The sequence below is a fragment of the Enoplosus armatus genome, chromosome 9, assembly GCF_043641665.1.
Source record: "Enoplosus armatus isolate fEnoArm2 chromosome 9, fEnoArm2.hap1, whole genome shotgun sequence".
Lineage (NCBI taxonomy): Eukaryota > Metazoa > Chordata > Actinopteri > Centrarchiformes > Enoplosidae > Enoplosus > Enoplosus armatus.
Window position 1 is genome coordinate 23,195,198 of NC_092188.1, and position 144,179 is coordinate 23,339,376.

Sequence of the window (144,179 nt, forward strand, 5' to 3'; positions counted from 1 at the left end):
GCCGCCTACATGCATCACTTCCAGCTGTGTGACCATTAATTCCTGTGTGTGTGAGTGTGTGTGTGTGTGTGTGCGCGCGCACGTGCTCATGTCATGTCGGTTCGTATTACTTAAGCTCTTCCTCTACTTATTGACGTATTCATCTGCTTCAGGCGTGTTTGCCCTTGGGCCAGCACATTATTGCGTGGTGTACGTATACGTGTGTGTCCACTTGTATTTTACAGCTGCGAGCTCTGAGCCGTGTCCTTGGGGTCTGATCTCGGAATGCACCGTGCCTTTCGTGACTAGCGCTGCCCGCATGGTGCAAATGTGGGTGGAAAGGTGCAACAGAAAAGAAAAAAAAATGAAGTCACTGGTTCTCAAGCAAACAAATAAACTATTTCCTGCGTTTATGTAAGAATGGTCTTCATGTTTTCCATAATAATGTTAGTCTAGGGTTAGGGGCAAATTGCAGTATTATTAATGTAATCACTAATCCCACTTAAAGTCATGCAGTTTTACTAATAAAGACATGATAATAAAGACGCCTGTAAATTGAAATGTACTGTAGATGAAATTATTTTCCTCTGAAGAATGTGCAGAGAAGGTAGCAGTGGTCTTTCAGCCCCGAGTAGCAGATCTTCCTCTCAGGCATCAAACCTAAACTGACAATACAGGCAATTTGAAATAAACTAAGTAATCTTTCGTCCTCATCTCCTCTGCCTTCGGCTGCGGCGCTCTTGTTGCTTTCTGTGCAGCAGCGTTGAGCGCTGTCAGGCGGCGATCTCTCTGCGTACACTCAACCCATTTCATTTTTCACTTCTTTCATGTTTTTGCCATTATCCTCGGACTCAAACACAGCAGAGAGCCAGTGAGCAGCTGCTGAATGTACTCTGCGTCTCGATACATCAGGTTAGCTTTTGTTTGCGCTGCTTTTGCATTTCTTTTATCTTTCTTACATCCTTTCCCCTGCTCTCTTCTCTCTGTGTGTGTGTGTGTGTGTGTGTGTGTGTGTGTGTGTGACAGAGAGAGAGAGAGAGCATCTGACTGGTTTCATTAAGGTTCGCTCTCAACTGACAGGCTGGTGTTGACAGCTGAGGGACACACACACACACACACACACACACACACACACACACACACACCCCATCTCTCCCTCTCAGTCTGCTCAGATGTTCAGATGTGCTTTTGCCCTCCCTTTTCTTCTCATCTCGTCCCTCTTTTCCCTCCTTTCTCGTTTTCTCATTTCGACAACAAAGTAAGCAGTGTCTCGCTGTTGACTGACACAAAGTAAATGACGTCCATGTTTTTTTCATCCTCAGAAAAACAACACACTTGGCAAACTGTGCAATGAACAGCGTGCTCAAGAGCATATCCCTCTTCTTTTTTGTTTTTCCTATTTAAAAAAAAAACCCAATTATTCTAAATATTCTGTTTTGTGGAATCAACTCGTGTCCACGTTCGCGTGTTCAGGCGGTGCTTGAAAGGTCCCACCCACGCTGAGATGAAAAGTCATTTGGAGCGCAACTAAGCGTCTTCTTCTTCCCCCTCTTGCGAACGAAATTAGTCGCTCCCGGTGACGTATTGTTCCTGTTTCTTTTGAACGAGTTTAATTGCGGAAAGGGGAAGTTTTTAGATCAAGTCTGTTGACTTGCAGTAGAAACTGTAGAATGATTGGATAAGGTTTGAGGTGCCCGTTCCACCAAAACTCAACCGGTGGATCAGCTGCGCGTGATAGAGGCTCAACAGTGCAGGATCAATTCGAGAATCGCAGATGGAGCAGAAACCTGCTGCCTTTATTCGGGACTCTCCGGTTCCCTCCCTGTCCTTAAAGGTCGGCACTGTCGAGACAGTTCACAGCGATTTTGCGCGTCAAAGTTCACCTCAAAGTTGATCGCTGTGCAAATTGACTTCATAGCTGCGAGCAAATTTGATTGACCTTTCATTGAAACGGACTAATTTCAGTCCGAAATGTGGCTGTTCTAAATGCCGTGAGGGGTGACTGGGCACTGTGCCCTCCATGTTGGAGCATGCCTGTTAGTGGACGGACGATGCCCAGTAACACGCGCATGATGTCTCTCTCACAGGGGACTGAGCGTCTCTCAGATTGAATGAAGCCAACTGATTGTTCTCTGAGTCTGGGAATCCTCTTTGATCCACTCGGAGAGATATTCTTTTGTGTATTGTGTGAACGTGTTTGTTGAGTGAATGTGTGCGCGCCTGCTAATGACTGAAGCTAGCGGCGCACACGGAGACCTTCTGGCCTCCTACGTTTCAAACATAATTCCAATTTCGATGCCTCTCTTAAACCAATTTTGACAACCGGCTGATTCTAACCACAGTGTGTGACATCAGCTCACAGCTCCCTGATGCCCTCATATCAACTCCAACTATCATATGGTGCCAAACCTCCTTTCTAATATGTATTTACTCATCAGTAAACGACATTATAACTTTGCTTTTTTGATTCCTGCCCTTTGTTTTCTCTGCCTACTTACTATTCCCCCGAACCGCCACAAAGCTGAGTAGTAAATGCTGTGGACAAGTGGACCAGTGCGCTCACTCGCTCTTGACGGACACAGAAGAAAACACAGAAGTAGAGGGCTGAGGCGTGATCAGTGATACATTATAACTATCGTTATAGCATTCAGATCAAAGGATGACAAAGCAAGGACTCAAGGACCTCACAGAGCCCAGATGGTTAGCTGGTGCACTCCCAACCTGATGGCCAGTTTCCACTTGTTGATGTGAAGACCTCCATCTGGTATGTTTTAGTGCCTCAGTTCCCTCTTACAGGGCCATCATAGTGATTTTCTGTGCGAGTTGAATACAGTGTTGGACAGAGCACATGCTTCTCTGTTATGGCTTAGACAACTTAGACATTGATGCATCAGTAATGGCGAGCTAATGATGTAATGCTATGACAGTCACGGGACATTTTTCTGCATTGAGTACTTTTACTTTTAACGCCTTCGCTTAAGTAAGGGATCTGAATACTTCTTCCACCGCTGATAAAAGCTCTCATAGATGAGACGGTGTAATGAGACAGCCACCCTCCCCCCCCCGCCCCCCCGCCCCTGCACGCCGTCCTCTCCTGAGGCTAGCTGCAGCACCTGTTGCGTGTCTCCACCTAATGCTGCATACCTCCCCTGCAGCCCTCAGCGGGGAGAGATTAAAAGAAGAGCCGTGGAGCTGTCAGACAGTCAGACACCTGGCCTGTTGGAGGGGGCAGGAGGTTATTAGGGGATACATATATATATGTATATACAGTATATGCATGTGTGTGTGTGTGTGTGTGTGTGGGGAGGAGGGAGCCGCTGGCTTACGGCTGTTGTCAGAGCAGCACAGTACGGAACAAAGACAAAAAATCTTATCTTTACATGACCAAAAAATAATGTCATCTTTCTTTTTGATAGAAAAGAGAACATTTTACAATAACCGAGACTCTGTAACCTTGTGTCTTTAAAGGAAACTAGTCAAGTGCCCGTTCAAAACGGACATACACCTACATGCACACTAGGGCTTTTATCACGATACAATAATATAATATAGTGACCTATTTTTGGTAACGACCAGGAGGGAAAAAGGTTGAATTTAACCACCTGTTCTTTCCGGTTCCCTCGCCGCCTGCGCTCGCTTCCTCACACCGCGCTGTTTCCGTTGTTGTGTCACATGTGGATGTTGACCAACTCACCTGCTAAATGACAGGTGGCTGTTTGCGTGTCTCTCTCCGGCACATGTCGCGACCGTTTTATCGTCTGAGGCCTAATACAGGCAGCGATTCCTTCCTTTTGTGTGTGTGTGTGTGTGTGTGTGTGTGTGTGGTTGTGTGCGCATGTAACCACAAACCCCCCCCCCCCCCTGTGCCATTTGAAACTGGTGTTAACATGATGGTGGTTTTGCAGTGTTTATTCTGCCGGTCAGAGTTGCATGACAGCATAGTTAAAACACAAGGAAGCTTAAGCACAGCCAACCACATCCCATGAAACCTACAGTGTGTTTTCTTACCTGAGTGAGTGAGTCTCCAGCTGCGTTCACGTCTCTCTCTCTGTTGACCTTTGCCATGGCCTGGCTGTGTGTGTGTGTGTGTGTGTGTGTTTGCTGCAGAGAGGCGTCGAAGGCGACAGAGTGTCAACAGCCAGCGCTCTTAATGTTGACACGTTGGCACCAAGCTACGCTGAGCTTGTACATGTACAATTAGCGATGCTCAGCCAAAGCAAGTGCTAACAAAGAGGGAGATGTGGGATGAATGGAGCGACGGCGCACCGCCGGGGCCAAACAAGAGTGAGGTGCTAACGCATCAACATGCAGTGACTCATGTGCTTGTGTTTGTGATAATAGCAGCTCCCAACACGGGCCAATCTGTGTGCCAGTTCTCATTAACACATGTTGAATCCCGGTGTGAGTCAATGTGGAAATGTCCTCATGTAACCCGTACATCATCAGACAGTTGTTGCCGCGTCCTTAAAGGATCACTTTTGTAGTTTTTGGCAATTATTTCTGTCAGGAAACACACTTACCAAAGTAGGTGCTGAGATCTGGGAGCACAGCGACAATGCGGCGACGGAGTCTGACGGAGCAATAAACATCAGTCAGATGATCCGAGAGGTTGTAAACAAGCCGACGGTTGAGCAAGATTTTGTCAACTACTTCATTCGGAGGTAAAATCAAAGTGAGGATTGATGTTTTGGGTGATAATTATACAATTTGTCTTCATTTTCTCTTCCAAATAAGTTAAGCTGACAGCTCTGCGCTTCCCCCCAACTCTATGGAACATTCTTTTGGTGTCTTTCAGCTTTTAGTTTTACAGCCCGCAGTTTGACCGCCCTCATCAACCTCATTTCCAGCAGCAGTTTGCAGTGGGAAAGCTCAGTAAACACACCGTACGCTGCCCGCCCGCCACCAAACATCAACTATCACCAACATCAACAACTAAGACAGAGCTAAAGAGAGTATTATATTATGTTTGCTCATCGAGTGGACGCAAACACGACTGTGAAGGTCACAAATGTAAGTAAAACCAGGACGTTCACCTGTCCGTCATGCCACTGGAGCGAGGCGGAGGCGGGCAGTCATGCTGACTTTGAATATAAAAAGCCAAAATTGCCCCCTGTAGCACCTTTGAGCAATTGTGGGCTTTACTATTCATTGTGTTACCTCTGTAAAGTGCTCTAGATCCCATAGTCGAAGCCCATACACCGTGTGCTGTCCTGCCTCGGTACTGCAGCACTACTCATAATGAGCGTGTAGACAAAAGAAGAAAAAAGGTTAAATATGTATTTGAATCTGACACGTACACCAAGTCTCACACTGGGACCCCCACTGTTTATGTGTAAGTGTGTATGATATATCAGGCTCTCTCAGCACTAACCTGGCATTCCAGTCCGGGGGAAGAATAATGGGATCCTTTCACAGGTGGAGGGATCTGGGAATGTTGTTAACGGCTCTTAAGATGGGGAAGACATCTCGAGGGTCTGAGACATTCCTTCGCTCTGCGTTCACCCGAATGGGGGAAAAGCCAGGAGGACAAGAGAGGGAGAGCGAGGCGGTAGTTATCTGGGTCATCATCCTGGCGAGGAATGAGGACGGCAGCCCCTTCACCTATGGCTTTACTTATAGGCGAGGAGGAAAAAAAATAAAAAATGGGGCATTCGAATAGAGCCTCCACTGTTTGGTTAAGGTTTGCTCGTGTCGTTTGGCATGACTCCAGTTTTGGGGGAATGAAAGGAAGTGGCGTTACTGGCATCGGTGGTCTATGCTTCCCCGGCTACTGTTTATCTTTCCACTGAACATGAAGTCTAGGCCACCCTGCCTGCAGGGGAGCTGCCAGCCCTCCTCAGACAATTTTATTCGTGGGTTCTGTTCAGGTGGCTGCTGTCACATAGAATAAGTAAGTTAAGTGTTTACTATAAAGGCTTCTCCCAACACAAACCATGGAATACAGTCAATCTTTCGAAGGTTGTTATTATTTGGATGTCAGTTTCATAAAAATACCTTTTGCTTCCTCTGTTTAAAGGAGCGCGTGATATGTTAGGTACTGCACAGCCTGACTTCCACAGTAAATAAAGGGCCAGCACTTTGAATTCCTGTAGCAAAATCACATTTGCAGGGCCTTCAGTGAACATACAGCGAGCCATGCTGGGGCAGTGACAGCATATCGTGTGAGATATGGCTTCTCCCTCTCGCCGTGCATTGCGCGCAGGAGGCAGCGCTGAGTTATGGGCGCGGCGCAATCGTATTGGTCTCAGCTGGATAAGCCCAATTCCACTGCAAGCTACTGGAAACACGGAGCTGGCTGACACGAGCTTTATACTCCGCTGCTTTTACATTATTCAGATTTGTGCGGCATGAACAGGGTGTTTCAGCTCTGCTCCCTGTTTGTCACTGGATTCCTGATTTTCTCTCGCGTTTCCATTTTGGGAAATAAAAAAACACTCAAAGCTCACACACTGTGACATCACAGAGCAGAATAACGTGCCACGGCGCTTTTTCTAGTCTCTTCCCCTGGCAGAGCGTGAAGCATGAGCACATTTGCTTTGCACATGCCTGGAGCCAAGACGTCTCTGTGCAGCCTTTGGTTAACGCCACAGGAATCTGAGCGCTCTTTTCTGTTTAGTGCAGATGCTATCTTTGCAATTTATGGCGCCACTTTATGGCACACATCATAATCATGGTTGTGTTGGTCTCCCTCTTTTGTCTATTTTTTCTTCCAGGCCTGGAGATTGTGGTCAAAACTCTGCTGTGGTCAAAAATGGCTGCTACTCCTTTCCCCTGTCTTCCTCCTCTTCCTCACGATCGCTGTGATGACGGTGACTCTCCCTCTGCCTTTGCCACCCGCTGACATGGACCGGCGGCCGTCCCGAGCCCTGAGCTCCGCGGGGGAGTCCAGTTCCAGGCCCGGGGTCACGGAGCCCCCTTCAGCCGCTGCCTTCCAGCTGCCACTCACTCACGTACACAGCGGGGCCTGGAAATCCAGCGCTCGAAGAGAGACGTCTAAACACTCCGTGGGACTTAAACCTTTCGGGGATGCTGCTGGCAATGACAAAAACAGAATCAAAGGGAGAAGTCACGCAGACGTGCGCAGGAGTAAACACAAAAGCAAAGGCATTGCCTCCAAAAGAAAAAAGATGGCAGGCTCCATCCAGCATCCAACCAGTCATCACCGTCCCAGAGAGTTTACAGTCAACAACACAGGGCCAAAGCATAGAATTAAGGCAAGGCACACTGCACAGACGTACATTCATCTTGAAAGGAGAAAATCCACAGCAGCACAAATCCCCGCTCCAGCAGATCCCCTAATAAGTGACAGACGAGCCGCAGACAGACAAGCCGGCAGATGGGAGGCTAGACACTCAAGCAGGAACGCAGACGCACAAATGCACGGCAGCCATACAAGTGCAAAGCTAGCGGAACATCACCAGTCTTTGGCAAAACACAGACAGCACTCTGGGAAATCTGACAAAGTCAGTAAGGAGCAGCAGGCTGTGAAAAAGCCCTCGAGGGATGTCAAAAAACACCATAATCTCTCAGAGGATCCCTCCGAAGCGAAGAAGAATCCTGGGTCTTTGGACCGTAGAAAGGCTTTGTCCAAACCGGAGGCAGCCATAAAGAAAGACGACAGCAGTCGGTGTCGGAGCTTTACAGAGCAGGACTTCCCGGATAGTGACCACAGGGGGGTCAGGATTAGTCCAGATCTCCGGCCTCTTCCCTGGCTCAGCGAGGATGACGTCTGGAAGATGGAGCTCCTCGCTGGGGGCGAGGTGGTCAGTAAGGCCAGGGTGCCTGCACACGGACAGGTGCTCCAGGTGGAGCTGGAGCCGGCTACACACCAGCAGGTACGCAAGTTTGACTGTTTTGGAGATCATTTGAAATGTCACACAATGTAGATGGATGTGTCTTTTCAAACTATTTAACCCCCCCTGCCACATACATTGACCATAAGCTCTGTGTTGAACAGCTGGTACATATCAAACATGACTCAACAAGACACCTATGACCTGGTAGTGTCCTTACATTAGTCTTGTCAGGTCAAGTCAATTTTATTTATACAGCCCAAAATCACCAGCTTGTCGCAGAAAGCGTTGCAACACATGACACCCTTTTCCTTAGACTCTTGGTTCTTTACCAGGATGGACAGACATGTACCAGGTATCATATAGACCAGCAGAAATGGCAATCATTAGCAAGAATTGCAATATAGAGACCTGAATGATTTGAGGAAAATATATAATTGAGATTTTTGGGACTGGAATTGTGATTAAAATGCAAAGATTTTATGGAAGTTCCGCCAGGCCTGCATGGGTGGCCTGCATAGTGATTGCAAACATATTTCTACAGAGAATGCTTGTTGCCGACCTCAAAGGACAAGGCTGGTGATATTCTGTATTTTCTTTTGTCAGTAAAACCAGCAATTGATTGATCCTACCAACAAGCCTCATATCCCGTCTTCCTCTGTGCCACAGAGCTCCACTGTTGTCCAAAAACCATCGCGTTCCTTCGTTACCATGAACACACACACACACACACACACACACTGTAGTTTATTTTCACTTACTCCCAGAAATGCTAGCACTAGCACACCAAAAGTGTAGTAATCCGCGTCTGAAAATAGTCCCCATCAAAATGCACTGTTTCCTCCAGTTTGAGTGACATATGTTAAAAGCCACAGTGTCCAGCTGTTTTAGAAAATGACTCAGCCTTCTTCTTTTTAAGCGATTAAACTTTACGTTTGTGAGCTGTTTTTAAGGAGTCACAAAGTTGTTGAAGGACGACACGTGCATTGCTGGTTTTGGTCTTTTCCTGGGGTTCGTTGTTCAGTTTTCTCATTTAAACTGCATTACTGTGAGTAATGCAGACTTGGTGACTGGGGTGTTGGTTTATAGAATTCACGCATGTGCCATTGTCCTGCTAATTGGTTTTCATATTGTACAGAATTTATTGGAAACCAAGGAAAAATACATCCAAAAACTTAAAACTGTATAGTATGTAGTAAAAAAAAAAAAAGGTGAGCATGTTGGTATGGTCCTTTTAAAGGTAGGCGCCATACAGTAGTTCCTCCAGTTGCATGTCCTCTCTGTGTAGAAGGTTGAAGGCAGACCTGGTGTTATTAATTCATTAATGCGTATTATTTGATTGTTTTACATATATTCACATTATCATTAGCGAAGCCATTTCCACAGAATGTTCATAGCTGCAGCCGGAGGCATCAAACGTTGGGTGTGGTGTTGAATACAAAATGGCGTTTTATAAATGAAAACTAAATGGAAAGCATTTTGTAACTGTATTTCTCCATCACAGCAGCCATCACCCAAGAGAGCTTCACCTCAGCATGGACCCAGCCACAGACACCCAGAAACCCACAGCCAGCGCTGCCAGCAGGGGCACTGCTCCCTGATCAAACGCACTGATGACTGGTTTGAAGTGTTTGCTTTCCACCTGGACAGGGTTCTGGGACTCAACAGAAGTCTCCCTGCGGTGCTGAGGACTTTCCACAGCGAGATTTTACCGTATCGATACATCAGCGGCACCCCCAGACCTGTGGTGTGGTGGGATCCAGAGATTCAGCACCTCGCCGACAGAGACAACGACCAGAACTCAGTACCACTCAGCTGGCACCAGTACCAGGAGCTGCTGCGGGTGCACTGTGGGATTGAAGCAGACCTGAGGTCAGCGCCCTGTGTGGGAGTTCACCACTCAGAGTGGGGGAGACTGGCTCTCTTTGACTTCTTATTACAGGTAAGATAAGTGCTTCTTTTTTTTTTCTCATGCTGTGGCTTCCTCAGACAGGAGAGAGTAACATACTCTTTTAATTATTGGAGAGGTGGAAATAAATGTGTTCCATCCTAGAAAGGGTAGGATAAATGGAGTCGGGAAATGGAGGGGAGGATTCCTACATAAAACAGGAAAGGGTGTGAGAGTTCAGGCTGTTTTCATTACAATACTTGCAGTATTTACAGTTAAATGCATCTCAGGCAAACAGTTCCTTCGGAGGCAGTGCACCTGCTAAATGTGGCACTATAGTGTGAGTGGGAGTCTGAAGGACTGGTCAATGCACAATGTAGTGGAACAGCAAAGTTAATGCGCACATCCTCGCGAAGTAGGTGGCGCCAGGTAATTGGCGACGTGGTGACTAGGGCTGTCACAATCATAGTTGACAATTAATTGTCAGATAAGTGATTGACATTAACGATTTACTGGTCTTTTTCCTGTTCATTTTTATTCCACTATTATAGTTTAAGCCTAATAGCGTATGTTTTTCAAATATCGGCCGGGTCTCAAATAATGGTCGGGGGCGTGGTCGCCAAGATCAAGTAAAGGCCAAGTAAACTCCTGGTGCCTGTTTATATAATGGCAACCAAGCATAATATACATTTACAGCACGCTATAATCATGTTATTTTCATGTTGTGGATCACGAAAGTGTTACTGTCCGATTTCGGTCGCCGCGGGTGTATGTGTGTTAATGTCCCAGCCAAAATGTATTTTGCACAAGACGGCAATAGCTACATTTGTTGGAGTATATGGAGCCCTGCTACACACTGCCCAGTTGTCGCCATCTTGCTAACGTGTGTCTCCCCCCGACATCTACAACGTCGCAGCCGCGCGCATTCATGAGCTACTGGCCCCTGACGTCCATGGAGTTCGGATGCTAGCCCTGTGAGCATGCTTAGCCTCACAGTGGATCGACGAAGAGTTTAGCTCGTTCCACTCCCAGGAGTTCACAGGCTCCCACTCCGCATCTGCTCTCTCAGAGGCATTTGAGAAAAAGCTTCAAACATGGAAAAATAGACAAATCTAAAGCGCATGCTGTCGTGAGAGATAACACCATAAATATGGCAAAAGCTGTGACGGAGAGAGGTCTGGTTAGTTGCTGCCGTGATCCCCTCGGTAGAGCCCTGAGAGCCCTTTTAAGCAAGGAGGCTGACACGGACCATCAAGGCTGCAAACAAACGCTTGGATCAAATTGGAGTCCAATCCCATTTTCTGCATGGCAACTCTGGAAAACAGACCAGAGGAGCCAAGGACGAGGGCATCGCAGTAACTGGACGCTTTCTTTGCCGAGGAGTCTGTTCCCAGAAACGAGGCAGAGGACGTAATCGCCTCCGTTATTCAGCGCTGGCACGAATGGCAAATACCTATGCGCTCCATGCACAGTGAGCGGCCGTTCAGCTCTGCATCTCACATCTTGGATGGAAAGAAAAGCATGCATCTTGCTTAGAAGTAGGCTATGAGGTACCAGTGATTTTTTTTTTTCATTAGTATTTGGAAGAGGAGGCCTACTGTATGGCAAATTTTAGTTTTGTAAAGAGGCCCATGTTTGGCTTCATGTTACGACCTACTTCTTGTGCTTAATGGAAACACAAGAACGTTGGATTCTGCGTGAAAAACACAACCTATTTATGTTTGTACGCTTTAACTAGTTCTTTTTTTTATGTCAAATTTGACATTTTATTGCTTTTCCAATCGCTTTTACGTTTACATTAATTAACATTTAATTTATGTTGTTGTTCGGCCAGGAGGTGAGGTTTCCATGTTTCCCGAAAATGTTGACGTAGTATTACTACAGGAAACACAGAAAGGTAAGACTTTAACCAGGCAAGAGCCAGGTCAGAGACGCCAAATTGATTTTCCAGCCAGTCTACGAGTCCACAGTGATCAATGGTGTCAAAAGATCCAGTAATGGAAGCAGGTGGAATCTGAATCCATAGTAAGCAGAAGATCATTTACCATTTGAGTAAATGCAGTTTCAGTGGAATGACAGGCCCTAAAAGCATATTGAAAAAAAAAAAAAAAAAAAAAAGGTTTTGTATAAACTTGTGCATTGATTTGCTGAGACGGCACACAGGCTGAATGGAATTGACTCATGTCTGATCTCACACACACACACACACACACACACACACCAGATGTCCTTGCTGGCCGAGCCGTTAAATTTAGTGTGATTGAAATTAAGACTCCCTGTGAGGATTACACAAGACGGCAGCAGTGGTTCGGCAGCAAGGTACGTGGCTGTAGTAGTAATGTACAGCAATAAAACACTATCTTCTGTCGCTGTTGACAGATTATATAGAGATAATATACAAAACATTGATTATCCATGAACCTGGAAATGTGGAAATGAGGTTGCCACTGGACACTGGAGTGGACATTATACCCTATGTGGACTATTAAAGAGGGGAGAAAGGAATAATTCTTTTCTTTTTCCTACTTAATTCCTCTCCTCTGATTACTGATGCAACATGGTCACTATGTCTGCCTCCGCTATTCTAATCAGGCTATTGATGTGATAATGGCGTTGGTGTTTATTCAGTTGTTAGTTTTTAATGGCACAGGTTTCCAAGCCTTCGTCAGGGAGTCTATTTTGACTACAACAATGACAATAAAGGCATTTTAGGTGCATTGTATATGACGTAACAATTTGAATGATGGATCAGCTACGTGGAGGGACAAGACAGACCTTCTCTGAAGCCAAGCTGATGGACCCTGTGATGGAGGAGACGCTGGTACCTAGAACTGCTGAGGCTTATGTGTCTTCTACAACAAATAAGACAAAAACCACAGCTGAGCGACAGAGAGTGTGTGTGTGTCATAGTAAGTAAGTCATATGTACACGTCCCCCAAGATCGACATTCTTTTCTTATTGTCTGTCGATGCTGCCCTGGATGAAATGCCACAGCGTTTGAATCACAGTCAGCTGAGTCAAGTTACTGCGCATGCAGTGATGGTGCAGCTAAACAAAGTGGCCCGCTTAGTGCGCAGCTAGTGCTGACCTTACACGCAAACCTTCGTGGCTGCCGGTGTCAGGTGCTCACAGCATTTATTCTGCGCTAAATGAACAGTCAATCACGTTCACACCTTCTTTGGAGGAAATTGGTCCTCCTTAGCGGTGGTCGGTGCAGCAGCCATTTCTTGCGGGCTACAAGAGCTGACTACACCACCCTTGATTGAAAGAGCGTAACGGAGGAAGAAAGCCTGACTTTCTTTTGTCAGAATTCCTGAGTGTAATTGGATACCAGGTCATTCATTTCTGACTGATGAAAAGGTACAGAGGTTGCAGCAGCCCAAAACTGCCAGGCACGTTTCTACATAATGCTTCAACTTAATGAGCAATACCTACAGACTAGATGTGTGTGTGTGTGCAGAGGAGTGTGTGCCCAGGGCATTGATGTGGCAGCGGTGCTATCAGTTCAATTAAAAATCCAATACAGCTCTCGGTCGGGATATGAGCGCGGATGCTTCTCTCTGTGCGTGTATTTGTGCGTCTTTGGATTTACATTTTCAGAGGAGCTCATTCATAAGGTGTCAGCTCCTAATGATTCTACCAGAGCTGCTGTCTCTGCGCAAAACCACAGGCTGGTGAAGATGCCGAGTATGAAGAAGAGCTGATAGATAGATAGGTTGATAGATAGATAGATAGATAGATGTGGGTGGTTGGCATGGTGATAGTGAAGCGTGGACAATCGTACACTCTAAAAAGGGGAAGATGAGAGACATGTTGTTGTGTCAGCTCTCCTCTCCCACAGCCAGAGGAAAGTCAACGTCTATCAACCCACTGCCCTGAAAAGAATAGACTACATTACAATACAGTGCAGCATTCTAGAGAGAATGATGGCAAATAATTATTATTTAACCTGGCTCTTACTCTCACAATTGAAACGTGGAATGATCCCAGTTGTGCAACTGCCACGCAGCCATGGCTCTGATCGACGTCGCTATGCCGGAAAGCAGCAGCAGCAGCAGCAATAAATACCCCCCAAAAAAGCAGTCACAGCCATTCAGAATATGTTTGGAGGTAGATTCTACTTACCCTGGAAGTAGTTCCTTATGCAGTTAGCTATAGCAGCTGTTCCATCCAGTGGGCTTGAGCATTTGTTTTGTAAAATTAAAGTTTCTTTGGAAAGCACAAGGAGGCTCACGCTGCTTGTCCTGACATACTTTATTTTTGACCGTTGTGTCTCTACAATGAAGGCTGGCAAGACCTCCCCAGGGTAATGTATTATATGGACTGGGGGTCGGACGCCCATTCATACAAATGACAATTGCTCTCGTGGTGCATAATCACAAAAAAGCGTTTCTAGCTTCTGGGTTTGCTTCTGCATTGTATGTCCCACCTTAGTGTTCTGCGTGATGTTAGATTAATGACATGGCACGCACAGAATACCTCAGTTGGCCACTGGGACAACTGATTGATGACAGTGATTATTGGTTAATCCCTGTTAATGATCGGATCGATTAAAAACAAGAACTGCTACTTTGCATGTGAGGAGAAATATGCCTGCGAGTGATTTTGTCCAAGTGATTTCGGCGAGGCTGAGTGGCTGACTTTGCAATTGTTCGGCAAGGCACCCACTTTCACTATGATTTAGCACCTCTCTACAGAGGCACAGTGCCATAACAACACTGCAGGTAACCCTGTCCTGCATCATGTGACGCAATCATGGCTGGGGAACAAAAACGGCTTTGGGAGGCAGCTCTGTTCAGAGAGCAAAAAAATTCCCACTGTAATATTCTCACTGTACTATATCTTGTGGCTACAAATACAGTAAATAGGTAACTTGCGGTATGCTTTGTCCATTATTACAGTGCATAAACATGTATGTTTATTCAGTTGTTCATATCTGGGCATGTTTACATCAGAGCGTAAACTCCCCACAATGGCCAGTCCGACTATGCACACCTCACTGCTGTATCAATTGAAAGGGAAGTTGAAATTAACTGAGAGGGAAGAAACTTCGTATAAGCAGCTGTGAATTACATTATTGGTAATGTCGCGGCAAACACAACCCTGGGAACTGGTACCTCACACTCTGTGTCTGGGGCTTCCAGGGCTTGGCTACCCGTCCATTATGTGAATCTCCAGGGAAGAGCGTTCGGCTGCCATGCTAAAGGTAAGGTGTATATGAGCCTACCTGTTGCCTCGCTGCCCCTGCGCTGATCCCATGCCGGTCACTCGGTCAGCTCGCTCTCCGTGGTCCAACACTTTTTAGCGCCGGGGCGAGTTTTGTAGGCTAGTAACTTGAAACACAACTTCGTAGGGAAAAAGGGGGAAACCCGACGGTCCGTCTCCAGCGCTCCAAACTCCCCTTTCGAGCTAACACCGGCTTTGCGATGTAAGCAATTATGCCATACACCAAAATATGTAACAATAACGGATAAGCCTCAAAGAGGCACCAAGATGAAGTCGAGTGATCGCACTCACTTCGGGCTATCAGAAATAATCCAAAGGGAGGTAGTTTGCTGTGACAGTAAGAATCACTCAGTAATGTAACCCAATACACACACTTCATTCATATATCTGCACTGATGAAAGGGGATTTTAGAGAGGTTTATGTGTGCGCCTAAAACTGTAGTGGCAATTTGTCAAAACACTCCAAACTCAAACAGCCACTGAAGCACCTAAGGAACGAGTCCTGCGCAGGGAAAAGAAGTCCTTTGTCTAAGCAAGCGTAAATTCATTATTCATTACAAAGAGCAATGGTGTCTGCAGATCTCTCTTGCTCTGATAAAGAAAAGAAAAAAAAAATTTGTTGATGATAAGAAAAGCAAGTATAACTAATCCCTATCGTACCATATCATCTATACTATAGACTGTATGTATTATTCAGTGAAATATCTAGGTTGTTTGTCAGTGCTTATCTTTGTGGATCACCATGCTCAGGCTGAACCTGCACACGAACAACCTCCTTTGTTTCCCAGAGCGACTGTCATGGTTTTTTTTTTTTTTTTTTTTCTTTTAATTGGAGCCATTCATTGTTTTGTAATGTCTAGTAATGAAACATTTATTGATTTTGTTGCTGTTGTGTTTGAAGAATACGGCTGATTCACTTTGATTACAACGTCAGTATCATTATTTCGGCTCATTCGAGTACTGTGAGCTTTTCCTTTGAAGGCGCCGGGCAGCTCGGGCAGGTGAATCCACATGACGTACGCTTTGGGTATCGTTTTGGAATGGGGGATACAGAGCGAGGAGAAACACTTCTGGAACCAGCAGCTCTTCCTGTACCCAGAAATGACTAATCCTACTTTTCCAAAAAAAGTAAAAGTACATATTTGTTACCTGTTGAAAAGATCTTCAGTAGGAACCAATTGGCTTGGAACTGGATAGGAAGTGTTGAGATGACACATTGTTGGTTTTCTATTCTCTTAATAACCTGCACGCAGGGACGACCCTTGCTTTTGGTATTCGAAAGTCTGCTTTGCGCTGCTTCTGCCAGAAAGATGCCAAGCGTAAGAGTGCAGTTTTTTAACCCAATGAATAGATTTTATATGTAATATATTTTGCTCAGCAGTCTTGATAGAGTGATTGCAAAACCACCCAGTTGATTGGAATTGGGATGGAACGCATGAAACATGAACTGACTTCTGCGACCGTTAACTACCGCGAGGCTCCGTGTGCACAAATGGTAAACAGGTAACTGTGACGAGAGTCATTGGACTTGGCTCATAAAACCAATCTTACTGTGTGACGAATTTCGTAAACGAGACCAAGCCTGTCTCAATAAAAACGAGCCAGCACTTCGGGTCAATACAGCTCGGAGCTAAAATGATTATTCAGTGAATGGATTAGTCAGCTGACAGAAGATGAATCTGTTAGTACTTGATGTGATAGACGAGGATTTACTGCTTTTCTCTGTCTTACATGATAACATGTAAAGGTTTGGGTTTGGGTTTGGGGCGAACAACCAATTTAAAGCTGTTACTTCGGGTTCTTGGAAATGACAAACAAAGCGATCAAAAGAAGAATTGACCTCAGACGCCACTGGAACTAAATGAGAAGCTCACATATCATATCATCACTGTGCTTTTGTGTTTCTGAGCGTGTTCAGGACGCACTTGTTGTTTGAGTGAGTGGCCGTCTTTATCCTCTGAACTGTTTATCTGAAAACAGAAAACACAAAAGGCAGCCAACTGTCGGTTTTCTTTGTCTTTGCGAAGTAACGTTCATGTTCGTGTATTGCTGTTGTCATACACGTGTGTATACGTTCAATTGTTAAGTATTTCTGTCCGGGCTCAAGTCTCGCGGGAAGAGTAATGTCGAGCATTTCACCTCCTCAGGGGTTGAGTGTGCTCTGACACACTCGCGACGCTGCAAACCGAGTAATTTTGCCCTGCTTTGTTCTGTCCACGCGCTGGGATGGAATGCGTATCTAACACCCATCTACAGTGTGTGTGGGGTTGAATATGAATAAGCCATGAGGCAGCTCTCTCCCGCTCGCCCGCCAGAAGTCAATCCCTGTAACAGGGCCAAGCTCTAATAGCCTCCTATTGATCTGCTGAGAGCCGATGAGCGCGCCTCTGAACACTTGTTCCTGCCTGCTCCTTTAACACCTCCCTGGGCTCTGATAGCAGGGAACCAAACACCAAAGGCGCAGGGAGAGCAGTGTGAAGGACAAACCCTCACTCATTCCCTCACACACACTAACACACACACACACACACAATGGCAGTGGAGGACACCCTGGGGAGGAGAGGAGAACTGAGAATAAGGTGCAATTTGAGGTTTTCCAAGTGAGAGGTACACTGCCGCCAGACTGCAGCCTGGCAGTTCCTGCCGCAGCTGTGAGGGAAAAGGTGACCAGAAGTCAGCACGCTCAGCATGTTTGTGATGAACTCATGATGAAAGTCTAGTAGTAGTAGTTTGATTTTAATAAAGTGGGGTCATTTAAATCAAAGGATTTAGCCCCTTGGGAGCATCTTGGGGTCATACAGTAGAAAAGAATTGGCGCTGGAAATCTGTGTTTGTGTAATCCTTACAAAAACCGGTGTAAAAACAACAATTTGGGAATTTGTGGGGGCTATGTGACGGACTGTTTCTTGGCCAGGCCCTCCCTGAAGTCTCTGCTCATTGCCTGGCAAGCTCACGGTGACAGCAAGTCACTGCACCCAGGTTAAGAAATAGTCCAGCACATAACCCCCATTAAAACCACACATTTTTTTTATCTTCAGTTTTTGTACAGATGTACAGATTGAAGTATACCTATGTAATGAGCACAGAGTTTACTTGGAAGGGTTTGAAGCAAGATTTAGCGTTGCACACTGTAACACTGTCAGACTCACGATGGACAATAATAATAAAAAAAAAAAAAAAAGGGATCAACATCGATGCAGCAGAACCACAGAGTTGTTTTTTTTTTTGTTTTTTTTATTCCTCCTTCTTCCTTGTCAAAATCTTGTGCCTATATTACCCGAAATGCAACTCGACCGCCGACGGAGACTCAGGTGTGCTATGCTAGCAGCAGCTAGTGAGGCCTCGAGCCTCTAGCCCGCAGCGGGGATGAGGCTACAGAATGTGTCTTGGATATGTGGATAAACAACGCAAGACCTGTGTCCCAATCCCATACTACATGCTAATACTGTACATTTCTATATACTAATCTTCCCAGTGTATCATTTTGCAGTTAGTATACAAATCTACGTCATGAAATGATGTTATTCCACTACGGACGCCAATCAGACTGCAACATTTTTTGTCGTCGAACATGTGAGTAGCTTCTCTATGTCTTTGGTGGGGTAATAGTGCCCATCAGCAAAAGAGTGAAAAAGCGAAACCAGCAGCGCGGCTCTGGGGACGGCAATGTGGGGGTGGCCTGTCGGTCCACCACTTTGGTCCAGACTGAAATGTCCCAACAGCTATTAGATGGGATGCCATGACATGTTGTGTATATCCAAGGTGCCCGGAGGATGAGTCCTCCCGACTTTTCCTCCAGCTCCTCCATGAGGTCGACATTTTTTGTTGGGTTTATGACCTGCAAAACTAAACATTGTCAGCCTGTAGACTCTTAGTCTTGTTTGGTATGCACACAAACCTTTTTTATTACACCTAACTGTGTCGCCTTTCTGGCGTGAACACACTGCATACGCGAAACCTGCTCAGAATGAACGTGTCATAGGATTTTGGAACAGTTAAGAACTGAGTTTGTTTGAAACTGTCACTGCCAATGGCTGAAAAGTAAAAGAAGAGAGAAGCACCTACACAAAGTCAAATTTCATTAGAACAAAGCCTGAAAAAAACCAAATAAAAAACAAAAGGCAGCACACACTGCCCACACGACTGACTAGTGAACGCTAAGAAGTTCAGTGAAGAACAGCACGGCAACACGGAAACGAGGACATTTGAACACAGAGGGGGCCGATGGAGGGGAGAGTTTGTATGCAGATATTGTGAATTAAGGTCTGAATGAGTTGAAAGAACGAGAAGAACGCTAGCCGTCCGGACCAACATCAGATCAAACGGTGCATTCTCTCGCTGAATGTGGAGACTTGCAGCCAAAATGTGTTTATGTGAATCAGACTCCCCACGTACACTTTATAGTTCGTTCCGCTTCAGCTTTTGTGTTGCACCGCATCTTGTCTTTCCCTGAGGCTTGCCGGGTGTTCAGTGGCAATGTAAGTCAATATTGGCTCAGTCTCCACAAGGCTGTTGGACCCAACTCAAAATCATTGTGTTAACCCCGTGTGGGATGGAAATGTGGCAGCAGGGTGAGAAGTCTCCTAAAAGCACCGCGCAAGTGAGAAGAAATAGTGGAGGGCACCGGGGTTGTGTGAGTCACGCAGGCTTGCGCAACTGCGCTGATGCACACAAAACACACATTAGTACATACACGCGGAGGCAAGACAGCGAGGTCGCGCCTGTTTGCTTCACGGCGTTTTAACAGCCTCGCGCTGTGACAGCTGGGAGTAACCCACGCGGCGCCCACCCTGACAAGATCCTCTGGTGTTGTTATTTAAGTCGTTGTTAACTGCGCACCGCAACTGGTCACTTTCTTCCTCGGGTTAGCTACCGCATAGGGTAAAGTTGTCAAGATTTAAAGGATAATTCCTCTTTATTGCAACTCGGGGCTTATTTTTCATAGTTTTGGCCATCAATAACTATCAGCCATGATCTCACCAAGTTAATTGCTGAGGTGTGGGAATGCAGCGGCATTGCTTAAAGGCCCCATATTGTAGAAAGTTTCCATGTCTTGTTTGATTATAAAGCAGGTCTAGGTGCTGTAAAAATACTGAGAAAGTATCAAAACGCTGATCTAACGTATGCAAAGACTGAAGTAGTGCATAATGAGCACTGTCACGTCCACACTGCGGGAATTGCATACTAAACTGTGTAGTCACACGTCAGACTGATGTATCAGCGGTGTCACAAATCTCCTCAGCAGATGTCATGTAGGGTGGAATTCCCCCAAACCACGGGCATGTCCTCAGACGTTCCTCACTCCAACTCCACTAATTATTTTTAGATCTGTATTTATTTTATTTGTTTTTGGCAGCGTTTGGACAGCCGTGATCGGAGAGGGCCTCCATCTCTGATGACTCTCGGGCCGTGAATTAGGTTATAAACTTCAGGTTGTCCCGAGTCACTAACACTATCCCCGTTCGTTTCACGTGATATCCGCGCGATTTCACGTCAACTCAGGGGGGGGGGGGGGGGGGGGCTAAATGTCAGTGTGGGCTTCGTCAGTTTTAACTACTGATCATCTGTCAGGGGCGGGGGCCAGATGCAGGTCGCTGACTGAGAAGATGAGGCAACGCTGGCTGCTTGTTTCGACCTGATCTACTGTGGAAATCGGTGCAGACTAATCAAAAGCTTTTCGCCTCATTACCTTTGTTTTTCTGATCTTTATTCCAAATCACAGTGCCAGGCATAGGTTTATTTTGAGAAATGGGAGGGACACATTAAAGCTGACTTGACATGAGCAGCTTTCTTCAGAAGCTGAAACTATGTAAATACCTTTACCTTTACATCGATCCAGAAAATAACAAATCAGTCATGAAATTGCTTACCATGCTTCTTATAATTACCATGAAGAGAAGAGGAGAGTTAGTGCAGCCTGTATGCAGCCTGAGTGGTGAAGAAGTGGGGACAAAAAACAAGTCCAGAAGTCCAGAAAAGTAGGATTCTGCATCATTTCCAGCGCTGGAAATGGCGGCCTTGTGTCACGGCCAATGACTGTGCGTGTGTTCTCTGTCTCTCGGTGCAGGTGAACGACCGCCTGGACAGGTGCTGCTGTGGTTTCGCGCCTGAGCCGACAGACCTCTGCGTGGAGAACCTGCTGCACGCCAAGTGTGGCAACACCAAAGGCCTGCTGCTGGTCCACATCCTGGTGCGTGCCCCAAACCTCAGCGCTAATGTTGTTTCAAACTCTCCTTGTGCCATCACCGGAGTGATTAATGTGCTGAAACACTACAGGGCCTTTGGGGTGTGCTACAGCGTTATTCCTCAGTCAAAGGACAAGTTTGCTCATCTGTGCCCTGCCAAATTGTTGTTTGATATCAAAACTTTAAATCTCTTCTGTTTTCTGTTACTGTCGAGCCGTTATTCATCGTATCTGAGGGAATGAAGGAGATGAAATCCACCTCGGCTGCCCCGTTGTGTTTTTTGATGCGCAACACTTTCTTGCTGCTGTTCCTCCATGGCAACACAGGAGAATGGATCTATATTTAAATGATGCAGCAGGAGCATATATTGTACTCCCAGCAGCGTTGCCGTATGTGTTGATCATAGCTAGCGAGCCAGCTGTTGTGCCGGCAGGTGTCGCTGAGGTGGAGCTGATCGTGACATATTAATGCTTTTCCCTCTGGTCTAACCTCAAGGTTTAAAGGGCAGAGGTTGGTGACGGTTAGTGGAAGGCTAAACTAGCATTACTAGAAACAACGGAAATAGCCAATAGGAGCGCCCTCTCTCTGAAACAGCCTGCGATTGGCCAAAATCTCCCGTCACGGGCTAGACTGTCTGAAAACAGAGCCATGAGGACGTGCAGAAGTCCAGCCAAAATAAAACTGCCTACCCCAGCTTTAATGTTTAGAACACGTTTTGACTTGTCATGGTAGATGTTACTAATAACAGTGGCTCTGTTTCAAGTGTCCCAGCAAGCCGTGACCAAGGACCCCGAAAACGGGAGCAGCCACTGTTGTTGTTTCCTGCTGTGACATGTCAAAATATCTTCATCACAAAAGGCCTGTGATCACAAAGGTGTCATGGAGAGAGACTTTAGACGGCACAACGTGCAAAGCAATATTCATTTTTTTGCAACTTGGAGGCGAGCTTTCTCACCCCGCGCGAGGCGATAGAAAGGCGTGGCCTGTGCGACACGGTTCTGTGTGAAGAAGAGCTGAGGTTCCAGGTTGTTATGGATACTCTGCTCAGTCAGGGGAGGGAGCGCCCAGAGTGCTGGCGGCGAGCTGGCGGCGAGCTGGCAGCCCGCGTGCGACGACGAGGCGGTGACGACAGAACACGGAAACTCTCCTCCTGAATGAGCAGCTCGGATGCAGTGCAGTTTACCCGTGATGACAATCATATATTCCGGATTTAGCCTGTTTTGCCTGTTGAACGACATTCTTTAAATACACTGTATATATATATATATATATATATATAATATGCGTCAACCGTTGAAGTGCACGTTCTGTTCATTCATGTGCACAAATTACGACTTACGACTTTTTTGTTCTCCCTGACTAAACGGAATTATGATAAAACTTTATTTCACGCTCACGTATACTGTCAGTATCATTAACGTTTTAATGTTAGTCGGTGAGTACAGTTCAATCAAAAAGTAATAGATAAAGCCTAAACTCACCCTCAGAATACATTTTTAAACAGTGCTCATGTGCCAACTGTGTTTCCTCCTGACAGTCTGTGTGTGTGTGTGTGTGTGTTCAGGTGAGGAAGGCAGATCCCTCCACGCTGGTGTTCATAGACAATGCCGGCAGACCGCAGCAGTCCAGTGACAACCTCAACTTCAGGCTGGTTGAGGGCATTGATGAGTGAGTACAAAGTGCTATTTTAAAGCAGGAGGACGTCTATTTGAGATTTCTTTGTGTGTGTGTGTGTGTGTTTAATTCCAGCCTTGATTAAATTGCACCGCGCAGAGTGAGAAACTCGTTTTGGGGCCCACAGCAGGCGCAAACACTGGTGTGAAGGAAAGGTTTCAGGAGAAAATAAAACACATCCGACGACATATTTCCCCGGTGAGCGGCTTTCAGATCAGCAGCACAGAAACGTCCACTGGAAGCTTGTTAGGGTTTTGTTACAATGTCTGTCTGATTAGATTAGTGTGCATTCAATTAGGCCGCCATTCAATATGCAGAATGAAGCAGGCCTGATAGAAATCCCCCTTTGTCTGTCACTTAGGATTACTAAGCTGCTCCATAAAATGCTCTCAAACATCTTGAGCCCGGACGTGAAACTGAATTGAAATGGAATGTTGGAGCGTCGTGTTGTTTCTCATCACTGAATAACGTGGTGGGGAGTGACTCATTGCAATTGCTTCTCAATCTAGCAACTTTCTTGGAGGGAATTGTTTTATAGACTTTGCTTCTTTTTTTTTTTGAAATGCATGAACTGAAAAGGAGCCCTTCACAGTTCACTGTACATGATGGACGACCGGTAACAGTAAACCCCTCGTAGGGAAGGGTTTTGAAGGCATTTCGGGCATCCAGTGTCCTGCGAGGGGAAAGTCCCGTTCACTTTCTGCATAGACAATGTCAGGCAACTGGAAATTGGAGACCCTCCGAGGCTGGAAATGGGCACTGAAGCCTCTTGGTCGAATCATCAGTGCAAAAAGATGGCTGACTGGGCGAGAGATGTTATAAAGTCAAAGCTGCACATAGATTTCGGTAACAAACATCCAGCCATAGAATTTCTGTTATCTGCAGGTTGTATAAACCCAATAAAACATCCAGTCGTTGACATTTTTGAGCAATTTTGCCTGAATTTAGCAACTGTGGCGCAATATTTTGTTTGCATGCCAAAGCATTCCAAATTTGCTACAGCTCTGGTCCGGAAACAGCCACTTTACAACACCATTGTCAACCTGGAGGTGGACCTTAAGGGGTCGCCCGAACCACCTGGAAAGGCAAAAGTCTTCTGGCAAGATTGTACAGTATGAATGTTATTACAGAGGATAAGGTGCGAAGAAAGACAAAACTGTGATTCCAGCCTCTCGGGCCCGGCTAGAGAGGCCTTACACATGAGTAGTGTTGTTTTCTAGACTTTAGACAAGTCACTGAAGCTACAGAATTCTGCCTCTGTTGTCAGGTTTCCAGAGAGAGCGGTGTCGGTGCTCCAGTCAGGCTGCCTGGAGAGTCTTCTTCTACGCTCCCTTTACACAGACAGGGAACTCTGGGACAGCCGAGGCGGGGCCAGCGGCCTCAGGCCTCTCATCCACACCGTGGAGCGCCGAGGGAAGATTCTCCTCCAGCACATCAGGGACAAGAAACTACAGCTCAAGAGGGACCTGTGACTGAGCTGACCGGACCGGAGATGGTTCAGGCGAGAGGCGTTCCCGACCGTGTCCTGAAAGTGTCTTAATTCGTGCCCGTTGTTTGATCGCCTGCACCAAATGGAATGCCGTCTGTCAGTGAGGGGATGCTCGTCACTCCGAACGCATTCATGTGGTGTTTTTTTTTGTTTGTTTGATTGTTTGTTTTTTTCCTTTCAGTCGTCCAAAATGTCCCCTCACAGACGGGAAATGCGAGATGGATTATTCTCCCCCACAACAGCCAAGTGCTGTTTTTTTTTTTTTTAGAGGAAAGAAGCGTGGTCTCTCTTTTTTTCTTCTTCCTATTTTAATATTTTTACAGAGAGCCGACAGCAGATCGAGTGATTGATTTGGACTGTCTGTTTTTAGGAGATAAGCTTTTCTGCCTTTAATCGAGGGATTAAAAATTGGCTGTCGGCAAACAGCTTCTGGACCGGATCCTGGAAGCCTTTTGATATATGTTTTTTTTTCTTCTTCTTCTTCAAAGTGGCTGTCCTCGCGCGCTGTACAATGCACGGCAGTGTACGGAAGCAAAAGATGAAAGAAAAGGGATGAAAATTGGACGGGAAAAAAAATCAAGTGTCATTAGGGACGGAATAGAGCCGAGACGTTTTCCTGTCATTCCTAAAGCTCCGCTGTCACAAAACATTCTTTTGGTATTCGAGTCTCGTGAAAAGGCACAGATGATATCACTTGGAGCAGTTACCCACGATGAATTACATTTCCAGCCGTGTTGGCAGTTCATGGATTAATGACATTTTCCTATGGCTCCCTCTTTCATCACCGATTAAATGGCCTCTAATGAGAAACGGTTCAAATGTGTGATCCTCTCTTCATCCCCACTTGAGCTCTCTTACATTAAATGTTTTGCTCTTTCTCATGTGTCAAACCACCGAAAGTCTGCCACTGGCTTTTACATTGCATTAATTCCTCGGCTTCTGTCGAAATATATATTTCTGGTCCAGCTCATGAAGCCCCCCCATCTGGATTATATTGGACTTAATGCGTTCATACTTACATTAAAAAGCCTGCGCGCTGCACTGCTAGAGGACGGTGGTTAAAAAAAAGCTACTAAAAAGGGAGATGATGTTTGCAATGTGGACGGGTGAGCTCAATAACCGGATCATAATTGAAAATATACGGAAACACATGAAAAGCGCAAGAGAGAGAGAGGCGCCGAGCCTGCTATATAAACCTCTGATGCTGTGTGCTGTAGCCAAGATTCATACCAAGGTCATGAGGACTAAAGGGCACGCGGCACAGAAAGCCCGTCTCACAGGACTGACACACTGCGAAGCGTCGCCTCCACAGCCAGCCAGTGCATTTATTAACTGTGCCCACAGTGTTTGATCACGGTATGAGCTTTCTGGTTTCACTAGAGGCGTAATACTCCCTGCTTCGTCACCTCTCTACCACTCCTGCATTAAAGATTGTAACCGATTTGTTTTTTTTGGCACTGGCTGTAGGGGTGGCGAGGTTGGTCAGTTGGTGAGTTGGTCCAAACTGAAATGTCTCGACAACCATCGAAAGCATTGTCAAGGTGTTTGGTGTCAACGCTCATGGTGCACACGGGAAGATCCCCTGACTTTTCATCTCATGCCACCTTCACAGTTTCTTTGGTATGGGACCAAATACCGACATTATTTTCTTTAACCTCCTAAGACCTGGCATCCACATGCGTGGACATCACATTTTGGGTTATACCATAATACTTAATTCTTGGGTCTTAGGAGGTTAAGTAGGTGGCAGCGGGGTGCGACTTCACCACGGTGGCTATCCTACCTAGGTTGCTGCTGTCCACCCACTCATGCCCGATGTCTGCTGCTTAATTTGATTGGTCTACAGCAGTGGTTCCCAACCTTTTTTCCATTGTATACACACTGACGACCCCCCACCCGCAATTACAAAAACGGGGGAAAAGTAGCCTACTTCTGTTGAAATATCAATTATGAATTATCTTACATACAGTATTTCATTATATTCATTGCATACAAAAACAATAACAGCACAGAACAATTAACTGTATGATTGACCTAAATAGTGGACTAGCAATTTCACGCCCCCCTTCACTGCCATAGCAGTAGAAAGTAACCACCCGTCCAGTCTCTGAAACTCCAATTCCCTAAAAACTATTTGCAGGGTGTGACCTTAGTGTTCGTAGCTACAGGCTGGTTTAGACATGACTAGGGAACGTAAACCTCCAGGATTACACATTTTATGAAACTGATGATGATTTCCATCCATTCCACGGACTCCCCATGCATGCTAAAAACGCAAGTGCATGTGCACATTTGCACGTGCATCTCAGAGAGGGGAAAGAGAGGGTGGGGGAGAAGCAGAGAGACAGACGGCAAAGCGCGAACATCCGGTCACCCACGACTCATCCATAATAGCTATCATGATGGAGCAGTGTGGTGAAGGTCATTATCTGGTGCAGAGGGAAAAGAGCGGGCTATTACACTGTGAGAGGCAGAGGCGAGCCACAGGTCCGCCCGTTGCTACCTCGAGGCTGTGATGTGGGCATGTGAATCACAGTCACCGCTCTCCGAGAGAAACGGAGGCCATGCAGGTAATGAGGATATTTTTCCTCCCTTATTAGGGTGACATCAAATTTTGCATTAGCTTAATTTTCAGTGCTATTACCGTGGGCACATTTACCCAAGGTCACGAGCGCTCATCTCTGGTCTGGATATGCTTTACCTCGCTCAGGTACATGTTTTTCATTGCCCCGGGTCACAGGTTGTCATTTGTCATTTTTATTTTGATTGCCGACCAATCTCAAGGGGGCGGGTCTTACGTAATATGAGCCAGCCGGAGGGCGGGCACCCGGGGGGAGAAGAGACCGGCAAGAGTAGAGGAAGAAGAAGAGGAGAGGAAACCGTTTCCGTTGAGGCGGTGATGGACAAGCATTTTGGTTCTGCAACCGACTTAGCTCAGGGCACGGTTGGTAACACGAGAGGGGGACCGGAAGCCGACCTGAGAGGGTCAACACTGCAGTGGTGGAAAGCTAGCCAAGCTCATCCGTGTTTCAGATCAGGCCTGCATCCTTTTCCTTTGTTGGCAACCGAGGCATTTAGCCAAAGTTAGTGGCTGGTGCAGCCAATCGGCTCCCTTGTTTATGCATTCGCTGTTTCCCCATTCAATATTTAAATGTAATTCTATTTGAAAACTCACCTTGTTTGCAGATGACAGTGTCCTGTTCAACAGTTCCACAGACGCCTCACAGTTAAGTCACTGGGACCCGCGGCAAATGATCTAGCTCCCTTAATGCGCTCATCTTTTAAGGGAGCCCACGTCAAATCCATGATGCTGTGGGATTTCTTCTTTGCCTCCTCCCTGAGTGCACTGCTGCTGGTGGCCGTAAGATGCAATATATATTCTATATTGACCTTAAAGAGCTGCTAACAAGAAAGTCTCAGCCTCTCACCTGGTGAGTTTGTACTTTCAACATTCGTCAACATGATAAATGTTATGAAGGCCTGAGTGACTGAACTGTCTGGGTCGCATTAGTCTCACATAGCTCCACACTTCGTCCCCCCCCCCCCCCCCCCCCCGGCCCCCTCTCCCCCTAATTACTGCTCCATTCATGCATCACACTTTAAGCTGCAGTGATGACTGCCGCGGGCCCGCCAGCGATTAAAAGAATAGTTACACACTTTCTGCTCGTGCCCCGTCAGCTAATAATGATGTTCTCACAGCCGGCGACAGCCAGCACATAAACAAAGGCTGTAGCAGGGAGCTCAGCTGCTCTCCAAATTCTAACCACGGAGCAGGGAAAGTGGATCAGAGATCAGGTCACTGCCTCAAGCCTCTGCTGTTCCCGATTCCCGTTCCCTTTCTCCTCTCTTATCTGTCTCCCTTTCAGCCATCAGCTCTACATCTGGAGCACTAAATCCTGATTTTGACTCGCCAACAAGTTTTGATCAACGGGCTCCGACAGGACATGCCCTTATCTGGCTGTTACAGTCCTGTCTGTTTCAGCTGACACCTTTTTAAGACCGAACGGGAAAAAGCTGATGGTGGCATGCTGGGAAACTTGACGGATGTTGCTCAGATCTAGTGACACGTTCAAAACATCTGTTGCGCTCACAAAATGCTATGTCTCTCTCCATGTAAAGCATTACATTGGAAGTATGAAAAACGGAGTAGTTAAACATTACTTTTACATTTACCTTTTTCCACATCCAGCAGTTAAGGAGCCACCGGATGAATCTAAGTCCAGTATTCACTCTGCTTTTAGCTCTGCTTTTGGTCTCTACCAACTCTTGAGGGAAACATCTGGCTCTTTGGATTCGATGCAGGTGATAATTCTCTGTAGGTTCCATTGGCATTATAAAGGTATCGATTGTAGCTGCTTTAAGGATTAATATAAGAGCGAAGGCCAAAAGTGTCGACGCTGTAATCAACTCAGAGCTGTTGTGCGAAAGTGTGTGTGTGGACCGGCAGGCCCGCGGAGGTCAGAAAAAAGGGGGGAGCGTGGACTCAAGAAGTCAGAAGTTCTACACTGGCACCACTAACCGAGGCCACCGCTCGGATGAGAACCACGCGGAGAAACGGGAGCTCCATCTCCCGATAACAGCGTTAGTGCTTGGCGCACCGTAGAATAAAGAATAAAAACGACATTAAACATTCAATACAGAGAGGATTGCTATTTTCCCCGTGGAAAGCATCGTTGTGGTGGCGTTGCAGGCTGGGAGCCGGACAAACATATTTGGTTGATTGAAAGCCAGTTGGAGACGTCGGGTTGTTTCCTGTCCCACAAATGAGTAAGCCTCCGCCCCAAGAGCTTCTGCCAGTACACGCATTTGCATCTAAGGCTATGAAAAGAATAGCGCTGGCTAGAACTACAGGAGAAGCTTGTGGTTGCCATTCTGTATATTCAACAATAACACAATACGCAAGCCACGCGACCCTTTCGTCCTCATCCTTTCATGCAGCTTGCGCTCAGTCAGTGGCGGCTTTAGCTCCTCGCTGCAAACACTGCAGTGTGGATTAATTCTCACCGCGTGGCCCTTTGATACGACGATGGGGTGAGTGCTGCTCTCTCTCTCTCTCTCTCTCTCTCTCTCTCTCTGCGGCGCCCTGTCAGTTCTTTACAGGTGAGTGATATCTGACAGGAGCCGACACATTAGCCCCCCCCCCCCCCCCCCCCCCACCTGCCACACATTTACCGCATGCCAGCCCGCAGGGCAGACAGCAGGCTGCCGACCCACAGCCTGGATACCAGCACTGCAAATGGCTGCTCGGTAGTTTGCATTGCAGTCTCACGTGTTTAGCATGGGCTCTCATTTCACGTAGAGTTGACCTCTCCCTGTGTATGGATGGTTTAATTATATTGATTAATTATAACATTTATTGAATATTTGTTGTACTCCTATATATATATATATATATATATATTATATTTTAGCTCTGTTTTGGTCTCCACCAACTCCTGGGGGAAATATCTGGCTGCTGAATGCTCCACCTCTGCTGCAGTCTGTGCCGATGAGAACGTTGAGACTGAACCAAACAGTTAAGTTGCGAGCCGCGGGGGGGAAGAAAAAAAAAGAAAAGGAAAAAAAGCCAAAACAGTGAGCTGAAACATGCTAAAACTGAGGGGAACTGCCGAGCTGGGTGCTCGTCCTCTGTGGGTTCATCATGTGGCACCCATTTGACATTGCTCTTATGTAATATATATATCTATAAAAAAAAAAAAAGATTGAGTGCGGCTTTAAAGAAATGATGTAATGTCGTGAAACACTGCCTTTCCGCCGGTCTGTCCCCACCTCCCACACACATTTGAAAATCAGCCGAAGAGGCGAGGCGGTTCGCGAGGCACTGCTCTGTGCTGGGCAGGCATGGTCACAACGAAACTGCCCCGAAGGGCAATCATAGACTGTAAATAGTGTATGGCAACGAAAGCTGCAGTCAGCATACTGTCATAGCATCATATTGTACAAAAGCCTACTATTTGGCCGCAGAATGCACTTGCACTTGCCTGTTTCCTGCCGTTATGACAGTTTAAGCTTCATGGCTTGACTTGAGTCGATGGCTTGGCGTATGTCTTAGAATACATCTACACATGATAGAAGCGCATTTCCTCATCAATGTCAAATGTGTGTCCGTCCCTCATCGGAAGCAACGCCGTGGGCAAAATATGCCAAAGCAATCACCTCCCTTTGGTTTCTTCTTACTCCACGCTTGTTAATGTGTCATTTGTCCCTGCTATAAGACACTTTAAGGGAAAGAGATCAGAGGCCCGTGAGTGGTATGAATAATGAAAATAAGCCCCGTCTCCCTCCGCAGAAAGCAGTCTGCTGAGTGACATGAAACCGCCCTGGCTCGTCTGGTTTGGTCTCAGAGTCCTGGCTATTGTTGCCTGAAGAGCTGCCAGCCAGGCTGGCACAGCTGATGCTCCTGACTCCTGCACCGATCCTCTGTCTCTAAGCATGGCAGCCCGTCTGCCGCTGACTTCAGCTGTTTCCTTTAAGCTGCTAAACACTGCCAAAAGCAGCGGGTTATTATTCCAATTCTGCCCTCAGCACAGCGACACATTGTAAACACTATGGTCAGCGAGCTCTGTAGTCATTCATTTGTTCCCGTGGTACGTTCAGCTTGGTAAAACCTCTCTTGGGTGCCCGCCTGAGAAGATTTAAAGCAATCCTAACATGCATAAACCAAGAACTAGCACGAGCAATCTCATATTCTCATGTGTAATTCCATTTTAGGTCGAAGAAGTCACACCTTCAATCTGTGCAATCTGTAGCCACTGCTGCCACCTGAGTGAATCTGCCGTCTGCGTCTGCTTGGGTATTTTCTTACGCGTGTTAATGTAAAAGAGAGAATCTGTAGCCTTGTTTGCTTGAACTCCCATTTACATCTTTACATTCCCACGGATACATCTCAATACTGCTGCTCTCAGACACTCAGAACTGAAGACAGTGGATGATTCAGCCTGTCGATACGGTTCCTGTAAGGAGCGTTCACCCCACTTGTTTCATTGTCTTACAACATTGAATCACGGTCGATTTAACGTGGATTCTTTTGACACTGATAAACAGAAATAGACCCTTTAATGTCAAAGGGAAAGCAGGTCTCTACAAAGTGAGCGAAAGTAATTACAAATATAAAAAAGTGTTCACCCCCTCTAAGTGAGTATTAAGTCGCTGCACCTTTGGCAGCAGTTACAGCCGTGAGACTGTGTGTGAGACTGCGTGTGAGACTGTGTGTGTGTGTGTGTGTGAAACTGCTCAAGCTCTGTCAGGATTTCCTTCAGGATCCTCTCTGCAGAGGAAAGAAAGCAGATTTTATGATCATGGATATGTGATTTTAGCTTGAATTCAAAAGGTAACTGCAACGTCAAATGAATTTAACGTACACAGTTTTATAATGATGTGTATATGATGTGTATATTTGTTTGTCATTACTCATGCTAACAATGCTCATTATCAGTTTATTTCCTCATCTATTGCGCTATCTTGTATGCTGCTGCAACAATGCAAGTTTCCCCCTGCTGAGGGATTAATAAAGGTATTATCTTATTTTATGAGCTCTCCGTGACACCAGAGAACACACACACAAACACACACACATATATATATATATATATATATATATATGTATAGAAGAAGTAACCTGCTGTCTGTCAGCAGAATTTGATCTCCCACGTGGGTTCGTGTAGCTAATGATGCGGGACGACGTCACCAAAGTGGTCCCATCAACAAGTTCTCAGGAGGACACCAAAGCAGCATCTTTTCTTTCTTCTCACGTGACTTTTCTGACATTTATTTTGCAGTCAACCTGGTGGTTTTATGCATTGACTCAGCAGAGGTAATAGCCCTCTAGCCACCTAGGGGGTGTAATTAGCTGTGTGATTTCTTTCCCCTATTTTTTCTTTGTTTTTTACATCCCTCTGAGGGTCCACCCGAGAAAAAATAAAACATTCACCGCACTTCAAACAAGCACAGTGCGAGGAAGGAATTCAATCTTGTGAGAAAGTCAGAGACTTGCAACTGAGCGCCGGTCGCATTTCACGCAGTAAAATATTCAAGCAGAACAGGTCGCGCTCATCCAGAGGTGCTTTCAATGAGGCAAACTATTCATGGCTGCCTCACAGCTTGTAAATCCTGTATTTATTGATATGAACACACCAGTGATTGCCCTATTAAATCTGTAGCATCATTAGGACTAATTTCTGGACTCTCATTTATCATTATTACCTCCTTTTTAGCCAGGGTTTAAAGATTTATTAACCATCAGCGTGATCTATTCAGAAATGTGTTTACAGCTAACCCCGCGGGGCTGAATCCATTCCCGGTCCTCTGGATTGTTTTTCTGGGCTTCTTGGCGTCTCCCTCCTTCAAGAAAAACATGAACATCCTCCCCGGGGAGCCATTGCCCTGTGCTCCTTTCCTTCTGAGGGAAGAGTGTGGGGATGTCAATGGTGTGTGTGTGTGTGTGTGTGTGTGTGTGTGTGTGGTAATGGTACACCACCTCATACCTTATTTATGCTGATGTCTCTGCACCGGCTCCCCTGACTCAGAGGGTAAAATGTAGAGATGGATGGAGATTGCTCAGAGCGGACGGATGGGAGAAAGAGCAGAGGAAGAAGAGAAGAGAGTGACATGACGGAAAGTGCTGACTAAATCATGTCGGGAGAATCCATAAGAACCCAGCAGACGAAGAAGTAGAACAGCAGCTCGGAAACAAAAAATACAACAAAAAAAACAACAAAAAAACGGAGGAGTAAAAGGTGGAGAGATTGCTCAGCAGCCATCCATCCCCATGAAGAGGCGATGCCGGAGCTCGTTGGTAGCTGTCTCATTAACCAGACTGAACACACAGATCCTCCCTTAGGTGCATTGCTATAACAATGATGAGCGGTGTGTCACCATAATAACTCGCTCTCACACACACACACACACACACACACACGCACACACACACACACAGAGGTGTGCACTGCCACAATAGTAATGAGCAAGGGGATCTGTGTGTGCTCTAATTCCCACGGAGAGCTGTGGAATTTGTGTGGAAATGTTTGGTGTGGGGAGACGACGCTAATGACGAACTGTCTCCGTCTGTCTGCGCCGAGGTCGGCATCTCTAAAAAATAGCGCGAGGAGCCAATCAGATTCTCAGGCGGAAACATTCGTCGTGTTTTTTCTTGTGACACTAGCGCAGCGGCTCCGGGGTCGAGGTTGGCTGCAAGCACCAGGGCGCCACGGCTTCCTGTGGAGCCTCCGTGGAGATGCTGTGTGATTCTCTGAAGGGGGAAGTGCTCACCTGGTAAATCCAGCGACACGCCTGTCCCCTGTATCCAAGGGAGGTTTCTCTGCTGGTGGTGAACCGAGAAAACAAAAGTCCTGAGAAAAGTTAGAGTGGCAGTTGAAATGGGAGCGCTGAAAGGAGTTGAACTGCCAGTTAAAAAGTAAGCATTCCCAGGAGTTACTGTCACGTTTCGGCGCACATGAAAGTGCTGAAAGCAGTCAGTGTCAGTTCAAAGGGGAAAGCGCTGAAAGGGAATGAAGTGTCAGCTGGACAGCACTTGCTGAAATGCAGTTTAAGTGTAAGCACAAATGGTAAGCACTGAAAGGAATTGAAGGGTTAGTTGATGAGTAAGTGCTGAAATCAGTTTAAGTGGACACTTAACTACTACTACTGAAAGTAGCTCAAGGGTAAGTTGAGCACTGAAAGAATTTGAATGGTCAGTCAACTATGTGCTGTAAAATTACTTTAAATTGAGAAGAGTTGAAGTTGTAGTGGTAGCTGAAATGTAAGCATTGAACTCCAGGTAGTATTGTTGTTATTAGTGGCAGTGTTAGTAATTACACAGGTAGTACTACTAGTATTAGTAGGCTTGAGGTGCCAATTAAAGTGTACGCACTAAAAGCAGCTGAAGCTCTGAAAGAAGTTGTCAGTCAAGTGGTGGGCACTCAAAGGAATTGAAGGGTCAATTAAAGTGCGAGGCCCAACGTTTAAGCACTGAAAAGAGTTGAAGTGTGAGTGCCGAACAGAGTTGGAAGTTTCACCTGAAGTGAAGGTGTTGAAAGCAGTTGAGGAGTCGGCTAAGGGGTAGGGAATGAAAGGACTTGGGATGTGAAAATGTGACAACACAAGCAGTGAAAGGGGTGAAAGTGTGTGTTGAAGATCATTTGCTGAAATGAGCTGTGTTGTCAGTCGAAGTAGTACAATGTGTAAGGGATGCAGTAAAAGGGAGTTGAAGTGGTGGCTGACGTGTAAGCACTGAACTCCAGCTAGTAGTATTATTACTGTGGCATTAGCAGTAAAAACATTAGTACTTGTAATCACACTGGGAATACTATCAGTGGATTATTAGTTACTGGTAGTAGTACCAGAAGTAATATTAAGAATTGGTACAGTGCACAGGTAGCAGCAGTAATAGCACTCACAGTACTAAGCCTGTATACAGTAGTGACGCCCCTTTTACATATTAACAGCTGGCCCCTAGAAAGTTGCCACGGCTGGATTGCATTATATTGTTGGGTGTTCATCTTATTGTGTCCACCGCTGTAGCTTCTCTCCCAGCAAACGTCACAAGGGTAGTTACATCCGATTCTGTCAAATTTAAAATTTCGTCTCGTTATGATCTTGTCTCTGTTCGGGGTGTTTTTCCGGCCCTCACCTTATGAGCAATATTGGTTTACATCTGTGTGACACATTAAAGAAAAGTCATGTACGAATGAAAGTGATCAGGGGGAAGACTTTTACAATGCAGCCCGTGGCGCAGACGGAAACTCTCTAACATGAACTTTACGCACCCCCCCAGCCCTGCCCAATCCCCCAAAGTCACCTCAACCTTTTAACACAGATGAAAGAGGGGCAAAGGAAGAATACAGAGAGAGACACACCAGAAAGCTTTAGTCACAGTTCAAAGTGCTAGTGTGTGTGTGTGTGTATGTGTGTGTGTGTGTGTGTGTGTGTGAGCAAAAGAGATGTGAAGAAGAGAGAGAGAGAGAGAGAGAGAGAGAGAGAGAGAGAGAGAGGGAGAGGTGAAGAGAGTGATGAGAGAAGAAGGGGAGAGGGGCACAACCCTGACTTCAAACACATACAGATTAACCTTATACCCTTCCTCGCAGCAACGTAAAGCCAGAAAGCCTTTAGTGAGTCCAAACTCTCTTTTGGAGGATCGGGGGGTGGGGGTGGGGGGTGGGGGTCAGAATACAAAGCTTGCTAAGTCTAATTTCCCCCCCGGGGATCAATAAAGTATTTCAGATTCAGATTCAGATTCTGAATACGAGAAGAAAATCCACCTGATAACTCAGTTCACGTACAGTAGGCCATTGCTGCCCAGCTTAAAGGCGGGCTCTTGATTTGTACTGGTGTGTGCATTTGTGCCAGTGATGTGAACCTGCCAACCAGTTAAGGGGGGGCGGGAAAAATGATCAGCAGTGTCATCAACAGGTAAATACAAGAGGTGCTCTGCTGCCAGGGAAAGGACAACTGGAGCTGAGAGGTGATTAGCCTAGCTTAGCATAAATACTGGATGCTCGGGGGGGGGGGGGGTAACCTTGCTCTCACTGAAGTTCAAAAGCTGTAAATAGTTACTGAATTTATGGAGAATTTATTGGAGCCAAGGTAGTAGCTCGGCATCTCCAAGACTCAACTCAACATACGCAAACACATCTTGTTCCACATCAACAACGAGGTTGTTGACAGGTTAACAGGTGAGGCATGATGAGGCTGATCATTTCAATTCAACTCAATTGCGGTTTTTATTTATATGGGGCCTCATCTTAACAGAGGTTATCTCAGGGCACTTGACATGTAGAGCAGGTCTAGACCTTTACAGAGACCCCAGCAGGTCCCACCGTGAGAAAAGGCAGAAACCTTGAACAGAACCGGACCGTAGGTGGGCGGTCATCTGCCTTGACCGGTTGGGTTGAGAAGGAAAGACAACATACAGTTTGCCGAGCCAAATGTGCTCCCCATCGGTGGGTACCGGCCAGGTTCAGCAGCTTCAGAATCAGCACCCTGGACAGCAGTCGTGACAGTTGCCAGATTGTCGTACGTTTTTGCGGCGCTTTGCCCACAGGACAAACGCTACCTCTTTAGCCCCACTACTGCTAACAGTGCGTTCAAACTGAATGCGCTTCTGTTTGTTTTGGCCTTACGCTCTCTGCTAGCAGCCCGCAGGAAGCCTGCAGGGTCAGGTGTCTGATGTAATCCGAGAGGAGAGCTGTCCGGAATCCACTCATGCCTCCATAAATGCCGGATGAAAAGCGGTTGCGCGTTGAACTGCGGGTGCACAGCTCGGCCGCATTGTCCCCCGGACAAAAGTGAGGAGGATTCTTTTCTTTGCCGCCTTGAATGTAAACCGGCGGAGGGGACGGATGAGGGAAAGCTTGTAGAGTGCTCGTATGTAAAGAGGTTCAAAGAGTGGAAACGACAGGGACTACTGTATGGAGCGACGGCTGCAGAGGAATCCTATCGCCAACCCTTCATATTAAGTGTGTCTTCGTGATTTCTCCTGTTTCTGCACCCTGTGTGTGAACACCAAATCTAATAAAACACATGGAGGGTGGAGCAGGGGGGGGAAAAAAAAAACATACTTGGAAGGTTGATTTCATGTAATTCCATCCCTAATGATGATAAATATTCAACTCCTGCAAAGGAAATGAGGAGCATTTTATTTCCCCGAGGCAACTCAAGAGTACTCACCACTGTCCTTGTCAGGTGCAAAAACAGGTCTACGGTTCATTTGCGGCCCCCCTTACCCACAGCGGGCAAAATGTGGCTGCTTTATGCCCCCCTTATCACGCCCCCACACCCATCCACTCACACACAGTCCATTACACAACAGTCCATCTCTCGGCACTGCCGCGGGGCTCCCTCTCCTCCTGCTCCGGGGAGGGCCACTGTCACTTAGCCGAGCGCTGCCCATCTGCACCTGTCAGGCGGCATCTTGTCTCTGCGGTTAAGCTGGCAGAAAATAGCCCTGGGAACAGAGAGCACCACGGGAAGTGAAGAGAGGGGCGAGGCCGAGTCTCAGCTCTGACCGGGCAAATTGGCCCGTCGTCCTGCAGAGCCTACGGCTCGCTGAGACGCTGTGGACGTGTTTTCTGGGCAATGTGCTCATAAACAAAACGGTTGACCCCCATGATACAAACATTATGGATATAGATATAGGGTGACTGCACCTGAATAAAAATGAAAACTTTACTTATTCAGTTTAGTTTAGTTTATTTATTTATTTAATACAACGTTTCACGTCTAACAACCTTCAGGCCGGTCTCCACACTCTGGCTTCAACCCGTCGTCCTTCTGGGATAACCTAATCACAATCGTCTTGGGCGGCGCCAAGCCCAGGATGCAGCGACGGTACCCTTGCAAAGTAGTGTCTGGGGGGGGGGGGGGGGGGGGGGGGGGGGGGGGGCACGAGGTGAGGCCAGCCCTGGTCTTGCCTACCTATACTTCCTGTCCCGTTAAAAAAAAAGACCACAGACTATCCAAATCTTTCTCAGAACTTACCATTTTCAGCGTGTAGGCTGCCAGCTCGGAAGTTGTAGCGACGGGGGCTTTGAAGACGGTACTGCGCACATAGCGGAAGGGGTGGAGGATGGCGACTTAAATAGTGGCCACCCAGCAGCCCACATCCGGTGTGCCAGACTAGCATTCAGGTAATTCAGGTCAAGGTTGTAAAATCATTGCATTAGAGAATCTATAAAATATTACGATACACATAAATGTGAGTAGTTACCAAGGTCCTCAATTCAGTTACTCAGGAACTACTCATTAACGCATACACATATATACATATATATGTGTATATATACATACATACATACATATATATACATTTAATCTAAAACTTTTTTTAAACTTTTTTTTTTTACAGAATTCTGGAAACCTGTCTTCAAGATATATTCATCAATCTGTGTGTAGAGTTGATCAATTCACACTCATTCATAGTTTGCACAGATTGCGGGGGTGCATGCCGAGTTACTGGCCAACTTCGATCTCACTTTCATACTTTTCGCACGCGTCGTTTCTATCGTCTCATCGTTTTCCCTGCGCATCATTCTTTCGGCTTCTACAAGCTAAATAAAGTTGGTTCAGATCGTCTGGGTAAACTGTCGGCTTGTTTGCACTCAGATTGTGTTTCTGCCCAGTCAGACTTTGTTGTTGCGATGTTGTCATATTCTCAGCAGTTTCTTTAGAGTGTAAAATGATGTTAGAAACGATAGAAATGATGGCCAGAACCAGAAAGTTACAAAGAACCAGGTTTTGATCCCTGTCTAAGCTGGCCGTTAATCTGGTAAATGCTGTAAAATCCTGCCAAAATAATAAGTATAATGATTTTCAGTTCATTTTTTTTTTTTTTATATAACTTTCACCCTTAATCAGCACTTATTTTAAAATGCTCCCCAAGCCACCCAGCTATTCTAAGGTGCAGAAATTATTCATAAGAACAAAAATACTCTTCTAAGCTCCCTCGACCTGTGAGGAAAATGAAATACAACAGCAAAAATTAGTTGCTGGGTTCCTCACGAAGTTTGCTTTGTGGTCATTTGATGGAACAATTTATAAATATGAAAAACAAGGTCTTAAAACTTGATTTTGACACTGGGCCCCTCTCCAGTAGGGCCTCAACATCAGGTAATTAAGCAGAACCCACCTTAAGGTCCTTCTCATGTCAGTCGATATAGTCAGATTCTCAACTAAATTAGCACAATCCAGTTGGCACCCACGGACCTGGAGCCATCGGGGGGCCCCTGGAGACTCACAATGAATGCCAGCAGATAACCTTCCCTGCATTGAGTGTAAAGTGACCGTCGTACCTAATTTGCGGCCAGCGCCCTCTGCTCGGGCCGCACCCGTCGTCGTCGGACTTGGCCTTCACTGTGATCTCAACACACCTGTGACAGACACATTAAAAACACCACACGTGCGTACTCACAAGGTGAAAACAATACCAGCCACACGCTGTCTGCCGCGGCTGGCAATACGCTTCTTTATTCAACCACAGTTACTGAAAAAGAAACTCCCGACTATTTGCTGATGTAGAAAACAGAGACTCGTACTCTCTCATTTCACTCAGCACATACGGCACGATGTCTCCACTGAGGCGGGGCAGGGGCACACAGAAATCTAATCAACAGTACAAACACACACACACACACACACACACGTCTAAACCGCCACGTCCCGCACACACAGCAGTGGCTTCATATAATCTCTTAAAACGTGCATGGACAAACAGAACTGCATCTGTCGGTGAAGTGAAAAACCATGTATACGGCAAATTCCCATTTAAGGTATGTCAGGTAAAGGAAAAGGATCTCAAACAGTCAAAACATTACAAAGATGGGCAATGTTATGTTCACAGGACTGGTCGTAGATTAAAAGGGCCAAGAAAAAGAAAGGAAATGACATCATGGCAACAACATAACACAAAATGTTGGTGGCAGTGTTTTGTTTAACTTGTGCAATTCCATAAACTCTCTCTTGCTACATCTCTACTAGCCCACACTAATGCCTGCAGTTCAGGTTTTTAAAGAATAAGTACATTTTCACAGTCTAACTACCAACAAGCAGCGCGTCATTAGCAAAATGACAATGAAAAACACTGAAAAACAACCGGCTGTTTCAATCTAAAACTCAACGTAAGACTTCTAGAAAACCTTTGAGGGAAGAAAAAAACCAAACAAAAAAAAAAAAACCACGTAGCTGGGAATTTTATTTTAATTAAGAGGGTTTTAGACAAGGTAGTAAAATCCAACTGTCCAGCAGCATATTGCTGCTTACAGAAAGGAAACTGTTTTACACTAATTATAGCCTGGCGTAATAGATTCACTGTCCACAGAAAATTATAATTATTACAGTTGTAATTATTGTAATTAGTGCCAATTAGAGAAAAATAATTTATTTATGCAGTAAAACAGATGGAAATGACTGGCTGGGCACTGTGGAAACACAAACACTTGTCTGTTGTAATATTTCTAACACGTAAAGGAACAATTTAAAGATGGTGTTGTTAAAGAACAGTGTCTTTCATAACAAAGTGCTCCATAAAAGTAGTGTGGGGGGGGGGGGGGGGTAGCTGTGGCATTCATGAAAAGTCTTGCTTGACACTTATTTTACACAAATCCTTCACAATGTTTTGAGAGACAGGGTTTGAAACATAGCTCTTAGCAAACATCGGAAGTGTGCGAGATCTGTAACATGAGGAAAGTAATTTGGCGTGGATGCTGATTGGCTGAAATGACGTGGGAACAAGTTGCTTTGGTTTTGGCTAGGTTCTGCAAATAACGGTGTATGCAATTGAACAACGGGCAGGTAAACTAAGCCACACAGGTGTCACACATACAGTAGACATTGGACGAGTCAGAAAACTGCTATTCTAAAATCTCTCTTGCTCTCCCACAGAAAAGCTATATTGTATACTGTAAAAAGGTAGAGAACCAGTGTTTTGACTAATACTAAAAAAAAAAAACATGTTATATATTATTTTGCACATAAATAAATCTGCTGATTTGAATTCTGGTATTTTCAGTAGCGACAAGGTTTAGCTTCTTTCTTTCTTTCATAGGTACAGGAAATACACTATCCATTCATTAACGGCTGCTGACATAAGAGTCTTTTGCAGTTCATCCAGAAGTCTCTTCCATGGTCTCTGTGCTGGCCGCGGAAACATCACCGTGCCACAGTTCAACAGCCTGTGCTACGGCTGCATATCACATTTGTCAACCCCCCCCCCCCCCCCCGCGGGACCAACTGTAATCAAACAGTCCACTGTTCCGACTTGATTGTCTGGAACAAGCATGACTCAACTTTTGTGTAAAACTGCACAGCAAAAAAACTTGGCAAGGTGTTTGTACTAGGTCCTGCACGTAAGAACATCTGCAAAGGGGCCCAGGAGGTTCTTGTTGAAGATACACCTGACCCACACCAGGTACGTGGTGAAGGGCTTAATGTTCTCTGAAAAAGTGTAGTTCTGCTGGGGAAGGATATAAGGCATGTAGGTGTTCTCTCCCTGCTCCTGGATCCACACCTCGTACTTCACTTCTCTCACCTTCAGGTATTTCAGATTCCACGGGATCTGCCAGGAGACGGTGAGTTTAGCCTCATTAGTGGTTTGTACTGAGGTCTGACACTGGGGTCCTCTGACCCGGCCTGGGTGGACTGTGCTGGCCGGCTTTGACTTCTTCAAGCTGGGCTTTGTCTTCGTGCCCTCTTTGAGGACTTCCAGGAAGGAAGGGATGTCCACCAAAGTGTCCTGGTAGATCCGGAAGAGCCACTCTGGGTTGCGGCAGCACAAGTGCCTGGGGACATCTTTGCTCGATAATATGCGCTCTTGCTCCTCCTTCTCCAAGTGAACAATGCCCCCTTGTTCCCAGGGTCTGTCTGGGTGGGTGATGGTGTTCTCTTCCTTAGTGTTCCTCCAGGAGACATAGTGAAGGTCCATGCCTGGAAGGGAGGCAAGGGTTTTATAAGGGGTGTACTGCTCTGGGTTAACAGCAAAAGGGAACAGCTCCACCACAACAGCTCCTCTGGGGAGGAAGAGTGAGGTGATAAGCTGAGCTCCATGCATACTGACTAACATGGAGGACCCACTGATCACCTGGACGATGCTGGGGAAGGACTGTTCCTCCAGGGATACCGTGACCACTCTCATCTGGAACTCCTGGGCCAGAGCCATGATTAGCTCTGCTTCATTCAGAATCAGCCTCGTCGTTGAACGACTAAACACAACAATGTATTCATCCTTCTTCTCTTTGTCCTTCTCATCTTCAGCACTCCCTCCATCCTTGACCACCTCCTCCACCCTTGTGATGTTCATTTTCTCCATCAGAGCCCTGGCAAACTGCCGGATCTCATTCCCTGAGACCAACATGTTGGCTTTGGGCCCCTGTGGCTGAACAAAACCGTACTGGTACCAGGTGGTCATCTTGGACAAGCCCACATAAGATTTTGTAAAACACATGAGCTTGCCAAAGTTCCTAAGCTGCTCTTTGAGCAGTGGCTGCTTGCTGCTGAGAAGTCGGTAGAGGTCAAAGTGTGGGCCTTCACCCCAGCCCTCCATAAAAACCAAACGAGCCTCATCATCTAAGTCTGAATACTGTTTCATAGTATAGAAGGCTGGGAGCAGGTCATCGTGGAATACGTGCATTAGGTTGTCTGGATTAAACCTGTTCAGGATCAGTGTCACATCTGGTACAAACACTGGCTTGGGCATAAACTTTAAGGTAGCGGCTGGGAGCTCTAAAAAGTTGAAGTACTGGGTGTTGTGATCCTCTACTGAGGACAAGTCAAGCAGGGCAGGTTGGAAACGCCTAGAACCCAGGTTAGGCAACATGACGGAGGAATTGGAGTGGAAGAACACAAACTCCTCTGCCTCAGAGCAGTAGCACAGGTAGTCAAAGCGGCAGATGCGGTCAGTGTGCATCTTGCCGGTGCAGACCATGCGGGTGCCATGTTCCTGAAGGGCCTGCAGGGCAACATGGTAGTCAATGCGGGCCTGCGAGATCTCCTGGGACTGCCGTGTCATGTGCAGCTCCTCCTCCAGCAGGGCAGCATGCTCACTCAGCTTGGAATACTTCCAAAGCAGTGCTGCGACCACAGAGACCAGCAGCCCGTTAAGGAGCGCTCCCACGCTCATCCTGCAGCCCGCCACTGAAGCCCGCATCACTGCTGCTGCTGAGGACCCACCTCCCGACTCCAACCGGGACGAGACATCCGCCGCCAGGCAACGACTTAGGAAAGGGAGAAGAGGATGGACCACAGGGGGGGGGGAAGGGGACGATAGGACGGGGTGGGTGAGGAGAAAGCGAGGAAAAGAAAAGACAAAAGGACATAAGTTTAAGCAGTGATATAATTAACAAATCAATCAGTCAAATCAGGCCTATATCGCTGCAGTGCCCTTTACGTAAGCGACACAATCCAGTGATTCATCAGAGCAGCTTTCAGCTCTCACCTTTGGGAGTAGTGGTTGTTTACCTTGGCGAGCAAATGAGACATTTTCCTAACCTTACATCCCCCGTCACACTCCCTGGATATCATGTCGAGACAAATTACACTGTGAGGAGGCACAGAGAAAGGAGCAAGAGTATTAGCTCTCAACCCTACTCATCTGCATACTGAGGGAACAAGTGAGTCATTGAGAGACTCTAAATCAAACCAACGGTTAACTGCAAAACACGAGGCACCTAGCATGCTAAATACCCATCTGGGGGCTAGCTTAAGCGCCGCAGAACAAGTGTTTCACGTGAATTCGCTACCTTCCATTTCGGTCTTCGCTTCTCAAAGTGCATGAGGTGCAGGTACACATCAACATGCACCCGCACGCAGGCGAGAGGCGGGAGAGAGAGATGATGCCAAGTCTGTGCTTTGGGATGACATCCAATAAGTGACAAAATAGGATTTAGAGAGAAACTCTTTACGTCTCTGAAACTGGCCTCTGAATCAGGTCAAAGCAAACTTATGCACTTATGCTTATTTGTTCCTCAGTTTCCGCTCCTCCTCCGTTTTCTTGCATGCTGTCAAGCACGAGTCCCCGGGCTATTTTTGACATCCCAGCAAGTAGTCATACGTCACCGGCCACAGGGTCGCTCTGTGTGGCAAAACTCGAATAGCGAATACACGCAGGCACAATACGGGCAGCTCAAAATGCAGCCACGTCCAGCTGCTCCAAGAAGAAGAGAGGATGTCACCTGGCGAGACACGATCTTAAAATGCACCAACACCACGCAGTTCAAAGTGAACCGAGTAGCCGTCACTGACTGTGGGATGTAGACTTGAGGTTTGTGACGTAGGCCCAGAAATCTAGTACCGATTGCATGAGTGCCGAGGTTTGTTCCTGCTCATAAAACCGGAGCAGTCAGATTCACTGACCACACACACACAACGGCTGTTTGCGCGCTTAAAAAACGTAGAAATGACCACGCTGGAGACTTCGCGTGCTTTTAACCAGCCTTATGGATACATAGTGTTTGCGCGAGGTGCGTGCTGTGTAGAGCTGCAGCGATTGCTCGTATATTGTCAGTGGATGCCCTCGTCTTTCTGTCGGTGCTACTGCTAACCTGTAGCGCCAAAGGGTTAACATGCAGTGTCTGCCAAAGAGCCACGGCATTTCAGAGGCAATTTCTTTTCTCAAACCAATCAATTGACCATGATTGGTCTACAAAACATCAGATAGTTGTGAAAAACGTCCAAGATGAGCTCCTCAAAGACATTCAGTTTAATACGATATAAAGGGAGAGAGAAGCAGTAAAACCCTCACCTTTGAGAAGCTGGAGACAGAGAATGTCCTTTTTTCATTTTTGGTTACAATTAATGGCGATTGACTAATGGATTAATTGACTAATCAAGCTCTACACCGGACCTGGTCAAGCTTTTAAGAGATCGGCATGACCACCGCTTCTATTTTTTTTTTTTATTCTTTACACTTAACCTGAAGTGTAGGCCAGAATGACGACTGGAGGCAAAAGTCCGTAGCCAAGTCTCTGACCCTGACACCTCTTTCACCGGTGACCTTACCGGGAAAACTGCCTTTGTGTCACACACACACACACACACACACACACACACACACGGTGAAGATATATTGGGTAGCTCTTGTTACATAAAAAATGTTTAAAACAAAAAAGGCTGTTGTTGGACAAGCCGTGAGACAAAAATCAAGATCAAGTAAAAAGAAGTGAATCTGCATAGGAAGCAAATGCAAACAGCGAGGAGAGAATCCATCGTTCATATGCAAACAAACCCACTAAATTCAAAAGAGAAAGCAATGCGGGTCATGAAGACTGCCAAGATTTGTCTTCCCTTCCTTCAAAAACGGCTCACTGCATAATAAGCCGACAGAGAGAGCTTAATGTTATTCCCCATGATCAAATGTCACGGGCAGCGGACGTGAATCAAAGCGCCTCGGACGGCGTACACCGTGGCATCGCCCTGATGCCGACGCGGCTGCCAAAAATCGAGTGAAATGAAGTGTGAGGGGGAAGCTGCGAGTGAGGCTGCACATTAGGCAGGCACCTTGAGGCTGCTTGATCCCTCTCACCGCGCGCCGGCTCCCGCGGGGACGCACGTGATGGCCCTCCGCAATTTGCCCGAGCAAACCGAAAAGGCATGCGGAATTGTCAAAGCCACCACAGCACGCGCCGGAACACCCTCATTTGCATCGCCACATTTAACCAGGCCACATAACAGACACCTGGACACCGCGGGTTGTTTTCTGGCTCTGGTTCGGGGTCGTTTTAAAACATGCGGCTTGAAATCAAGCTAAAGGAACACGAGGGCTCTGGATCTGATGCCTCTGTGTGTGTGTGTGTGTGTGTGTGTGTGTAGTCATTTAAACCGACCTTGAAGACCAGTGGCTTTTGTATCTCGTCGGCGGTGTTGAAGGAGCGAGCCCGAGATACTGCCCAGGAATGAAAATGTTTTAAATTAGGAAAAGGTCACAGCAGTTCCAAATGTGACCGAATGTTAGATGAGATTCATCTCCTGAGCTATGCTAACACCGGGGAAAGGTCTCCTATCCATATTCTATTTCTGAGTGTGTATGCTATTAAGTAACCCGATGATTCTGCGCCCAGATCTCTCCAGTCTGACGCTTCCTTCGTCTGAACTAAGCACATTCCTCCCCTGAACCCCCCTGAAATGTCTCCACAGGTCACCCGCTACCAACACCTGTGCACCGCATCCTGCGTGGTCCTACGGGTCTACTGAGCCTGGGTTTGACCCCATTCATGCGAGGCTACACGTTAATCTCTCACTGTCACCCTTCGGAGGCTCTGAATGGTTGCAAATGTAGTTCCAGGGTTAATAACTAAAGCTACTCGACCCTCCCCCCATGCACGCATTACAAAAACCCAGTCAGTTCGTCTTACAATTTAACAGCACAATTTTTAAGAGAATGAGCTTGCTCAGATGACACACACCCCAGCCCTTCTTTTACTTTTCCCGCACATGCAAGTGCATGCTCTCTCACTCTCTTTCTCTCTCTCTCTCTCTGCCTTTACATGCTCACAAGAAATCAGGTTATTTGGAGAAATTAGGTTAAGGCAGGAAATGTTCGCCTGGTTACTGTAAGACTCGTGTTTACATGCAGCAGTAAATCAGATTACTCCCCTATCCCCAGCAATAACTCATAACTACTGTAAGGCAGGCATACTGGGGCATACTTTTTGTTCAAGTCAATAACACTGACTTGAACAAAAAATGTGGTTCGGTCTGGGCTCAGGCGTGGTTACAGCCACAGAAATGGTGCCCTTCTTCCAAGCCATACACAGCACCCTGTACACCAACTCTGTGCGCATTACCGCGTCACCAACGCAATATATTTAAAGTCACGAATGATGAAAGAGTTACGCACAAAAAAAAAAATCACTGGGGGAGAACTAAAATAGGAAATATTATCAGAAGATCAACAGAAGGCATGTGGCTAGGAAACGGGTAAATTGTCACATATGGGACCTTTAATGTACTATAAGTTCAATATTCACTCCGCTCGGCTTCAGACAAAAACATGTGGGCCCCACTCTCTGCTAAATCTGCAACTTTACTCACCGCCTATATACTCGCCAGCTTTGTCTGCCGTTTGGTAGCTGTGCAGGTAGCGTACAGTTTGCTGCCGTGCTGTAAAATTCCCCCAAAATCCAAAGCAATCTGCTAAAAGGCTAAAAAGCTCTGTGGAGCCGCAGATTTGCTGATGTTTCTCGGCGTTCAGCACCGTTAGCGACCCCTCTCACGCTACTTGTAGTCATTTGATTTAATGTGAACGTAAAAGAGCTTTAAAGGCATCCTTGATGAAAGCACCAAAACCTTGCTTGATGATGTGCACTTCTGCACCGAAACAAATGACCTCGCGTCAGGATCCCGTGTCAGCCGGTGACGCCGCCGCTCTCAGCCCCGTTAGCCTTGTTCGCCTCGTTACGTCAACATTTGACTTTGTACTGACTATCATTTTCTAACAGGCAAATAATTACAAGGGAATTCATGAATGCAAGGGTTGGGGGTAGTCAAAGACCCAGCGTGAGGAAATGTACGCGCTGGTTTTGACTCACATTTTCTTACCATTCGAATTAAAAATTGAAAACCAGAGCTGAGCCACAGGATTTCTCTGCCCAGTAAACCTTGAGGCAGGCGGCCTACGCGTATAATACTTCTTCCTCCAGCGGCCTGAAACAGCACACACACATGCTTGAGTTTGCGGACAAAAGTGTATTCAGATTCTTCTGCAGCCTTAACCCCAAAGTTAAATCTAGCACGACGCAATTTGGTCTGAATTGTAAAACTGTTGAAACACATGCCGATAAATGTATGCCTGAGGTACGGCAAATTGATGCTAGAAAATCCAAAGACAGGTCAACCTTGTCCTTTTCATAAAATCTACCTCTTTTTGGTTTGAGTTACCGGCTGACACTGCGTAATTGCATCATTAAAACAACACTTAGAGCATATTACTTTCATTAGACGTTCGCTCCTGACAGCCTGGTCTGTCCTGCAGCCAGCTCCACGTCACTAAAAGCCAGTGCAAGGTCTTAAAACTCAAAAGAGGACTAAGGATACACAAATCTACAGCAATAAAACTCAATTTTGACAACTCAAAAAGGACCCTTTGTCGGTCTATCTGTCTGGCAAGGTTTGATAGGAATCAGTCTGGGACAGGTGTCAGTTCTAAGACTGTACATAAGGCACCCTTTGCCGAGGCACCAACATGAACCCTTTCTAATCCTGATCCGGCAAGCACACCACTGTCTACCCTGCCGTTAACGTTTGCTTCGGCGTTTCAAAACTGGAAAGACGCGGGAACCATTCTGAAAACGCCAAAATGTTTCGGCTTCATTCTGCACAGTGGGAGGAAGTGGAGACGCGTCGGCCATCTTTATATACAGTCGTGCCCCCCCCAACCTTCTCTCTTATAAACTGCCTGTCAGTCACCGCTCTCTCAGCACTGCCTTCGCGGCTGTCACTGAGGCTCCGGCTTCCTTAGCGTTACCGCTTAGCATATCTGTTTGCTCTGGAGATGATAAGCACCCCAATGACGTGGTGGGAAGGCAGCGTGGGGCATTCCTGGAGAGTCTAAAGCATTTGAATGAGAATCCTGGAAAGCTAAGGGGGGGGGGGGGGGGGGCAGCTCACCGGTGTCCATCTTTCCTTGCAACTCACCACCCCCACTTTGGAGTTAATCTTCCCTCTTTCTCTGCATTTCTTCCCCCATTACTTCCCCTTTACAAATCACCTCGGAGAGCCCCCCCCCCCCCCGTGACATGCCTCTTCAAAAGAGATTGCTGATGTCTTCTTTGCCGCGACGATGCGTCCTTATTCATCGTCATCCTTCTTCCTGGACCAAATGTGGCCCGTCAGGTTGGACGAAGCTGCTTGGGGCTCAGCGTGGCACTGGGGAGAAGCAGCCATTATCTGGCTGTACAAAGACAACATCTCATACCCTTTCTCTCACTTTGCATCTCTTTCTCAAACACATTTGGACAGACACACACACACACACACACACGCACACGCATTGTTCTGTTACATAAATGCAGCGGAATGCCATCCAGTCTAGTGGTGAGAAACAGGCTCGCTGCTCCATAATGACTGCCAGTGAGCGTCAGAAAATGCCCCTGGTCTGTGTCAGACACATGCCATGACTGACTACTCGCCTATTCCAAACGGAGGGGGATCGCCCGCCGGATTGATAGCCCGCTACTTAACAACATTTCCGTCCTCCTCTATATCATTCGCCAACAGCAACCCTACCATGCCCTCTGAAACACAGCCGATACAAGACCAAGGTTGCGCTGTCTGCCCTCCCCGAGGGACACAAGAGAAACCGATGTGGACCATCTGCGGACTGCGCGCGTGGAAATACGGAGGTGCGGAAGTGACAGACGAAGGAGAACAAAGTGAGGAGGACACCCTCTAAAAAATGCTGCAGCACAGCGCTTCAGCACTGCCCCGGGACAACAGGCAATGTTCCAGAAAGGGACGGAAATAGAATACCAAGGCTGGATGCACTCTTGAAGGTATCTGCAAGCGCTCAAGCTCTTAAGCTGCAGCTCCCGTCCATTTTGAGAACTTTGGCAACCTGAGAATGCGTCGTCATCGTCATTCGGCATCTCCTGGCGCATGACTGCCCTTAAGGGGCTGATAGATTCCAAAATGGATGTGGAGCACAGAGCACACGCACGGTTGATAACACATTATCTGCAATCACTGACATGTTCGCGCGTCATCCGTCTGCACGTATAGTCCCGTGTCTTGCACGGACCACATGGACATGTACACCGAATGTAAGACCTTCAAGGCAATGGTTTGATACCAGCCTGGTGACACCCCGCTACGGGCTCTGCACCGTAGCTGCTTGAGCTAGCGTTAGCTACGCAGGCCGACAGGACGGGCTGCTTCACAAATCTGAATCTTGGGGGTTTTAATTCAGAGCTTTTACATTGGTTACAAGCTCTGTTAGCATGGGCTTAAAGGTCGGACTTGGACTGCTGCCTGCTAGCTACCGTGAGCCCTAAAGCGTTTTGAGCGTAGAAACACGTGCCACTCTGTTGACCTTTCATGAACGGCAAAAAGATACAGCAGACTGATTACATCACGCAGACCTTCAAGACCTGGCGGATGCGTTCATTTGGTTTTACAGATACTGAGGTAATCTGATGCTGGATACAAGATTATTTGATATATTTGAAAAAGAAAAATGTTTCAAAACTAGAACATGCATATCAAAAAAACTTCATATCATCATAATCATATGTTCTATGGTGATACTTATTTCTGTTCTAATGTATTTCTTTTCTGCCCCAGTCACTGCGAATACACGTTAGCACCTCCACAAGCCTCTTGACCTATGATCACCTAGAAAAGGCCCATACATCTCTCTGCACGATGCGTTTATGTGCACCTTGGCAGAAGTATGTTGGGGGATTTACCCTAATGCATAATCTGTTTTTCCCCCCACAAAGCACTGAGCCCCGTGCTGTGCGTGCGCGCATCTGCTCTGACACTTTCGGAAAGCCATGAAAAGTCAACCCCCGGCCAGCAGTCAGGCGATGTGGAAACGCGCAAGCACACAATATCCCTTCTTTTGAGAGACGAGACTGCGAGCGCGTTTTCCCCCCACTGAAAATGCAAGGGTGTTCACAGAGGGTGATCCAGACTCATCTTTTCCTGCACAAGTCAGCGCTTCAGTTTTTGTGGAAAAAGTGGCGAAGAACGCCTTTGAATTATTCCCAAAGACAAGAGCAGATCAAAGCGACAGTATAATGGTTGAGAGCTCCGGGTCTGTAACACAAGACCCCCGTTGAACCTCTCCACTCATTTCGGACATAAAAGAGGGCAGAGAGGCGGGGGGGGGGGGGGGGGGGGGGGGGATAAATAAATACCACTCGAGCATTATGGCACTTTCATTTTGGAAGCACCGGTGGAGCGGACAAGGAGACCCCTCGTCAACAAAGATGAACTGTTCAGTTGCAATGCAGCACACTGAAGCAAAGCCGAACCCCAAGAACGGTGCTTATTCTTGGATGTGTGCCCTAAACCTTCCCACTGACATCTTGCTGATGCACACCGGGGAGCTTCGTCACACGTGCTCAGACTCAGCTGAGTCCCACAGACTCGGCGAAGTGGGACTCAGCCGTTTAAAAAAGCAAAGACCCTCAGAACACAAAATGATGAATATGACAAAGAGGTGCATTGTGGGATGAATTATGAGTGATGGTGTTTGCCTTAAATGATCACTAGACTAGGGGTCAGCTTGAACCCACCCCATTTCTAACTGATCACTAATCAATGCCCGTAATAATAATAATAATATGCATTGCATTTCTAAGGTCGTTTTGAATATGACTGAAAACGGGTTACTAGAGTACATTAAACATTAGGAACATTATATTCATATCCACTCAAAATACATATTTGGACACTGTTGACCAACACTCACTCATTTAATCATGAATTCATTTGAGATCGATTTCAAATGACATTTTTTTTAGAGGTGTATGGTGTCAAGAGCACTAATCGGATCATTCATTTTCTAGTTTGATTGATTGATTTTTTTCTCTACACACACACACACACACACACACACCTACAAGCATATCTTGAACTATCACTGTACATCAGCTGGAAGCCCCCTTTCTCGCGAGGCAGCAGCTGGACACACTCATCTGAGGTATACCCACTGTGACAGCCGGGCTGAGAGCATTGCATCGATGCGAGCCCCCCCCCCCCCTGTACCACACACACACAAATAAATAAGAAGCACCATCCGTGGAATGGGTCTCACCTCAGGTCTCCGTGAAAACGGCGCTTTGTCTCGGGAGACAGCTGACGGGTTAGCTCATTTAGGCAGCATCGGTGCCTCGAGCGTGTTGCAGAGACGGTCCCGGGCAGGAGCGCGAGACACGCAGCGGAAACGTAAAGAGGGACGCGGGCGGAGACTGGGCACTGTCGGCGAAAACAACGGCGTGTTCAGTCATTAGATTCCCCGAGACACACAGCCGGGGCTCTCTCGGTGTTGTTTACGAGCTAGCCTAGCAGCCAGAGCGGCGGAGAGAGAGAGAGACACAGACAGAGAGAGAGAGAGAGAGAGAGAGACAGAGAGAGAGAGCGAGAGAGAGAGAGAGAGAGAGCGAGAGAGAGAGAGAGAGAGAGCGGGAGAGAGAGAGAGAGAGAGAGCGAGCAGCTGCCTGGATACCGACTCCGCTCTGCTGAGTCCAGTCTCCACCTACCGCCGAGGGAAAATCCCGCGCTCAGATCTCGCGATGGCACCCGACCTCCCTAATTGTCACACGCGGAATTGGATGACTGCTGCCCGCTGTGCTGCTGTGTGCATCTGACGCCGCAGTAAAACCAGAAGTGGCGATGTCGCGATGCAAAAACAACTCTTTTACAAGTTTTGCCCAGTAACATATCATATAAGTAATGAATATATGAATAAATCATATATTTCTTTAAAAAGTGAAGTACCGGCTACACCTGCAATAAACATGGTGGAGTAAAAATGAAAGATTTCCTTCTGAAAAGTGGTAGAGAAATACTGTAAAACTACCTGTACCTCAAAATGATACCCTTGTACAGTACTTGAGTAAATGTACTTAGTTTTCCCCACCACGAAGACGACTTCATGAAATAAGAAAGAGAAAAAACAGAAAAGAAAACAACAACATTATAATAATAATAATAATAATAATAATAATAATAATAGGAGAAAAAAGCAAGTAAAAAAATCATCAGTCTGTGGGTTGCAGACTAATAGCTGAGTAATTCAAACTGCTCACAGTCAGTGCAGGAAGGGGCAGCAGTGTCCTCAAGGGCCAGATCTGGCTGTGGTTTAAAAGTGATCAGTAAGGGGCGCCACGGTACCACATTTGGTAGGCTGAGGCCCTCCCGCAGCGGCCCCGGGCCCTTTGCTGCATGTCATCCCCTGTCTCTCTCCAAGCTGTCACTATCAAATAAAAGGCAAAAAATCAAATCAAGGGAGGTGGTTTCACTTCAACAAAACAGGAGTGCACATTTGGGTGAAGTCACATCGATGCACATACATTTGCACCCCGTACTGTTTCAGGAGGACTTCAAACCCACACGTCTGTCTGCAGAAATCGGAGAGAGCAGAACCGCTGGTCAATGTGGAACACGGCAATGTGGTTTGCTATCGAAACACCTTGACATTTCCAAATGCCTCGGCACTGAAAGGAGACTCAGACACCCAGATGAGTTCTGTTTATATTCGAGGCACAGAGTTTGCCACCCCGGTCCCTTTTTCACAGCAGGCATTTTGACACGTCTCAGTCGGAAAAAGCACCGGCATCACAAATAGCATTAACGATGGCTCCGTTCTATTCAAGTGTCTCGGGGAGCTGTGGCAGTGATCCAGCTTGCACAACGCCTGCACCCTGAAACTGAAGCAGCTAAACTGAAGCACCAACCATTTTATTATTTACATGTGTTTTTTTCCTACTGTAACTTACGCAGTTAACATTTCACAGAGGCTTTGGTAGTTGAACCACCCAAGTGATGCAGAGCAAAAAAACAAAAAGGTTCATTATGATACCTTTTAGTGAGCCTTTTGTGAGTCTTGAATAGCCTCCTTTCTCTGACGTTGATCGTGGGCTCAGTAAAGGGAAAAGGTGCAAAATAAATGAATCACAGAATGGAATGGGGCGCTGCAGCAATGTGATAAAGAGGTAATGAGATCATCATTTAGCAGAAAATGATCTCCTCCATCTAACAAACTCCTGCGACTATCTGGAGAAGCAAACTGTAATTCCAATCTTGACAACAGTGTACACAGTGTGGGTGACATATCAAATACAGAGCAACACTCCCATCTTGAGTTTGAAAAAAGAAAAGCAAGCGACGCCACAAGCATTGTTCCGAATCAGTAGATCCACTGGGAATCTCAGTATGCATAAATATTAAAGGCAGACGACAGAATGAAAGTTCTGGTCACCTTGTTCTTGTCTTTCACCCCAAATACTTACAGGTGGATGACGAATCGAAGGATAGAAATGTGTGTTAATAAGGTATTGGTACACAACAAGCTTCCACTGGAACAGCTTTAGTGCTCCTTGTTATAGGCTCTCCAAGTCTCTGAACTCTACCTGGAGGGATAAACACCATTCCTCTAAAGGACACTCCCAGAAGAGACCACCTCCCTCGTGGTGGAGAATGCTTCATCATAGGATAAAGTATTGCTTTGCAGTGACCCTTCCCTCTGTGGCTCACACCGTGCACCTACAACACAACAGACTCACTTGACCCCCCCACTCTAGGGGTCAAGCACTCAGGACTGCACCGTTCTCTGGGTGAATGCCGACTTGCTGAGGATATGGTGCAGGAGGCCCATCTGACCGTGTAACCTTTTTTTCTTTGTGACTGAAGCCACTTATCGTTTTGATCTTAAATCCAGGTCAACTTGGACTTTGGCATTTGAAAAGATGCCACAGGGCACGCTTAATTGCTCAGTTGTATCATGCAGTGCAACTGTATGGAGGCACATGCATTTGGTACGTTTCTCTACTCATTTATTCTGTTTTTTTTTCCTGTTAATAGGCCTTTTTTGTTTTCTTCGCCAGGTTAAGCACAGATGTGCGAAAGTTGACGGATGCTGGTATTGTGGATGCTGACTCATGGGCATGGCTACTGGGACGCCATCATTATTAATTACACCTGTGTGTATATTTCCATATAGTTTCCCACCAGAAGTAAATATACATTTGGAAACATATATATATCTGTGCATTCTTTGTATTTGTAAAGCCATATTACTGTCTTACAGGCTGTTTTCTATAGTTAGAACACGTCTCTGACACTCTTTTAATTATATGTTTTAGTAAATGTTCACTAACTCAAATACAGCCTTTAGGGCCCAAGTTCAGAGGGGAAAAAAATGGTTGTGCTGATACTTTATCATGCAAAAAAGTGAATGAGAGGAAACATTACATTTGCGAGAAAGCGAAACAGAAACCCAAATGTATCGTGAGGGAACACGCCCTGTTGGCCACTCAGTTCAGCTGAGAAACATTTTGAAAGCCCCACTCCTTGGTCATTACTTCTCAAAAACCATCTCATCTCTGGAGTGCTTCTTCTGTGCGCGGGAACGACCAGTGATAGCCTCCAAACTCAGACCACATGTTTTAAACCGTTTTAAGCCACAGCCGGCGTCCACACCAGAGGACGGCCGTAGTCAGGTAAGTCAGGTCAAGGCCAAGACAAACAATTGTTTTGTCCGTCACTAGATGTCGCTGCACGTCCGTTTATGGGGGGACACCAGGCGACACTGACAGGCGATGGATCCACAGCAACGGCGACGTAGGCTGTCGTAAATCTTGTAGTATGACACATTAATATTTAAGGATGATCACCACGTCAAGTGTTGTCGGATGTTGTCTCCTTGTGTTAAATCACTGTCTGTTTAGGCGACATATTGGACGTCCCGCTATGTATATCTCAAAGTACAACAATTCAAAACGCTCCCTTTCATTAAGGCCGAACTGCCATTCCCTTTAGCAATTACGTACTTATTTTACCGTATATTGTTGCGTAAACAGGATAACGTTTCAGCAACCTTTCCTATCCAGTTTGACGTCAGAGTCGAATGCGGTTGGTGATGGTCTTATGCTGCCTTCAAGTGATCCTCGGAAGGACCTGACTTGGCACCCAAACAGTGAATATACAATTTAACCGGCGGGTAAACGCCTCTTAATCTGACAGAAAAATCTTCAATTTAAACACGTTTTTTTTCGCGCTGAAAAAAAAAATATATACCAGTCTGCATTGTGGGAGTGGGAACTGTGGGAATTATTTTCCGAACGCGTATGATGTCCTATGCTAATCCCGCCAGAGGTCTAATGGCAAGGGGGAAAACTCGACACTTTTTTCAGCACGTGAAGGTAGCATCATAGCCCCACCGCCTCGGCTGGGAGGATACAACGATTCCGATTAGGGCTGCCGTTGCCAACGATGCAATGCCTCGTTTTACGAATGAACCCTTGGCATAGGCACCTTCTGAGTGCCGCGGTCATCCCGAAGAGGCGGTACCGTTCTCTTCTTCTCGGACAATTTGCGATAAGCTTCAATAGAGAGCGCTCGAAGGACCCAAGGCACCCGGTAAAGACCGGGCTCGGTGCTTCATGTTTACCGAAGAGAGCGCTGGAGAGGTGAGCTGAGCGAGCCGTAGTAACTTTAGCTTGCTACATGCTAACCATGGCTAGCTGTGTGATATTTAAAGCAGCACCTGTGTACCTGCGTGGCCAGCGCTCGGGTTACACGGGCGAGCTAAATGTGTGCGTGGAGATTATCGTCGGGTGGATTCGTGAATTAGCGGGCGACGTTCTAACGTTAAAGAACCAAAGCTGTTAACGTTAGTCAGCCAGTAAGCTAACGTTGATCAATCAATGAACAACGAGCTAGCCCCCCTGGTAACGTTAGGCTAACGTTAGTTGTTTGTGTTACTGCTGGGCCCGTTATGCAGCTGACTTCTGGACTAGTCTGTCAAAGTCGTCCCTGGTAGCAGCTCAGCTATACGTGCGACCATTGGAAGCGTTTCGTAGTTTAAGGAAAGTTTAACTTGGTTCATTGTAGCAGCACGAGGCAGCACATCAGGATAAATTCGCTAACGTTAGTGCAGCAGCCATCCTGTCAAAACAAGCGCTACGCCTCCTCCGAATAACCAGCAAGCTGGGGGTTTAGCGTTAAGTAAGAAGTTATTATGCTCTAACGTACAGATTATTTTTGGCTCTTATCTGTTGTCTTTGCTCGTAATTTCACTCAGTAGGCTTGATGGAACCCCTTTGGCTCTGCACTACATCCAAGCATTATTCTGCTCAATGCTTCACTCTGAGCAAGGGAGGGGGCAGGCACATTAGTGTTGCCTGACAGGTACAACAATGAGGTGAACGTGGGAAATGCTTTCAGTTTGATTTGGACTCACGTTTGATTTATTCGATTTTACTGTCAGCGTTGCCCCTGTAACCAGTCTTCGTTGAAACTGCCGTCATTTTGTGTGTCTTTTAATCATTTAGGAAGCTGGAGCCATGGGTCTCTCACTCACCCTTCGATGAGCTAAAATAAGCTGGACCCAGACGACTCAGCCAACCTGCTCCTGCCTACAGTGGGGGCTCCCCTCTCCCCATCGCCCTCTCCAGCTATGGCAGGCTTCAAGCGGGGCTATGACGGCAAGATCGCTGGCCTGTATGACCTGGACAAGACACTGGGCCGTGGCCACTTTGCCGTAGTCAAGCTGGCGCGCCATGTCTTCACCGGGGAGAAAGTGGCGGTGAAGGTGATCGACAAGACAAAGCTAGACACCGTGGCCACAGGCCATCTTTTCCAGGAAGTCCGCTGCATGAAGCTGGTCCAGCACCCCAACATTGTGCGCCTGTATGAAGTGATAGATACTCAGACCAAGCTTTACCTCATCTTGGAGCTAGGCGATGGAGGGGATATGTTTGACTACATCATGAAACACGAGGAGGGTCTGAATGAAGACCTTGCAAAGAAATATTTTGCCCAGATTGTCCATGCTATCTCCTACTGCCATCGGCTGCATGTGGTGCACAGGGACCTCAAGCCAGAGAATGTGGTGTTCTTCGAGAAACAAGGGCTGGTCAAGCTCACGGACTTTGGATTCAGTAACAAGTTTCAGCCGGGGAAGAAGCTGACAACCAGTTGTGGATCTCTGGCATACTCTGCACCAGAAATACTGCTGGGTGATGAGTATGATGCTCCAGCCGTAGGTATGCAAAACATGTATGCTGATGAGTGATGCTGAAGTAATGAAATGAGTCACACTGTTAATTAGAAAATGGCAGAGAGTTACAGTGAAGCACTACCAGACAGGATGTGCGCAAAGTCTTTGATTCAGCCCATTTATGGAGGTCTGGTGCTTTCACAAAGGCATGCTTGTTATTTTGTCTTGTATGATGCATTGATTGTTTGAAGTCGGACGGCTCAGGCTTGCTGCCTGTGGTACCAACTCAGTGTCCGGTCCACTCATTAACTCCCTCACCGCCCAAAGAGCAAGTCTCTGTGTCAGAGAGCCGGCTTTTGGCATCAAACGACACAGGACGTCTTTATTGAAGTCATATTAAAACCCAGCTTCAGCACAGCGTCGCAATGAGGTTGGCGTAATGTGGCTAGCACCTGTTTCACACATTTGTGTCACACCTTGCTGGAACACCTTGGCTGTTGGTGTGCTTACAGAGCCTGAACACGTGCTCACCATGGCCTGTTTTGGTGGCCACCAATCATGTGCCAGGCCCAGGGCCCTGTGCAACAGAATATACATAGTTGGACAATAACAAGCTGTGTGTTCTAGCTGACAGTACTCGACACTGATCATTTTGTAGGCTGCCATAGGCCATGTGCTACAAGGTCAGCTCTACTAGCACTGATGTCCGTGGGTGTCCCATTGCACTAAATTAACTGGCTCATTGATTTTCTATGAGGCCTGACAGAGTGCAGACAGACAGATTGTGTGTCCTTCCATGACTGATATATCTTTCACATCAGGTAGCTGATGACAAAAACGTCAACTAGCTATTATTATTGTTAGCTTATTATTTCCCCTTTTTTTGGTCGTGGTTCTCACAAACTTAAGAGGTGCGGCCGAGGCAATGAGGAAGCTGTGGTTATTTTCTCATTGAACTTAATACACACACACACACACACACACACACAAACCCACACATACTCACTCATCCTAAGAACTTCTGGTCTGGTATTTTTTATCCCGGACAGTGAAGGAAGAGGTACATTGCATTATAGAACTGCTCTGTGCTGTTTGAGCAGGTGTTCAGGATGAATTAAGCCTCGTATTGGAGCTGCGTGATGGAGGGAATATCTTGAAACCTGAAGAAAGTCTGTATGAATGGCTGGCTAAGAATGCCAGACTGCCCATGTCATGTCTTGCTTCTGTTGGCTGCATTTGGTGCACAGGGACCCGAGGGTCGGTTCATTATCAGCTACGTAGAACTGGATTTTGCAGTCTTGAATGTGAAGTTTTGTTTTGTTTGTTTTTTTTTGATTAGGAGGTTCCCATTTAGGACTTTCCCCAGCCAGTGGGGAAACATAGCCAGCTAGGGGTGTCTGGAGAATCATTAGTCGAGTTGTAAACATGTAGTGAATTATTGTAAAGCAGAATTAGGCTTCTGTTGCATTCTAGCCCACACAGTCTGCAAATAGCTATTAATATTTAAATGTGCGCCTATTCCTGAGTGATCAGTTTATTATTTATTGACAACTTGACTGTAAGGTTTATCAACACGTACCATAATGATGGTTAACATGTTGTTTCACGAAAAACATAAATGCACTCGTATTCACAGAAAATAAACAAGGTTATTTTGAGGGGGAACAGGTTTTTAACCCCATGTCTTATCTAGCCTGTGTATTGGTTTGAAATGAAATTGTTTATAAAAATAAACCTATGCCCAAAAAAAAAGGAACTCTAAAATAACAAAACATGTGAATCATTTGACTCAAATCATGTGAATCTACTGAATCAACTTTGATTTCCACTACACTGGCTTCTTTTTAGAATGTGTTATGTGGAAAAAACATATATATTACTGCAGGGAGTTCCATTACATCCCATTTTATTTTTAAGAACATGATTTGGGGCGCCTGACATTAGTTTGCATAATTGGTCAATGGCAAAACATGCAAAAGCGTTTATGGACATTTTTAAACTGTATAATTACAGTGTGAGGCTGAGGCACAGCCTACATTATCAACATCGCCTGTTTTAGTGTGTGTTTACAATGCGTCTTAGGGATGGCTCTGCTGTAAGAAGCGCAATGAAAATAAAGATTATTAATTCATCCGTCCATTCATATTAAGTCCGTAGACGTCTGTGTGGCGTATATGGACAATGCAGCGCTTTCAGTGGACTCTTCAGTGCTTACTGCGCAATGGACAACGTGGTGCCACCGGGGTTTTCCCAAGTAGCCCGTCTAATGAGGACATCCCCTGTCTGTGCAATCAGTGCCATTAATTGTTACTGTGTGTTGTCAACAATTATTTCGGTAATATTTGTCAAACACTGAAGGCAACTCTCCGCTCTCTACTCGGCAGGAACACAACCTCTCTCACTCTCAAGCTCTCACTCATTCGCGCATTCGTATCGAACGTGTTGGGGCGAGACTGATGCAGGCAGATAGGTGCTGTCTCTCTGTCATCACGCTCGTATTGAGGCTGGTGGTCGTAGAATGTTCACGCATGGCGAATCGCAACCTGTGGCTCTAAACCATTTTATTAGAATGAAAAATGTAATATAATAAAGTAGCCCGGCAAAGCACAGTTTGGAAACATGAAATGTGGCTAATGTCACCGATATTTTTGAATGTGGTGAAACATTATCACATTCTAAAATTAACAATGATGAGACGAGTCTTGCTGCACCCTCTAAAGGAATGGTTTAGACAACATTTAACATTTGACAACTTAAGCTTCTTTCGTTAGATGGAAGAAAAAAAAAAAGTGTGTTTTGCAGAAAAAAATGTGCTAATATTCCTCTAATTAGGATATTGAAAAAGCATTGTTGCGGGTGTCAAAACTGATGAATCGGCACTTGTATTAAAAAAGTCATTAGGGCTGAGATATAGAGGATCTGGTCCAAAGTGTACCCCGCAGGCCCGTAGTGTGTTGAGCTGTTGTGCAGCTGTATAATATGCCCTTCCCATTTCATGAATTTGTAGTGTACCGCTGGTTATGCTAAGAGGCTGTTTGCCACCCTGCACTCAGCATTATTGACAGTCACTGTCCATATGCAGCTCACTGTGCTTCATTGTGCTGAGCAGGGCTGTTTAGTGGGCTGTAATCTGTACTCTCTGCCAGGCGGCGGTTGTGTGTAATGCACTTATAGGCACTGATAGTAATTGCATAGGTACTACTTTTGGCTGTGCTATACAGCCACAGGCCTCTGCAGTTGTTGTGCAGAGAGCACTTGGAGCCAGTGATGGCCACTCTCTGATACTGTGTATTTTGTCTGCACTCTTCTGTGCACCACGGTGCAGTTCAGTCAAGTGTTGCGGCTGCTGTGGTCAGAGCCATTAGCCTCGTGGGTTTGTTGCTCTGAAAATAAGTGTAATGAGGTGAAAGTGCTTATTGTCTGTTTGCACATGTGCCGCCCAGGCCACATAGAGGTATATCTTGCATATCGTTCAGCTCCTAGCGAGGAGGTAGCGTCAACGTCAGACTTTCCGGAGCAAATGACAAAGCCGGACAAACTCTGACGAGAGGTTTCACTCCGTCTTCACGGAACTCAATTCTGCATTCTGAGTAATTGTGGAAACCAAACCGACTTGAGCAGCAGAGAACTTGTGTACATGCTGACACAGACTGGAAAGGACTGAGCAAGTGACTCTGGGGTTGTGTTGAACGGTCGCCGTGCGTTGGACTTTTGCACTGTCACTGCCTGTATAATAAACACTGTGGGGAACATAAATATTTAAAGGTTCTGTATGGAGTTTTCAGAAAGTCGTTGTTATTAATGACACCGGTGGAAGCTAAGTGGACGGCAGTCAGCTTCCTGTTGCAGCACGTGCCCGCAGTCTGTAGGCGCGGGCGAATCTGTAATGTTCCTATATTTTATGAGGACCATTGGCTCCGTGATACAATAGCTTGCTGTTGGCAAATGACGTTACGACGCAACCAACGCCAGATCCGCGGCGTGAAAGCCGCGTCGGATAATCGCGCCCCCCCCCCCCCCCCCCCCCCCTTCTGTCACGTACCTTGCGTGGTCGCATGTGACAAATACATTGATTGATTGATATGGACGCATTGGCTGCTCGGTGTGCCTGTGCCCTGCAGAGCTGTTTGCACCACGAGGGGCATCGGAGCCGTGTCTCTAGAGTAATGGCTTGTCCTCCTTTAATTGCAGTCCTGGTTACTGTTGCCTGCTGCCAGTAGACGGGAAGAACAGTTAATCCATGCTATTGTTTGGACTGGGCCAGGAGAGGAAGAGAGGGGAGGTGGGATGCAGCGATTTACACAGTCCTGTGTTGACACAGCCTGGTTTGCTTTGATTAGAGCTCATTCATCTGGTTCCCACCACTGGGCCAGAGACCAGCTTCCTCATTATCTGTACCCCCCCCCCTCCCCCCAAACAAAACGCTTGCAAATGCTTCCACTTGTTGGAGTTGGGTTCAAGTACGTGATTACTCCTCGGGTAAATGTGTTTTTGTCTTGAATCATATTTGTGAGCTCAGAATGAAACACTTTGTATCATTTTATATCATAATGACAAGACAACACAAGGCAGACTATAAACGTAATGTGTCCATGCATTTAATATATATGCATGGCCAAGAAAGCAATTCATCTAGACTCTATTATGTTATTACTTGAGCTATGAAAAAATGTAAATGTCAACCCCGTCTATCTCTTTTTGTGTTCTGGTATTTTGCCTATTACATAAAACACTGGTCCCTTTGACTAAATGGCCAGTCACAGAAAGCCTTCAGTGGCCCTGCTGGCCTTTGTTTCATCACCAGTATACCCAGTGGAAACAAAAGGGATGGGAGTATGACACTTGCGTTTGCTGTCCCAGTAAGTCGAACTTATCCCCACTTAGGATTGTGTTTCATAGATAGCTGTCGAGCAGCTCTGAGCTGGAAGTGAACCCTTGTGTATGATAGTAATGCAAAGCAATACAGTTAATGTGTGATGGCAGACAGTGTGTTGCAAAATGACAGGTAATGCTGATATTACAAGTCAGTTGGGAGAGGAATTTTTTCTTTCCGGTTTCACATTGTAGGTTCTGTTGTGAATGCAGCACACGACACTCCACGCCTCTGACTGCCTTTGTTTGTCTTTGAGCCGCATTTTGCTCTGTGCCTGAGGCATTTTGTGACGGCCGACCAGGATGCAAAAGGACGTGCATGCTCAGGCACCAATACACGCACTCTCTGGTACAACAGTCACGTAGAGGCGTGTTGCTAACACTGTGTGTTGCGTAACTCGGCATGTCAGGCCGACGGATTGAAGGTTTGTCGGAAATTTGTGCATGGACAAACGGGTTCGTCAGGGAGGCCGAGATATAGCAGCTGGATGAAACCACAGTGTGCACATAGTTTTTTGAGTGTGACACCGCAATAGTAACAGTTATCATATTAATAAAAATGACATATTTTAAGTGACATAATTATAGCCAGGACTTGAGGAAAGGGCCTTCTTCACAGCAGACTTGTCATAGCAGGAAAAGCACAGGTTTTACTAATAACATTACATCTGTTCTGTCCCAGCATGGCATGACAGTCTGACAGTAAGCCAGCATGCACAATAGCAGCTAAATATACAATCTACAAAGTGAATAATTGATTGAAGTCTCTTGTGGGCTCAAACTTTTCAGACAGTGAAGAAAATCCATTTATTTTAGCCTTTTGCCAGTACTTTATATCCAAATATTGTCTCAAACCTGTGCAATCCTAATTGAACCAGTTCTGCTGTTGGCTCTTTCAATTTGTTGCGCCTGCTGTGCAGTTATCCATTTTTTTTCACCTTCATAGAGACCACGCATGTCTGCGGCCAGTATGCATCACTGTAGTACAAAGCACTGGCATGCTAAACTCTTCAAATATCCTTGGTATGACTGGTGTTTGGGGGGGGGGGGGGGGTTCAGTCAAATTATCTCAGGAATGGGGAGTCAAGCTGAAACGTGGTTCATGTTGTTGGTTAACAATGTTTTTAGAGGACAAGCGATATGTGTAGCTTTGCAAAATGATTCATGTTTGACGTCCTGGTTCACGTCCTGGAGGTGGTATGAAAATGTGCTCAGGATTCTTACAGAGTAGATGGTCCAGTCTTAATTAAGTGGCCCGGGAAACTACGGGCCATGGGCAATGTAAGTGTGTCTGTGTGTGTCCCAGTTCGACACTCGGGAGAAGAAGCCTTGCAAGCGAAGCTGAATCTCAAGGGAGCGAGAAGGCCGTGGAGGAGTGTTGCATGTGAATGAGGATACGTCGGCACACGTGCATCATGCTCTATTTCCATTAAAACCAGTGTTACTAATGACACCAGGAGTTGGCAGACCTGGTCTATTTCTTCATATCAGGCACAACATGAAAATCCCTTGAGGATCAAGAGCAAGCTACATGTGAAAATTGTTCCAACTACCTCCTTTAAACAGTAACTAGTGGATCTGAACTCCTTGCGTCTTGCTCTAGACTCGGAAGTCTTGAGCTTGTTTGGCTAATTTATACTTTGATTAGACATTGCCTGATTGAAATTAGTATTTTGTTCTTCTGCAGTTGTTTAAACAGTTTTAAACACTGTCTGCTTGAGTATTGTTTTGGTTTTCCTCACCAGAACCAAGTATCCTATTGGCACAGGTATTGAAAAATACCCTCACAATACCAAGCCCTAGTCCAGTGTCTCAAGTCACCATATCTCCTCCTCCTGTATCTCCTTTTATCTTGGAGTGGAAGATGGATGCTTCTGTTCTGATTAAAAGTTAAAGCTGGGCTAGGCGGTTTTATTTTGGCGAAGAAAAAGAAAAACAACAACATAAGTTTTCAGTATATTGTAATTCAAGTGGTCCGAGAGGAGACTCCTGCACCTCCTCGTGGCTCTGTTGTCAGGCTTCAGGAAATCTAACCCGAGACTTTGGCCAATCACAGGTCGTTTCAGAGAGAGGACGTTCCTATTCGCTGTTCACCCTGACCTCCTACGGACGCAGCCGTTCAGAAGGAGATGGTCCGATACAGTGGTGGAAAATTCACCATGAAAAATTGGCATGGCAATTGAAGGTAACTTTATAGCTGTGCAACCAGTCGACCCGATGAACTCCTGGGCCGGCTCGCTGGCGTTCTTTGTGCCCTTTCCAGAAAACCGCCTATCCCCAGCTCATATAAGCTATAGGTGGCAACTCCCCACACCTTTGAGACGAGACGGAGACTTGCTACCTGCAAGTTGTCTGTCAGTATGCTATATGCTGCCTCATCTGACACAGATGCTGTGTAAATCACTGTTCCTTTTGTTGTTTTTCTGTGCCTACCAGATTAAGATGAGCAACAACAAACCTGTAAATTGTAAGTGTGCTCTTAACTTAGCTTAATATGCAGCATTTCTTTAGGCTTATATTACCAGTCACCACATAGCTACACTATGCTAACTATGTAGCTGTATAAGCCACCACTACCTTGAGTTGTAGCCAGAGTTTACAGCAGGATCAGTGTGTCGTGAGCCGGAGGGCAGAAGAGGCTGTGTGATATGTCACACACAGCACGCTGCCGTACTCGGCACCAGTGTGTTTTCAGCCGCCATGCGAGACGTTTCCATTTCGACTTGGCCACCTCCCTTTGGCTTGTCCTCTACCCGTGCTCCTCCTGTCATCCTCTCCGCTCCCTCCCGTTTCCCTAACAACAGTCCAGGTTGAGCTGGCAGATGTCTGGTCTGCTCTGGATCCGACACATCTGCTATTAATACACACACCGGGCAGCTGAGTGGGACAGGCACTCTGTGACTTATCCAAGAGTTCACCTCCTAGATAAAGCCAGCACTGCACTGCATCCGACCAGCACCTGGTGAGGCAGCCAAACAGTGAATCGGGCAAACGTCGGCATCTCCACTGCCAGTTGAAGAGCATTTTATCACAGCCACATTCTGTTAGTTCTCTTCTTAATCACACATTATAAATAAGGACTTAAGAGATGTGTCTGCTCTTAAGAAGAGAGCAATAAAGGAGTGGAGACCAAAAACAGAGCTGCTGGATTAACTCTTATCACAGTGTGACTCCACTGTAGAGAAAGGACAGCGAGCGGGCAGGGAAACGGAGGTGATTAAGTGCAATTATTCATTTCAGTGATCCATGACAAATGAGAGGTGGTGCTGCTGTGTGCAATGAGGCCCATCACTCCGTATCATCACAGGCCGCTGGGTAGGCCTAGCTGGCTGTTTGGCATGCTAATTCACTGACTGGTTGATATGCGGACTAACACGTTTGTTAACGTCTGGTTAAAGACCGGCTAGCTGGCTCAGATCCTGTTTCTCTGGTCATTTTGATGACTGTGGTACTGCCTAGCCACGCATGTATGTTAAACTCAATACAAATACTGGTTTAGAGCTGGTTAGAGCGGGTTGGGGGTTCGATCCCCGGCTGCCCCCGTCATGTCGAAGTGTCCTTGAGCAAGACACTGAACCCTAAGTTGCTCCTGATGGAGACCAGCACCTTGCATGGCAGCTCGGTCGCCGTTGGTGTGTGAATGTGTGAGTGAATGGGTGAATGAGACTTAGCTGTAAAGCGCTTTGGGAACCGTGAAGGTTGAAAGGCGCTATATAAGTGAGATCATTACCATTACCATTCAGTGAAGAAAAGGAGAATGGAGGTGGTAGCGGGAGAGAATTAAGAACGTTCCAGAACATCCAGATCAGACCACTTAAGGTCAGATTAAACTGTCTGATTCCTTTTGAAAATAAACCTTAGAATCATATTTTGGTCTTTTTGCTTCTGTGCAGGGAAAAATGAAATAATTATGAATCATCCATATGCTTAAAAATCTCATCTCCATTTAAATATGATGTGAACACACCACCGTAATACAGATGGGATGTCCCGGAGATGCTCAGAATCACGGAAGGTTTAATCATCTACTGTTCCATGCGGTCTGAAGCTCCAGAGCGGCCACCAAATGGACCTTGAGTTTGGGATAGTTTTGTCCGCACTGCCGTAATACCATTTTGAAAATACACGAGGCTTGGTCATTTTAGCGCCGGCTCTAACAAAAGCCACAGTGTAGATCCCTCAAGCTATTAATTATGGTGTTTCTCTGTGCTGATCTTGTCCGGTTCCCTCAGCACGGCCCCCTGTTGTTGGTACCGTGGCTGCTGTCATCTGAAGCTGCTCGGTGGCTCATCAGAGCAAAACGGCTGAATGCAGAGTAGGAGAGGGAAAGATGCCAAGAGACAAATCCCACAGTCGCTAATTAAAGCATCATGGTGCCACTGTAATACAGAGAGGAGGAGAGGATGTTCGGGAGATCGCAGAGTGTGTGTGTGTGTGTGTGTGTGTGTGTGTGTGTGTGTGTGTGTATTGGGGGAAGGGGACAGGATACACAAAGATAAACGTAACCCCACTGAGGAGATACTGACACTGACTTTGGAGAGTTTAGAGAGAGGTAGATGGCAGGATGACGTCCTGTTTCCTCTGATGTGCCCCCCCCATCTTTATTCAAGAGCGTGCCCTCTCAATTTGAGAGCACGACTTATTGATTTCACGTTCAGATTTTGTAATTTCTTTCCCTCAAAAGCCTGCCCTCGCTCTCAGATAGCCCCTGCTCGCGCTTAGATTCGCTCTGTTCTGGGGCGTTTTGGCACAATAACAATGTGAAAATCCCCCTAAACCAATGGAACGCCAGCCGTAGTGTTGACCAATGAAATGATCCCTGCCTTGTGCGTTCGCTTTACTTCATAGACCGCGCCGTACGGGTGGTTACTCTTTAACCTTGTTCATCCACTTGTACTTCCCGTCCTCTCTTTAGGACTTTTGGAATAAAAGGACAGTTATTATATGTACCAGAGGCTGTGCCTCTTACTACAATAGCTACATATACTAGTAGCCGTATAGGCTAGGTTTTGAGGGAAAGCATTACAAAATCTGAACGTGAAATCAATAAGTCATGATAGTAGTTTTCAACTCCTTATTGTATTTGTACCGGCAGATTTGAGTTGTAGTCTCTTCTGTTTGTAAATCACTCGGGAACATAGCGCTTACAATGTAAATGTGAAATATAGTTGTAGACTTACATGCTAGACTTTGCCAGTCTGTGTGAGACAGAAACGCTCGAGGCAAATATTGATGCGTAAGGCTGCCATGTGTGCATCTGTGGACGGCTTTGCCAGAGGGGCCTGACAGAGGCGCGTTTCATTCTCCAATTTCAGACGGGGAGCGTTGCTATAGTAACCAATGCTGCTGTTGAGTGAGCCAGGTGTCTGCCTCTACTCCCCACCTCTCTCCATCTCTGGCTCGTGTGGAAATTGGGCACACGCACGCACGTACAACTCACGCAGGAGGCAATGTTGAGCACACACATACGTTGATGGCAACCTGAGTATAGCGTAAAGAGGAAGTATTTATGTGAAGGAGTGTATATGCTGCAGGCCACTTCTGGGTCAAGCTCCTTGCCCTGGCTATGGCACCAGTGTAGTCAAAATATGCCTGGGTCAGTCTAGTGTTGGGTTTCCTGTTGTTAGACAGGACACGAGGACAAACGCAGGAGTGATTCTTATTAATGAAATGGGCAGAGGAAGAAGTGATGGATCGTCACTGCGCTTTGAATTGTTTCCCATTCAGGTTCGCCCCACTTTACACCCCCCCCCCACCCCCAAACCTTATCCATCATAAGGTAGGGCTGATGTGTGGTTGGTCAGTCTTTACCATTTAACATTCTCTTTGAGACGTCCCTTATTGTCTTCCAGCGTCTGCAGCATTCTTTCGATCTCAAAATGAGAGATGTAGGGTTAGGGTTAGTGCATTTGTGTTGCTGCAGGTAATAGCGGAATTTTTAGCATGTCAGGAGGATGTGTGTGTGTGTGTGCGCTTTACATGAAACAAAGCCCCCCCTTTTTAATGTTGAAGAATACATTTCCTTTGTGACGTGTCAAGTATCTGAAGAAGAATTTGGAAAGGTTGAATCCCTTTTTTCGATGGCCTCAAGTCTGCTGAAATATCAGACTGCAAAGACTCAAAAGTGTCAGACAACCGTGGCATTTTGAAGCACAGACTGAGTGCTCCCCCAGACCCCCTTTTTGAAAGCACAGACTTGATTAGGCTTCAGACAAACCAGCAGGGGAAAGCGAAGTGCAGTCTAAGGACAGTCGGCCACGAACAGAGGCTTTGTAACGACAAACCGAGATGAGATTCAGACTTTCGATCGATCGGGCGAAGGCAGAAAACATCACTTTCACAACGCGAGCCCCCCCCCCCCCCGTATTTGAAGCGGGGACAACGAGGCCGGTGTTTGACCTGTTCATACCAGACTGCCGCAAACGAGCCCCGTCTCCAAATTAAGGCAGTATCGGCTTGTGTGATGGAAGGAGGGAGTCCACCAGCAGTCCACCTGAAGTCGTTGCAGTTGCACTTGTTATCTGTGCTCACTGTATTTTCATTCTGCTGCCTTTTCTGCTTTTGGAAATAACCAGATGAAATGGGTCCAAAAAAAAAAAAAAAAATGTTCCGTCTCAGTTTAGTTTCTCACACTCACCCCCTCATGTTCTCTCTTTCTGTCTCTTGCACTCTTATTTTTTATTTTTTTGAAGACTTGTTTGGTAGTAGGTTACATAAATATTGTTTAAACATACGTAAGCTAACTTTAACAGCTGACAATCATACGCCAGTTGATTGTCAGTTGATTTGGTAGTTGTTCTAATGAAGCGAGCGCATACGGTAATTCAACAGCGCAAAAAGCTGTGGTTTGAACAGACTTTATTGCCATTTTTAGGCCGAAAGGTAGTGAGCCGTGGTTGTGGCACATAGATGGCGACCAGCTGCAGTGACTCAGTTGAGCAACAGCCTACCATGCAGGCGGCAAAATGTTATATTTTAAGGAAAATTAAGCAACAGATTTCAGTGCAAATACAAAACATGATTGCACAAAGGCGTTCTAGCTTATTTTAATGCGATCACAGGAAATCCTGACTTTCTAGTATTTTCCTATATATTTTGTAGACACCACCACCAAGTAGCACTGCATGTTAAATAACTCAAAGTGCTGAAAGCTCGTCTTGGAGCAGGATCTTGGTAATCTTGGTGATCTGTGACACATCATGAGATGGAAAGGCAGGACAGCAGTCTCCCATGTGCGGTGTAGAGGTGGTCTGTATGTGACAGGAAGAGGTCTTAAGCTGCCTGCCAATGACAGTGCTATTCGTGTTGATGCGACGAGAGCATGTGTGTGTGATTGGAAGGGTCTGAAGGCCTGAAGGAGTGTGCGAGTGCTCTCGAGGTGACAGCCTCTAGAATTGCTTAATGGGACTATGGCTTGTCTGTATGCGCCTTTTGCATGCCTCCGCAGATGCAAACTAATGTTCAAAAGGCTCTATTTTGTTGGGAGCTGCGTGGCATTCCCTCCTGCTTTTTCCTGTTCACACTTGCTTCCTGGATGGACTGCTTACATCTGTGTGGGAACCTACCGTTTTGAGCTGTGGGCCTGTCCATGCACAATAAAGAGCTAGAAAATACAGAAACGCGCAGATTTGCGTAACGTGTGCTGGCACGTCGAAATTGCGCCTCTGTCTTGCTGCAGATGCCGCCTTGACAAAGCGCTCCGGGGAACTCTCACGTTTGCTGTTAGCACCGATCTGGTCTCAGCCTCTATTAAATATCTCTCTGATGAGCCCAGATGGTACTGTGCTCTACTGGAAAAGGCTTGAATGCTGACTTTGTCACACCATTTCAAAACAAAATGTTCTCAAAATGAACTGTCCAACTCTGCAAAGTGAATTGCTGCCGGGCTGAAACCACGGGCTCGCTAATCCATCAGTCGATTGACATGAAATGAATCGGCAACTAATTCAAGCCTGTTCCAGCTCCTCAAATGTGAGGATTCGCTGCTTTTCTTTGACTTTTATTATAATAGTCTCAGTGTCTTTGGACTTTGGACTTTTATGATGATCATGATTTTTCACCATTTGCAGAGTACTTGATTAATGAAGCAAACCAGCATATTAATCGATGATGAAAGTAACTTCTCCGCAGCCCTAAATCACTACAGCAATCACTGTGTCCTCTATCTAGCCTCTGACGGTGGGAACACACACGCTTTGTGTTCACACCAATGTGAAGGCAAACCGATATTTGCTGCCGTGCTGGTTGTGATTGTGACCTTTGGAGGTCTGAACGCTGTGAGGAGACCGCAAGGGGACCACCCACAGGGGAGGACTGTAACGCAGTCCGAAGCATACAGGAGCTCATCAAATTGCTCTGCCGTGACCCAGATCCATTTTTAGGTATTGATTGAAAAACAAAGAAGGTATAAAGTAGGCAGCAGAGATGAGAAGTGTAAACTCATCCCTCTAGAGTCACTTTGTAAAAACAAAATCTTACGGGTCGTTACATTTATATTAATGATCTATCCAGGCTGAAGTTGGAACACCATCTTTAGCAGCCTAGCAACGACGAATAACATGTCTACATCTTTTAAAGAGTTTGCTTAATTATATTAATAACGGGCTCTTTGAGCAAATGTTTGGCTCTCAGACATGTTTCTTGGTTCCAGCACTCTTCCAGACAACTTTACGGGCTGTGAAGGGCGGTTTATTTCTTAGCGTGTCAACCTGTACCTCAGAGATATCGTCTTTTTTTTGGTGTTCTTCCTCCTTGTCAAAACTGTGTGCCTACATTACCCACAATGCAACTACACCGCTGACAGTTCAGTCAGAGATTCAGGTGTGTGATGGTAGTTGGGGCTAATATATATCCTGGAGCCTGGAGATGAGGAGCGGGCTACAGAGCTCTGGGTAGGCTCACTTCTTTCTAACGCCACACCTTTCAGATTCTTTTCATTGTTAAACTTGTGGCCTTTACCCTCAACCAGCACTGACTCATGTGGGACTTCTCACAGCTCCCTCTGAAGAGACAAAAGGTGGCTCCCCAACACCTGTAAACAGACTTTGAATGTGTAATAATCAGACCGTGACGCCAGCTATCCGTCTCATACACCGTGGATGTAAACAGTCGTGTATGGCTACGGTGGAGTGCAACATGCAGGGTTTAAGCGAGGCTCTCCACTGTGAGCAGACTGAAGAGACAGAGCTCGCATTTAAACCCCGCGGTCTAGTTTAAAAGCAGTCCCTTGAGAGCCAGTCAGCACCTAGCTGTCCGGCCAGAGCATCAAGTTCATAATTTACGAGATTGCAAGCGGAATATATGCAAATTCTAATATGTCCTACAGCTGAAATGCCTAACCTTTCTCTACATGCATGTTTCAGCAGGAGAGGAGGCGCCAGCACAGGCTGGAGGAGGGTTATTTTGGGTTCCCAAAATACTGCACATGTGGCGATGTCGAGTGCAGCGGGGAACTGGACATGTATGCCAGCTGTTCCTGCGGACATGCTTTACACCAGTTGCATTATCATCTTGTGTTCAGGCGGCTTTGTGGTCCATTAACATGCTTAAAATGGACAGGCTTGCTCGTGGGCGACTAATAGCCATTACGCAAACTTGGGCCAAATCAAATCATTGCAGGTACTCTATAAAGGGGTTAGGAGCACAGTGGCGGCGCTGATGCATTTTTCATTCGAGACAAAATCATCCGCTGCCCCCCCCCTTGTCCCCGTAACACCCCGTTCGTTAAGCTTTAGCAGTGGCTCTGTGCTAATGCCTTTCACTTTTGCCTACTCTCAGAACAAATGCCATCTGGAAGTCAGACAGGAAACAGGAATTATCCTCTAAATGGCGACTGTGTTTTGCTTTTGGGGCTCTCATAAGACAAGCTAAAACTGTGGGCCACTGTCTGCCACGGCTGCTTCCTTATGCTGCCGCCACTTTCTATTGCTCTACTGCTGCGCAGTAACATGGGTAAATGGAATTGGTATATAACACGCCTCAGGAGCGCTCCTTTTCCTCCTCTGTGCCGTGCTGATGTAGCTCAGACCTTGACCCCGGTGGCTGTGACAGACGGGATGACAGAACCACTCAGAGCCGAGGATGCCCCCGGAGAAAATGAGCTAGAACAGTAGTGTCGGCCGTCCATGTTGGTGGTGCCCAGGTGTGTCTTGAGATTGAATTTGATGGATGGTATTAAAGTCCAAACCAAACTAATTACACTGACTTCACTCAACTGAGCATTTCCCTCAAATGAATGCTCTTCAAAGCACTATGAGCTCCAGTCCAGCTCCCTCTGCTTGCTTTCCGAATATTCACTCACTTAGTTCAATTATACACAGCACTGCTTCGCCTAAGGCTAAGTCCTGCAATGCTGATACTGGCCCCAGCAAAGTCGGGTCTAAAGATAGGGCTGGCCCAATTTTAGAATGCGTCAGATAGCTAGCTCAAGGCTAAGCCTGCGGCTCAAAGCATTTTATAATCCGCGTGAAAAGTCTTTATCATGCTTTTCGGACAGAAATACGTTTTCAGAGTTTCAGTATCTGGCATTTCTGCCTGTGCATCATCATCAGGGCTCCATTCTGCCAGCCCATTAAATATTTAGGGCATCTGAGCAGTTGAGCTTAATTAGAAAGTTACTTAAAAATCCTCATCATGGTAATTACTTCAGAGCTGCCAATATTTGACTGGGGCTTCTGTGATGTCTTTTTTTTTTCCCCTCCCAGCCTGAGTGAGTTGGCTCTGTTTCTCTGCTAAACGGGGGATTGGAGTTGGAAATGTTGTTCAAAGTAATTTACAAACGTCTGTGTGTGGTTTTTATATGGGCGTTTTAGGACATACATATCCGTGCTGCTTATTCAGAAGTAGCGCCCGGATATGTGCTTAATGAACTTGCTCAGATATCGGCCCATGTAGGGGGAGAGAAGCAGGTTTGGTTAAAATGCCATGGGAGAAAGAACGACGGGAACTGACGTCTGCACAGCAGGATCACTTAAACGCACCTAGCACAGTGTGTGATTTCCCAATTCTGACTGAATAGAAATGCTTTAAATATTCTCATATGCTCTGATCATGTGTGCTATATTAAAAAGAGCGCGTGGACTCAGATTGTGTCTGTGTTTGGTTCCTTCTGCTTTAGATATCTGGAGTCTCGGCGTGATCCTGTTCATGTTGGTATGTGGCCAGCCACCCTTCCAGGAGGCGAACGACAGCGAGACCCTCACCATGATCATGGACTGTAAATACAAAGTACCGGCCCATGTCTCCAGCGCCTGCAAAGAGTGAGTGATACGTACACAGCATTCACACACAACGGGACCACTGGAGTGCTCGGTCTACTCTTGTTTTTGAAGGATACCGTTAATATAAATATCATACAGCTCAAGAGTTTTTGGTCATACTTTCACAATAAGACAAGTTGCAATATGGAGCTTGGTCTTGTGCTTTTTGATGTCCTACTCCGGTGTTGGCTGCCATGCCTGGACTCTTTCCTATTCTGCCCCCACCACTATATCTCTCCCTATGTAAGTTTGTGTATCCCAGCCCCCCCCCCCCCCCCCCCCCCCCCCCATGAAAAACAGCAGGAGAAACATCTAATATTAGCACTGTACAGTAATTATGTTTCCATTAGCAACCTTCTCTCAGTCGCTGTTAATTACATTGCTGACTCAGGTTCACACTAAATCATAGCTTATTAATGAGTGTAACTACAGCGCAGTCAGTAAGAACACAGTATGTTAAACCACATGTGACCTTTTCGGGAGCTGTTGGGCCACAGTAGAAACAAAATGTTGTCCGAGGAGTGCCTTGTCACTAAAGGAGGAGAGGATCTAAAATATATGCTGTAAAATATTATATAATATAATATACTGTACAGCAATGTGAAAACAGATCCTCAGTACTCCAAAAAATGGTAGGCCTCAAGTCGGGGTGGAAACACACTCTTATTTTTTAACATAATTATTTGTAGTTTTCTGGCTGAACTCTCGATCACTACCACAGCCAAACTCCATAAGTAGGTTAAACTTCATGTGGGTTGTGATCATGATATGATGTGTTGAATGGTATATATTGCATCATATCCAAGTAGTCAATTGTATTTAAAAAATGCAACAGCGCCTAGGATGGAGTTGTAGCAGCACACACAATTATTTTTTTTCTACGCTGTCGCAAAGTGTGCTCTGCCGGGAGGGCCGACCTGGAGGTTAGCAACGCCGCGGCTCCCTCAGCAAAAAGCCAAGCACTTTTCTGATTTTTGAAGCGTAATTGGAATCGCCAGAGGTTAAAAACGTTAGGCTAGAAAGGAACTACACCACGGTCGCATTACTTCAGCGTCACCACCACTTAGCAAGGTGCGTATAGGGGAAACACTGTGCAAGATGAAATGATAACTTCATGCAATAACCAAGTGCATCATGAATGTGTGTCAGCGGTAAAAAATACAATACCAAAAACAATTCTTGTACTCTCTCAGTCCTTCAGGAAGTTTGAGCAGCCCGGCTGCAGAGCGGTACAGTCCGACCGTGTTCCACACACAAAATAAGTGAGGCAAATACATTAGCAGTTGCATAACTAAATCCCTCTCTTAATTACTAATTAATTCTCTCATGAGGCACTGGGCTCATTTTTGAAGCAGTGTTAATGGACGGCTTTTCCAACAACTGTGGCCAAAATTAATGAAGAAAATATTCATGATGTAATTTTTTCTTTTTTTCTTTTTCCATGACCATTTGTATCGACCTATTTAAGACAGTCATACCTGTCCTGTATATTAAAGTGTGCCAGATGAGCTAAAGCTTGTCAGAAATGCAAAGCCACTGTTCTTTCAGTTCAACACCTGTATGTTTTTGAATTGACGCAAGGGGCAAGGAGTGGGTTTCATGGGCATGAGCAATGGCATCAGAGACGCCGCGCTCAACATGTTGTGCTGGCCAATTCTTTATTTTGACACTCTCAGAGTATTTTTAGACACAGGAAATAAACGCTTATCTCCTCTGAGTCGAAGGAGAGATCGGACTAGATTGAAGTGCTAAGCTGAAGCAGCTGTGAGCGGTCTGGTGGGCTTTGACTTCAGAGCAGAGGGGCTATTTGTCGCACGCTGTGTCCCAAGCTTATATTTTTACCGTGTCACTCACTGGCGAATTATCCACCCATGTCACAGTTTTGGATTTCCAACTATCTTCTGCTGCCGCTGCAGTGCTTCATCTTACTACAGTACAGGATTTGTGATTTGCTCATTGGAGAAACAGTTTATCAAGACCCAGGCATAATCAAGATTTCAAGACTCTAGGTGTGGACATGGTGGGATGACGGTACCACGAATAAGAAGTGGAGAAAAATAATTGCGGGATGTCACAAATACAAATACAAGGACATTGGCTTCCTATTTATTTAGGCTACATAACGTTATCTTGCACTTTTTTATCTCAACAACCCTGTTTCTAATTTCTCCATCCAGATGAGGTATCTCTCCTTCTGAGCCGCCAGTCTGTGTGAGGGGTGGGCCACACACTCAAAAGTCAGGTTACGCGAGTCGGCGCTGGCAATGCTCGTTGTGCCAACAAGTGCCACAAGTCTCTCGCATGTGAGGGCGGGAACGCGAGCGAATCTCTGGAAACATCAAGCGAAAGTGCGTCACATCCAGGCGGGGAAATGCACGGGTTGATCGCCTCGCTCGTCAGTTCATCTCTCGTCGCCCTGTCCGCCTCAGGCACGCGCGCTGGCAGCATAGAGCCCACGTGGAGTTGACTAAATGAATGCAATATGTGTATATATCCAGGCTTTTGAAATGGAGAAAAACGTAGACAGACGCACAGAAGAGAATTGGAGAAAGGGGGAGTCGTAGACACAGAGACATTATGTGTATCTCTATAGAGATACAGGAGATCCAAAGCTGTTGATGCAATATTGGAGACATCTGTCTTAGACATCCAGGCTCAGTGTAACGTTCCTGGAAAGAGCCATTCTTGTAAAGCAAGGAAGGACTATGATGTGTTGTAGAGCAACGTACGGTAGACTCGCCTCGTCTGCCAGTCCCTTTTCAGACTCTTTGTCCAGCGGTTGCACGTGCACCTCACAAATTCAAACTCTCGCCACTTTCGTCTTATTTACACTTTTACTGCGAGGCACAGTCTGAAAAGTGCGCAGTTTTTAACATTTAACCTTTTATTTATTTTTTATTTTTCAATCCAATACAAAGTTACCAAATCAGAACACACGCATCATTGAAATGCACTGAGATTTCTTTTTTAGCAGCTTCAGACTAAAATACTTTTCGCCTTTTTACCGTGGCGTTACCACGACTGATTACTACCAGGTAAATCCAAGAAGGGGGGTACATTTTGCTGTTACACACCCGTATGTATATATTAGGCGCTCCCAATGCTATTAGTTGCATTATAGAAAACTAGGTCGGCCCACGTTCACCGTATTTGGGAGCCCTAATTACTCAGTATTGAAGTGACAGCAGGTGAGTACAGAGTGCAGGTTAAAGCCAGTGGATCGTATTTGACCTTTGCATATATATCATTTGGTCAAAGGACAGAGAAAAGGGAGAGCTAAAAGAGGAAGTGATGACGAGATCAGGGGGGACAGGTTTCTGGAGTCTAGTCTGCCAGTAATTACGAACCCGGCTCTTTTGGTTCCAAGCAGGCTCAGTAAGGCCGAGGTTCGCTGCTCCGCTTCGGTCAGGTTTTCTCTCGTCGTCCGGATAAGTGGGTTTTTTTGTGTGGTTTTTTTGTCATCCTCAATTTTAATTTCTTTGGATTAGACTCGAAATATCACAACCAAATGGAACACTATGTTCCTTCGTTTCCTGTCATTACTGTACAAACCACACACACACACACACACACACACACAACCCAACCTCCTTCTCTGTGTTTGCTCCGCACACATCCCTGGCACTGAGATGCATTAGGACTGGGATTCAGTCAGTTCATCGCCTGTTGGTTTCTGGTGTTTGAATCTCCAGCACAGAAAACGGCGTTGCCTATTTTTGATGCTAATTTCTCTCTCACACGCTATAACACTCTGTCTGGCTCGTGGGTTGGTGCAGGACGCACCTTCCTCCGAGAATGCGTGGACTAGCTGTTATACGTTAGTGTGAGCCTGTGTGTAACCTGCAGTGGAAGGAAATGTGAGAGCAGGTCTCAGCAGCCAGCACTTTCTGATGAAGACCCTATAAACTGCTCTCAGATATTGGTGCTTGTAAATGGAAGCTGTTAAGTCCATGATGAGCACACACAGCCTATAGCTTGTGACAGCAAGTCCTTCAACTGTTTTCATGATTTAAAGACTCGTACAGCAGTTGGTTTGCCACAGATAGATTCATCTGGGCCGACCGAGGCTACAGACGGGTCAGAGTTACTCTTCGGCTACACTGAACACGGAACGGTAGGCGGGCCGCTCTCGGAGCGGAATGCGCCTGCTACACCTGCAGCGCGCTTCCTTCGTGGTGCTGTGCTGAGTCACAGGCGAAACAAGACGGTCAGTTTTTGGACCCAGCGAGGCGCTGTGAAACTTTTCTTTTGAGTTTGTGTAGTAAGTTAACATCTACTACTACTACTGATGTGTTTTGAATAGACTTTACTTTGGAAGCCTATGGCACAGCTACATAGTAAGAAGCGTTGGCTACAGAGACGACGCTAGTTAGTTGGTTTTGGTCTTTTCAGGGGATCGAAGGTAATAAGATTATAGCAGTAATAAAGCAATAAAATAACGTAACTGTGTAAGTCTTTTTGAAGAACATGGGCTGGAAAAGTGGATTTGGAAGGCCGAAAATCCTTGGCAGTGAAAACACTTCCTCAACGAACAAACGCCAACAAATCAATACATTCATTTGTCCCGCTTGTTATTGAAGCAACTTAGCAGCGCAGTGTTTGCCGTCAGGGTGGCGGCAGTGTGCAGATAGTGGGTCCTTGCTGCCTCCATCTCCCCTCCACTGCCCCTGCTGCTGGTTGTGGTCCTCAGGGAGCCTGGCTCGCTCCGTCTCATCCCCGGCATAGCTCTCAGACGGCAGAGCGCCGCTCTGTCGCCCCCCCATCCCACGGTCTGCTCACACGTTAGCGCAAACACACCTGGGGGATGGAGTTGGGGGAAATGAATTCAGTAAAGCCCAAATTAGTTCAAATGCACTGGCTTGGTTGCACAGGTTTCTCATCTTTTTAGTCTATGTGTGTGTGTGTGAATATGTAGCTGGATGGGTGTGCGCTTTGCGCTTTCTTTTCTTTCTTTTCTATGTTCACCATTTCTTTTTTCCCCTTGTCAGTCTTTGTCACCAGCAAAAATGCACAGCCTCAGATGTACGCCTGTTTGTCTGCCTTGTTATGCAGATGACAGAGGTGGCTTACTTCTGGGCTCTACATCCCACCTAATCCTATTAAATTGACAATCTCCGCTTCCAACAGTGTCATTTGTGTGGAATTTTTAAGCTGCAAGCCGACCATCTGTAGTTTCACGTCCTCGGCTCCGTCGAATGTTACTTATACATCACACCACCGCGTATGCAGTGCCTCCGTCTGCTCTCCCTCCGCGTACCAACAGAACAGGTTAGACTGCACTCTAACTAAGCCCTGGTTCAGCAGACAGCTGAAATGTTGGCTACGCCACAAAAAAGAATGTGTCCACTCGGGGGGTGGGGGGGGGGGTGGGGTTGCCTGGTGGCAGATTTACAGAGCCTCTTGCAAATTGCAAAATTAAAGGTTTTTTTTCGTCTTTTCAATTCCTGCAGGATATTTACTCCGGATGTCCCGAGCCGATCCCAAGGATCAGTATGGGGACTACTCCGGGGCATGTTTCAATGTGTCATACATAATTGATCAATATTTAGGTGAATACAAGTATCGTATCGGACTCGGTATTAAAGGACTACAACCCAGTATTTACTGAGACAGTTGAGATAAACGGACACAGCTGCAGATAGTGTATTTAAATGCATTGTGACTAAGTAAGACTGATGCCGGTCTTATCTTACGGATGTCTTGTAATGTAGTGTAAACAGACTGGTCGAGAAGAGATCGATGTAATGTTGCTTTTGGAGTGGTGTTTTCCAGAATTAAATATGTAATAAAGTCCTTGTGGTTTTGATCGTGTTCCATGTGATCCACCAGGCCACAACAACAAAACTTGTGGCCTCAATCCTTCAGAGCGTTTAGACATGATTTCAGCAATGGCAATCGAGAAGGAATTATACAGGGTCTTAAACTGTCTCCACTGGAAAGTGAATGGCTGTCATTAAGATTGTATTTCTTGAATTTCAGTGCTTTAAAAAATATTTGTTATGCGTATTTTTAAAGAAAATCTCTGCTTTACTCTGAAGGCAAGAGGTTCTTATTTCCATTCAACTACAAAGTTGTCTCTCCAGCAGCAGTCAATCCGTGCTGTTAGGAAACCCCCCCCCCAAAAAAAAACAGACACGGGACCAAAGTGATCAGATTCCACCATTTTAAAAACAAACTGAAGGAACAATTCAACGCTGGCAGGAGTAGTAAGAGTGGTGTGACAATCTTCGTCACGCCAGTCACTCATCAGTTGTCCCGACAACATGGTCCTGATGGGCCTGCTCCCTCAGGCTGAAGGGGCAGGCGGAGACCTTCAAGCACCTGGGAAGCAGTCAGCCAGCGTAGCCAGCGCGTCACAAGCGCGCAGATGGGGCCCCCCCGAGACCCAGCAGCATCTATTTCTCCTCGGGTCACTCAGTCTGCTCTCCCTTTGAACATGACACCTGGGTAAAACTCTCTTACACTCTAAAGCAGGGCCAAATACTCAAGGGACATTATTCAAGCTGCCCAAGAAACCGCAATCCGCCAGAACCGGATGTCCATTTTAACAGGATTCTCTTTTTAGTTTTCTATTGATTTTAAGTCTCTGCTCCCTCCTTTATCCCCCTTCCCCTGTTTCTCCTCATGGCTTCAGCCTGATAGACCGCATGCTTCAGAGGGATCCCAAGCGACGGGCCTCCCTGGAGGAGATCGAGAGCCACGCCTGGCTGCAGGGGGTGGACCCGTCCCCGGCCACCAAGTACAACACTCCCCTGGTCTCCCACAAGAACCTGTCCGAGGAGGAGCACAACAGCATCATCCAGCGCATGGTGCTAGGAGACATCGCAGACCGAGAGGCCATAGTCGAGTAAGTCCTTGCTATGCTCCTATGCTTACATTTGTATGCACTCAAGAATGTAATGTTAACAGCAGCTGGAAATGCTCCCTAACATTGCTTGGTGTTAATATACCCAAACAAGCTAGTTTTTCTTTGTCAGCCAAAAGCTGGTCCTGGAGATTCTGCACTCTCACCTGGAAACTGCTTTCAATAGGAACAGAACAGATGAGCTGACAGCGGTGCGTTGTGTCTGGTCGTGTGTATATATGCTTTAAAGCTATCCCTGAATTTAGGGGCACCTCGTTTTGAAGGACACAGCCCTCGAAGGTGTAGCTTTTAGAGGAATGAAAGCTGACCGGTGTGCATTCTCAAGTCCTCGTGATATAATGAGTGCTTAGACAAACGGATTCGTGCGAGGTCGAGGGTAAATGCAGTATGTCCATGTCATTCCCTTTCTGTATTGTATCCAGGCACCGCGCTGCACTGTACTTGTTTCAAGTACAGGTGAGTATGATGGTATGCAATCCAGGAATATGCTGTTCACATTAGCTAGTAATCTACTAGGATTGTGCCCTTGCATGTATTTGATGGGCCAGTAGCAAAAGTTGTCGTGAATGCGATATCTCAGGAACGCCTCGAGGGAATTTCTTGAAGTTCAAGACACACATCTACTTGGACACAAGTGATGAAATTTCCCAAATTTGGGGGAAAATCTGTTGCTCATCGCCACAAAAGAGTCCCTCCCGCACATACTCAAGTGCTTTCGGAGCCTTCACGCAAAACCACTGAACAGGAGATCATCTTGTCACCGTGAATAATGTTCGCCCACACGCTCAAACCAACGCAGGCCAGACCCCGCCGCCCGCGCACGCAGCCACCTTGCAATCACTTTGATAGAGGCCGCGCCGCTCCGTCTCGTGCCGAGAGTCGGCCCTGGCGTTAACCCGAAGGAGCTCGTTCCACCTGCAGCTGTGAGAGAAAGCCGGTGCGCTGCTGCAACGCTGGGGAAGAGAGCCGAGGGGCGGGAGCGTTAAAACAGAGCAAAAGCGAGCAGCAGCTGTTGATTTCAGAGCCATGATTTCAAGTTCACACTTGTTCCCGTCCCTCTTTTTTTTTTATCTTCTCCTACCGGCGCTGCCCGTGTTGCGATGGAGAGAATAGCACACATGCTGTAGACATTCTCCGTTTGCACATTTTGCGTGCGTGTACACCCCAATGGGGAGTGTTTTATATGTGTCCCTCTTCTATAGACACTGTGATCCAGCGTATGTAAGCCCATGAGGGAACTGTAGAGAGAAACTGTGCATCTGTAGCTCACCGGTTTTTTATGAGCCAGGCTTCCCCACTGAGCGTCAGTCTTTGATGGATCGGCTCTGTCGGAGCGTGTGTGTGTGTGTGTGTGTCTGCGCTGCTACAGTTGTGCTTTAACCTACATCCTCCGCTCCTGTCTGACACGGCAGCTCTCTCGTAAGCTGAAGTGTCACACAGCGGAGGCCTTGCTGTATCTCTAAACGTCTGGGAGGTTTTCATTCACCGCGGTGCTCGGCCAACTGCAGAGAGGGACTTTTGATTGGCTCTCGCGCTTCAATACACAGTCAAATTAGCGATGCCCCCACTCGATTAAACGAAGCGCCGGTTATTAATAGAAATATCTGAGGGAAATAACATGTAGCTGCGGATATCTCCCCCCTTTGGTCTGGCCTAATCCCAGTCGGAGCTGCTGGGACGGACAGGAGATAGTTGAACACGCATACAGTATTCCCAGCTTCTTAGTCCACTAACGTAACTCTCCATTATGTCTCAACCGCATGTCCATGGGGAGCACACACAAGTTTCGGTTCTCGTTTTGACAACTTTAGATTTTAAAATGCACCATAATATTACCTTTCTGTATCTCTCCATATATTGAGACGTTGTGATCCGGTCCTATGAACCCATTTTCAACTCAGTTGTGTTTATGTAGCGCCAAATCACAACAGAAGTTATCTCACATCTCATATGCGATCTGGTCATATAGAGCAGGTCTAGACCGGGACTCTTTCTAATATTATTCACAGATACGCAACAGTTCCCACCATGAGCAAGCACTTGGCGACAGCGGCAAGGAACGCACATACACAGTGCAAAAGTGCACTCACTCCGTGTGTGTGTGTGTGTGTGTGTGTGTGTGTGTGTGTGTGTGTGTGTGTGTGTGTGTATACACAGCCGTTGGCAGCAGTCTTCCGGATTAGATTAGTTTCATTAATATGCAAAGATTAAGCTCTAATCCTGCTGGCTGCCCAGAAGGTCAGCAGGTCACTCTTCACAATGACACGTAGTGTTGCATTGGGATGTGTCATCAGGACATGTAGCCTCTCACAAGTGCTGTTTATCTACAGTTCAGTTCAGTACGGTTGTTTTTGGGGGGGGGGGGGGGGTGTTTCAGGGAGGAACATGACGACTTGGGCAAATGGATAGCTGTAATATAATTTACGTGTAATTTTGAAGGAAACATTAACCTTCCTCCTTGGCTCGTCCCTGGCAGCTGCGTGCAGTCGCACCTCCGCGCCGTTCGTCATGTGCGATTGAGTCTGCCCTGCCCTGCCACGGCCTCTGTGGAATGCAGGTTTGGAGCTTCGCTAGTCTAAATATTGTGGTCAGGCGGTAGACACCTTGAGACTCGACAAGCACGCACCTCGCCTCGCACCGCAAAACCCCGCCAGGCGGCCGCGGCGTCTGACTCGTGGACGCAACAGTGTCGAGCCTCAACCGCGGCACTATGCTCCCAGCTTGCCACTGCTGCTGTCATCCTGTTTTTTGACAGACGTAGAGCTGCAACCGTTAGTCGATCAATGGATTGGTTGTTTGACAGAAAACTTTGATCATCCAATTATCCTTGTGGTCATTGCCAAACATTTGTTGCTTCCAGCTTCTCAAGTGAGAGGATTTGCTGCTTTTCTTTGCCACACACCATAGCAAACTAAATATCTCTTTTGGACTGTTCGTCAGACAAAACGAGACATTTGAAGACGTCACCTCAGAGCTGTGGGAGATTATAACGGCAACTTTTATCTATTATCTTGCAGACAAAGTGATTGATTCGAGCTGGGGTGCGGAACCTTTGTCTCCCCCTTCTGGCGTGTGCCTACAGGTTTTTCCTGCAGCCCAGAGCCATGTAGAGAGAGAGTTCTCCAAACGAATTACCTGTATTTACCGTGGATGTTTCATATTTACGCATTCTAATTCCCCGCCAAGAACTTCCTGGAACTGATCTGAAGTCTGTGTGAATCCTTGATTCCTGTCCACACAATACGCTTTTTCGGCTTGTGCGTGTTCCTAACTTGACTGTGTGTTTTTTCCCAGAGCCCTGGAGACCAACAAATACAACCAGATCACAGCCACATACTACCTGCTAGCAGAGAGGATCCTGCGGGAGAAGCAGGAGAAGGAGGTCCAGACCCGCTCCTCCAGTCCCAGCAACATCAAGGCTCACTTCAGGTAAAGGACAATGCCACCCTTCCAAAAACACCGTCAGAGCAGTAACACGATGGAGTTTACAGTTTATACCCAGACTTTTTTTTTTTTTTTTTTTAAGCTATAACTAGTGAAAAGTGTGACAGAAAGAAGAAATATCACTGCTCATCATCATAATGACTATCTGAGTCATAGTGTGAGGGTAATTGAGCTATCTCACTCCACCGCCTCACACTGCAGCCTGTCTGCCTCCACTTAGCGGAGCCCAGCCACAGTTATTCAAGACTGGGATACATCTCCAAAGGTTCCATTTTACACGTCTGGGTTCACTGGGCCTCCACCTGCTGGACTCGGGGGAGTCTGGAGCTTCTGGAGGAAATTGTTTGAACCATCAACAAATTCAACAATGTTTCAAATCTTAGATCTTGATCTCTCCGGTTTTCCATCGTTGTTCTAACTCGCTGTAATATTTCCCATTCTTCCCGTTTCACTGGGGAGGTAAGTGGTGAAGGTTTCGGCTCCAGTCAGCCATCCCAATGGTCAAAACTAAGAAAATACGTCCCAGTTCATCCCTTTAGCTGTCTAAGTATTTCCGTACTTTGCGTTCTTGCCAGTGTTGTTCCTCTTAAAAGGAAGGGGAGAGCTGGGTGGTGTACAGCGACGGAGGAGGAACAAATAAGGAAGAGGGGAGGCCTCAGTGGGGACAGCTGTGCTTGTGAAACACTGGCACCGCTCCCTTCACGTTCCTCTTCCTGCTCGACAGAGGGCCCTTTTATGTCTAAGAAGTCCTTTAAGAAGCCAATTTAAAACGTGATTTTTAAAAAAAAAAAATTTTCACATCCAAGGTTTATTTTTATGGCATCTCTATTCTTGAAATCCTTCAAGAATAGAAGGAGAGTAGTAAAAGAGTAGCGTTTTCCAGCGCCGCACACAGACACACTGTGGTCTCTATAGGCCTCTATGGCGGGTACCTGCATCAAATCAGAACGCTCGCGCCTTCCTGATGTCTAAATAACTGAGGGGCATGACTATGGCCAAGTAGCTCCGGTGAAATGAATCTGTGGCCTCCTGCGCCGAGTCACATGCACACTAACACGCCCGCATCCTCAAAGCAGGATTATTAATCGTTATTCAAACACAAGTTGTGTCTCCTACTGTGGGTAGGGCCCCTATCTGATACATTGCTGTGTGTGTGTGTGTGTGTGTGTGTGTGAGAAAGAGAGGCCATGTCCAAGATAAGCAGGCTGAACTTTTCCCCTCTCTTTTAGCCTTCAGTCCACACAAAGCTAGCATTTTAGACAAATGGAACTGAAAGACATGCACGACAGGGTGGACTCAAGTTTTTGTTTTGGCCTTTTTAGTACAGACTGAGAACTTGGAAATGTCCAGAGAACCAGACGTGAATGCAAGATGTATCCCCCTTTTTCCATGTGGAAAGTCGTAGTTTTGGCGTATGTACGTGCGTAAGACGCGCTGCCCAATGCGGATTTGCGCTCGAGTCGAGGAGCGCACATTTCAAGAGTGGCGACGTCTCTCACGCGGTTCATTCATTTCCCGACTCTGTAAGTGTGCTGTCGGGGGGGGTCGCGCAGTCTCTGCTGCTTTGTTTCAGCTCGCTCAACGCAAACCTTCCCGGAAAAGAGTCTGTTTTCATCTCAAAGCGCAGGCCTGGCTCGCTCCGGCGTAGAGGATGAGGGTTGAAGAGGCGTGTCCGCTCACCCCCCACCACCACCGTCAGGAAGTCGCGCGCGGAGTTTTCGTAATGAGGTGATGACGACGCTACCGCCCGCGTCAGCTCGAGCATGAGGATGTTCGGCTTTTACACCGGCCGACATTCACGGCTCTCTCTGGCCTGCAATCAGAATGGCTTCTGTTGGGCTGATGAAACAGACAAATATAGACGCCGAGAAGGTTTTTGCGCTTGAGGGGGGAATAACTGGACTGTACAGCTCGTGTTTAAAGCAGATAGAAAACAAACAGAGGCCTTGGAATGAAGGGCCTGAGAATATTCCACTCAGAATTGAATGGCCTCCGTCTCTGTCTCCGCAGGCAGTCGTGGCCCACCAGAGTGGACATGCACCAGGACATCGAGGACAGCTTGGCAGCGTCCTCCATCTCCCACGCGGGAGGCCCCCAGTCGCCGGCCCGCAGCGCAGAGAACCTGCTCAACGGACACCGCTCCAAAGGCATGATGGAGCTGAGCCGACGAGAGGAAGCCGCCGCCGACTCTCTGGGACCGCCGGCGCAGGTACGCTCCTCTTCGTCCCGCTCATTCCTCAACAGTGCCTTCGAGCATGATTTCCTGGTTCAGCTGTTGCATGCGCTGGATACTTAACATCCTTTTCTAAATGTATTCTCATGCATGTGGCTGGTTGTTGTTTTTTTTGTTCCCCCCCCCCCCCATTCCAGGGAGCCTGTGCTGCCACCTCTGGCCCTGCCTCTGGGACCATCAAGGCCGCCACACCGTCCACCTCGGCGTCAGCCAAGCAGCGGACCTGCTTGTTCAGGTCTGACACATTTGGATTCAGCTGTCAGAAGTTCCAAGTCTAATGTTGTTATTTTGCGTTGCTTATTTTATTTATTCATTTATTTATTTATTTTTAACGACTCGTTATCGTGTCCGTTATCGCAGAATGAAAAAGACGTAAACGGCACAAGCTGTGGAACCAGAGTGGGCCCAAAACAATTAGAAATGAAAATTGAAAATAATCATTTTATCATTTTTAAAGAAGGTCCCATTTTGCCACTCAAATTCCCGAAATTTCTAAGGTGTTCCCTTCTTAGAAACTATGATTACTTAGTTTTCTGACATTTTATAGACCAAACAATAAATTGATTCATCGAGAAAGTAATAGGAAGATGAATCAATAATGAAAATAATCGATAGTTGCAGCCCTGTTTGAAATCAAGAGTCTAGTATGTTGCTTTGTGATCCTTTTCTGATCTGATAAATCATGTTTTCTCAGGGTGGAGGAGGATGAGGAGGAGGAGGAGGAGCAGGACCAGGCTCCCCTCCCGACCCAGGTGGTCCTGCGGCGCAAGCCCCCCTCCATCACCAACCGCCTCACCTCCAGAAAGAGCGCCCCGGTGCTCAACCAGATCTTCGAGGAGGAGGGGGAGTCGGACGACGACTTCGACATGGACGAGGGCCTGCCGCCCAAACTCAGCCGCCTGAAGATGAACATGGCCGGGAACGCCGGCAACCTGAGCTCCGCGGCCGGCTCCTCCTCGTCCCCGGGGTCCACGCAGAAGCGCTATCACCGCCGCAAGAGCCAGGGGAGGGGGTCGTCGTGTTCGAGCTCCGAGACGAGCGACGACGACTCGGAGAGCCACCGCAGGCGCCTGGATAAAGACTCGGGCTTCGGTTACGGCTGGAACAGAAGGGACAGCAGCGAGGGGCCGCCCGGCAGCTCAGGGGGCAACGGGGGAGGCAGCGGCTCAGGGCAGAGTAAACCTTCCGGAGAGGGAGGGGGAACCTCCGGTCCAGACAGGGGGAGTCCTCCTGGAGGGGGTGGGAATGGAGGAGGAGGGGATGGCGGTGGAGGGGGGAGTGGGGGAGGAGGAGGGGGTAATAAAGGACAAGACAGCCCCTCCAGTTGTTGTAACAACAGTAGCACTACTAACCCCTCCCTCAGCTCTCTGTCCCGCTCGGCCAACCACAGCGCCGAGCTGGTGGAGAGCCTGAAGCTGATGAGTCTGTGCCTCAGCTCCCAGCTGCAGCACCACCGCGGGGGGCGGGGGGGTCGAGGAGAAGGAGGAAGAGGGGGGAAGTTCATCATAGACCCTCGCAGTCTCTCAGGGGGGAGCGTGAAAATCCAGGAGAAATCAGCCTGGAGGATGTGCATCGGCTCCACCGGGAGCCTGGACACCATCACCCTCCCCACCGCCGCCGCCGCCGCCGCCGCCCTGCCTCGCACCCACGCTGCGCAGCACCACCACCGCAAAACAGCGCCGCCGCTGGGGGGGGCGGGCGGCAGGGACGCTCACAGCAACCTGAGCGCCTTGAAAAACGGCGTGCTTCAACTACCTCTGTGTGAGAAGACCATCTCTGTCAACATCCAGCGGGGCGGGGGCTCCAGGGATGGCCTGCTCTGTACCTCAGCTCCGGCCAGCTGCTGCCAGGTCATCTGAGGCTCTCTAACCCTCCGTGGACCAGCTGAACCCCCCCACCCCCCTTCTCCTCCCGTGTCCGCCTCTCCATCTTCTCTCTTCCGCCGCCTTGTTTTACAATCCTAATACAAAGACGCTGGTCTCAGAACGTGTTCAGATGAGGAGCGTTTGATTTGATGAGCATAAAGTCAAAGTTATGAGAAAGTAGTACACACTAGTAGTGATTTTATGAGACAAAAGTCTTAAATAGAGAGAATAAATGACTTATTTTACAAAAATCGTAATACAATATATTCGAGATTTCACAGAAAATGTTAAGTCGTAATTTTACCAAAAACAAAAACCCCTTTACTTTCTCGTAAAGTTATGACTAACTTGACGTTATTCTTTTAATCTTTTAAAAGCTCTTTTTTTCTTTTCTAAATGACATGAAAAGCTGCTCCGTGTCAATGCAGAATGTTACCCAGCAGCTGGATCACAAAGCGGATCACATGTATATGAATCCATGCAGGTACCTTTGACCACTCCTGTCGAGGTTCTCGTTTTTTGACTCCACTCCGGACCCCACGCCGCCCTCGGACAATCCGTTTGACGTCGCTTGTAGTTGTTTTTACAGCAACGGTCGACGCGGGAATGAACTCGGCGCCGCGCATTCGCGACAAATTTGCAGCGCTCTGTCCGTCGAAACCCCTTTTTCAATCCGGACAGGCGTCTGTAGAGGCTTGATAAAGTGGGGCGGCGGGAGGAAAGAGCTGGTGGTATTGTGCACTCCTCTGTGGCAGCGAGCGGGCGATCACACTGATACTGTAGCAGGATGACGCTGATCCGCCAACGCGTTTGCAAATGTTACTGCTGACCGTTTCTTTCAAGTGAGGCGTTCTTATTATTATTTTTTTTTATCCCTGTTCCTATGTGTTGCTGTAGTCGCTGGAAGAAAACAAACACGCACGACCAATATCCAAGTAGTCTGTTCTGATGTGACCTCTGCTGGCTTCTCGTAGGCCCACCTGCGCCTCCACCCCCCCCCCACCCCCACCCCCACCCCCCGTGCGTCACACAAAGCTCACCGCGCTGCGTGGGCCTCAGCGTGTGGACTCGCGCGTCCGAGTATGTATATACAGTATGTTGAAAAGTAAAGTTTATTTTTTAAAAACTTGTACATTTTCTTTTTTTTTTTTTTTTTTGAACGACCTGCTGTTTCCTCGACGGGAGCCTGTGTGTGTGTGTGTGTGTGTGTGTGTGTGTGTGTGTGTGTGTGTGTGTGTGTGTGTGTGTGTGTGTGTGTGTGTGTGTGTGTGTGTGTGGAGGAGGAACTCACGCCCGTGCAGGAGAAGAAGAAGCTCATGACTTGCGGCTTTAAAAAGGAAGCTGGCAAAGAGGTGAACAAAAATGAAAGAGAGGGGGGAAAAGGGGGGGGGGGGAGTCTTTAAGGGCACTGGCAATAAGCTATACTGTGTGTTGCAGCTATCTGTACAGAAACATTTTCATTCGGGTTTTCTTTCTTTTTTTTCTCTTTTTTTTTTTTTTTTAAAGCTACGTTTTAAATATTATTGTTTCTCTCTTTGGTTGTTGTCTGAGTTTTTTTCTTTTTTTTAAAAAGGAAAAAAAAACAAAAAACCAAATGTAAATAGAGTTGTAAATATGGTGCTCTTTATCTAGAACAGCGGAAGTGAACCCTTTGGTGCATAGCTGTACAGTAAACTAGCCTTATGATAATTAGTAATACTGTATGGGTGTCTGAGCTAAAAAAAAATAAAAAATAAAGCCGTGTGGGGGAGGGGGGGAGAAAAACAAAAAACAAACCAGGTCTCTTTGACTGTTGTCTTACTCAGCTGTATCCAGGTGAATGACGTGCATGTGTTTCAATGTTTGACATTCAATGACACAGAGAGAGAATTAGCCACCGAAATGTTACTGGACCAAAAAGCAACAGAAGAAGAAAAAGAAAACAAGAATAAAATAAACACGAGTTGGAACTGAAAGAAATATTCAGTGTATTATTCTGTAGTTGATACCTGTTGTCAGAAGTTACATATAGCTATGGTAATATCCCCAAAAAAAACAAAATAAAGAAAATGTGGAATACTGTCTTCTGGGTCTTTGTTGTTTGCTTTTTGTTTTTTCCCCTCAAACTGGGTGAGATGAGCGATTCTCCAGTGCCGGACCGGGACCGGGACCGGGCCCTGGACCGGGCCCTCTAGATCTTAAACCTGCATTGAGTTTAGTTTGGCCACGTTAGCAGTGTGGCTTTATGGATGGCAGTTGTAATAACCGGTGATCCCTGAACGTTTCACTCTGCGCCACCATCGGGTCGACATTTTTAATTTGCCCAACACTTTGGTTCATGACCAGTTACCTGCTGAACGGCCTCAGCTGTACAGCCCCCCCGCACCGGGTTTAGTGCTAATTAGCATGCTAAGCATGTTAAACTAAGATGCGACCATGGTGAACAGTATACCTGCTGAATATCAGCGTGTTAGCATTGTCGGCGCGAGTATGTTAGCATGCTAATGTTAGCTTGGTCAGTTGTTTTTTTTCCTTCCTGCCACTTGGGGGCAGCAAACACAACACAGTCACGTCAACTTTACGAGGCGATAATATGTCAAACTGCGCGTTTACTCAGCCGCCTGATGAATGTAAGATGTGTTTGGCGGTGCGCGTATATACAATATGTATTGCACTGAAACATTTAAAGAATAAATAGTGAGGTAGTATACGGGAGTATACTGGGAGGGGGTCCGACACTTAAGGCTGTGGTCCAGGTCGTTGAAGGTGTTGAAAAGCAGTCAGTGGTGATTAACGTGTGCTACACGACACTCTCTATGCTTGGCACACACTCGACTCTTGGTAACTCCGGAGGCCTTCTGACCAGATGGCACAGCGGCTCGGGTCTATTCCGAGTCGCTCTTTCTGCGCACTCGCCTCTGACTGAGACACACACACACACACACACACACACACACACACACACACACACACACACACACACACACACACACAGCAAATATACAGCGGGACTCACTTCATTTCCTTTAGTTATACGTTTATTCAAGCTGCAGAGGGTTTCAGTATAAAGTGTGTGTATGTATATACACATACATACATATATAGATCCTCCACCACAGTTTCAAATGCATTACGTCATGTCAATACCAGGGGACTGTGTGTGTGTGTGTGTGTGTGTGTGTGTGTGTGTGTGTGTGTGCAGCATATAAAAACAAATATTCAGATAGGCGTTGCATTTCAAGGCACCAGGTGTGTTAGGAGAGTGCATGGTTTCAACCTCAAGTCACATTCATCCACACTGGAAGTAACAAACTCTATATTATCACTAACCGTTACTAGTTATAGGATAATACCCTGGTCAGGTCACATGATAGGATGAGACGCCGGCGACAACAGAAAGACTTTCATCATGATCTCTGGTCCAAGGCCGTATTATTTGAACCTCATCAGCAATTGTGAGACTTGAGTCACTACTTGATACTTTGCACTTGTCGTGTTCAGCCAGTAGCTTGTTAGACAGTTGGTCTTCGGCGACGTGCGTTTACTGTGCGTGCACCGTCACCCCTGTGGGGTTAGAACTCATTAGTAATCGTAATTGTAGGTGCGCAAACTTGCATAATCCCGAAAACCGCAGCATTGGTTCAACCCAACTCAAAGTGATCTCAGTGGCTGAAGAACAGAAGACATATTTAACAACAGTCATGGCTTTTCTACAGTATAATACGTCATAATACAGCATTCTTCTGTGATTTGAACGCCAGGCTTTTACCAACATTTTCCCTATTTAGACCACCCCAAAATAAAACCTCATTACAGCACATCTCGTTGAGAGACCAACACAATACAACCCCCACCCATCCACCCACCCACCTTCAGTAATGTAGTGAAAATATTGCAGATAAATACAACACCCCTGCATAAAAGTAAACCACACGAACTCCAAACACGCCGTTTTGTCTCAACACAACACGTGCGACTGTGTGTAAACAGCGGTGTGGGTCCGTTAAAGCTGTGAGAAGCGGCTGCCGGCGGTCCGTCAGTATCTGCGGGCCCCCCTCCGCCTCCTCCTCCCCTCCTCCGCCTCCGCCTCCACCTCCACCTCCTCCTCCTCACTGGACGGCCTTGCTGAGCTCCGCGGCTTCAAGCATTTTCTGAAACACAACAACGACAGATTCATGTGGATTTTGTTTCATTACGGGATGGTGCAGTGTGTGTGTGTGTGTGTGTGTGTGTGTGTGTGTGTGTGTGTGTGTGTGTTTAAAAGGATTTGAGAGGAGTTGCCATCCATCCTGCTGCTTTGTCAAAGCATGCATTTCATTAGAATAAGAAGCAAAAGCCCACCTTCCCACCAACCTTCTGGATGCATGTGATAATGGACAAGTAGCCAAGGGAGCCCCCGTGGAGCATGGGCGACATCCGGGGTCGGGACCCCCACGGTCGGGAACCACTGCCTTTTAAAGGATCCTTGCTTACTGCAATTTGTTCCTGTAGTTTTGGCCCTCGTGTGCGTCATTGACGACAACGCTGAGTCAGACACATTGTGAAACAAACGCTCAAGCGGCTTATTTTGAGGAGAAAAGACGAAAGAAAACATACAAAATCCGAGGAGGCTGGGGGAGGACGCAGAGCTCAGAGTTCTCTCATGTAAAACTCGTCGTTTTTTTTTTTTTAGGATTGTTGTTTCTGGTGCAACAGCAAACACAGGCGGAGATATATCTGAATTGACAGGTGGAGACAGAAGGATCCATCATTTGCATTTTTCTTTGGTCCTTTCTCAAAGGGCTGGACAGTCTCCGGCAGGTGGAGGCCGTCAGGGGCCGGGGACTGGCTCTCTGGATCGATGCGGACGCGGGCAGGAATGGCAGGCGGGCATTGTTTGCGGCGCTCTGCTGACGGCACGTAACCCAGCAAAGCGCCATGGAACAGGAGGAGGAGCAGGAGCTGGAGTTACACTGCTAAGCTAAAACCTGATCCTGAAGCGCGGATCGGATCTCTTCACACCCGACACGACACCATAAGTCTGTCCACTGGAGGGGGGGGGGGCTTTGAAGGCGGCCCTCGTCCCTGGATGCCGATCTAGGCGGAGTGACTTTTTTTTGTAAACCAATTCATTCCTTCATGTACTTTCTCGTACATACACTTAAACATGCACATGCGCAGTTCTGCATACACACAGGAAGTCCTCCGTCTGCAGCGGGGATCACAGCACTCTGAGTCAGCGTCAGTGAGGCTACGAGATAGACTACTGAAGTTATCATCTGCCGTGTGTGTGTGTGTGTGTGTGTGTGTGTGTGTGTATGAGGCATATTACACTGCTAAATTGTGATGACCTGCCCACGCCTGGGGGGCTGTAGGTCTGTAAGCGTGCGGCATGAAGGGTGTGTCCTGTGGGAATGTGAGATCCTGGATCCTGGGGCTGGAGTTTCCCCTCGCAACCTTATCCTACACACCCCACTGTGACCGTCTGCGCGCGCGTGTGTGCTCAGACCAAATTGGGGGGGGGGGGGGCTGCTTGCATTTTAATTAAACACTCCACTGTCTAATTTAATAATGAGAACTCACAGCGTCATTCAATCCTACTACACACTGTTCCAGGCTCATTCATTCCTCATGCGTGTTAAACAGCTCACATCACGTCTGTCACCCTACAAGTGCTCGTCTGTTGGGGGACTATTTTCAACGGCGCAATAACACACATTTGGTGCTCTAGTGAGTACTTAAAGCAGCAGGACGGTGTGTGTGTGTGTGTGTGTGTGTGTTCATGGTAAGGAAGGAACATTGATGTGGAGCTCCGTGGCACAGAGGAATAAGTTGACAGTAACAAAAATATAGAACACCGCCATCCTTTGTTTTGTTTTTTTTGATAAACATCAAAAGGTCTAACCTAAGATTTGATTGCAACTTTTTCTTTTTTTTCTTATTGTATTTTTTTTATAACCTTTCTATTTAAAAATGTCAGCTTTCTCGTTGATTCGTCGCGTGATATTGCAAGGGGCTTAGCTTCATGGCAGGCCTTGGTTTAGCTTCACAACATGTTTACTTTTCTCCGTGAGGTTTGCTCGTACGAGCGTTCCCTTACCTGGTCAAATGTGAATCGCTCGCGTCGGCCGGATGAAGGCTAAGGCTACCTCCTCCGCTCTGCCTCATTCACAAATACATGCATGTTGCCAGAGAGTAACACACACGTTACATACGTTAAGTTAAAGCCTTAAAAAAAGGCGTCTTTCTAAAGGAATGCGGCCCACGACTCATATGAGAGGCAGTTGTCACGGAGATGTTAGACGGGATAGTAGCGTAGCCTACAGCAGGCGAGGATGATACTGGACACTGGACAGAGACCTGCACCTGTACTGAAATACGCCAATAAAAATTGGCAGCCACGGTGATGAAAAGGTAAACAGACTATTTTTGCTTTAAGTGATAAACATTTTAATTTAGTCGATCTCAGTATCCCATTCAAACTCCAAAAGCATTCACTGCGGGTGGATGAGCGTCCCTGTACTTGGTGACTGTGCAGTTGTGACGTCAACAACTGTAAGGAAGACTATGTCTTAAATGACTCGTAGGTGCCGCTTAGTGACACTGGTCATGCGAGTAGGTCTTGCATGAGGTGATGTTAATGAAGGTTAAGGATCTGCAGGCTCAGTTCATCACTCCTCCGTCAGCTGGAACTGTACGTCTGTCAACATATTGTCAGTGCTTTGCCTGGTAGCAGTCTTGACTGCCTTCATTTAGCTCTAACTCGGTCTGAATGCTTCTCTGTCCGTCTGCCTGTGCTTCTGAGGCTGAGGTCGAACGGGATGCCATCCACCGCAAACAGGGATGGCTGACAAGGTAGGAAAAAAAAAAGGACAACATTTAAGCCCCAAGGTACGTAGTTCATCTCGGGTAAGTTGGCTTTTAAATCACCCGTAAGTCGTTCTAATCTCGGGTGTGACTGCGGAAAAGGTGATCTCGCTAAATATCCAAACTTGTTAGATCACAGATTTAAAAAAAAACAACAAAAAAAACAAACCGGTGGAGTTAGGATGTTAAGATGAGGAGTCAACAATATAATAAGTACCCAGTACCTTTTAATAATGTCACTCCAGTCTACAAACCAATGTCATCCAAACTCACACAGCCAGAGCTACTCACCCTCCATGGAGCGGCCTCTGCAGAACCAACAGACCACAGAACAACACGCGTCAGACCAAACGCCACTGGCTGAGCGGAAAACAAAAGAACGCGCCCGTCCACGCCGAGTATTTCATCATGACTGCAGAGAACGTGGACGTGATCAGGTTATTGCACGTTTCTTGCTACCTCTACCTCGGGCTGCACAACTAATCGAATATTAATCTTCCGTCGCGATTTTGGCCTCCCGCGATTACAAGAACGTGATCGGCTGCGATGTGGACGTTTAAACTGCCGGCCAGCCAGCCAGGAGGCGATCGAGATGTTTCTGAATCTCTGTCCTCATCCGGCGTCAGCGCAAAAGGTTTTGGTGTAATTTCATTTACATTCTGCTTCCAGGAGATGCACGGTGAATGAGGACCAGTCTCGCGAAATAATCGTGCTTTCTCATTTCGGGCCTTAATGCGTGCAGCTCCCCACCTGTAACAATGTGTGAAACCAGGAGCTGCAGTGTTAAAGACTGCAGAAATCACCTGAGTGTCGGTGTGTGAATCTGTATTAGAAGGAAGGGGTTATGTAAACAGGTCCGTCTTGGGGATGGGGAGACTGTAAAATGGCCACGTGCTGAGCGGCAGCAGAAGTCTGGCAAAAAACAAGGGAGAAAAGACGGACCAAGAAGCACTCAGCCCCGTCAGTCCACATCAAGCGAATGGCTGCGGTGCCGAGCGAGCTAATGCTTTACTGCGGAGCCATATCAATACTATTACCATAACGCTCACCATTTGTCTTCGGCTAAGTGGTCTGGGACGGGGCATCGAGAGCCCATTTCTCAATGCTGACCGGGAAGCTACGGACCAGCATGTTGCAATGGACATATACATGAGAGCTGGTAGTCTGGCTAGGGAGTGTCTCTGTTTTTACTGCCCCCCCCCCCCCAGGCTTTTTGTTACCAGGCTTTGTGTTTCTTGCTGACACTGTTCAGCACAGTTTACAGTAAACACGACGCGCTGGTGGTGGTGGTGGTGGTGGTGGGGGCGGCGGCTTCCACCAATACAAACGGAAGAACAAACACCCGGCGCACGCGGGTTGGGGAGGATTTGATTCGAAGATTCTAGGGGGGGGGGGGGGGGGGTCCTCTGTTTCCTTAATCACACATACATGTACGTGTGGGAAGAGGTGTGTACATACACGTATGTGTCGTAGGACAAGAAGGTCGCCATGTGTCTTCATGTTGAGGAAAAACTGGAGATTCACTTTAAACGGATCGCTTAAAAAACACGACAGGATCTGGTTTCCCTTCATTGATTATGTGGACAGTCTATCCTCCCCGGCATTTTGATTGCTAATGCCTTTCATAAGGTGACACCCTGACCTTTTCTTTTTAAATTCTGAGTGCTAACAACATGTATCTTTGTTGCTTTGCGCTGCCGACGCTGCCTTGTTGACCTGGGAGAAATGAGTGAGTTAAGTGTTGGCTTTGCCTCTGTCCCGACAGAGACTGTGTGGTCAGGCTTTACCTTTTTCTTGAGGGCTTCCAGCGATTCGAACTCCAGGCGGGCCTGTTTGATCTGGATGTGTTTGGGAACGTCTGGGATGAGGAAGGTCAGGATGAACTTGAAGGCCAGCAGGGCATGCTGAAATCACAGGACAAACACACACCATCACAGGGATTCAAATACGTTAAGATAAAAATAATAAAGAAAGAGAGAGATCAATATAACTTGATTATGTTTTCATGGGGTGGTGTCCTTTATTGGATACTGTGCTGTAAAAGGACCGAATAAGAGACAGGGGACATCAGGGTTAGACTGACAGCCTCTTTACAAACGTCCTTGAAACTGAATGAGGACAGCTGTTGACTCTGTACTCTGACACACTGATGTATATTATTTACATATATATATATATATGGGGGACCTGTTTATGGGCCCTATTTATTTTTGACGATGCGACGACCAGCGCAAGCAGCGCCCCGACTACTGCGCGGCCGGCCACTGCGCTCGCCTCGATTAAAATGCACGCCAACGGCGGCGGACCCCACAGGGTCAAAATTGAGTTTTGAGGGTGAGACGTAACGATCAGACCAGACGTAATGTGGAATGTAATATTGAGCGATATAAGGGAACGCAAATAATCTATGTATTTGCTCTTGTATCCAACGTGTTGAATGGAGGACAGGCCAGTTTGTCCTGTTTTCTTCGGCTGGCTCTTTGCACGATAAGAAAACACACAACGCAGTGTAAACATAGAAGAAACAAATGTGCATGACCTTAATAAACTACTTATTATTATTTGTTTCTATCGTCACACACACACACACACACACACACACACACACACACAGTCTCGCTCTGGCTGTAGATTTGTGCTGCTGTGTGTTCACACTGCAGTCTGAGCCATCCAGACCACAACGTGGATCACCGGAGGGGCCGCACCTTCGTTCGTGGGGCTGCTGTTGTTATGTGCCATGTGGCTTTAAAATCACCACACCCTCCCATCCACATTCACCCCACCTAGCCGCTTTGCACACAATACTGCGTGCTCATCAATGTCCTTCTCTGAGGAAACATGATCTTCTCAGATCTGGTCGGGAGAAAGGGCTGACTCAGCAGGGTGTGTGTGTGTGTGTGTGTGTGTGTGTGTGTGTGTGTGTGTGTGTGTGCAGTACACACACGTTCACTTACCTGTATGCTGAGCAACACAGTTCTCACCTGGCCACCATACACACGCGTGTGAACCCGCACAAACACTACTAATATACACCGAAAAGGGCGTTCCACACACACACACACACACACACACACACACACACACACACACACACACACACACACACACACACACACACACACACACACACACACATTTCATCTGGAGATCATTCACTTGACTGAACTGGCCTCCACCAGCGGCCCAATGACCTTTTCTCAGGGGTCTCTCTTCTTGTCTGACATAAACAGGACGTGACATATTAGGCAACGAGGCAACACTATGATGGGGTTTCTGGGGTAATTTGTGGGGGGAAAAAAAGGAGGGGGGGGGGGGGGGATTTTGAGCCCTGGTAATGAATAAAGATCTGTTCTGTGCCTCTGCAGTTTATACTATAAGGGTTCTTACCGACGTTTTGTCATTCCAGTCAGCGCAGCCCCTCCACTAATTAACAAGCGGAGCGAACGCAGAAATCCTCGATCTTGGTGACTTGTCGTGGTGATTGAAAGTGCACAATGAAACACTCTTGGCTCTTAGTTGATTGCCAACGCTATTTCAAAGCTAATTTATACCCCTGAGCGTTCGGCGGCGCAAGGTTAGGCTGAGACTGGGAGGACGCCCGGTTCAGACAGGAAGGAGAGGGTGTCCCGAAACGCTGTTCTTGTTGTTCTTTTTCGAGGTCCAGCAAGACATTCTGTACTTTGCCTGAGATAAGGGACGTGCTCAAACTTCCAACATCTCCCCTGGACAAAACCACAAAGCTTCTAGATGGGTTCAGAAAGTGAGTCCCTGGTGCAATCCTAAATGCTACTTTAGCCACTTTGGTCACGAGACTGATGATTCCCCAGACGTCAGCTCGTAAACCTGAAGACTATGATCTTAAAACATGACAGCAGGCCACAGCAGACACTGCTATTTCCACTGTTCAGTATTCAGCACCGAATGCCGTAACCATGGCATCCATTCGCCGTTAATTGGAAAATTAGCATTTCAAATCGACCGTCAAACCCGGCCGACGAGGAACCACCAATTCTGCCATTCCACGTGTGATTCGGACACGAGCAGGCTTATCTACGCGTCCAGCCCGAGGCGGAGCCACGTGATCGTGGTCCAGTGTTTCCTTTAAGCTCCGGTGTGGTCTCTCCACCAACACGCCAGGGGGAATATTTGGGTCCTCAGCTGCCAGATGCTCCACTATGTTCACCTGCTAGTTTGCTAACCCGTCCCTGATGTTCGGTGCTGGGCAGGGAGTGCAGCTGACTGGCTCCTCTGTGGTTCTCCCTTGCTCCTATGACCACCCCCCCAAAGTTCTAATGAAACAAAGGAGGAGGGACGAGAAGAAGGACAAGAGTACGAAGTTTTGTCTGGGACGTGGTGTCTCGAAGACAGCCGCTGTACCACGCCAAGGCATTGTTTAAAACACACGGAGACACGCTCAACCCCAGACCTGCGATTCATTATAGCTCATAGCACAGTGTCTAAGGCTGTCTGTCTGTTTGTCTGTCTGTCTGTCTGTCCGTCTCATCTTTGTCTTCCACAGTGATGGCATCTTCCCTGATTCTTCCTACCAGAGCAGTGTGAAGTACCTGGGACCACGAGGAACAACTGTTTTCTGAGGATTTCTGATGCGAAAACACTGGAGCACACGTGGTTTACCTCATCACCAGCCACCCGACACAGAAGATGCCAGAGCAGAGCGGTGTGCGAACATGTCATTTACAACTGATATTACAACCGATCATCGACGTGATCACCACCATCACCACGGTGACCGTCACCCTCCCTCATCAGCATCACAATCGTCCGTCGGTGATTCATCACTTGTGCGATAAAACGAGGCGCAAATACAAAATGTGCCACAAAAGGAACGTGGGGCAGCTGCGCCACACTTCAACGTGACATCACTGTTAGTTACAGTGACGCAGAATATTATAGAGAGGAGGGAGATTGAGACGAGTCTTTAAAGAGCGGGGACCGCAGGGTCCAGCGATGGATCAGTGTTGTGGCTTAGTCACTATGAGCGGCGCCTTTTCACGCTGCACGCAGCTGTTTGACCCACACAAAATGAAATACTACTCCTCTATCTATCTATTGGGGAAATTGACGGAGGGTGCTCGGCTAGGCCAGTGTATTGGTGAGTCCAGGTCTGAGGTTCATGCGGTTGCCAGGGGGTGAGAGGGAATCTAATCATCCAAATGATGTAATGAGATTACTGTGTGGTGGTGGTGGTGGTGGTGGTGGTGGTGCTGGTGGTGGTGGGGGGGGGGCATGTGCTGAAAACAACCTCGGGATTGCAATTGACAAACCCATGTGAGAGCGGCTCACTCGGGCCACGCCACCCCACGGGATTACGATTTAACCTTTTACACTAAAGCAAATTGAAAGCTAATAATAATTTTTTTTTTTTTTTTAAACTGCCTGTAATTAAAATCTGCTGAACCTTTAAGGCCTTACTGTTTATTGGAATAGAAAACTGGTATGTCTTTACTGATTTAAAGCTGCACCACTCAATATTTTCACATTGATATCCACATGAACAAGTTCATCAAGAGACACTGTGTTCGGTGTTTACGGCTTGTTGCTGTTGGCCGGGCGCAAGCGTGTGGTTTTTTTGACACAAGCGTGTCGGCAAAACCCACGCTGTTGGTTTAAGACTAGTCTCACCTAGCCAGACCTATCTACCACACAGGTCTGGCTCAATCCATTTCCTTTAAACCGCTTTCACAACCGGTCTTGGGGGGCGGCGCTGAGCCCAGGATGCAGCGCCGGTGCCCTTGCAAACGGGTATGGTAACACGCAGAGGAATTCTGACTGAAATAGTCGCCCAAACAGCCAGACTTATCCCAACAGCCTGCATCCGATGAGTCAGACTAGTTTAGGACAGCCCAGGAGGTCAACAAAGCATCTCTGCAACATGCCAGACAGGCTACACGTCATACAAAACCCCCCCCAAAAAAACACCTGCTTGTTGCACACCTCAACTTCAATCATACATAAAAACCCCAAATCCTTCACTCCACTGTGCCTTCCATCGGGTCATGCCTCCCGTCACTTTCGAGGCTTTGTGAGCAGACACGGTCCAGAGTCCCTGTTCCGTCGTCCTGTCGCACTGAAATGAGTAGATTGCAACAGACGGACCCCGTGACTCTGAAAGAAAGTCTCTGTCTGTTTCTGTGGCAGGCTGGCCGGTTGCCTGGTTACTGCTCGCTGATGTGTGTAAGCCCTATACAGTAATTACCCAGGTATCACAGCACCGCTGCTGGAAAGCCACGAGGCGCTGCCCTCCCTGCTGCCTGGCCCCAACCCCATAACCAAGATAAGAGGGGCTGAAGGATTTTAACCCTCAATTGTTTGAATGTCTCCTTAAAATAATTACAAAGAGAATGACTGACCCAACAAGGGAAAACTGTTGAATGAAAAACACATCTGTGGTCCTCCATCATTGCCTGAAGCCCAGAGTCCGAGTTAGCGGGTCTATTCCTGCTGGGGGTGGCCGTACTTAAAAAATGCATGCACTCGCAGGCCTCTCCAATGGCAATATATTGAATGTTGCACCAATAAGTGACATCTGTGTGTGTCTGTGTGTTGGTACACTAAACATTAGACAACCTGGCTCTCAATATCCTTGTTGTCCCGTCGCTTTAATAGCCGGCTTGCTCGATTCTAGGAAATGTGCTGGAGGAACGTGCTTAGATATACAATCAGCTAGTGACTCAGGTTTATCATACACAGACATGCACTGCTTTTCTCTCAATCAACAACCCCCCCCCCCCCCCCCCATGTGATCTGAGCCTTCCATCACAGGCCTTCGGTGTATACCACAGAGCGTGCAGAAACGTATATATATATGCACAAGTGACTAACTGACCCCGGTGTGTCGTCGTGCACAGGATGCCATGGCAGGATGGACTGCTGACACACACACACACACACACACACACACACACACACACACACACACACACACACACACACACCACAACCACACAGAAAAAGAGAGGGTAACAGCCCGACACAAGCTGTGAGCTGCCCTCATTCATTTTTTTTTTTTTTTTTTTTTTACTGTGTTCGCCAGAGCAGCGCCTCGTCACCATAGCACCGTAAGTCAGCCGCTGGCCGACCATTTCACTCGGAATTCTCCTCCCCTTCCGCTAACGCCATGTCACCGTTTTGCCAGGGCCGCCGTCGCTGCATCCTGGGCTCAGCGCCGCCCCAAGACGATTGTGATTGGTTTAAAGAAATGCCAACCAGCCAGACCAATGTGCTTGAATGAATTACCCGGCAGTCGGCCTTTTAGATCTGTAACATCTCTTCTGCACGAGCTGATACTTTGGCTTGACAGTGGCCCTGGTGAAGGTCTTTTTCCAATAGTTTGGTCAGTGCGACAAAATACCTGCAAAACTAATGGTGTTCCCATCATGGGGGGGGGGGTCCTGGGACATAACACACATCTGGGCTCTAAGCCAGCAGTAGGCTGTGAGGCAGAGGCTAAAACAACTCAACGTATCTCTCACCGAAAAAGAAAGGTTGATTTAAACACAAGGATATCCTGACAGCTGCTGAAGAAGAAGAAGAAGAAGAAGAAGAAGAAGAAGAAGAAAAAGAAGGTTTCCATGAACAGTTCATCATGCAGCTCTGTGTGTGCAGACCACACAGTTAATCAAACCCGCAGACGATCAATATGACCCAGTTTGTGCCCCGGTGGAGGCCCGCCGTAGAGTGAGGCGCAGTACAGTAGGGCGTTTTACAGTCTGAGACGATAAATCAGTAGTTAGAACAATCATCCCTCAGGAGCTTATTAAGGCAGCGCAAACACGCAAATATTTAGAATATTATACATATTAGAAGGGGAGCGAGGCTGATGTTAACAGAGGCGGACTCAGGAGAGGGAGAATTTGGAGTGGGAATGCTGGACTTAACACACACACACACACACACAAGCACGAAAGGCAACACAATGCGGTGAAAACCATTCACTTGAACGTGGTTTGTGCGGGCGGAGGGGAATTTTTATTTATATAGCGCCAAATCACAACAAAAGTTATGCCATGACACTTTCCATATAGACCAGGTCTAGACCGTACTCTTTATAATATTATTTACAGAGACCCAACAGTTCCCTCCCTTTTAACAGGCAGAAACCACGAACCGAAGCGGGACCCGAAAACGCAACCCGACGTCATGCTGCGACGGCCAATCAAGTTGGGATCTCTGGTTAGCATTTCTACGGGTGCTACGCTCAGCATGGCCACGTAGTGACACTCCCACGACGCCGCCACCCCACGCACACACACACACACACACGCACACACGCACAAACAACAAAGCCGACGCCAACCGCTGCAACGCCTGATTTGAATTCAGCCTCATGCACACAAAAATGCCCCCCCCCCCCCCCCCCTCTCTCTCTCTATCGCTCACAGATCTGTGTGGGTCTAGTTTGGACTCTGGCTCCATCTAGTGAGCAAAAGCCTTCATCAGCCATTCGCCTACTGTAGTGTGGTTGAGAAGTGTTGACTTCACTCAGTCAGACCAGATTTTGTTCCCTATTCATTTCAAGGAGGAGCCCCGGCGAGACGTATTCACACCATCAGGACTGTGTCTGAGTGTAGAGACTGCGCTCGATTGACGTCCTTTCATTCAAATGCTGCATGTGACTCGCTTGAAGTTGTACGTGGCAACCCGCATAATTCTATCATAGCTCCACCTAACTCCGACCAGAGCAGAATGACTAACAACATTCTCACAGAGGTTTAAACACTGAATGCAGAAACGCAGAAACTGCGCCTTTAGACGAGCCCTCAGGACTTCCGTAAGGTTGTGATGTCACAAGTGTACAGTCACCTCACTCAGCCACGCCCCACCCCCAAGCAGGTCATCTGCTCCAGGCACAGCACCACCCACCAAGTACAAGGACGAGCTCATCCACCCGCTCAGTCTGTCTGAGTTATTGGACTCCTCTGCTCAAGACTACTCTTCAAGTCTTTGGAGGTTCAGTTTGTCTAAAACGGCTCGTTTCAGACAGAGGCTGAACTGAGGGGCTGCATAAAGGGCCAGGAGAAGATAAATAAGGACCTTTTTGAAGTGTGAATCATGCAAAGCTACTCTAGTGGAGTCCCCAAATAAAAATATAGAGCTGAAATGAGCATAGTATGGGACCTTTAATCCTGCTGATAATCTGTCCTGATTTAATATTCATATTTTCCCTTAATTATATGGCTGCGCAGGACACGCAGCCTGAAACTTCCTGTAGGAAGAGGACTGCCGTTGTGGGAAAAGTAAAGACGGTTTGGATAGGAATTGAACATTCTGCCTTTGAAATATACTATACACATATAGGACAAACATGTGATATCATTATACCATTGCACAGGAGGTTCCTGTAGTGGAACACATTGCAGAGTTTGGGCACCGTGGGTTTCAATTAAAAAATCGGCTCCTGTAGAAATCCTGCAGATTGGCTGAAGACATCCTCATTTTGAAAAACGGCTGGCTGTGCTGTTGCTTTTCTGATGCGAGACAAGCCAAGCCCTGTTTTATAACAAGCCATGCCTATAAAATTACAGTAGAGTACTGCTGACGTAAGGCAGCGTAGATGGCCTGCTGTTCTGTGTAGATACACTGAATGTGATCTTTGTGTGTGTGTGTGTGTGTGTGTGTGTGTGTACGCGAATTACCTCAATAGCCACTGTCCACAGTATGAGCTGCGTCTCTGAGTCGGGGAAGTACGCCTTGACTTGCGGAGACATGCCGATCAGTGCGCAGTTGGTCACCACGGCTATCACACTCATGGCCTCAAAGGCGAGCTGGACACCAGAGACAGAGAGACAGAGAGACAGAGAGAGGTGATACTGGCACTGTTCATGTTAGAAATAAAAAAAAAAGAGTAACAATATTTTGCCCCTGGAGAGGTGTTCTCATGGACAGTATACTGGGATAAAAGTATACTAAATAATAAGAATATCAGGTGTTTTATTTCCTAAAATAACACCACATGCCTCCTTCCTGTGAAGAGGTTGCTGAAGCAAACTGCCTCACCTGCCAGACCCCTATGTTCGCTGCCGGGTCAGAGAAGGGTCGCTTGAACACGCGACACATCTTGAAGGCATCAGAGTAAACCTCGGTGATATTGTTCAACACCACCAGGACAGCGGCCAGAGGGTAGACGCAGGAGAACAGGCTGACGTAACCAAAGAGCAGGAACAGCTCCAGGTAGTCATCAAATGTGCCCTGAGAGAGGGAGGAGCACCGACAAGACATGTGGATCGACGCGCACACACATACAAACGGAGACACGAAATCAAGGTTTTTATCCAAATCTGAGCACGCTGTGCACCCACCAGGTATGTGCTCATGTCGGCCTCCAGCCGGACCTGCTCGGCCAGAGGAAGCTCCTTGTCCTCCAGAGTTCTCCTCTTCTGGATTCTGTGGCTCATTTTCTTGTTGCGTCTCCTCTGGAGCCAGTAGGGAAGGAAGGCCTCCATGAACTGGTTTAAGATCTGACTGGTGATCAACAAGGTGGCCAGACTCTGGAGACAGACAAGAACAGAGAGACGAAACCAGGCGGAGCAAAGGGGAAAAGAGGGGGGGAAGGTGGGGAAAATCAGTCAAATGTAAAGGCGGAAACAATGAAGGAATTAAGAAGAAAAAAGAAGTGATAAAAGAAGGATGGAGGGAAGCTCAGTCTACCTGTCTGAGGAGCACCATGTCCTGCATGGCAAAGGCGATGTAGAACAGCGAGGCGAAACAGTTGAAGAAGTTGAACTACGGGGGAAAAGAGTCAAGACAGCGATGATAAGCGGAGCGTTGACAAGAAAAGCTGCACTCTGATCACTGAAGGATGAAATTGGCAATGTTGAAAAACATAAAATACGTGATTTATACTCACTATTAATACTTTGAGGACCAAGTGATTCTGATATGAAGACTCTAGCCTGTGATTTTCTACATACATGGGGGGGAGGGGGGTGTAAAGCATGTCAGTAACACAAATGAACTGCAGAGATCTTTCCATTTCACTCACATCACATTTCAGACAATCTGCATTATAGTTCACGTTGGCTGGCATCCAAAACAAAAGAGGAAAATATAAAAATGTTTTCCAAAAACTTGAACTGTCCCTTTCCAATGGGGTAACTTGATGGTGATAAACATTTCTTCCAAGCAAGTCTGTAAGTTTGACTTGAGTCATTTCAACAACGATTGAGTCCCGTTTTTTGCTGCTTATCGCAACTGTGCCAACTCGTCATGAAAGTCAATCATCAGCGCTTTGATCGAAAGCAACTAAACGTTATTATCATTTTCAATTTATTTTCCTTTCAATTAGTGGATTAATCATGTGTACAATTGTACAAAAATGCCCACCACAAAATCACAGACCTTAAAGCTACAGTAGGCAATATTATTGAACTATAATTTTGGTTGAAATAACTCCTTTTGACCATTGCATGTCACTAACAATACCTAATTGAAGGGCTCCCTTACAAAAAAAAAAGTGTGTCTGTGAGCACCCGCCCCCTTTGTATTTAGGCTTTTTACCAACCAGGTCTGAATCAAACAACCAATCAGGGTTAGCTAGCACATAGCCAATCACATCGACGCCGTACGAACAAGGGCTTCAACAGAGAGTTCCGCTGGAAGACAGGAATCAAAACACAGAAACCCCTGATTAACCCTGATTGGTTGTTTGTCCAGTTTTGGTTTTTTAAAGGAGCCCTTCAACTAAATATTGTTAGTGACATGCAATGGTCAGAATTAGTTATTTCATCCAAAATTATAATTCACTAATATTGCCTACTGTAGCTTTAAGGTATCTTCAAATCGCTTGTTATTATCCAAACTGTTGTTGATTGACTTTCTGACTACAATCAATAGACTACCTGATTCAGGTTTAGTGCTTGCGTGGGTGCCGCACATTGATCAACCACTTCTACTCACCCCACTCAGTGAGGAACTCCGCGGCATATCTGTAGATGAGGTTCATAATCTCTATGACCACAGCGTAGATAATACTGGGGATGAACAGCAGTATTCCTGTCCAGAATGTGGGGTCCTCATCGTGGACTGACAGTGCCCACCCCTCCAAGTGAAAGTAGATCATCATGACATAGAGGGACAAGTAGAGGCAGAGCAGGACGAAGGGCAGGGACACAAGGTAGACCCGCAGCTGCCGCTTGGCGTTGGGGTAGAGAGGCTCCTCGCGGCCCGTCACAGGGTTGAACCCGAGGACGCCGTGGAAACCAGGCCGGGGTTCTTCAAAGGCCTTCTTTCTGCTCAGCGTGCCCCACCTGTAGGACAGGGAGGCACTGCAGCGCTTCCACAGCTGGCGGAGGAAAGGTTCAGCTGATCAGTTACTCGGCTTTCACTACATTGTTATTCATCCAAGCTGCGATATATCACACGCGTGTAATTCATCTGGCTGCATTATCACTTTTATTAATAGCCTAGTTTCTTCTTCTTAAGCCGTGTAGCACCCAGGAATGTCATTTCCTGAAGATTCAATAACGCCTGAAAATGTAGTCAAATTTGCACTTGTAATAAAATGTAATAAAATGTCCTGACTGATATCGTAGTAACGTTTTTACCGATAATGTAATACCTTTCAGGTTAGTAACTAAATACTGTTAAGTGTCACGCTAGCCTACTGAAAACACTGACACTGACTGATAAACGCTGGACACGTTTGGAAATGTAAACTCTCGGCTTCGTGCAGAATTTGAAATTTACAGTAAGCGGCACATGGGTCTGAAACAAGCCATTTTAGACAAACTGAACAACCTCCAAAAAACGAAAAAAATGAAAAGTAGTCCTGAGCAGAGCGCTCCAATAACTCAGACAGACTGAGCGGTGGATGAGCTCGTCCCTGCACTTGGTGGGTGGTGCTGTGCCTGGAGCAGATGACCTGCTGGGGGGGGGCATGGCTGAATGCGGTGACTGTATAGTTGTGACATCACAACCTTACCGAAGTCCTGAGGGCTCGTTTTAAAAGGCGCAGTGTCTGAATATGGGCTGTGTTTCATTTCTCCGCGGACTGAGCGCTGTGACACTTTCACGGTATTTATACAGCACCCAGACCTGCTTTATGATCAAACAAGACATGGAGATCTCACTTTCTACAATATGGGACCTTTAAAGAGGGGCCTGACTAAACGTTTGAGAACCGCTGCTTTTGTCAAGACAATAAGGCCAAAAAATAATAATTATGGAATAGGTTACTGCAATTTGTTCAATTATGCCACCTAATGGACATTTTATTACATTATTGAGTTATTAAAATCATGGGGTTTAATTCCATTTTCGATCAAGTTATGTGCAGAATTTTAAAGTAAAGTTAAATCAGGCAGGAAGTGATTACATTATTGGGTGCTACAAGCCCCTTAGGTTGTAATTCCACTTCAGGTGACCAAGTGACCCTGGTTTAGAAGTAATCACTGTCCATACCTCCAGGATAACAGTGCACCAGACCAAGTTGAACGCAGCGAAGACAACGTATTTGTCGTAGTCCTCCCAGTCAAACAGATAGTAAGGCACTCCAATGAGCGCCATAGGCACCAGCGCAAAGGTAAAGTACTCCAGGAAGCCAAAGTAGAGGGCCTGACCCTCACCATAGTAGTGTCTGATGTCATCTGGGGATAGGCAGTGGAGAGGAAGTAGTTGGGAGAACTTGCATTTCATTTCATTTCAAATGTACAACAGAGGAATATGATTATATAACTGAAAAGAATTCAAAAGGTCGGGAACAACTCTGAGCTGGAGGGCAAATGGAGCACCATGATAACCATTGTGGGGGCAGATGTATTTAAGCGTATGGAAGGAGTAGCAATGAAAGGTGCAACAATACAATATCTGAACAGATTCCCCCCACATGTCAAGACAAGACGGGGGATCGCGCGTGCTTATCTCACAAGGCTTTCCACAAGACTTCTTCCACTTACCGAGAGGCTGAAAGGAGAGCTTCACCTTTTTGTACCAGGAGAAGGACAGTCTCTTAAGTTCCTCCTTTTCATGGAGTGGAAAAATTTGGATCAGGATCCCCTTGGACTGCAGCCTGCGAACTAACATGCAAATAAGAAAGCAGCGTTTACGTCCTGTGTTGTCAATCTTCCAACAACGCACGTCGCGATGAGTGAAAACGTCGCGTATGGGTCGTTGGGTGAGGCGTTATTTGCTTAAAGTTTTAATTATTTGGAAGTTGTTCCGCAGACTTTTGAGTGACATGAAAACAGCCTCGCTGCGTTTCTATCCCTCACTTTGTTTGTCTGAACTCACTTTCTCAACCAGACAAACATGCAGCTTAATTTTCTAAAACGAGGACATGCAAACAATAGCCGGGAGCGCGGCCCATTGTGCACAATGCACTGCCTATAGCAATAATTCCTATTGTCTCATACAGAGCGACTAAATGCAAGTACATGAAAGCGCTATCATTCCATCTGCCACTTCTTGAGTGCATCATTTGTCGACGACGATTGCATTCTGCTTTAACGCCATTTGTCGAACACAGGCGCTGAACAGAGGCAGCCTATCTCCACTGCAAGTTCATTGGCTCCTTATCTCGCTTTGGGAATATTTCAGGGCATTTGCATATTTATTGTTTCCATACTGCAGCCACAGAGAGAGCAGGAGAGACAAAGGGGGGCGGGGTACGGAGTCAGTAGTGGGGGAGACAGGCTGTGTTCAGTCTGAGAGGTGGAGGCAGAGTTGTGCTGCCATCCTTTCTTGCAACTTCAACATTTCACTACCGCTAAGAAATATATATGGAAGGGGAAATTGAAACGAGCTGCTACAATCCTGTCACAAGTTGAAACTGAAGAACAAAAAAAAAAAAAAAAGGAATCTGCTACAGAGGGAAGGAAAAATACATGGATTATGTCAATTTTCAACAAAGCGAAATTTAATATGCAGTGGCTATTGTTTACTAATTGGTACTATACAATAATTATCACTGTTGTTATTAATGGGTGTTCGTGCCAAACACAATCACTATTTTCATTCTCAATTAATCTGTGAATCACTTTCCCCATAAACAATTCATAAATGAGTCTATAGAACGTCAGGAAGATTGTGGAGAAAATGCCTATTATAAGTTCCCAAAGTGTCCAAAGTCATGTCTGTAAGTTGCTTGTTTTGTCCCACAAGCAGTCCAAAACCCAAAGATATCCCATTTATCAACATTTAAATTTGAAATTGAACAATTTCGGGGTGGGCAATAAGGATGAAATCCCCTAACATGGTACACTGTACACGCCAAGATGTAGAGCAAAAGTCGATTAAGTCGACTCAAGACAAGAGTGATGGGCTGGGCAGACACTTACCGATGGATTTCCCGGGGTAGAGCTTGGCCTGGGCGTGTCCTGGTACGTGAGTCTCATCCTTGGCTCTTAACGTGTCCAGCTCATGTTTAATGACGTACTGACACTCGGCCATACTGAGGAAGTCGTCCCCATCCCCTGGAGGAACACACACACACACACACACACACACACACACACACACACACAACAAAGGGGTGTTAAACAGATGTATTGTTGCAGTTGATGGATGCTAATGATTAAGTTTGATTTTATACATGCGCGAATAAGAGCCTTTAACGCGCCTATATAACACATGTCATACATAGCGGCACTTCACAGTAAGGTCGAGGCAAAATCAGAAAACATCACAGACAGTAACGTTATTCTAAATGTGATTGTAAATCACAGTAAATCAGTCTGGTGTATGTCGCTGTTTTGGCTGGCTTGCCTCCAGACTGCAGGTTCACTTCGCGGCCACTGGTGCCATTAAAAACAACAACGTTCTGAGAACTCCACGCAGAACCTTTAAGTAAGATTTTATTCTGCAGCAGAAACGCTGCAAGACAACCCACAGCCTTCGTGCCGTCTCCCCTCTGGGCTTTTTTTTTTTTCACCTTTAAAGTCTTTGAAGTTGTGTTTGTTGGCACAGGTGAAGGCTCTCATGGATCCATCGTTGAACTCCTTGAAGAGGCCCGCTTCCTCAGCACCAGAGAGCAGCCTCTGCCGCGTAGCCCCCACCAGGAACATGTTGGGGTTTTCCTTATCCTGAGCCCAAAGCCCGAGGCCCAGCGGCTCCACCAGCAGCTCGGCACCTGGGAGACACGACAGCACTGACGGCACCGAACGTGACGGCAAAACGTGGCGACAAAATATTACGAGTGGGGCAGATGGAGCTCCACACACCTCCGCTCTGCTGTCGGTCTCTTATCCTGCTCAGCAGCCATGCGATGGCCTCCTGCCTGGTGTCTGAGGCCAGCTCCAGCACCACCAGAGGTGTGAACCCGGGGCCACTCCTGTCCATCTTCCCCTCTCCCAGGGCGCCTGCGCAGAAATGAGAGAGAAGTGAACGGCTCAGAAAATGTCCCGTGGTGCTCCTCAGATTTCTAATCCATTTGATATGATGTACTATTTTGATAATAAAACACGGAATATAAAATCAAACATGATGCAGGTTCAGTTATAAAACAATTATAAAACCTGACAAAAACCAAACCCCCACATTTCCCAGCTTTGAAACTTTGACACTGGGGCTGCTGCTGTGTGCTCCGACAACATCAGGGTCGTTCATGTAAAACGGCAGTCATCGGGACAGAGTCAGATCTCACAGACGGGCTTAGGCAATGTGTCTCGACAGCTGCTCCACCTCCAAGAGTCCTCCCAGCAATACGGAGAATCATTGCTGCTGTAATCTACCTTACAGGGGGTGGATTCGGGTTATCCCACGTCCACAACTTGTAAGGGCAGTGGCCTGGTGAACAGCTGACAGATATAGTTTGTCACACACACACAGAAAGGGGGGGGGGGGGCGGCTTGTATAGGAGCAATGCCTGTTGGTAAAGCATGCATTAGTGGTGAAAGTAGTGTTGGAAAGCGCAGACTGGCACAGTGTGACAGTCCACAGGGCTGACACCGTGAGGTTTCTATAGAGGGGGGGGGGGGCGTACTCACCCAGATCTGTGTCTGTGTAGGAAAACGGCTCTGTTCAGGCCTCGGGGTGGGGGCTGGCCCTGCTGATCTGTGAACAGTCAGATTAGATTATGCGCGACGTGCCCGCGCAGCCTCTGTCTCGCGAGTCCGAGGTGCTGCGGCTGGACCTCGGGAAGCTTGAGCTCCACGTCACGGAGCTAGCTGCGCAGCAAGCTTCAGCTGCTCATGTGGAAATGTTATCAACTAATTAATCCGTTTAATTAATACTTGTTGTTTGGTGACATCGCACAGCTACGATAGCAATCCACACACCGTCACAAATGCGTACCTTTAAAGTCAGGCGGACTGTCATTCCGTTTATTATTTTTATGTGATAAAGTATAATTGTGGAGTGGAGTCAACCATCAATGGTTAATATTAAACATTAACACTTGGTTGAATGAACATGGGAAAGTCTTTTAGAGAAGAAGGCGTGTTCAGTGGGAGTTTAACAGTGTTTCTAACATTTTGGGCAGACTTGCAGGTATGACTCATAATATCCCAAGACTGCGGTTTTGTTCCAAACGTAACATTTTAGCGTGTGCCGCGAGCTGTCGGCGCAAACCAGGTCACCCTGTGCTACGTTTAATGTGCGCAATGTATTCGCAAAATAACTATTAATGTCATTTAGCTACTTACCACGGCTCTCTCCTCTGCTGGGCAGCAGTGTTTAGATATTTGACAGAAATAACGCTACTTCCGCATTGCGTTCACGCGCTGCAGCCGGGTGCGCTTGTTTTTAGTGTTACAGGCGAGAAAAGAAAATGCTGCGACGAGCGGGGAGGGTGGGGGGGCGTGCCCCTGCGGAGCTCCACGGTGAAGGCGCCGCCCGCCGGAGGTGTGCCTGAAACAACAAACCAACCACGTGACCGCGGGTAGCACCGCGGAGGTGCTGCAGTATGGCCGAGCAAGTGGCGACAGAGAACAGAGGGTGAGTATTTCCTCCAACCTACCTCACGCCCCTGCCTGTGAAAGTATGTACAGTAGTTTATAAATATGTATATATATATTAATATGTTATATTGTTTAAATACACCGTTTTTTTTAACACGTAAATACCGTCATTCACACATATACCTACGCACGCTGAGCAAACTGTATACTATGTACTCTGTATAACCTACGTAGCCTGTTACATTAATCATAGTTATTCCAGCGCACTATTGTCCTACTGACTATAAATGTTTTTTATGTATATATATATATGTGTACATAGTCAATGTACACATATGTCAATGTTTGTTTACCTTGTCGAGCTCGTTGTCCTTGTTATTAGCTGTACGTACGTCTATTCCCGCCTATGCACATTGAGAGCAACGACAAACCAGAGTCAGTTTCTTGTTGTTGTCATACTTGCTGCAACATGTTGAAATAGACCAGCGTTTAACAGCGTAACCAGTTGGTAAAGTAGTGGTTAAAAAAAAAAGAGAAAAGAAGTGTGTGTTTACCTTCAGGTCAATACATTTACCACAGCACAGTACAGCACTGCAACTACTCTCTCAGTCAGTGTTCTTTGCCCCCTCCTCTCTTTTTGTTTCATTTTGTTCTGGCTTCAGGGTTGTTCAGAGAATGCTGTCTGTTGTCGGTGTTCACAGTCTGGCCAGCAGCGTGTGGGGCTATGTGGACACCACAGTAAGGTAAGTCTGGTCCCTGGCCATCCACATACTGAGACAGACCTCGTGATGAAGCGCAAGACAGTTTTAAGATGCAGCGTTGTTTCAGCACAACCCCAGAGAAATCAGAAATGTTGTTGTTGTTGTTGTTGTTGTTGTTGCTGCTGCTCCTTCACTTGGATGCCCACTGTGCAGAATGATGTGCTGCAGAGTTTGAGGCTGTTTTTCCCATTCCAGCGTTTCTCTGAGCACGCGTACGAGCCAACTTACACGATGTGTGTGATGTGGAACCTTGAAACCTCCCGTGCACGCCCGCTGAGAGTGGACTTCTCAGTGAAGCAGGGAACATCGGCATTTGCATGGTCATAGATTGTGGATTTTTAATGGTGGAGAACAGGAACCTGTAACATGTTGTTTTAATTTACTAATTGGTTTATCAAGTTACTTACTTACTGGAGCACTGGCATAACACACCTCCCAGCAATTGGCAAACGTTACATTTAAACACCATCAACTGCCATTTTATGAGTTACACCCACAGTAGCTAAAGTTCGATCAGTCTGACACAACAGCCCTGCAATAAACCCTAACCTTCATGAAAGTAATAAATCATTTCCGGTGTTCATTTTGCAGGCTGCAGTTCGTGGTGCTGTCCATTTCTATTGCATTATGCTGAGAGGTGTTTCTAACATTGACCAGGGTGGACAAAATATTGGGAACACCACTCAGCTGACAACTGCGCCGGCCGTGATGTGAGGGCGAACCTAAAACACAAGACGTGATTCTCCGCGCGAGCCGCAATATTGTCGGCGCCACCTGAAGATGACATCAAACAAGCCTACAAACAAGCGTCGCAGTAGCTTAAACTTGTAATTACCATAGCATGGGACCGTTTGGATTGAGTGGTGGTGCAGGGGAGTTCATGTTGGTGGGATGACGCGTTTGAAGACAAGCGTTGACCACTGACGCAGGTCCAGGCATGGTCCAGTCTTGGACGTTGATATGCCGATGATATATGGTGTGTGTATGAAAGTTTGAGGAGTTAGAGAGCGCCATGCGTGGGCTGAATGGGGAATACCATAGCGTCAGGGATCTGGCGGCTTTCCTGGTTGGACTCGGCCGCCGCTTGTTTTCATCTACAGAGGCTTTGTTTTTGACATCACCACACATTTTCACAATTCTGCAGCATGATGAACTAACACATATATATATATATATATATTAAAAAAAAGAGCATTCTGTTGAAAAAGTATTTCAGTTGACTGACTTCATGAAATGGAGAGAAAAACAAAATAACCAAAAGATGCATCTAAGTGGTTCTATCCTCTAAACCACACTGTGTTAACAGAGCCTGCCTATTAAGTTAGGAAAGTACCATTTGTGTTATACAGAGTAACCCACACTGAGCAGCTGATGCAAAGGTCATCAGATGTGACGCTCTTAAACACAAATAAATGCTAACATTCAGTCCTTTATGCTGTCATACGCTCTTTTTAATATACTTTTTGACTTGCACCTCGCGCTGTTTTATTTCTCTGCTTCTGTCTAAACCCTCCCGTACTGCAGTGACTCCTTCCTGTAGGTCTTGAACATGATGCTCATAAAACCTGATGACTGAAGTGGAGTGTTTTTGTTTTTTTTGTCTGCGTAGGTGGTGCTGGATCCCCAACTGGCTACCGTCGTGGTGCCCCACGTCTCAGATCCAGCTACAGACCGCGGAGGACAAGATGCTGCGATGTGAGGATCGGCCTCCCTAACTTTTAGTTTCCTCATGTAACAGAATGGGGGAGTTATTAATGAAAAGAGTAATAATTAGATGATACAACTTCATTTCTACTGTGTTCTATTTCCGTGCAGTGCGAGCCACCATGGCCATGCGTCCAGCAGTTTAAACAAGATACACATTATCTATGATAAATCCTGCAAAGATCATGCAAAGATCATCAGCTCTGCACGTGACCTGTGTGAATCATGTGGTTGTAGAAATCAATCAAAAGTCATTTTGTTGAGCCATTTCAGGAATATAAACATAAATATGTATCTTCAAAAATCAAAATCACATTCTTTAAGCCATGTTCTCTGATCGCGCCACACAGATCCTGCAAATGCGTCATGTCCTTAAACATACACCAATGCACTTGTGCATCATACTCAAACAAGATGCCATTGACCAAATAGTAGAAACAAACGGCATCATATAACAATGAGGTGGTGCAGTCGTGTCTTTGACCAACTGAAATGTTTCTCTCTCAGTTAAAAGAGATAATCCCACACATTTTATTTTTATTTTTTATGACATTCCGTTTAAGCTCTACATTCCTCCCTTACTTTTCAGGTGTAGACAGCACTTTCTCCAAACAGTGCGTCCCCATCTCCAACAGCAACCGGCTGTGGACCCTGACCTTCAGCAGCGACCGCGTCAAAGGCAAAACCCCCCTGGTTCTGCTCCATGGGTTCGGAGGCGGCGTGGGACTTTGGGCTCAGAACCTGGACGCTCTCTCCCAGCGTCAGCCCGTCTTCGCCCTGGACCTGCTGGGCTTCGGGCAGAGCAGCAGGCCTCATTTCTCCACAGACACTCAGGAGGCAGAGGACCAGTTTGTGGAGTCCATAGAGCAGTGGAGGGCGAAAGTGGGTCTGGAGTCCATGATACTGCTGGGACACAACCTGGGAGGATACCTGGCTGTGTCATACTCTATTAAATACCCAGGCAGGTGGGTGCAGATTATGGCATTGTTCTTATCATACCGTAGGTTGTGTTGTTTTTCCATTTAAAAAGGGATCTATCCCGTGGTGCTGATCTTGATGATACGGGCTGCGTTTGATGTGATAAGTGCTATACCAAGGGCAAAGCAGCCGTCAGGAAATGTGGATGTAGTTCAATCTGAATCATGCAGCAAATTAGACTATTTACTGTTTTGGTTCACTCTCACCGCTGCCGTGGCAGGCAGATGTTTTCAGTGAAGAAAAACCGCCTGTACGCTACGTGCTCAGCACCAAACAGCAGGCATGATGAAGGCCATGTGATACGGTCAAAAGTCCTAGGATAAGTGAGCAAGTTGGACCTTGAGTGGAGATGTCAAGATGCAAAGGAACCAGAATTGTCCTTCAACCACGACAAAAGAACAAAGTCGACCCTGCCCAGAAGGAGAAAAATGAATTGAATAGTGTTTTGAGTAAAATGAGTCTACCCTTTTCGTGTTAACATGACTGTAAAAAAAAACAAAAACACAAACCAGCATGTGTACAGGATAGAGTTGTAGCAGTGAGCTTGTAGGTCCTGGCAGCCTGTGATAACAGCAGTGTCCTCCAAGCCTCTGTCCTCCCATTAGACTCTATCTCTCCCGAATCACCGACTCTCACTGCGTTTCCAGCTCCAAGCTTCCAGCTCCAGGCCTCCAGCAGGCACCCAGCAGGCCCCCAGGCTCTCTCCAAGGGACAACTGATAAAATGTCCTCAATCCCTTATCACCATCCTTTGTCAGTATTGGAAAAAATCCTGTTCTCTTATTATCTCAATGTTCCAAATGGCCTTTCAGTTATAACACGAGGTGCTCCTAATCAGGGACATATGTCCTTATTTAACCACTTCATTTAGACGCGATACTGAAAATGACCACACAGAAAATTGTGTGAACACACACCTCAACAGTAGTAAGTACAATAGTTCAAACACGAACCAGGAAGTCAGTCAGCCTTGTCTTCTCTTCCATATATGTTTGGGGATTTCTTTGAACTCATCGAAGAAGTACCAAAAGCCAGATATCACATTTTGCTTGAAATGTAAAGCTGAATTAATTTTTTTTTTTTTTAACCCTTTTTGGAGCAGTGGAACAAGCTAAAAACACAAGATTGACATGTTATCAGTGTATGAAGGCAGCATGTTTCCCAAGCAGTTGGCCATTCACATATACAGAAGACACGGAGGAACATCAGAATTAATTTGAAGTGGCGTCGGTAGCTGGGCAGGCAGTGTACAGTGGGTTATTTTTGTTTTATTTTATTTTTTTATTTTGATTTATGTTTGCAGTCCGGGAAACCAAAACAGTAAGCTAAATGATGCTAAAAAGCTCCGTAGAGCTGAGGGGAACTGCAGCGTTCTGTGCTAATTGTCTACGGGTTCGTCATTACGAGCAATGATGTGGCACCTCCACTCTCCGCACCTGTACAGGGTCTATCAGGGCCGCAACACAACAGACTAGACAGGTTATAAGCAACTGTAATATCACAACCGCTTACGTGAAAGTGAAAATGAAAGTAAACTGCTGTTACAAAACAATGTCCATTGTAAATGGTGGTTGGATCTTGCGGTGCAAAGGCTACCGTGGTTGTTTGAGTCGTGAAGTCACAGAGTTATAACTTAATGACTGGTGACCTAAAAGACCCAGGTTGTAAAACAAAACAAAAACAACGTATTTTTTTCTGATGCAAGAGATATTTTACACGTAAGCATTCTGTAGGAAATGAAATTCTAAATAAAACTACCTATACCTTATATTTAAAGGAATAGTTCAACGTTTTCTGGAATGTGCTTATTCGCTATCTTGGAGAGAAAGCAAATACGAGTTGGATGAGAAGACTGATGCCATACATGCGTGTCTCTTTATCATCATGCATGTTTGTCTGCAAGAAGCTCTGTCAGAAATTTACTTAATTTTTTAAACCACAGTTTTATGCTACACTATTAGATCCAGGTTGTCCAGGTTCAGTGACGCCTTGTTCAGGCTTGTGTGAGCTACGAGATTGCACAGAGGAGGTTATGCTTAACGCACTGTCCATTGCAGTGAAATCTGCTGCTATTAGACCACTTCTAAAGAAAGAACATGGACCCTAATGCACTTACCAACTATAGGCCAATCTTCAAAATCCCCTTCCTGAGTAATATCATAAGGAAGGTTGTATATCAGCAACTGAACTGCTATCTTACAGAAAATTATATTTATGATAAAAGAAACTCGGTGGATCTGTCTGGCATCGTTCTCCAGTTATGTTATTCGGAAACACTCCATAAACTTTCATTGTTTGCAGATGATACCCAATAATATCTATCGATCAAGCCAGATGAAACCAATCAGTTAGCTAAACTTCAAGCATGCCTTAAGGACATAAAAACCTGGATGACCTGTGTCAGAACTATCTGATGTTAAACTCAGACAAAACTGAACTGAACTTCAAGGACTGAAGTTTCCCCCTTTCCTGCTAGCTTCATATTTAGCGTACAGACATTACAGTACTTATCTAACTCTAGGCATGAACGCAAAAAAGTTAATTTCCCTAAATGTCGAACTATTCTGTTATCTCATGATAAGACATATTTGTGGGTATGCATAATCCATTCAATTTAACAAAACATTAAATAACCCAAATAGCTGGCAAATATGTATTTTATTTCTTTGTCTCTGGCCTACAGAGTAAAGCACATAATGCTGGTGGAGCCCTGGGGTTTCCCTGAGCGCCCGGACACAGTAGAGGCAGACCGTCCCATCCCAGTATGGATCAAAGCCCTAGGGGCCATGTTCAGTCCCTTCAATCCCCTGGCTGGCCTGAGACTGGTCGGACCACTGGGTAAGACTGGAGCAATACGGTGGTAAAACATAGCACAGTAGCACAGCAGAGACTCCGTACCTGTTTTTCTCAATTAGATTAGATGAAACTTTTCAAAACTAGCTTGGTTTTGACACTTGAGTGTCTCCTCTGTGGCCCCCTGCAGGTCCCACTCTGGTCCAGACTCTGAGACCCGACTTCAAGAGGAAGTTCTGCTCCATGTTCAGTGACAATACTGTGTCAGAGTACATCTACCACCTGAATGTGCAAACCCCCAGGTCTGTCTCGGTTTTCCTGTCCAGGGTCATCCGTCGACATTTTGCCGTCCTGTGCTGAGTTAATTGCTCTCCCGTGTTGCCAACAGTGGGGAAACAGCTTTTAAGAATATGACCATTCCCTATGGCTGGGCTAAGAGGCCGATGCTGCAGAGGATGGACCAGCTTCAGCCTGAGATCCCCATCACCATCATCTACGGATCCCGCTCCAGCATAGACAGCAACTCAGGCAGCACCATCAAAGAGATGAGGCCACACTCTCCTGTGGAGATCATGGTAAGTTTGTGGTGTGCTGGATGAGAGAGAGTATGTATATAATAATCTATAATGTTGGATTCACCAGATGTATCAGATATCCCTTTGTACTGAGTTTCCAGTGTTCCCAGGGAACTCTCAACAGATCCCAGGAAAGGTTATTAATACTGGATTATTCTTAATAGAATTTGTCTTTTTTAATGTACAGTATGGTAAAATAATTACATTTCAAAGGTCCACTAAGGTCCACTTTTGATTTTACGTTATTTATTTTATTTTATTTATTTCGCCACGCTACTATTCCCGAGGTCAAAAACGATCCTAGTAAGAAATGTTGACCCACAAGAAAACTATAGCCAAGGCTATATTAAATGTTAAGGGGGGGGGGTTACTAAATAAATAAAAAATTATCCTTATATTTTGTACAATTGGTCTTTCCCATGTTATTTCCAGTTCTTTTGTGGTACATACAAACTCCATATTTTAGTTCTTACTTTTTATATATCTTTTGCCATCATACACACACTCTCACTAGGGTGTTAATTAAAGGTAATTATATGCTCATACAGGCTCATGAAGCTAATGTAATTGGTTGAGACAGGTTGAAGTCATGGTGCTTCTGTTGTTACTGGACATGTGTTCAAATGGAACTGAAATGTCTTTCCATCTTTGTCTTTATAAAGGTAATAAACCACAGACACAGTGCTCTCCAGTGAAAAAAAAAAACAATACTTCCTTCTATGGCTTCTCATTTGTGTGTGTTGCCTCTTGTTGAAATCGCCCACTTACCGTCATGTTCTCCATCGTCCCGGCAGACAATCCGTGGAGCCGGACACTATGTGTATGCTGACCAGCCAGAGGACTTCAACCACAGAGTTTTGCAAGTGTGTGATAAAGTGGAATGAAGCGGAGACGAGCCCGGTTACTGAACGGAGGAGGAAGAAGAAGAAAAAAGAAAAAAAAAAAAGGGTAGCACCAATGCCAGATCACTTTAGCGCCGCCGTGGAAACGCTGGATTGCACTTCCTCGAAGCAGCAACAAGGAGTGATTGTACGTGGAAGGCATTTCAAAGGAGCAGTGGTCTGAGTCTGGTTGTCACCTGACCCCTGATTCAGTGAAATTCTTAGAAATGGGGTGAATGCAGAGCTCTGAGCTGATATCACAGATCAAGCCCTCTTCGTTTTTTAATGCGATTTACCAGCGTTCCTACGATTATCGAATAATAACCCGTGGGCCTGCATCACATGCTTCTTTTACATAACTCACTTTACACAGCCCCTTGATCGGTTGACTGAATCGTTAAGTTACGCCGTGTTTCTCAGACTTGCCTCTCTCAAATGCAGCGGCATTTTGAAATTGAAAACATTCTGCTGAACGCACAACCGCAAAGCCTCAGTGTTCCGTGAATGAACGCCGTTGTCCGTACGTGGCCTTTAACAGCTCCTGTAGTCGTCTGCTCTGAACATGCAAAAAGAATCGAATTAAACTCATTGATATGATATCGAATACATCTTTTTTGCATATTTTTGCTAAGAAATACAACAAGACTCAATATTTTCCGAGAGTCTTTTCTAATTTGATGCGATGATATTTTATTTAAATGATGTCACACTGACACAGAATCAGTGTCACGTGTTGGGCGTTTCCTGTGTAGCACTTAGCTGGTGCGTCGTGGTTTCCCAGGATGCTTCTGGCACAGACGGGAAGCGTACTCTTGAACACATCACTGTGTCGGCGCCAGGAAGCAGCTGTGGATTCACCAGCAGCCGTTAATAATCTGTTTCGTAGCGTCGGTCCTCTGCGCTTGTTTTGTTTGTTTGTTTGTTTTTAATTATTATTATTTATTTTTATTTTTGTTGGCTTTTCTTTCCAACTCAAAAGTTTCAATTTCAATTATAATAATCGTGAATTTGAACCCAGATCAGCTCTAGTCTAAAGGTTTTACACTCTGGAGCTTGGACTTTTTTGATGGCTATCAACAAAAAAAAAACATTTGAATTCCATAATTGAATTCTTCTATATATTTACAGCTGCCTTTGTTTCCCTGTGGCTCACCTACAGTGTTTTTCTGCTGATCCATACAGTATTATTATTATTATTATTATTATTGTAACTAACTTGTCATTTTGTTTGTGTGTGCTTTCTTCTTCACAAACCCTCAATAGTCCTGTTTACACTAAATAGTCTAAATCAATAAAGATTAAGCCTAGAAATAAGAATTTAGAAGCATTTTAGAGAAATGTCATTTGAAGTTGGTTCTTAATGCTAAAACTAACTGGAGCCCCGAATGGCTTTGGATTGGATGTGTTCCAAACCATTTGTTGTCTGTAGCAATAAGGTTTAAAGAGGCACTCTACCAATTTTTCAAATCAAATTTTTTTTTCGAATCAAGGACTCTCTACCATCTATAAAAAAAAAAAAAAAAAAGATTTATGGATATAAAAAAAAATTATTAAAAAAAACTACAATATAGTTTTTTCTCTACCATCTGCATTTAGACAAACTGAGTGACCAGCACGACATACTGTTGATCACGGCTGGATATTTGTAATTTGCGTCATTACAAAATGTCAATGGGATTTTGAATTGTATTTTGTTTTTGTTTTTTTTACTCCTGTAACAAGACCCAGAAGCTCCAGTTTCACTTTATCTCCCTATGGTGCTTTCTGTGGCTGTTGATGTCATCGGGGGTTATCTACCGCGTTGCTTGAGTTCGTTGTTGTAATGCCGATTGTAGACATGTAAAGATGTCGCGTTGCACAAGTGACTTCCCTCCAGTGACGGCCCATTTCTGCCGTATATTTCTAAAGGTGAACGCAAGTAAAATGTTTGCTTTAGTATGATCACGGCTCACCTGCGTCTCTGTCTTCTGTCAACGTGCGGTGCAAAAACTTTCCTCCTCCCCCTCTCTCTCCTGCTTCTCGTTGGAATGGGCCAAGATGAACCAACATTTTTCCTCCACCTCATCATTTCGGAGCAGTCGGCCCCCTCTGTGTTCAGCAGAGGGCCTCTGCAGTTTCCCCTGACTGCCACTAGAGGGCACTCGTGTGCAGAGGTGGAGATGAGGAGCTTGTGGAAATGTCCAGTCTCCCCTCATTTCTGCCTTTTTATTGAGTTTGCAGGAGGAAAAAAGCAGTCCAAAACTAACATGCAACGTGACATATTGTTTCCACGTTGCCAATTACCAAAAGGCCGTCTGAGGACAGCGAGGAAGGACAGCAAACACCGCTCTGGAACAGAGTGTTAGATGGACTGAGGATGTGCATTGTGGTTTTTTTCCCCTCATCTGTGTCCATCCTTAGATCCGGACTCAACGCGAACACAGATATCGATCATAAAAGACATCCTATCTGATTTTACTCCCTCTTGATCGATGCAGGAGAAATATGCAAGCTCATGTGAAAGTATTTCCGAAGTCATATATTGGGGGGGGGGGGTATGTTCTAAGAATATTCATATTCAGGTTACTGAGAATTTATTTGGAGCCTCAGTTGACTGCTTATATCTGGAAATGCATCCCCACCCACTAAGACTGCAAAACTAGAGCTTTCTTAGGTGGCTTATCAGTGGCATTAGTTGGATATATATATAAGCAATTAACTTGGAGCGCACCTCAGGGTACAAAGCTACATTAATGCCATCCTTCCTCTGACATGAGACCATTAAACACAACATGGCAGGGTGGGGCCACTACACACACACACACACACACACACACACACACACACACACACACACACACACACACACACACACACACACACACACACACACACACACACACACTCCACCGTCGTGGGAGAATATCCCACGGATGAGTCACAGGATTGATTTCAAACACTCATCCAGCCACGGTCGAATCGGACGAGGAGGCGCGTCATGATCAGAAATGTAGTCCAAGCGGAGGCCACCGATGCTCAGAGGTAATAAGGGACCGGGCGTGGGACCACAGAGCAGGGAGCAGCCCATCTATCCCAGCTGGTGCCACCGTAGAGAAGAGAGCCGAGCGAGGCGCTGCAGTTTCGGCCATTTAGAAAATTGTCCATTTTGCTGTGTCATGGCTTGAGGCTCCTCCAGCGGACGGCCATCAAACGGCTTCTGCAACACCCCCCCCAACCCCACCCCCGATCGGAGCCACAGTCTTCCCTGCTTTGCTGTACTGTGGCTCACTGCGACTGCAGGTCCAATGGTCACGTGAGCCCCCACGGGTGAGGACAGGGCTGATATGAACATGCACGCAGCTTGACCCTCTGCTTGCTCAGCCACTCACACACTGGCGCAAACCTCAGCGGGTTGATTAGCCTCTCTGACGTCTGACCACTGCAAAACAAAACAAAAAGTCGTCAATTCTGTGTGCTACTGACTATTGTGTTTGTGAAAAAATGATATAGTTTTAACCTGTTACCGATACGAATCCCGTATCAAGAGTTCTCTAGAAATACGGTGTTTGTATGTTCACACAGGGCCGAATGAGGCAGACTGCTGCACTCACAGAAAATTACATCTACTCCCTCTCCCTAATTAAAAAAAAATCTAAATCTGATCTGACTTATGGACGCAAGATGTCCCCTGCTTCCCTGAAAAGTCCATGGACCGGCGCATGTGTATCTGCTTCTAAATATACTCGTCTGTAGCAATGACTGGGACAGCGATTGTGTCCGGTGCTGATATGAGTGAGCTGAGGAGGAGGAGGAGGAGGAAAAGGCAGAGGGAGATGGAGGAAGAGGTGGAGGAGAGAGACCTTTACTCTGGAGCACAGACCAGGCCGGACCAGACTCGTCTTGTCTGGGTTGCTAGGAGACCGGCAAAAGCGCCTGATCTAATTTATTAAATTCAGCAGCCTCTCGCCTCCTCTGTATCGCTCTCCTTCTCTTCCTGTGTCTGTCTCGCTCGCTCACTTTCAGGGCCTCCATGCTGCTTTCCCTATCTGCCGTTATCTTTCCCACCCTCTAAGGCGCTTATCTCCCACCCTTCCTCTCCTCTCCTCACTCTTTCTCTGCCCCCCCACCCCCTATTTTTATCAGGCACTCCCCGGTTGCCGCGTCATGTACGTGTGCATATATCTTTCACTCTCTCTCTCTCTCTCTGTCTGTCTCTCTCTCTTTCCCGTCCATCTCAGACCTCTGACAGCGTATCCCATCAGGCCGTGCGGCGGTGCCACCCCCGTATCTTTTTTTTTTTTCTCCACACCGAGCCGCGAGTACCGCCCTCCAGCAGAGCAGGCCAGCAGACCTTCTGCGACTTACCAAGCACACAAGAGACACACACACACACACACGCAAACTGCATTACCATTTAGACTGTGACTTTGTCTAGCTGCTGCTGCTGCTGCTGCTGCTGCTGCTGCGCTCATCGCCTGAATTATTCATCCAACATTGCCATCGCTATCAATGATCATTCACATTCAAGATAATCAATGACGGAGGAGGTATTCGTAGGGAATGCATTTGAGCACCTTTGCCAGGGAAGTTGTATCCCCCGAGACCGAACAGTGGTGGTTGGGGTGAAAGACAGGAGGTTGTCAGAACAGCTCCAAGCGGAATTAACTGAAGGCGAATTCAAAAAGTGAGACAAAGTGAGTTCTGTTGCGAGACCGCAGACAATGCTGCACTGCGATACAGGGGTGGGTGGGGGGGGGGGGGGGGGGGGTAACGTGGAATAAGGGGAAAAAGTTCCAGCGCACAGGACAAAAGACAAACAAACGCCAAAAGTCAGATGCTCAAGGTAGAAAGAGAGTGAGCGGCCGGCGTGGAAAAGGACGCAAACATGCATGGAAAGACTGTTTTTTTGTTTGTTTTTTTGTTTATTGTCCTGCTCAAGATGGTGGTCACGCGGCAGCTCCCATCACAGGTCAGCGCAGGTCATGAGAAATGAAAGGCTGTGTGATGAGGGAACACTTACAGCAGAACACAGTGACTCATGTCTCTCTCTCTCTCACACACACACACACACACACACACACACAGCCTGGCATGTCCATTGTAACTGGAATCTACAGTCATAAAACGGAAAAGATGTGCAAGGCATCACACTGAGCTCAGCCACAGTCACCCTCCTCATCCCGCTGCCGGGAAAGAAAGACAGTTGCCCCCTGGGAAATGTTGTTCGCCTCGTCATGAAGGGTGTAGTCGATCGTGACCTCGGCGGGTTGAGATCAGTGGCACCACCGTGCGCGCGCAGGCCTCCGTCATCATTTTGCTAGCCGCAGCACGGCAAACAGGGAGGCAGCAGGTTGCCCAGACGCGCCGATGCCCTGCTCCCAGTCCTGGATGAGATGTGACGCCTCAAAGCATCAAACGCCCGCGAACATAAACGGCCACTAAAGCGCTTGCTTGAACCAGAATTTTTAGCTGTCCCCTCACCCATTTCATCCCACTACGGCTTTTAAAGTTTATGAATCATCACCACCCTTAGGTGCTCCTGTGTGTATGACAGAATCAGAGGGTGATGAAAAAGAGAAATAATACCCACCCACTGATGTAATGCCCCCAGGGAACTGAGAGCCTGAACAACATTTTAATAAAAAGATGTAGTAGCTTGTGTTGGCGTGCCTCCATCTATGTGTGTGTGTGTGTGTGTGTGTGTGTTTGGAGATCTGAAAGCCATAACATGAGAACTTAACTGCCACTGATTAAATGGAGGTGGAAGCTTTATGACTGATGTTTACAGATCATAGAGTCCTGAAAACACTGCCTTATGTTTCTCCTCTTTAGTTTCCAGACTCTCTGAGCACTCAGAACTCCTGGCATCAACATATGGTCTCGCACATCTGTACTTCTACAGATGGAGCTTACTCACAAGGTGAATTGTCACATTTCACCCAGTTAAAAGGTACTGAATGGAGCTATATACATACAATTTACATGCATTAATTGCTTTTTATTGCCAATGTGACCTCCCTGACTTCCTCGGTTGCCTTTTAACAGCCCGAGGACTGATTTCGATGTAAGGGACTCGAGACGCGTTCAGAATGGACTACTTCCTCTACAAATGTGGTTAAAAATAGGGTAGCTCATTCTGTCAGGTAGGAAATCTCTATCAGAATGGAATACTGTCTCTATAAATGTGGTTGCGAAGTGGAGAACGTTATTTCCATGCACCCAAACAGCTGGTTTGACTGTCAGAAGTTGTTTGAAACACTGTTTGATTTTGCCTCGCTTATTTTAGAGATGACATGTAATCTAACCTGATTTCACGTCATTTACCTGTAGAAGACCGCTCCATCCACGATGAAAATCTCTCGCCGATTGTTTTTGGGGGGGGGGGGGGGGGGGGGGTTTGTTGATGGTCTGCGTCTGAAGTGAGACTCCCGTTCGGTTCTATATGAAAACTCCATATAAAAAGGTGCTAGCAATCTACATACAGTGACTCGTTAAAAGAAAGACTAACACACAAGTACATAAGTATTTTCATATATTCTGTACGTTCATTTATAAATAAAAGTATTCTAAGCATAAAAGTATTTTGCCATTTGCCTACAAATTGTTAAGTTGTGCTTGTAACAACCTGCTTTTGCACTCAGTAGGGGGGGGGGTGACATTAATGCCGAGATTGGAGAATGCAATATTAATGGTCCCCAGAGGATGAATCCTACCGACTTAGGTGTTCTGTAGTGCCACGTTGCCGGTTGACACATTTGGTTTGGAGTGAAACGTCTGGACGTGTTCTGTTGGACAGACTGCAGTGAGTTTTGGCGGGGAAGGCGCTCCTGTTCCCCACAAGATGAAACGGAACGACTTCCTGTGATTCACACAAATGCAGCTCAGCGTCGGTCCAGTCAGGAAGACTTAATCGTTTTCTCATTCATTCACATCCCTCCCTCTCCTGTTTCTCTAATCAGCGAATTGTGGGGCGACTACTCTCTCACTGTCCAACCAGATTTAGCCACGATCTCCATCAGCCAATCACATTGCACTGCCCCCTTAAAATATGATGGCGTCACGTTACTAATCCTTCCCTTGAACGCAGAGTTTCTTTTTCTTTTTCTTTTCTTTTACCCGGGGCATCACAAACTTTTCTTGGATGCTGCTTAGGTTTTTTTCCGCCATATTCTCCGGATTACTCGTAGTGCTCCATCAATCCTTCAGCTCTGGCAAATCACGTCTTGTCGTTTTAATAAAGACTAAAGAAAACAATCAACAATGTCTTCCTGCACCGACTTCTTTTGTGAATCCCTTGTATGTGGGTTTGCCATTAAGCAAAGTAACAGAATGCAAATACACTGCAATGCCATTGCAGAACAGCGCAACAAGCTGAACGTCTCACATACATTTGACACACAGTAGTATTGTCTAACATGGCTAATGGAGGGAAACAGTTGCCTTCACATCCAGCAATAAAAAAAAATGTAAAAAAAACAATCAAACCATTAAAAAAAAGCCTCCTGTGCCTTGAAACTGGGTTGATGAGCACAGCGAGACTGGAGCAAGGCCTGCGAAGCTGCAAGCGGTAAAATGTAAATGATGAGCGAAAAGATGCTTAAAAAAAGTTGCATAGGGCTGAAGGTTAACTGCAGAGTGAGGTGATGATTCCCCTCTGGGTTCGTTACTACAAGCGACCCGTTCTGTTTCACGAGCTGCTCGTCACATCATATACCAAATATTTATAGAGTACAGCTTCGTGGTGAAACATTCTGACCAGGTTATGTTTCAGCAAGCACAAATGTTGTATTTGCGGACTAATTTTATCACTTTAATTGAGGTTCGCGCAATCTTCTCGGAGGTCTCGTCTCTACCGTATTCCTGGCCGTTTGTTTCTTCTCATGTTTGTCTTTCCCCGCTCCCTCCAAGCACAATCTTGCCATTTGAAAACGCCTTCAACGCTGCCGGGGGATGTCAGGGGAGCATCACTGCACGGCTGAACAATGCCTAGTTTGTCTCATTGTAATTCCTCACCACCGACAGTACCGGCGAGTTCACAGAGAACTGTCAACCAGATTAATGAATGGGTTCACTGGCCGCACACGCGTGTACACACAACCCCCCCCCCCCCCCCCCCCCCCCCCAAAAAAACAGCAACCTGTCTCCTGTCTTGAGGTTTGACTCGGTTTGCGAGACACTTTCGGTTCTGTTTAAAGGCATTCAAATTCACATCCAGGAGTTTCTCGTCTCGTCTGCGCATCGACCCGCAGAGGGGAAACAGCGGGACGGCTGGCGGACGGCTGGCGGGCCGCAGCGTCACTTTGGATCAGGTTTCATCCATTTCATGCAGATGAGCTGAGATTCCATTTGTGGTGCGAGCTGTCAGCGGCAAATTGTCACCCGGTATTGCCTCTCATACTGCATGCGACCATGATCGGTAACTTTGCAACACACTGCAACCGGTTGCGTCTTGTTTCAAAGTGTAGCTCCGACAAGTATACCTCTACTTTATATAATTAGATCATTTCGCACTGCAATCTTTTGTTCTGTCAATATCGTGATCAAGTGTATCAAATAGACTGCCCCGGTTTAAATTCAGACGAATAAACTAGAACCACTAAATTAAAAAAGGGGAACTTCCCGTTGACTCGAGTCTTGTTTCAAGTCAAACTGGAGTTGGAGTTACTTTTTGGGATTCATTCACCTTGTCGCGTCTCGCCTCGTTGTCTCACCATGGAACGGTGAGCGAGTGTCTCAAAAATGCTAAACCCGTCAGGTCAAAGTTAACACCTTTAGTTAAAAGATTTGGTTTCACAACTGACCTGCTCTAATATATGAGATCTTCGAGGAGGACACTAATCTCAAACAGGCTCCAAATTCAGGCCCCGTATAGCCTTAAACTCAGGAAAGGCAAACATTAAATATATAATAATATAAATGTGGAGATCGACTCTTGTATGACTTACGATGCACCGAGAGCCAGGGGGTGGTTCACTTAGCTTAGCATGAAGACTGAAAGCAGGAGGGAACAGCTAACCTCTGGCTCTGTGCTACCGACACCTCCAACCCTCACCAATTAGTTCCTGGTTGTTTGTTTGTTATACTTCGTGTAATTTGGCCTTTTAAACCCTGTTGTGTTATCGCTGAAATCCTTTGGACATGTCGAAATTATAACAATATGGTATAACATCTGTTAATTTGAGCACACAAATGAATCATTTAAAAGCACAAATATGTTTTCTTTTCTCCGTAACACCGGCTATGTAGAAACCCTTGCTAATACTTCACAGACATGTCTTTCAATGGATTTATTTCTTTGTTGACTTTTCACAAGGCAGATGCTATTTGCACCCAGATGCCATTAGCCTACGGTGCTACTTGCACCTGGGGTTGAACCTAACCAAACTGCAACCGTTTCACAAAGTCAACCACGTGTTAGAAAGCCTTTAGTTGGGTTTTGGAAAAGACAAACGGTTTGGGCTAAAAAAAAACAAAACAAAAACCCATTAACTTCCAGTTTCACATGGGACTCAAACAGCAGCCTCCCAGGCGAAAGACCCGTGTTTGATCCACCAGTTTACAGCATGGACTTTGTCACCTGACTTCCTAAAGCCTATCTGCGGCCGGCACTAAACCCCTGCAGCCCAAAATAGATTAAAACGAGCACCTGCCGCTGTCATGGCGACGCTCAGACCACCAGCCATCACCAGCGGCGCTCAATTACCACCCTCGGTCGAAACCTAACACTTACGCCGGGTGTAAATGGCCGGATAGCTGCTGTGAGACTATTCGTACAATACGACAACGCCGCCATTTACAAATTCTTTCTGTTTTCCTGGCTGCTAGATGCAATTTTGTATCTGTGGTGCGTCGCATTTAAAAATCAAGCAATTTCAGGCTGCGCGCACAATATAACCTTATTGTCCGCTGTAGTGAAAATGTGTCCTCGACTACACCTTTGCAGAACGTTAAGACTTAGGTTTAGACAACAATATGTAAAGTATGCAACGTATTTCAACAAAGGCGTCTACTACCAGTTTAAAGTTTACTTGAGTTCGTCATGTCTCCAACGTGAATATACTCAAATGAGTATACGCTGTATATGTATATATTCTTTCTTTAGTGGGTTTATCAGCTGTTTGAGCCAGAAATGTCTACACGCGAGATTAGCTGAAGTGAGGCATTTCTCTCGGCTGCTTTGCATTCTAGTCTGTTGGGGTTGCTGTCGGCGGAGAAGTTCTGCTTCGTCTTTGATGGATTTCTCCTCGAATGAAGTATTTATCGTCCAAAAAAAGTCTAGACAGAAACCTCCATAGCTCAAAAATCTCCCCTGGGATGTCTTTATGTGATGTCACAGAACAATATACCAAAAAATGTACAAGGTGCATTCCCAAAGGCTGTTTCTTTCTTCAGTGCTGGAGAGCTGGCTGGATGGATTTTGCCAACATGCGCGGATATCAATACAGCTAGTGATCTAGTCTTGTGCAGACTGTTGCAGCGTAAAGAGGGACTATATTATCCGGAGGACATCCTGGATGGGATTTTACAATTTGAGCACAAAGACGGCAGCAGAAGAATTAAGAGAAGCATAAAAAGCATCTGGAACAGAGATGTATTTTTAACACCGTCCAAGGGTCCCTCTCTCTTTCTCTCCCTTTATCTCCTTTTCATTTTCTTACCTTCTTGCCCCCTCCCCCCCCCCTCCCCCTCCACATCCATCCTTTCTTCATCAAATGGTAATGTGTTTTAGCACAGCAGAGTGGAAAAATACAGTTTGTTGCCCTGCGGATGTTGTTTGTGCCTCCCACCCCACAGGACTGCTGGCCCTATTGTACACACACACACACACACACACACACACACACACACACACACACACACACACACACACACACACAGGTACCCACAGATTCTGCTCATGGCAGGCCTCGGCAGCTGTGACATGGTACAGGGAATATGAAAGCAGAGGAAGGAGAGAGAAAGGCAGGGATGAATAGAAGAAAAGGAGGAGCGCTGGAAAGACTGCAAAGTGCCACAAGCAGAGAGAGTGAATAGGGAGGATGGGGACGGTGGCCGCGTGGAAACAGATGGAGGGAAATCTAAGGAGAAGAAATGGAGAGGGAGCGCTGAAAAGAGGCAAGGGGGGGGGGGGGGGCAGGAGAGAGATCTTGCATGCCAAAATCAATGAGAAGCTGGCTGTGTCGGGTTATGTGCAAGCGGAGAGAAAACAGAAATACATGCCTATAAATACCCTGCAACCACGATCGACAGCAGGGTAGCAGCGAACAAAGGGGGGGGGGGGGCGATCATAATACATGATACCGATGATATTGTATAGGTGAGGTGGTGTGTAGTCACCCACTACTGGCGTCTGCCAGGCGAGGCAGAGCTCCCCAGTGCCCGCAGTGACACATACATGCAGGTCTCCATGGCAATAGCTTCATGTTGGTGATAATGATGATGATGATGATGATGATACACACCTGCCCACAGCATGTCTGTCCTTCTGTGTCTCTGTCTGTCAGAACCCCCCCCCCCCCCACACACACACACACACACACCCACCCCCCCAAGTGGGGTTACCATAGCAACCAGGGGAGTCCCAGCTGATAGCAGGGATGTTGGCTGGTGACAGGAAGACGGGCAGGTGTGTAGACAGATATGCAGGTAAAAAGGAAGGCAGGCAGGAGAGAGAGAGAGACAGAGAAAAGTGGAATTTTTTTGAAGGCTGATAGAGTCACCACCTTTGAATAACTTATTATTAATTGATTATTAAGAATTAACGGCATTGCTACTTACTTAAAGGAATAGTTCATGATTCCCCTTTCTTTCCAGAATTGGCATGAGAGGACCGATACCACTCTCAAGTCTGCGCCTTAAATAGAGCCGAGGCCAAACGCGATTAGCCTAGCTTAGCATAAACACTGGACGCAGAGGGGAACCGACAGCCTCCGGCTCTGTCCAAAGTTGTATCGCTGCATCTTTTTTTGTTTTTTTTTGTTTGGTCTTAACACAAGCAGAAACGGGAAATTTCAATCATGGCAATTTGTGTTTGAAGGGGAGGTTATGTGTTGTGACGGTTTCTTGGCAAACCAAGTCTTTTTTTCTTGTCACAACAAGCTGTAGAATATTTACATATTAGCATCTTATGAAGTTGTGAGCAAATAACTGCCTATTTACACAGCAAGCACAAACTCCTGAGGAAAATATCCGGCTCTTTAGCTGCTAAATGCTCCACTATGTTCACCAGCCATTTGATAACTTTGGTGGTGAGTAGGTGGTGTGCAGTGTAACTTTTCCACTGAAAACAGCTACCTGCTGCTGGAAACAAGGTTGATGAGAGTAGTGAGACTGAGCCAACACAGTAAAATAGCAGGCTGTAAAACCAAAACAATGGGCTGAGAACTATTTGATCCATTGTTACATAAGAATATTGGAGGCTCAACACCTCCTGGCTCTCGCTCCATACTTGAGGCACAGCCTGAGAATACTGATTTACTCACGTCAGCCTCAGCAAGAAAGTGCTTTAATATGATGTACTTCCTGTTAGACTGTCTGTCGGGCTGGGACATAGCACAGCGAGGGATTGCTTTAAACTCTAAGAACTATTGGACATAATAATACAAAATATCATAAAATAAAGAAGTGCCATCCCTCAATTCTCAACAGAGAAGTCCCCCACCTGACCGGCCCCCTCCCTCACCTTGACATCACACACAGAAGCTTCCCTCAATATTGTCCTGCATACAGACACATTATTGATTAGTGCAAACGTTTATAATAGTCACACAGAGTTAAAACACTAATACATAGCAGCATTTAAGCAATGAGAAAGACACGTATGAGTGTGTCCTGGATGGGTGTGGCCGTTGCAGGGAGTATTCGCCGCCCAGCCAATTCCTCAAGCAAGTAGTCAAGCAAAGGAGACCACATTCCAGTGAAGGACCTCTCATTACCCTTCAGAACTGCACTGATTCTTTCATGAGGGAGGACCCGGAATATCTCCCTGTACTACAGTGTGGCAGTAAGTGGCGTCCCAGTTAATCAAAATACATTTTCTGGCCAATAATAAGTCATTTTTGAGAAAGATGAAAGATGCCACTCAGTTCTTGAGAGACTGTACCCCAAAATCTTTGAATCAATTTACATTGTCAAAAGTAATGATGATATGTTCCAATCTCCCTTTGACACTTATTACACAGAGGTGATCCTGTTTAGCATGTAAGGAGTTATGTAGAGGATGTAGTATTTTATACTGTGTCTCTCTCCGTCTATTACATGTAAAGGTGGACCTGAACGCTTCAATGGCTTCCTGCCAATCATCCTCAATATACTCAGAAACGGGGTAGAGATTGCTTGTGATATCACCGGGGCTGAGAGAGTATGGAGGGGGTAAACTCTTAGATCTAACAAAATGGCAGATCTGGAGAGAACCATAAACGTGTTCTTTAGGAATACTGAATTGTGACTGTAGTTGCGGTAAAGTCATTAGTGCGCTATCATGGTCACATGCCCCGTTGTCGTGCCGTAAGTCAAAAATATTGGGAGGGAGACCTGGGTGGAAAATCCTGGTTCCTTAGGAGAGGGGTCAGGGATGAGGCCCAACTTTGTTAATCAGATTAATCAGATTAGCTTTAATATCACTAGGTAACTTCTTTCTATCCGTAAAGGTAGCATTTCTAGGGGGTACAAGAGCTACTGTTCCAGCAGTTAAGACCACAGAAACTAAAACCTCATCAAGACTCGTTTAAAATCAGTGCAACGACAATATAACTCATTCGGTGGCCACATCAGATTAATCCTCAAGACTGAGAAACAGCTAAAAAAAAAAATCCAATGCTGTTCAGAAAAGTGCAGCGGTTGCAACTTTGTAACAGCCAGTAGACACAGCGCTTCAAAACGTGAACAAAGTGGATCTATCACGCCGAAACTCACTGCTTACGACATTCTTAATGATGAAAAACCCTGTTCAGCCTCGCCTTGTTTTCCGCCCCTCCAGATGTAAAACAATTCCAACACAACTGGCTGACCAGGCCTGCAGGTTACTCAGCGTTTCTCCCATTTACAGTAGGAGCTAATTTAGTCCTAAAATACTTTCCGAATTGTAACCCTCTCTTCACTGATAATCGTGTTATGTGTGAGGAACTCTATGTGCTGATTCGGCTCTGAATATCTAGGTTATCAATATCTAAATATTAGCACATTAAGTCCAAATCCACAGTTCTGACTTGGTTATCCAGTGTTTAGCTCCAAGTTTCTTCAAAATGTTCCCAGGTTCTATAAAAGGAGATTGGCAGTAGCAACCCTTCAAAGAGAGTGATAAGACCTCCACCACACAGAAACACACACACACAATAACTGCTCTTAAAAGGAGTAGAAAATGTATTTACAGAAGGTTATTCATTTGCACTTCCAAAATGTACCTTAACATATAATTGTTTTTCTTTCAACAAAATATGTACAAGAACCTCATTTCTCAATAAACCACATTATAGTCTGTTAGTCTTTAGTCTGTTTCAGTGTCCCTTCAATAAAACTGATGGTTGGGCCCAACAAAAAAAAACTAAAAATAGATAACCTCTGAGATCTCAGAAAAAAAAAAAGATGGAAAAATATGATCCTTCTGAACAAGATTGCCTTGACTAGGCTCCCACCACCCCTCAGGAAGGCGTCTCCCAAGCAGCAATGATGGTCCAACCAGCAACAAGGACAGCTCCAATGGTCGACAGAAAATAGTCCCTCAGAAAAACCAGCCTCAGTCAACAGTCAATATATAGTCAATTTTCACAGTTTCAGTACCTATATTTCTTGCTTTGACATAGAACATTAACAATAACAAACACTTCTTTTTCCTCCTTTGAAGTTACAAAATAACACACGTTACATCTTCCAACACACGTTAACTTTGAACACTTTTCAAATACACACGTATTGCCTACACGTGCTTAACTAGCCGCGCACGTTGCACTTAGTTTAGCCGCCAGGCCGCCATTAGGCAACAAGTGCTAGCGGCTGAATAGCACAGCAACACACCGTGCTTAGCGTGCAGCGACATATTTCGATTTCATACTGACTGATTTTGGTTGAGCTTAATTCTTTGAGTAAAATGTCACTAGCGAAGCAAAATAAAATTCAAATATTACCACACAGAACCGAACATGCTAATTCATTAGCTTGTGTAGCTAACTCACCAGGATAATGAGTAATGACGGCGGAGTTTTTTTTTCCACACCAACCGCTCTTCCATACAGCCACGCCGCAGCACAACAAGGGTCTCCCCTGATAAACACCGCCAGCTTCACCTGTCCAGTCCGACGCCAAGTGTCTCGCTCCGCAATCTTTCTCCCCGTCTGCGAGTCTCCCTGACTCTAGCCGGTCTTCCTACACCTGCCTGAGCGACGTGCTCCCCGGTGGCTCTGTGTGCGCGTACGCGGATGTAAAAGCGAATTTACACGCTGCCTGCGCTATTTTACTAACGGTGCATTCAGGGGATGCGCGTAAATCTGGCTACTAAAAATAACCTGGGCTACGCGAATCAAAAGATTTGGACTGATGCGTCGTTTTCCTAAATCGGCCAGATTCGAGCTGTGCTCCCAGATATACTTTTGGAAAAGGGTCGACAAAATGTATTGAGGGTCATACATACACACGTGCTAGCCAAACCATCGTGGTTGCCAAGGATCAAAGTGATCTTTGATGTCGGGATAAGACTTTCTCATGATTCTCCTGATGGAAGAAGACGGGGTCTGTGCTGACGACATCCCCTGCAAGACCAGCCCTCCACGACTGCCCGCCGACTCCTGCAGGTGAACTTCTGTAGTACTGTCTGTAGTATGTAGTACTGTAGTATTTTGCTTTTATATTAGATTGCGCAGTAATGAAACAAAGTAGCAGATTTAACTTATTGCATCAATGGGGGGGGGGGGGGGGGGTCTACTTTCAGTTTTCCTACCTGCAATACTTGCTCCAACAGCGGCAATGAGCTAGCCATCACATACACATTACTGTCATGGTGTTCAAATGATGATCCTATTTGTGCACGGCAGTGAGCCACAGCTGTGTTGATCGGATAATCAATGGAAAGTACATGTCGGCTATGGACGCCCAGGAAATGCACAAGCCTCAACCGTTATTGGAATGTCTTTACGCATTGCTGTCCATCAAAAAGGAGGTTTTTTGACTTGATGCACTGTTGTGTGACAGTGGCAGCAATGTGTTTAGGTTCAGGTGGGCTGTAAGCTACGTGAAACTAGTAACAAGACGCAGACAATGTGCGCGAGGGCACAGAGGTTTCCATGGTTATTTTCCCACAGCCTCCTTCTGGTTGCTCAAGATTTAATCAAGGTCACCACCGTGGATCTGGAATGTGTAACAATGATGTGAAAATGAGGCTGCAGATGGAACACATCACACCTGCTTCCTTTGGATGGCTGAACCGAGGACATTAATCTCTACTCTGCCTCCCTGGCATCAACGTCAAATTCAGAGATAATTGCCGACTGGCTGAGGAGGGAGTGTATTGAACAGACAAACAAAACTGCCCACTATGTTGTCCACCATTGGATTGGCACTCCCACCAAAATGCACAGGCAAGAGGAAAAATCTACAATGACCTTAAGCCCCCCCCCCCGGATAGTTTTTATGCGATTATGTAATAACAACCACTGAGAGGTGCCCACTATTGAAAACGTCCAATTCTAAGTGGCCTTAAAACTGCATCAACAAATACTTTTTTTGAGCAATTGGTGAAATGTCAACTGAGCTCTTTTTGCCTCTTTCAGCTCATTGTTTTTGGTTTTGCGGCCCTCGACACAACGGTTTTGGCCCAGTCCCAGTGCTCTCAATTGACGTCTCCCAACTGACAGTTTCCTTCATGAAAAGGAGGGTGACTATTTGACTCACACTGCTACGTCACTCTGTGTCTGTTGGGTGTGTAAATAGCAAATAGTTTGCGGACACGTTTGCCGTATCAACGTTGAAAGCCGACATTATGTCAAAGGTCAAAAGAGTCTTTTGGACTCTTGATTTTGCCCTGAAGAACATGTGCAAGTGCATCACAGAAGTCGAGCTGGATCGTCTGTGGAGCTATAATTTCCCTCCCTTCCGTCCTCTGAGAAACTGTCTTTCCAGTCTGCTGGTTGTGTTGGTTGAGAAAAGTGCACATGCGCAATTGACCTTGCCGGAGCGAGACAAACAGAATCACAGCAGACCTGTAGACCAGGTTTTCTTTAAAGCTAAAATCTGGAAAAAATCTCTATCGCACCAAGTTATAGCAGAAGTTATCTGAAGGCACTTGACATAAACGGCAGGTCTAGACCCAACAGTTCCCACCGTGAGCAAGCAAGGAAAGGCGACAGCGGCAAGGAAATACTTCCTTGACCTCGAACAGAACCAGGCTGGGGGGGGGGGGACTTTATTAATTCGCTGTGCCAGCAAGTCAGTGTCCATAGCTTAATAGTCGTGTGGCTTTCTAGGTCGCAACGCCTGCAACACTGCAAGTATTGAGCTGTGATTCAGACCACGGGTGACAATCCACCGGCAGAGAAGAGAGAGAGAGAGAGAGAGAGAGAGAGAGAAAAATACCCACCCACACCACTGCACACACACACACACACACACACACACACACACACAGTTCAAGACACTGAGGCACATGCACTGGTTAACACACACCAGCACACGGCACAAAAAAAAGATGATTCATTCCCTAAACTGCGGGCGGTAGGTAGCCTGGCGTCCGGGGAGATGCTTACTGGACTGTGAGAATTTCCAGTCCAAACAAACAATGAGACGCGGTGACGCTGCTCAACACTTAGCAGTTTGACCCCAGTTTGGCTCCAACACACACACACACACACACACACACGTACACTGAGAGACATTTCCGCTCAGCGTTTAAAATACGGTAACGTGCATTTTACGTGGACCCCAGGAAGAGTGGATGTGGCCACAGTAACTACAAATTGGAAAACCCCAGTAAACATCAATTAAGAAATGGTTATAGTTGATACGTTTATTGAAATCTATTTAAGATAAATATACCTGGGAAAAAAAATCCTATGAACCATATACAGAGCAAAAGGTATGAGACCTTGGAGTAGGAGCCTGGGAGGTGTCAGGGCGAATATGTTCAAATTTCTAAATCGTGGCCTCTAATCGCTTATTAACGTCCTGGTATTAATAATGTCATCGCGTTGATTTCATTTGCCTTTGGTGTCTTTGCACTCTCAGCACGGAGGTAGCTGCAGCTCTTGGACCAGGACTCTCAGGGTCTGTGTGGGGCGAGAAAGTTAGAAGTGAGCCTGCAGCCTGCTCCCCATCTCTGCTTGAGGCTAGTGGCTCGGGGGCTACGTTGGCCCCCACCGTTTTCTGATCCTTGTCGTTAAAAGATGTCCGTCATGGGTCCAGGCAATGTTGCACCCACGTTTGTCATCAAGTTTACGTGGCTAACATGCTCGCAGGCGGTTTCCAGTGGACACAGAGCAACATTAGCAATGCATTTGGGGTCGTGTTTTCTGGACACCCAATCCTCTCCTTTAAGCTCTGTTAATTTTCCCGGGACTTGCACAGTGAAAGCGAAAGGCGTTAAAGCAACTTTAAAGTGTGTTTTCGGGCTTCACAGCTAAAACATTGTATTTATATCATTTTTTCTGTTCACATTTTTATCAACCTTGATAACATGTTGTGCTCATTCCAGACGGAGGGGGGTGGGGGGCTGGGAAAAGCATACTTAACTTTTGGCAAGTGCACAATAAAGCATTCGCTAACAACCTTTATAAGGCATTGTTCTTGCTTTAGAGCCGGTGGATGCCAAAAGCATAGTTAACTGTTAATAAGTGCAGGCCTTATAATAATAATAATAAGTCCTTATTACCTTTACCTTAACTAATGGTTAGTGCAAGGACCTTATTATATAGCGCCACCGAAAAATGGAATTAAGTAAATAATACCATTAATTTGAGGTATTAAAATAACTTTATGAAACTGCATTTGTAATTTCTCAGGTTTCTCAAGTCAACCCCCCCCCCGCCCCCACCCACTTAGTCCTATCAAGCTCTGAAAATAATTAACTTGACGTCAAGAAATTTTCTATTAGCTGCACCTTTTTCCACACGTCTGATATTGCTTTGGCAAGTCCTTTTAGGAGTCGCCTAATCGTATTTTCCCCATGAAAGATATTTTATTAAATTACTTTGGACACGGCGTTACCAGCTCGTCCCATTATAGAGGCCCTCCCTCCCTAATGTGACAAATGTACCATTGTCTCGTGAGGTCTGCCAGCGATGTCAACCTCACCGTTTTCACGTCGACTTTTTGGCAACGCCGCATTCGACTGTGAGGACAGCCTTATTATTCAGGCAAACGACCAGGAAAAAAAAAAAAAAAAAACTTCATCAAAATGCAATCTCCAGCGTCTTTTTTTTTTTTTTTTTCCAACGGCAGGATTGTCTCCCAGAAGTTTCTTCTCCTGGGCTTCTTTCCTTTTGCCTCTATATTTTATGAGTGTTTTGTCTCGCAGGGCCTACTGCGTCTGTTTTCTGGGGCGGCTGCTTGCACAGTTTCCTCTGTGATGTTTTCTGATGGCGGTATTTCATCTTTTATTACATATCTAACGTGTTGTAACATTTGTTTTACCTATGATTTACCGCATGTCAGCGGTTTCCAGTCAGTGAAAAATCTGAGAGGCATCGGGATCACTAACAACATTTCTCTGCCACACTAAAGGATTCTTAGTTGTTGCAGTTATTGTTTCTCCCTGTGAATAGCTTGGAGAGGTGAAATAATCTCAGAAGGTCAAAAATCACAGAAAAGACACACCTACAGCAGAAACACGCTTTCGAAATGACACCGACTAAAACACTGGCTTGTGTCGAGCTCAGCACACACACACACACACATTCCCCCACACACAGCATCTGCTGTCAAGCACAAGTTAATTGCAAGGTGGAAGAAGACTGGGGGGAGGGGGGGGGGGTTCTTGAAAACACACACTCAGACACTGGCATGCACACACACTAGCAAATACATGACAGAGGCGCACACAAGCACACATGGGCGGGTTCGCTTGTTTTTTTTTTTTATTCTGTGCACACTGATTACAATACTATGTGCACTCAGAAGCAGACAGACAAAAATACAATACACGTGCACACTGTACAAGCACGTGCACACACTCGCTACACACACACACACACACACACACATTTGCACACGATACACAACCACAGCTCACTCCCTGCTGTCAGTGTTGACCTGCAGATGTAGGTCTAGTCTGGTGTGCTGAGCTTTGGCCTCATTGCCTCGTCTGCATGTCACTGGCCTTGCGAACAAGTCTCCACACACACACACACACACACACTAATACAACACAAGAACAAGCATGAACACATGTTCCAAATTGCTCCAGCTCCTCTGAATCCTCAAATGATGTGAATGCATCAGTGTGTGTGCATCACAGATAGGAAAAGTGCGTGTGCACTGCATCAGTGTGTGTGTGTGTGTGTGTGTGTGTGTGTGTGTGTGTGTGTGTTCCTGCCAGGCCTGCACTAATAGTCTTAATGCTTCCTGAGGAGTTGCCCAGAGCTGCATTAGCCTTTGGATGGGCCATTGATTTGACGCAAAGAGCCTCAGCCCTCCACCCGCCCCATCCAAACACACACACACACACACACACACACACACACACACACACACACACACTCCACCCATCCAGCCCCTTAAAGCTCTATATGGCCAAGGCTTCCTGTCTCGCGCCCACGGGGTTATCTCCCCAATGCAATTAAGGTGCTTTAAAAGTGCATTTTCAGGAAGAAGAAGCATGGGGGTAATGAGGGAGAGTGCTGGCTGGACAGCTCCGCCGCTGAGTGCGATGGGAAGCCCCCGCTACTCGCCAAGAGCCCGGCCAGATGCTGAGATGGATGGACACACCCCGGCTAAGAGGAGAGAGCAAATGGCGGCAGAGGAAATGGATACATTACAAGAGGCGGGGAAGTGTGTGTGTAATATTAGAAGGGTGGGGGGGGCTTATAGTGCAATAATAGCTAAAAGGGAAATAGGTTTTACTATCATCTTTTTTTTCTGCTGCAGTAGACGCACCTTGATCATCGTTGATGTGCCAATCAATATGCAATTCAAAGTTCAACTAATTCAACTTACAGGGTTTACTGGGTTAGATTACTCCATCAGATGTCGCATTTCATCTATTTCAGGCCGAAGCTTGTCAATGTGTCTTTTCCCTGCAGGGACATAGCCTCATTATTCTTATGAGCCAATAACTTTGATAACAGCTTTAAGGGTCATCTAAGTGAGCTTTCACTGGCAAGCGAGATAGTGAAAAAAAAAAAAAAAAAAGATTAAAGTGACTGAACCTTCACCCAAAAGTAACTTTTACATTTTTGAGTTTACGGGCGTCAAAGGGTCAACCCCCTCGAACGTGCACAGGCCTTTTTTCACAGAGGACATTCAGACACGTCGCAGTAGGGGAAGCACAGGTGCAGGTAATCAAATGCATGACGGCTGGGTTCCATTTCGCTGCCTCAGTTTCCGGGCGTTGTCCCCGGTGTCGTTCGTGGCTGCGCACGGTGCGGAGTCAGACAGAAGTGGGATTACCAGGCCTCCGTAGGCTACGTTAGCCGCTACGAGAGTGGAACGCACCTGGATCTCCAACTGTAACTGTAGTGGCCAGGTTGCATTGTGGGTAATGCGAGCGCTAGGTTTTGACAAGGAAGAAAATAAATAAATACGACAATATCTTTGTTTCTGCTGCATCAATTTTAATCCTTTAGAAAAAAAAAAAACCCCAAAAAAACTGTCCATCGTAGCAGTTTTACACACACACACACACACACACACACACACACACACTCTGTAGTTTATCTTGACTCAATCCCCACGTACACCGTTCTGCTGCCCCAAATGCTCACTGGAGCACCAAATCCGCCTCTGAAAATAGTCCCCAACCGATTCGCTGGCTCCACCTGTTTGAGTAATGTTTGCTGAAGACTGCAGTGACCAGCTGTTTTAGGGAACTACAAAGCAAATTTTTTAAAAATGAAACCATACATTTGTGAGCCCTTTTTTAAAGATTTACAACTCCAGCTTTAATCAATTATCAAACGCATTGTACTGCAAATTTTTGGAGGTAAATTGATCATTTACTCAACTGATTCTACAAGTGAACGCAAAGAAATGATCTCAATTGAAACTCACACGGAGCAAAAGGGGGTTTATATCTGTCATTATGTGGGTTTTCAGGTTGAAGCAGGCCCAGTAAAGTGGTGCGCCTGCCTGTGCTCCACAGTAAGCCATTTCCCTGTCCGGATAATTTAGACACATTAGGGTTAATGGGCTAATTACTGCGGCTGCTCCAGCTCTCTCGCTGCATGTTATGCAATATCTGGGAGGATACAGACAATTGGGTTTCAGCATCTGACAGAGAATGTTTGTCTGACTGCTTCCCAGCTGCCTTAAGCAGTCCTCGATCGAGAGAGCATCACATACCGTGATCGGGTTGGGGCCCTTTCTAAAACATATTCGAGCAATAAATTCCACTATTTGGCTCAGCGCGACGGGTCTTCATCAGTGTGTCTCCACGACGTGGCCTACCTTGAGGCGCGACGCAGAATTGTGTTCCTTGGCAAAAGAGACAGAGAGAGGAGAGAACTGAAAAGAGGCTGAATTCAATGAGATAACCTTTTTTTTGGAATGACGCGCAAATTACAGCTTTAAAGTTTCGGTTTAAAGAGGAGAGATAAAGAAAAGGGAAGAAAAGGAGGGAGAGGTGAGAGCAACAGAGAGGGAAATGAGACAGACACAGCTGATGTCCCCAGGCTCAAATGAATCATAATGGCTTTTCAAGGGAGAAAACCAAAAAAGGAGGAAAGAAAAAGGAAACGTTTTAGCAAATGAAGGCAGGAACAATGCTACTGTGAAACTTTGTGTGAGGTCGGGGGGGGGGTGGGGTGGGGGGGGGGGGGGTGGGGGGGGGTGGGAAGAGATGACAAGAGAAAAGAAAGGGAAACGAAAGATGGCAGGAGGAAAGAGGAGAGCAGGCTACAGATGAGGAGGAGGAGGCGGTACAGCTAACACACTATAAGCTAATAAAGTGGGAGTACTCTCCTCTCCCAGGCTGCCTCTGTTCCTGCTCTGCTGCTCTCAGTAAAACTGCTCTCTTTCTGCAATCAATAGCCCTATAATTTCCCCCAAATAGCTGCCCGGGCTGCTGTGAAATGGCGACAAATCACGGGCGCAGCAGCAGCAGCGGCGGCGGCGGCGGCGGCAGCAGCAGCAGCAGCAGCTCGCTCGGCCCCGCAGCTTTGACGAGGAGCCAAATATTCTATTTATCTTCCATCCGATCACTGAATGCAAACTGCGAGTAAGATTTGTGAGAAAGAGAGGAGATCCATGAGATGAGGGGTGAGGGGGGGGGGGGGGGGGGGGGGTGAGAGGAGTGAGTGCAGCAGCGCATATTTAGACAGGACTTACAGGCACGGAGGCAATGAGGCATTTTATACCAGCTGGCTTTGAAGCAAGCAATGGTGTTTTGATTGCATTGTTGGGGCTGTGTTTGAGGCCTGGGCACATCTCATCGTAGCCTATTCTGCGCTTTTGGTGGAGTGTTTCTTGCGTTCCTGAGCCACACGTGCTTCATTTGAGCCTCAGAGCACTTGAGTCAAGCAGTGCACACCATGCATCAGGATCTCTGGACAGCTGGAAGAAGCCATGAAGCCAAAAAGTTTTTGTCTCGACCCATGCGAATACTTGCCCCATCTTGGGCACATATAACCTACAAAAGCACGTGAGAGCCTGGTGAGCTCGCAGGGCGCGCTGTCTGACAGACTGCCTGAGAGATGAGCCCTGCAAGCCTCTCTGCACGCTCCTCACCCGTCCCCAGACATTATAAATGGTGATTACGATCTTCCATATCAAGACTAGTTC

The 144,179-nt window shown here is 46.4% G+C and overlaps 5 protein-coding genes across 6 annotated transcripts; 3 read left to right on the top strand and 2 right to left on the bottom strand.

The window, feature by feature from the left end:
- The first annotated feature begins 6,782 nt into the window (after positions 1–6,782).
- gask1a (golgi associated kinase 1A) lies at positions 6,783–24,217 on the top strand. The gene is made up of 6 exons (XM_070911926.1): positions 6,783–6,929; positions 7,512–7,784; positions 9,307–9,714; positions 20,954–21,076; positions 22,636–22,739; positions 24,013–24,217. The coding sequence occupies exons 1-6, from the start codon at positions 6,783–6,785 to the stop codon at positions 24,215–24,217; spliced, it is 1,260 nt and encodes a 419-aa protein (XP_070768027.1).
- Positions 24,218–41,056: 16,839 nt separating this feature from the next.
- pomgnt2 (protein O-linked mannose N-acetylglucosaminyltransferase 2 (beta 1,4-)) lies at positions 41,057–42,865 on the bottom strand. 2 transcript variants are annotated; one of them, XM_070912624.1, is made up of 2 exons: positions 42,005–42,865; positions 41,057–41,962 (listed from the first exon to the last, which is right to left on the bottom strand). In XM_070912624.1, the coding sequence occupies exons 1-2, from the start codon at positions 42,863–42,865 to the stop codon at positions 41,057–41,059; spliced, it is 1,767 nt and encodes a 588-aa protein (XP_070768725.1). The 2 variants fall into 2 exon arrangements, with proteins under 2 accessions (XP_070768725.1, XP_070768724.1); XM_070912623.1 differs by having other exon boundaries at positions 41,057–42,865.
- Positions 42,866–55,683: 12,818 nt separating this feature from the next.
- Positions 55,684–87,910, top strand: snrka (SNF related kinase a). The gene is made up of 8 exons (XM_070912313.1): positions 55,684–55,847; positions 56,716–57,425; positions 73,368–73,509; positions 80,144–80,356; positions 83,669–83,803; positions 85,829–86,027; positions 86,189–86,286; positions 86,746–87,910. Exons 2-8 carry the CDS (start codon positions 56,837–56,839, stop codon positions 87,908–87,910), a joined length of 2,541 nt encoding a protein of 846 aa, XP_070768414.1. The 5' UTR covers positions 55,684–55,847; positions 56,716–56,836.
- Positions 87,911–91,993: 4,083 nt separating this feature from the next.
- Positions 91,994–112,393, bottom strand: ano10a (anoctamin 10a). Its single transcript, XM_070912212.1, has 15 exons — positions 112,339–112,393; positions 111,682–111,748; positions 110,917–111,054; positions 110,628–110,825; positions 110,035–110,169; positions 108,655–108,774; positions 108,161–108,345; positions 106,658–107,042; positions 105,609–105,664; positions 105,410–105,484; positions 105,061–105,249; positions 104,759–104,950; positions 104,398–104,526; positions 96,529–96,645; positions 91,994–92,046 (listed from the first exon to the last, which is right to left on the bottom strand). The coding sequence occupies exons 3-15, from the start codon at positions 111,032–111,034 to the stop codon at positions 92,005–92,007; spliced, it is 1,941 nt and encodes a 646-aa protein (XP_070768313.1). The 5' UTR covers positions 111,035–111,054; positions 111,682–111,748; positions 112,339–112,393; the 3' UTR covers positions 91,994–92,004.
- An 895-nt stretch (positions 112,394–113,288) lies between these two features.
- abhd5a (abhydrolase domain containing 5, lysophosphatidic acid acyltransferase a) lies at positions 113,289–120,493 on the top strand. Its single transcript, XM_070912085.1, has 7 exons — positions 113,289–113,336; positions 114,964–115,049; positions 115,648–116,023; positions 118,719–118,873; positions 119,019–119,130; positions 119,217–119,403; positions 120,198–120,493. The coding sequence occupies exons 2-7, from the start codon at positions 115,040–115,042 to the stop codon at positions 120,285–120,287; spliced, it is 930 nt and encodes a 309-aa protein (XP_070768186.1). The 5' UTR covers positions 113,289–113,336; positions 114,964–115,039; the 3' UTR covers positions 120,288–120,493.
- The last annotated feature ends 23,686 nt before the right edge of the window (positions 120,494–144,179 follow it).

Bases quoted from the DNA above. Each gene is read 5' to 3' on its own strand.
- gask1a (XM_070911926.1), top strand. From the start codon at position 6,783: ATGACGGTGACTCTCCCTCTGCCTTTGCCACCCGCTGACATGGACCGG. The intron at 6,930-7,511 runs GTACACAGCGGG...AATCTCTCAGAG, and splicing joins TCCAGCTGCCACTCACTCAC to GATCCCTCCGAAGCGAAGAA. The intron at 9,715-20,953 runs GTAAGATAAGTG...CTCTCGGTGCAG, and splicing joins TCTTTGACTTCTTATTACAG to GTGAACGACCGCCTGGACAG.
- pomgnt2 (XM_070912623.1), bottom strand. From the start codon at position 42,865: ATGCGGGCTTCAGTGGCGGGCTGCAGGATGAGCGTGGGAGCGCTCCTT.
- abhd5a (XM_070912085.1), top strand. The intron at 116,024-118,718 runs GTGGGTGCAGAT...TCTGGCCTACAG, and splicing joins TCTATTAAATACCCAGGCAG to AGTAAAGCACATAATGCTGG. The intron at 119,404-120,197 runs GTAAGTTTGTGG...TCGTCCCGGCAG, and splicing joins ACTCTCCTGTGGAGATCATG to ACAATCCGTGGAGCCGGACA.
- ano10a (XM_070912212.1), bottom strand. From the start codon at position 111,034: ATGGACAGGAGTGGCCCCGGGTTCACACCTCTGGTGGTGCTGGAGCTG. The intron at 105,485-105,608 runs GTGAGTATAAAT...TTTCCCCCGTAG, and splicing joins TGGTCCTCAAAGTATTAATA to TTCAACTTCTTCAACTGTTT. The intron at 92,047-96,528 runs GTAAAGCCTGAC...GTTGTGTTTCAG, and splicing joins TGGAAGCCCTCAAGAAAAAG to AAAATGCTTGAAGCCGCGGA.
- snrka (XM_070912313.1), top strand. From the start codon at position 56,837: ATGGCAGGCTTCAAGCGGGGCTATGACGGCAAGATCGCTGGCCTGTAT. The intron at 57,426-73,367 runs GTATGCAAAACA...CTTCTGCTTTAG, and splicing joins GTATGATGCTCCAGCCGTAG to ATATCTGGAGTCTCGGCGTG. The intron at 86,028-86,188 runs GTACGCTCCTCT...CCCCCATTCCAG, and splicing joins CTCTGGGACCGCCGGCGCAG to GGAGCCTGTGCTGCCACCTC.